General features: G+C 41.3%; 1 protein-coding gene across 2 annotated transcripts; it reads left to right on the top strand.

Moving 5' to 3' along the window:
- The first annotated feature begins 49069 nt into the window (after positions 1–49069).
- Positions 49070–140285, top strand: rhbdd1 (rhomboid domain containing 1). Of its 2 annotated transcripts, none has more exons than XM_063045497.1 (7): positions 49070–49229; positions 85763–86303; positions 88929–89061; positions 90780–90868; positions 92492–92545; positions 103440–103559; positions 104355–105336. In XM_063045497.1, the coding sequence occupies exons 2-7, from the start codon at positions 85871–85873 to the stop codon at positions 104417–104419; spliced, it is 894 nt and encodes a 297-aa protein (XP_062901567.1). In that variant the 5' UTR covers positions 49070–49229; positions 85763–85870; the 3' UTR covers positions 104420–105336. The 2 variants fall into 2 exon arrangements, with proteins under 2 accessions (XP_062901567.1, XP_062901566.1); XM_063045496.1 differs by lacking the exon at positions 104355–105336 and adding an exon at positions 140070–140285 and having other exon boundaries at positions 49072–49229.
- Positions 140286–144179: the final 3894 nt, after the last annotated feature.

The raw sequence follows: 144179 nt of genomic DNA, 5'->3' as shown, positions 1-144179 counted from the left end.
ACTAGCGTGTGGAATGGGTAGCAACCCTGAGATCACAACCCTAAGGGTCCTGCCCTTTAACTTAGCACCTAACTTCCTGAACTTCCTTTGCAGAACCTCATCACACATCCTACCCATGTCATTGGTATCTACATGGACCATGATCTTTGGCTGTTCATCCTCCCACTTAAGCACACTCAGGACTCAGTCTAAGATGTCCCAGACCCTGGCACCCAGGAGGCAACATACCATTTGGGAGTCTCATTCTCACCCACAGAACCTCTTGCCTATTCCTCTAAATAACAAATCGCCTATCAGCACCATGTGCTTTTTCTCCCCCTTCCCTTCTGAGTCACAGAGTCTGACCCAGTGCCAGAGACCTGACCACTGTGACTTTCCTCTGTTAGGTCAATCCCACCTATGGTATTCAAAGTGATAAAAATGTTGTTGAGGGGGATGGCCACGGATGTACTCTGCCCTGGCTCCTCAATCCCTTTCCACTTCCCAACTGTCACCCAGTTTCCTGCATCCTGCACCTTGGGTGTAACTACGTCTCTACATGCCCTATCTATCACCCCTCAGTCTCCTGAATCATCCAGAGTTCATCCAGTTCCAGCTCCAACTCCTTAATGTGGATTGTTAGAAGCTGCAGCTGGATGCACTTCTCACTGTTGTAGTCATGAGGGACACTGGAGGTCTCCCTGCCTTCCTATGTCCGACAAGAAGAGCATGCCACTATCCCGTCTGGTATCTCTGCAGTCCTAACTGAGCAGAAGGGAAGGAGAAAAAATCTTAACCTTGGGCCTTTCTTTTTTTGGCTTTCTCTGATTGAAGCCTCTCTTGTAGAGGTAATGCCTCTAGATTACCACTCTGACTCTGTCCACTCCAACAGTGGCCGCTCTGACGATGGCCAATGCGCTTGTCCCTGCCTTCCTTTCATTTGCTCTTGTTAATCAATCTTGAAGGTGTATTAGTCATTGGTCAAAGCCTTACTGCGCTGAAGTGACCCGCTGTTCCCTTTTCTACTCGGACAGTGGACTTAAGTGAATTCCTCTCTCTCAAAACTTCCAATGTCCAGCTTGGTTGCTGGTCAAAGCTCTATTGTGCTGCAGTGACCTGCTGCTCCCTTTTCTATTCAAGCAGTGGACCTAAGTGAAATATATTAAATATTCCTTCCTTCCTTCCTTGCACCTTTAACTCCTGGTGGAGTCGTCGGGGCGCCGTCATGACAAGCTTTGCACCAGTCTATTCCATCTGTCGCGGTTGTGTGCCAGAGCCTGGGTCACCACAAATGTTTTCCCTGTCCATTCTTTAATGTTATCCATCCATCTTTTCCTCTGTCTAATTCTCCTTCTTTTCCCCTCCACAGTTCCTTGTAGAATGGTATTTGCAAGGCCACTGGATCTTGTTACGTGGCCGTACCATCTCAGCTTTCTTTTCTTCACCGTTGTGAGAAGGTCTTCATGGGGGCAATGTGGTGCTGGATGGTCTTACGGACCTGCTCGTTTGTGATGTGGTCCAAGTATGAGATGCCCAAGATGTTGCGATAGCATTTCATTTCCAATGCCTGTATCTTCCTCTGTAGCTCTGCTGTGAGGGTCCCTGTCTCACATGCGTACAGGAAGATGGAGAATACCAATGCATGCAGGAGTCTGATCTTGTACTTCGTGGTGATGTTGCTGTCCCTCCATATTGTCTTGAGTTTGGATAGTGCAGTCATTGTCTGTGCAGTTCTTGCCAGGACTTCTGATCTTGATAATATTAAATATTATAACATGATAATATAATCAACTTCATCAAAACAGTTAACATTACAGTAATGCAATAATTAAAGAATAAAAATATTTGCACTACAATGCGCTGAGGGTGTACTGAAAGCTTATTTGAAAACCTTGCACTGTCTCAACACCTCAGTTCAGTTTATCGTGTGATGCAATAAAGGCTGCTCCCAGTCCTGCTTGTCTTGGATGCACATAATCACATTCATGTCGACAATTCCTTCAGCGATGTCAATTGTGGGAGAAGAGAGAGAGCGGGAGAGAGAGAGAGAAAGAGAGGGAAAGAGAGGGAGCAGGACAGACACAAAGTAATAGCTGGTCTTTCTGAACAACTATTTCTTTCCATCTCCTCGACCTTTGCTTCAGTATATGCTTTCTGCAGTCTCTTAGATCTAATGGCAGAAAATATCTGAGCAGTTACCTGAAATCCAAAGCTTTGTGTTGTTGGATGGAGGAGGAAAGATCCAGTTGGAAACTTAAATTGGAGCAACAGTGTATTGGGGATTAGATTCATCTACCAGGAGATCCAGAGGTAAAGTGGGGATAATAGGAGTGGTATCCAAGGGAGTCTGAGGAAGATAGAGGAAAGGCGATAGAGGTAGTTAGACGCAAACACGAGGAAATCTGCAGATGCTGGAAATTCAAGCAACACACACAAAAAATGCTGGTGTTAGACAGGTAGTTAGACAGAAGGGGGGAAGACTGAAAGGGAGAGTGGAGCCACAGAAAGCAGTGTGAGCAAGGTTGGGAGGGCGTGAGCAGCTGACACTTTGGTTGTCTGATTCATATTCCTTGAGAAAACAGTCAATAATGGTGCCTAGATTATAGATCATAGAACAGTACAGCACAGTGCAGGCCCTTTGGCCTGTGATGTTGTGCTGAAATGTTCACCTACTCCAAGATCAATCTAACACTTCTCTCCTGCATACCCTCTACTTTTGTTTCATGCATGTGCTTATCTAAGAGTCTCATGTACTATTTCAATCACCCCACCCTTACAGCACCTTCCATGCACCCACCACTCTCTATGTCAAAAAACCTATCTCTGAAATCCCTCCCATGTTTTCTTCCAATCACTTAAAAATTATGTCCTCACGTATTAGCCATTTCCACCCTGGGAGAATCATGCTGGCTGTCCACTCTGTCCACTCTATCATCCTACACACCTCCATCCAGTCATCCCTCATCCTCCTTCACTTCAAAGAAAAAAGCCCTAGCTTGCTCAAACTATCCTCGTAAGAAATGCTCTCTAATTCAGAGAGCATCCTGGGAAACCTTCTCTGCATTCTCTCTAAAGCTTCCATGTACTTCTTATGAGGAGTGACTAGAACTGAACTTATTACTCACTGTGGTCTACGTTTTACAGAACTGCAACACTACCGCGTGGCTCATGAACTCATTTCCCTGACTATACCTTCTTAACAATCCTATCAACTTGCATGATAACTTTGAGGGATCTATTGATGTGGACTCCAAGCTCTCTCTCTTCCTCCACACTGCTAAGAATCCTGCCATTAACTCTGTACTCTGCCATCAAGTTCGACCTTCCAAAATGAAGCACTTCACATTTTTCCCAATTGAACTCCATCTGCCACTTCTCAACCCAACTCTGCATTCTATTAACGTCCTGTTGTAACCAATGACAGCCTTCTACACTATCCACAGCATCATATCATCTGCAAGCTTTCTTAACCCACCCTTCCACTTCTTCATCCAAGTCAATTATGAAAATCTCAAAGAGCAGGGGACCCAGAACAGATCCCTATAGAACACCAATGATCTTTAACCCCAAGGCAGAATGTGCTCCATCTACTACCACTCCCTGCCTTCTGTTAATAAGCCAATTCCGATTCTACACAGACAAATTTCCTTGAATACTATGCCTTCTGACTTTCTGAATGTGCTTGTAAAGTACCCTGTTGAACACCTTACTAAAATCCATATACACCACATCCACTGCCTTACCTTCATCAAATTGTTCTGCATTCGGTCAAAGAATTCAATTAGACTCATTTGGAATGACCCGCCTCCTCACAAAGCCATGGTGACTATCCTTAATCAGACTATACTTCATAATTCCCTTCTCTAAGAATCCTGTCCAATAGTTTGCCCACCACTGACGTAAGACTCACTGGTATGTAATTCCCAGGAATATATCTATTACCTTTCTTTTACAAAAAAAACTGGCACTCTCCAATCTTCTGGTACTACTCCCGTGGCCAGTCAGAATGCAAGTTCATCACCAAAGGTGCAGCAATCTCTTCCCTTGTTTTCCATAGTAACACGGAGTATACCAGTCTGGCCCAAGTGCTTATCTACCTTAAAGTATTTCAAAGTCCAGCAGACCCTCCTTCTTAATGCCAACATGTTCCAGAATATTAGCCTGTTGTACGCTGTTCTCACAATTGACAAGGTTATATGTTCTTCCTTGTAATGCATGGTTTCCTTCTCTTCCTGTCCCTCAGGATCCAGGGTGACTTGCTTCCATTCCACTTCTGAGAAACAGAAGATGCCCGTGTCTGAATGCTTTGCAGAACTTTAGCAACTCATTGCACTTGACAGGGGTGTGAAAAAGAGAAAAAAATCAGTGTAGTTATTTGTCACACATGCAGCATAACATCAAAACATACTGTATGGTGAAACACATTGTTTGTAGCAATGACCACATAGTCCAACTATGTGCAGGAGGTACCCTGTGAGTGTTGCTGTGTTTCACCTAACACGCCAGAACTTACTAAGCCAAACCTATGTGTCTTTGGAATGTGGGAAGTGTTGTGTCTGTGCAACTACATATCAAATAAATGAAGGCACATGCTCAGAGGTAAAGTTAACTTGTGTATTCACTTTGCAGAGAGAGCAACAAACCAATGCACATGGGTAAGTTATCAGTCAATAATTAGGCAAAGGGGAGTCATTGTTTTAAAAGAAATAGATACAGGAAGAAATCAGAGCACCCGGAGGAAACCCATGCGGTCACAGGGAAAACGTACGAACTGCTTAGAGGCAGCAGCGAGAGTTGAACCCTGATTGCTGATCATTGGTACTGTAACGCATTGCGTTAACCACTGCATTACCATGCAATATCACAATCAGGACAAAAAATTTCATTTATTTATTAGACTTTGGGGAGAGCCAGTATTTACTTTCATGTTAATGGAACCACATAAAACTGAAAATAAGAAAAGTGATACAAATTATAAGCAGTTCATCTACCCACAAATCTTCAACAACTCTGTAAGAAGTTTTAAATAGACAATAGGCTGAGAATTCAAAATGCTAAGCACTTCATCAAGTCCAAGGAAAACTGGTGCCTATGACTTGAAGCAGATTAACATGTGTGCCCATTAGGAAGTCAGGAACATTTTATGTTGGGACTGTCACATTCCTTAACACTGAATGTGGGGCCCTCGTATTGTAAATGAGGTGAGAATCTGTGGTGATAGAATTAGATAGGCAAGCTGACAAGCATCATTTTTAATCGTGATACTTTATGAAACAATAGCTCCCCTGTTTCCACAGCAGATATGAGAAAATAGGGAAATGGATCAACAGATGGGAAGGTGCTGAAATCACTGAATTGTTGATTGTAAAACACAAAATCCAGCATCAAAAAAAACATAAAATGCAGAAGATTTCTAAATCACGGGATTATCACAAAATGTGTGTGACAGATAGCGGGCAAAATAATTAAATACTGATTGAAATATAAACAAGGCATGAATCCACTTGCACCCACTGTACTCTGACACATAATTGCACGGCTGGAAAAGTCTGCTCGTACCATGACGCTCTGCAGGGTCTGATTATTTAAACAGTTTCTCTCTGGCTCTTTCAAAAGGTATTGTACCAAATGAAACGTTATGTGATCAGTTAATAGGAAGTGAGTGCAGTCAAGGGTGGAATTAGTGAGGTGTGGTAGGGTATTGGGTGCATGCTGTTTGAAGATTATGGGATGGGCAAATAAAGGATTGTCTTAAAAAGACATTCAAAGTTTTAACTGGTCTTTGGCCTTTCGAGAAGCGTTACAGGTGAAAAGGATCTCCATACACGTTGAAACTCTCTAGTCTAGCATTTGCGGTCCAGCGCCTTCTGTGGTTCTGTATGCTTTGAATCTGTAGCACAGAATTATACGAATTAATGAATACCAAGATCTCATTGAGATCAAAAAGATCTGCACAAATCTATGGTTTATAACCTACTAGTGCAATTTTTTCAATCTCAGCTAACAGTGATCTCAGGCTGCAGGGTATCCGATTTCGGGAAGCATCAGGTTCTTGGAATCCTCGTGTGACCCGGAGAGTGGCTATACTTAAAATAAACTGTTCTCCTGCTTAGAAGCAGATAGCTGTGGTCTGGATTTTCTGTGGTCATGTCAGTGTGACTTTTAAAAAGAATCTCAAACTGTAATTCGTTGCAAAGTGGAATTAGTGCACATACTCCCATTATGAGAGCAAGGGGGGAGTCCATTTTGAGCTCTAAATTGATCTACTCTGGTTACTTCAGTGCTGAAGGTGGAAAAGATACAAAGCTCTGTCTGACAAGGAAGGAGTTACAATGCGAATTGCAGTGGAGCCCTTCTCCTGACAAAACGCTAGGAGCACATTACTTTCAGAACAATTACCACATGTTGTCATGTAAGTGCAAAGTCCAGACCACTGCCACGAACATCTCCTGCTACAGTAACACAGTTTTCATGGAGACCTGTAAGTTGCTTTCTCGTTTTTGGACTCTAGGTAACCCATCTCATATATTGGGTTTGTATTTTTTTGCTGCAGTATACACTGCTTCCAATATCAAATTATATTCATAATAATTAATATAATGGTTACATTACTAGACCAATTTCCAAAGTTATGAGCATCCCAATGTCTGGAGAATTTAAATTTTACTTTTTGTTTCCCAATAGCCATTTATTTGAAAAATAATAGAGAGTAGAAAGAACCACACAGGTCAGAAGGAGCAGGAAAGATACATATCAAAAATGAAGAATTACTCTAGAGGGAGAATGAGGGAACCATGGTTGACTAGGGAAGTCTAAGAAAGCATAAATACAAAAAAGAGGACATGTAATATAGTAAAAATTAGTGGAAAGGTAGAGGATTGGGAAGTTTTTAAAACACAACAGAAGGCAACAAAAAAGCTATAAGGAGAGAAAACATGAAATATGAAGGGAAGCTAACCAATAACGTAAAAGAGGATTCCAAAAGAGTAAAAGAGAGGTGAGAGTGGATACTGGACCTCTGGGAAATTATGCTGGAGGGCTAGTAATAGGGGATGAACTTAACAAGTATTTTGCACCAGTTTTCACTGTGGAAGCCAGCAGCACTATGCCAGAAATATGTCAGGGGGCAGAAGAGAGTGCACTGCCTGTTACTAAGGAGAAGGTGGCTGGGAAGCTGAAAGCTCTGAAGGTAGATAAGTCACCTGGACCAAACGGACTACACCCCAGGGATATGAAAGAAGTAGCTGAAGAGATTGTGAGGGCATTCATACTGATCCTTCAAGAATCACTAGATGCTGGAATGGTTCCTGAGGACCAGGAAATTGTAAATGTCGCTCTATACTTTAAGAAGAGAGGAAGGCTGAAGGAAGGAAATTATAGGCCAGTTAATCAGACTTCAGTGGTTGGGAAGATGTTGGAGTCCATTATTAAGGACGAGGTTTTGGGGTACTTGGAGGCACATGATAAAATAGGCTAACGTCAGCATGATTCCCTTAAGGGAAAATCTTGCCCGACAAGTCTGCTGGGATCCCTTTAAGGAAATAACAAACAGGAAGGACAAAGGAGAGTCATTGGGTGTTATTTACTTGGATTTTCAGAAGGCTTTAGACAAGGTGCCACACACAAGGGTGCTTATCAAGATAAGAGCACATGGTATTATACAAAAGATTCTGGCCTGGATAGAAGTTTGGCTGACTGGCAGGAGGCAAAGAGTGGGAATAAAGAGGGCCTTTTCTGCTTCACTGCCGGTGACAAGTGGTATTCCACAGGGACTGGCTTCTCTTCAGTTAAATGTCAATGATCTGGATGTTGGAATTGATGACTTTGGGGCCAAGTTGTGGATGAGATGAAGGTGGGGCAGACAGTGTTGAGAAAACAGGGAGCCTGCAGAAGGGCACAGACAGATTGGGAGATGGGCAAAGAAGTGGCAGATGGAATATAACGTAGGGAAGTTTATGGTCAAGCACTTTGGTAGAAGGAATAAAGGCATAGATTATTTTCTAAATGGGGAGAAAATTCAAAAATCGGAGGTGCAAAGGGACTTGGGAGTCCTCGTTCAGCATTTTCTTAAGGTTAACTTGCTGTTCCAGTCAGTGGTAAGGAAGGTAAATGCAATTTTTTCATTAATTTTGAGAGGACGAGAATATAAAAGCAAGGGTGGAATGCTGAGGCTTTATAAGGCTTTGGTCAGACCGCAGTTGGAGTACTGTGACCAGTTTTGGGCCCCTTATCTAAGAACAGACATTCTGGCATTGGAGAGATCCAGAGCAGGTTCATGAGAATGATTCCAGGAATGAAAGGGTTAATGTACAAGGAGCACTTGATAGCTCTAGGCTGGTACTTGCTGGACTAGAGGGGGGATCTCATTGAAACCCTATTGAATATAGAAAGGTCTTGATAGAATGGAATGGAGAGGATGTTTCCTATACTGGGGGAATCTAGAACTGAGGGCACAGCCTCAGAAATAGACGGACATCCATTTAGAAGACAGATGATGAGGAATTTCTTTAGCCAGAAGGTAGTGAATCTGTGGAATTCATTGCCACAGATGGCTGTGGAGGTGAAGTCATTGTGTATAGTTAAAGTGGAGGTTGACAGGTTCTTCATTAGTCAGGGCATCAAAGGTTACGGGAAGGAGGCAGGGGAATGGGGTTGAGAGGAATAATAAATCTACTACTATGGAATGATAGAGCAGACTCAATGGGCCGAACGGCTTAACTCTGCTCTTATGTTTTAATGTCTTATGGAAATGCACAGGATTAACTCTTAGAAATTATTTACTTTGGTTGGATTACCTCTGTATTCATGAAGTTATTGTAACCAAGTTCAAGTTCCAGTTTAACCTTCATTCAACCATACATGAATACCCATGAATACAATCAAGCGAAACAGCGGTACGCCAGGGCCAAGGTACAAAACACAGTACCAACAGTCACACATAGCCAAGGCACATATAGCACATATAAGAGAGGAAGCACATATAAGATATCAGTAAAATACAGTCACACAGTCCGAGACTCTGAGTCAGTGAATGTTGTGGCAGTCTAAACTCAAACACTATGCAGCTTGCTGAGTGACAGTGGGGCAGCGCTGATCCCAGCCTGGACACCGCGCCACACTGCCTCCAGTTGAACACACCAACTCTGATGCCACTGTCCTGGGTGGCTGTAAGCAGGGGACCCTACGTCTTGAGGCCTAGTCCTCGCTACGACCAAGGCTACTCAGACCCCCTGCCGCTTGCCAATAAATCAGTGAATCAGACTTGCAGCATTCCACATTGGCGCTGTCCAACAGGCTCTCTCGATCACAAGAAAAGGGACGAAGACAGAACAACACCTTATATTCTGAAACAACAGGAATTCTGCAGATGCTGGAAATTCAAGCAACACACATGAAAGTTGCTGGTGAACGCAGCAGGCCAGGCAGCATCTGTAGGAAGAGGTGCAGTCGACGTTTCAGGCTGAGACCCTTCGTCAGGACTAACTGAAGGAAGAGTGAGTAAGGGATTTGAAAGCTGGAGGGGGAGGGGGAGATGCAAAATGATAGGAGAAGACAGGAGGGGGAGGGATAGAGCCGAGAGCTGGACAGGTGATTGGCAAAAGGGGATACGAGAGGATCATGGGACAGGAGGTCCGGGAAGAAAGACAAGGGGGGGGGACCCAGAGGATGGGCAAGAGGTATATTCAGAGGGACAGAGGGAGAAAAAGGAGAGTGAGAGAAAGAATGTGTACATAAAAATAAGTAACAGATGGGGTACGAGGGGGAGGTGGGGCCTTAGCGGAAGTTAGAGAAGTCGATGTTCATGCTACCAGGTTGGAGGCTACCCAGATGGAATATAAGGTGTTGTTCCTCCAACCTGAGTGTGGCTTCATCTTTACAGTAGAGGAGACCGTGGATAGACATGTCAGAATGGGAATGGAATGTGGAATTAAAATGTGTGGCCACTGGGAGATCCCGCTTTCTCTGGCTGACCGAGCGTAGATGTTCAGCAAAGCGGTCTCCCAGTCTGCGTCGGGTCTCGCCAATAAATAAAAGGCCACATCGGGAGCACCGGACTAGGACGCAGTATATCACCCCAGTCGACTCACAGGTGAAGTGTTGCCTCACCTGGAAGGACTGTTTGGGGCCCTGAATGGTGGTAAGGGAGGAAGTGTAAGGGCATGTGTAGCACTTGTTCCGCTTACACGGATAAGTGCCAGGAGGGAGATCAGTGGGGAGGGATGGGGGGGACGAATGGACAAGGGAGTTGCGTAGGGAGCGATCCCTGCGGAATGCAGAGGGTTGGGGAGGGAAAGATGTGCTTAGTGGTGGGATCCCGTTGGAGGTGGCAGAAGTTACGGGGAATAATATGTTGGACCCGGAGGCTGGTGGGGTGGTAGATGAGGACCAGGGGAACCCTATTCCTGGTGGGGTGGCGGGGGGATGGAGTGAGAGCAGATGTACGTGAAATGGGGGAGATGCGTTTAAGAGCAGAGTTGATAGTAGACACATCAAAGTTGCTGGTGAACGCAGCAGGCCAGGCAGCATCTGTAGGAAGAGGTGCACTCGACGTTTCAGGCCAAGACCCTTCGTCAGGACTAACTGAAGCACATCAAAGTTGCTGGTGAACGCAGCAGGCCAGGCAGCATCTGTAGGAAGAGGTGCAGTCTCTATCCACTATATGACATCTAACGCATCTATATGACAAAATCTGACAATGAAGAGCTGCAACAGCAGAAATAATGAGAGAGTATTTCTTGTCTTTTTATGCATTATATACCTCTCACTGTCAAGAAGATTTTAACTGATTATTAAATAATAAATTACCAGATAAAAATGGAAAGTTGCTTTACCAGAGTCAGGAGATCGTGTCTTGGTTCTGTGATCAAAGTTTGCATGATTAAATAGGAGTTGAACTCATTGATTTTCAAGAAAGGTTGCCCATGTCAGATTAAAGGACCTAAATTTGAAAGGTGAATTCAATAATATTCTGCTGAGTTGCAGCATTTCAAAAATCCACTGCGGCAATGATTAGGGCAGTGCTTTAGGGCTCTGTATTTGACACCAGTAATTGACCCTTCATTGACTGCATTCCTGATGGACTGTCTTAGCCAGTATCTTTCAGGATACTGCTGACTCACAGGTAAATGGAAATAATAGCGAATCTGCCTCAACGAATATTGATATAACCAGAGTTCCAGAAAATGGCCACCAATAACAGCACTGAATTGCGAATCTTTCAAATAAAGGAAACATAAATAAATATCAATAATTTCCTGATGCTGTGACCAGCTAACTTTTAGCAGTAATTGGAAGGCATCAAGTCAAACTATGAACAACTCAGTTTTGATACACAAACACCATAACTAATTAATTTATAAGTATAATACAAAGAATATTTAGAGAGCTTCTTCCACCAGGCTATCAGACTGATTAATTCACGCTGATACAATTGTATTTCTATGCTATATTGAGTGTCCTGTTGAACATACTATTTATTACAAATTTCTATAAATTGCATATTGCACATTTAGACAGAGACGTAATGTAAAGATTTTTACTCCTCATGTATGTGAAGGATGTAGGAAATAAAGTCAGTTCAATTCAAACACAGGAACAAATATTAACAAAAGTTATTATGGGGTAAATTATCCAATTTTCATGTCACATGAAATACCGGGTTAAACATCTGGATATTGTTCTTGGTACATATACAAAGGGAATACCCACTAGTGTGGAGAGTGGGAGGAGGAGGTGTAAATAGCCTCAAGGCTCAAATGATGTTCTTGTCACCATAGATAGAATATCTTATTGTACCTGGTGACCCAGTAGCCCAAATGTTAAGTATAGATGCCATTGAGTGTCAATCGGCAAATTCTAATTTTTGGGTCAAATTGTAGAGGTTATGGTAACACAGAAGAGATACTCTTGTGTTCGAACAAAAGCAGAAAAAAAACAGATTGTCCTTAAAGATATCGGACAATGAATGATCAATAGCAAAACTTGTGTTTTATGAACTGCAATATAGGGACTTGATCAAAGAGAGTATATATTCAACTTCACAAAAAATTCAGTGTGGTTATGAGTAAATTTGTCTCCAAAGTATGTCAAGAAAATGAAATGTTATCACCTGCTGGCCTGCAACAACATTGGTCACCAACTGATTAGAATACAAGACAACAAGCAAGACAGTATTACTTGACAATACTCTGTTTCCATTACTTCATAGAACAGATGAAAAGAAAATGGTTCTCTAGAATTCAAACTAAATATTTTGATTGTTACATTTATTCAGAAGTTTCCTTAGTACACAATGCTTCTTTTTAAGTTTTCACTCAGCACTACTAAAAGAATTACTGCATATGTACTTTGTTAAATGTCTTCATTATTTTAGAGAAAAAAATGGGCTGATTTCCCATTCATTCCTCCTGTGAGGAAATTAACAGATGCACTGTTGTCTGTCACTATAATGCATGTGGTTTCACACTGAAAATCAAACTACAATATGGGCAACTGGTGTCAGATCATCTGTCTGCTGTGAAAATAGGGTTTTAGATGGGAAATTGAAAAGTAACATCTGATATATTTGACTGTCAGCACCACTATCTGTAAGGAGTTTGTACATTCTCCCTGTGACCACTTGGGTTTACTGCAGATGTTCCCAATTCCTCCCACATATTTAAGACAAATGGATGAGGACGTGAGTTGGTCATATGGTTGTAATTGGGTGGTACAGGCTTATTGGGCCTGAAGGGCCTGTTACTGCCTGTCTTCTAAATGAATAAATACATTTGAAACCCCCTACTATTTGCAAATTAATTAAATGGCTACTTTGTTGCTGTTAAAAATTTTGCTTGTACACTAGTCAGCGATGCTGAATGTTTCTGCTGCTACTTGAAAAATGGGAAACAGTGCTTTAATTTACAATACAACATTAAATGTCAATGAAGCATCCCATCCGATGCTCCCACCAATACCATCCTGCTGCTTCCTCCTCTCCTGAAGTTTACAGTAACTAGTCCCATTTATAATGCATCTATAAATAGAATCTGTCCCATGATGTACTAGAAATAAATAATCAAGCAAAAACAAGAGGCAATGAATAAGAAATTCAAGGGAATGCTTGATTTTAATAATTATTATAATTTAATTAAGTTATTACATTAACAATTTAAACAATTATTAAATAATAATAAATATTATTTTGTTTCTTTTGTGTCTTCAACTTGCTGGCAATCGAAGTTCAAATTTCAAATTTCAAATAAATTTCATAATAAATTTATTATCGATTTACACATACTGAATGTTACCTTGAGATTCCTCCTCTTGCAGGAAAAAGAAATACAATAGAAAAACTGCATTAATAGACAAAGACTGGCTAATGAACAATGTGCAAATGAAAATACTACTCAGAACATGAATTGGAAAGTGACTCCGTAGCTTATAGAACCAGTTCAGAGTGTCGGTGAGTCCACATATATTCAGAACCTGATGGATGTAGGGTAATAACTGCTCCTGAACCTGGTGATGTGAGAGCCAAGGCTTCTGTACCTCCTGCCCAATGGTAGAAGGAAGAAGAGGGCATGGCCTGGATGGTGAATATCTTTGATGGTGATGTTGTTTTCTTTTTCATAGATGCTGCCCAGCCTGTTGAGTTCTTCCAGCATTTTGTGTGCATTAATTATGGATTTCAGGAAGGAGATGTTGGGGAACATACATCTGTCTTCATTGGGCATTGTCTGTGATGCACTGGGCTGTATGTGCCCTTTTCTATAGCCTTTCCATTCCTGGGCTTTGGAGTTTCAACGCCAGTTAGGATACTCTCCACTGCTAATCAACTGGCTGAAGTGTTTATGGACATCTTCAACCTCTCGCTTCGGGAGTCTAAGGCACCCAGTTACAGTACATCAAACAGGCGTCTATCATAGCCAAGAAGGATGCAGTAACCTGCCTCAGTGTTGATTGACCAGTAGCACATACATCCACTACGATTGTGTGCATCGAGATGTTGCTCTATCATATGAGCTCACGCCTGCGCAGTAACCTGGATCTGCTTCATTTTGTGTACCATCACAACAGATCAGCAGCAGATGCCATTTCATTGGCTCTTCATTCAGTTCTGGAACACCTGGACAATGAAGATGTATACGTCAGAACTGTCTTCATTGCCTACAGCTCAGCATTCAACACTCTCATCCCCTCAAAACTTATCACTAAGTTCCAAAACCAGTGCCTCAGTACTTTCCTGTGCAATTAGATCCTCGACTTCCTCACTGACAGACCCCAGTCAGTACAGATTGGCAACATCTTCTCCATACTCACCATCCACACAGGTACTCTACTCACTTCACGTGTGGATAAGTAGACTGAAAATCCAGATATAAGTTTGCTGATGACACCACTGTTGTTGAAGAATCAAAGGTGCTGATAAGAGTAAACGATCGACATTTTGGGTCAATGCATTTCAGCAGGACTGCTGAGTTGTGGTGAAGGGTCTCAACCTGAATCAATGACTGCACTCTTTTTCATAGATGCTGCCTGGCCTGGTGAGTTCCTCCTGCATTCGAGTGTGTCGCTCGGATTTCCAGAATCTGCAGATTTTCTTGTGTTTGCGATTTGGTTAGCACAGGACTTCAGTACTTGGAAAGGTACGCCACCAAGGCCAAATGCTTTCCATGGATTTACCCTCCTGAAGGATGTTCTCACATCGGCCCCTGAGACTGAGATAGGGTCATCTGGCTGTGAGGGTTTGTGAAGGTGTCACCATGTTCTGTCAGTCAAAGCTGCAGGAGTTAGATAAGTGGGTGACTGTCAGGGAAGCGAAGGGAAGAGCTCAGATAGTAGAGAGCACCCCTGTGGCCATCCCCCTCAGTAATCGTTATCTCGTTTTGGATCCGGTTGAGGGGGATGACCGGACAGAGGACGACCACAGCGATCGGGTCTCTGGCACTGAGCCTGGTTCCATGGTGCAGAAGGGAAAGAGGAATGAGGAATTCTGTAGTCATAGGGGATTCCATAGTGAGGGGAACAGACAGGAGGTTCTGTCAGCCTGGTAGAGTTGCCCGCATGGTGTGCTGCCTCCCAGGTGCCAGGGTACGGGATTTCTCGGATCGGGTGCAGAGTATTCTGAAGGGAGAAGGTGAACAGCCAAAAGTTTTGGTACACATTGGTAGAAAAAGGGAGGAGGTCCTGAATGGAGAATTCAGGAAGTTAGGTAGGAAGCTGAAAAGCAGGACCTCTAGGGTAGTAATCTCGGGATTGCTGCCTGTGCCACGTGCTAACGAATAGCATGATCAGGCATATTAATGTGTGGCTGAGAGACTGGTGTAGGGGACAGGGCTTCAGGTTCCTGGATCATTGGGGCATCTTCTGGGGGAGGTATGACCTGTACGAAAAGGACGAGTTACACCTGAACCCAAAGGGGTCCAATATCCTAACGGGCACATTTACTAGAGTTGTTAGGGAGGGTTTAAACTAATTTGGCAGGGGGATGGGAACCGGAGTGACAGGGCTGATGAAGGGGAAAACAAAAATAAATCAAAGATAGCGTGCAACAGAGATTATAGAAAGAACAGGCAGGAGATGAGGCTTAATCACAGCCAGTGGCATGAGTTACAGGGCAATAGAGGTGGGGTGCAGTTAAAACAGAAAGCAACAAATACTGGACTAAAAGTGTTATATTTCAATGCATGCAGCGTAAGGATTAAAATAGATGATCTTGAAATTCAGCTATAGATTGGCAAATATAACATTGTGGCCATCTCTGAAACTTGGCTAAAGGATGACAACCATTGGGAGCTGAACATCCAAGTATATACGGTGTATTGGAAAGACAGGTTAGTAGGCAGAGGGGGTGGTGTGGCTCTGTGTTTAAGAAATAATATTAAATCATTCGAAAGAGATGACATAGGATTGGAAGGTGCAGAGTCTCTGTGGGTTGAGTTAAGAAATGGCAAGGGCAAAAGGACCCTAATGGCAGTTGTATACAGGCCTCCAAACAGCAGCCGGGATGTGGATTACAAATTACAGCAGGAGATAGAAAAGGCGTATCAGAAGGGCAATGTCATGATAATCGTTGGAGACGTGTCTCAAGAAGGTGGCGTGCGTCATTAAGGACCCCTCACCATCCAGAAAATGTCCCCTTCTTGTTACTACAAAATGGGAGGAGATACAGGACATGTAACATGTAACATTTTGGGGAACTTCTTTCCCTCTGCCATCAGATTTCTGAATGGTCCATGAACACTACCTTGTTATTGCTCTTTTTCATTACTTATTTGTTATTGTCACTTATAGTAATTTTATATCCTGCACTGTACTACAGTTGCAAAACAAAATTCAACACAAATGTCAGTAATAATAAAATTATTATTTTCATCATGAAAGCTCCTCAACCAATTATTTCCCTTTCTCCATAAATAGATGTTTTAATGCGCTGAGTACTTCTAGCACTTTTGGTTACATTTCCTACATTAATGAAGCATCTTTTATGACCTCAAGACTTGCAAGCTATTTTAATGGCTGGTAACATGTATTTCTGATGTAGTCACACCATCCTGCAAATAGTTCTACTGCCTTTCTCTTAACCTGACCTGAATCCCACAAACCCAATACATATGAGACCGCCATATCTACCTGTCCCCATACCGGTCCGAATCCATTCTTCGATATTTTAATCCTTCTGAGCACTATACTTACTGTCTGCCTCATTCCTGAAGGTGAATCATTAAACTGCTTTGTTGCCATGTTTTAACACTTTCACACCTAGATCTGTATACATTCTTTCTGGTATACCTATATAAAACTCCAAGTAGTATTTGCTTACATTAAAGATGTCACAGAAAAACAAATGTTTTTGTAAAATACAGACAGAGAACACAAGTATTGTTACCTTTGTAATTTTTTTTGCTAAGATGGAGGCAAGCATGGAGATAGCAGCCTCTCCAGATCCAACCTAAGGTATTATTGTTCGTCCTGTAGGTCTTTTAAACAATCGTAAGCCACTGCTGGATATTAAGAACATCAAGTACTGCTGGTCTGCGCCATCAGCGAGTTACTTGATAGCAGAGGAGCTGTTCTTGTTGCGGACTGTATTATCATCTGCTACAGGAAGGAACGAGAGTCGGTGCGCAGAGGCGACGCACGGTCTAACAAACAGTGCAAATCATTGTCTTGCAATGTTTTTCTTGTCAAGTCAAGCCAAGTCAAGTCACTTTTTATTGTCATTTCGACCATAACTGCTGGTACAGTACACAGTAAAAACGAGACAACGTTTTTCAGGACCATGGTGCTACATGAAACAATACAAAAACCACACTGAACTACGTAAAACAACACAAAAACTACACTAGACTACAGACCTATCTAAGACTGCATAAAGTGCACAAAACAGTGCAGGCATTACAATAAATAATAAACAAGACAATAGGCACAGTAGTGAGCAGTAGGTTGGTGTCAGTCCAGGACCTGGGTATTGAGGAGTCTGATGGTTTGGGGAAGAAACTGTTACATAGTCTGGTCACGAGAGCTCGGATGCTTCTGTGCCTTTCGCCAGATGGCAGGAGGCATGTGATCCCAAGAACCTGTTGGATGTTGGTAACGTAGAATACTGCAAGTCCGGTTCACTGGTTCATTGGTGAGACTGGTGGCAGGGAAGCAGCGTATTCTTGGTTGTAGCATAGACCAGGCCCTAATGCCACAGGGGCTCATGTTGCAGCTGGCCAGGGAAGAGACACTGGAGGCGATATTGTGCGGTGTCCATGCTGTGTTGGGGCCGGCCCCTCCTGCCGGTGCTGCTCTCCAGTGTTCACTCTGCGGAAGACAAGCCGGAGTGCATTTGGCTGCAGCTGCACTGGCATGACAATAACACCAACAATCCACTCAGGGACCTGGGCTATATTATTATTATTTTGTGCAAATGCATGGCTACTGCTATTGTACTTAAATGTGCTGTATGTGCCTTGTGCAGTGTGTGACTGTTGATACTGTGCTATGCACTTTGGCCCCGGAGGAACTCTGTTTTGATTGGCTGTATTCATGCATATTCCTGAATGGTTGAATGACAATGGGAGAAGGCAGAAGAACGCAGTTGAAATGGATAATAAATCAGCCAGGGTGGAATGGTAGGGCAGACCCAATGGACCAAACAACCCAATTCTGCTCCTATGTCTTATGGTCTTTATTCTCCATACACAGTAAAACTAGGTTTCTAATGAAAAAGCAAACTGCTGGAGGTCCTGCAGAAGGGTTTCAGCCTGAACTCTTTTCCTAGATGCTGCCTGGCCTGCTGAGTTCCTTTGTGCGTGTGCTCGGATTTTCAGCATTTGCAGATTTCCTCGTTTGTAACTGCTGGAGCAACTCAGTGGGTCAGGCAGCATCTGTGCAAGTAAAGAGATGGTTGATATTTCTGTTTGAGAATCTGCTTCTCAACGCCTCCACAGATGGTGCCTGTCCTGCTGAATTTCTCCAGCAGTTTGTTTTCTCTCCATAGGCCAGTATCTGCGGTCTCTTGTGTCTCTCTGTGCTCCTGATCACTTGGATCTCAAGATTCATTACTTACAACATACAAACAGTGAGACTGGACAACTTATCAAGGCTTCTTCAGAGGTACCTCCCAAACCCATGACCTCCTCATCTAGAAGGGCAAAGGTAGTGGGTACATGGCAAAACCATCACCAGCAAGTTCCCCGCCAACTCACACATCACCATGAACTGGTACCTCACCTCTGTTCCTTCATTCTCACTGAATTTATTTCCAGGATGTCTTACCATTCGTGGATAGCAGCTGTTCAAGTAAATAGTCTTATTAAGAGCAATTGGGATCAGACAATAAATGCTCCAAACAGCAAAATTATTTTCTCAAAAATTTCACAAGTTTTCCACGATGTGTGCAAGCTCTGGGTCTGAATTGATTGGAGAGTAGTAAATCACTATGATATAATGCAGGATACTTTTAACAACAAAGAGGTTGCAAGCCCACCAGTTTATAATGAAATAAATGAGTTATAAATGGTAGAATCTATGCTCATTATTATGCATGAAGATTGTTTATCTAATTTGAGAAATTAAACCATTTTAACAAATTAAAAATTATTTTAATATATGAAACCTAAGATAATGAAAAGTCAGAAATATTTATGAGATTATTTCAAGTTAGAAAAAAATAATAAATTAGATATTTGATTTTCTATTTATAAATCAAAATAGCAAATGATATTCTTTTGCAGAACTTTCTTCACACGAGCTGAACACAGCTGCTGACAAATCATTCTCTACAGACTTAATTCTAGAGATCAGGAATTGTGAACAAAGTGAAATACAGTATTCACAATTCAACTAGACCTGCTGTGTTTTCTCATGTTCTTTTTTGTTGTGAAAATTAAATATTACATTCCTAGGGGTTGAAATTAATCTTTTCAATTTTGCATTATACTCATTAAAAATGAAATATCATGTTGAAATCCAAAATGTACCCAATTTCTTAAAAATTTAAAGGGTGATTAATTCAAGGATAAAGCCATTAAATATAAGTGGAAAGGGTGAGCAATTTCAAGTTCCTGGGTGTCAACATCTCTGAGGATCTATCCTGGGCCCAACTTATTAAGTTACAAATAAGGGACGACAGTGGCTACATTTCATCAGGAGTTATGTCACTAAAGACACTCACACTTTTCTACAGATGTACAATGGAAAGCATTCTAACTGGCTGCATCACCATCTGGTACGGAGCGGGAGGCATTGCACAGGATTGAAATAAGCTGCCTCTTAAAAATGTGCCTTTTAGATGTTTTTGTGAGCTAAAGAATACACAAGTGTGACCCTCCTTCAGTTCTTTTCCTCCTGCTCCCTGCTGCTGCTCAAGGGTGTGTGCATTAGTAAAGATGGAGTTCAGTAGGAGGTGGGGTAAATGGGGGGATTGGAGTTCTAACAGGGGCACACTCTCATCAATAGCCACGAAACAAAAGCACATCTGTATTGCACAGGAATATTTAATCTTTAAGTTTATGTTGGTCAGTGCTTCTTGACTATAGCAGAGAGAGAGTGAGCTAGTATCGTGAGCTACTAACCTGTGCCACAGTTCTCCTATTCTACGCAAAAACTTTGCCCTATAAATGTTGAACTAACTTTCTTAAGTGACTCATCATATTAATTTTCCTATCTTTCATTACAGGCTTAAAAAGGTTACTTATTCCTAAATTTCAAATTGGATGAGTGCAACTTCTCCATGTTGACTATTCCTGATTATTATCGTTAGTTTTGTAACTCCAAAAACTAGTTGAAAGAAAACCACGGTAGCCAGAAAAACAGGTCTACTTGGTTTTACTTTCAGTGAGGTGCTTACATATGATGTGGTGGTGTAATGACGTATGTCATTCACGTACTTAGTACATATAACCCATATTGAATTATGTAAACAACAAAGAATGCGTAATCAAATAATATAAACTTAAACTCAATATAGAATACATCTTAACTCAAATACATAACATATTGCTCTATATACACTATACTATATAATACAACTACTTATACAGACACACACAGCATAGTAAATTTTAAATGATCCCATTTAGGCCTAAAGATTTAATCACTGTTGAGGATTTCTTACTCTTATGAGATAATCTTTTCCTGACCGGAGGGGAGGGTGTTTCACCCTACTTGGCAGCTGAGGCTTGTGGCTGTGAAACAATCTCAGGTTCTGGGGCCTTTTCCGTGGTAGCTGTAGGAGTTGACTCTGGGACTGCAGGAAATTGATCTGACAGCTCTAGACATCTTTCTTCTCAAACAATTGACCCTGCTCTCCCTGACCGATGGACGTGTCATCCCCAGCTGGCATCAGATGCCAGCTCCACTGTGTAGGAGACTGGTCCAGTTCTGTCCTTAATCTTTCTAAATACTCACTTTTGATCACATCTGTAGTCCTCCACCAGGACTGCTTGCCCTGGAATGAAACATCAAACCTTCCTGTTTGAGGAGCCCTCAATTTGTCTTTGCTATTTGTCCTGCAACCTCCTTCTGAGATTGGGTTTGAGGAGATCCAACTGTGAGTGCGAGGGATGACCCAGGAACAACACAGCTGGTGAGTTGTTGGTTGTGGAGTGTGTTGCATTACGATATGGAAGAAGGAACCTGGGGAACTCTATTTCAGTGTTAGTGTAGCATCTTATGCTGACATTGCTTTCTTCAGACTCTGGGCAAACCTTTCTGCCAAGCCATTTGGGTGGTACGGTGCAGATGTCATATATCTTATTCTGTTCATTTTCAGGTGTGTGAAGCACACAGGGATGAGAAGATGGCAGCGCACCGCGCCGTGTGCAGCCCTCTGGTGAAAAATGATATCATATCTGTTAAATAGGGGCTGTGGACAATTCTGATTTGATGGAGAATGGACGTGAAAGCACAGAGGAACATCTGGAGAAATTTCTGAAACACTCGTTCGCTGCTGTTGTTACTGCGTGGTTGGGAGTCTTTTCGGAGACTAGGCCTCAAAATCCCCGGCCTTGCCTGCTTTTGGCGACCGAGAAGGAGGTCAAATCATTCGGACAGAGATGGCGCTCAGTACCCGGTGTCGGAGAGCTGATCAGAGCTTGAAGTTTTCGGATGACTCAGAGTCGGATTGTGGTTGGCATGGCAGGGAGAGTTTTTCTTCCTTCTCCCGTCTGCGTGAGATGTGGAACATTTGAGAAACTTTGGACTTTACTGTGCTCATGGACTTCTTCATCAAGTTATGGTATTGTGCACTGTTGTAACTATATGTTATAATTATGTGGTTTTGTCAGTTTTTTTCAGTCTTGGTTTGTCCTGTGTTTTGTGATATCACACCGGAGGAAATAATGTATCATTTCTTAATGCACGCATTACTAAATGACAATAAAAGAGGACTACGTGCCTTCATAATCCTATCCTAAACCGTTTTGGAGGAAAATATGGCCCACTGCCACTGACTAAGTGTTCTGGAACAGCAGTATTTGAGAAGAGGCTTCTCGACACATCAGCGTTGTGTGAGGCTGGAGTGGAGGTTATTGGAACATTTCTGGCCCACTTTGTAGCTGCATCCACTACTATCAAGAAATTAGTGTCCATGAGTGGATTAGCAAAATCCACATGAATCATCTGCTAGAGCCACGCAAGCCACTCCCAGGATGGAGAGGTGCGGCGCTTGGCATCTTATGGGGGTGTTAGCATCTGGAACAGTGCATGGTGAGCTGCTCAATCTGCTGATCTAGCCCAGACCACGAGACAAAGCTTTGAACCAACACTTTCGCTTTGACCCATGCCTAGATGACCGGCATGTAGCTCCTCCAACACTTCAGCTGTCAGCTTGGGTGGTAAAACAACTCTCAATACCTACATAAGGCAACCTCCATCAAGGGGAAGTTTATCCTGGCACTGGTAAAAATAAGGAGACGGGAATTTCTGCTGCACATTCCATCTATCTTGGATGGCCATTTAAACCTGAGGCAGTATGGAGTCTTCTCTGGTTTCCCTTTAAATCATCTCTGCTGTAATAGGGAGGCTTTAAATTTGCATTAGGGAGAATACGTAAAGAGTGTCCTGTTTTTTCAGACATTTCCTTTTCCAAGGTTAAGCGGGACAATCCATCAGCATTTCTATGATTAGTTGTCCTCTAGAATTCAATCTTGTGATTGTGTCCTCCAAGAAACAGAGCCTTTGTCTCCGTTCATGCTGTTGTGTTAGTGAAACACCCTCCTGTGGATTGAAAATGGACAGTAGTGGTTGATAATCAGTAATGAGTGTAAACCCTCTTCCAAAGAAATACTGGTTGAAATGTTTTGCACCCCAAACCAAACGCAAGGCCTTTCTGTCAATCTATGCATACTTTTTCTCTATAGCATTACGGAAACATGATGCAAAGGCATCATGGGTGTTCACGTCCATGTCTCATAACATGCAACATGACCACACCTATACCATAAGGCAAAGCATCACGGGTAAGCTTCACTGGCCAATGTGGATCATAATGTGTGAGTAAAGTGTCCCATTTCCTTTACCTTTTTGAAAGCCACCTCACACTGCTTTGTCCATTGTCATTTCTTCTGGATCTGTAGTAATGAGTTCAAACGGTGGAGCATAGTAGCCAGGTTTGGCAGGTCGTTATAGCAAATGACAAATCCAAAAAAGGACTGCAGCTGTGACACGCCCTTTGGCCTTGGGGCACCGCCACTGTTCGAATTTTCTCAGCACACTTGTGTAATCATTGTGCATCAATGGTGTGGCCACAGGAGGTGATGCTTGGTTTAAAGAATTCACATTGTGTTGTGTTCTGAGGCCATAGCTTTCTCATCTTTTTAACACTACCCTGAGAGTTGGCGAGCCTCCTTGTCACCCTTACCGGTAACAATGAGGTCATCCAAACCTGGGCAGGCATGCAGCACCTGATCCATAGCTTTCTGCCAGAGTACAGGTGCAGGTGCCGATGTTAATCCAAAAATAAGCCTATTATAGCCACTATGCCCTTAGTGAGTGTTTACGGTGAAAAATACTTTGGTCTATTCTTCCATCTTCATCTGTAATTAGGCCTCAGCTAAGTCCACTTTGCTGGAGTGTTTTACTTCAGGAAAGTTAGCAAAGATATCCTCTATCATAGGCAGAGGATATTGATCTACTTTCAGAGCTGGGTTAATGGTTACCTTAAAATCACCACAGATCCTGACAGACCCATTTTTTTTAGCTACTAAAACCACTGGTATTGCCCTGGGCTCCACTCAAACTTGTAACGAATACATTCAACCTCCATGAATCCAGCTGACTGGCTTCTTTATGATATATTGTATAAGGAACCAGACGGGCTTTGTAAAACTTGAGTGTGACATTTTCATTTTACACTATTTTACCCTGATATGTTTGAGTTTTCCAATGCCATCCTTGAACACTGCTATGGCATTATTCAATACCTTTCTTAATTCACTCTCAGTTGACTCTATTGCAGGGGACATAAGATGCAAATACTGGATGGATTTTCAATCAAATTGTAGTTGTCTCAGCCAATCACAGTTGCACAATGCTGGTCCTATTTTTACCACATACAAACCCAATGTAGCATATTAGTTGTATTTTACAGTAACAAATGCCATTCCCACGGGAGTTTTCTTTCCTCCAGTATAAATTCTTAGTTCGATATCTGAAGGCTTCAATTCAGTATTTTGTGGAATGATGGAAACAGCCAAGCCAGTGTCCAATTCCATTTTAATTAATTTGCCATTTTGTTCCAGTGTAAGCCATATCGCTTGTCAGCATTCACATTATAAATCTCAGGTCAACCCCATCCTGTGTCACTCTCTTCATTATCAGGTTTTTTTGTGAATAGCATCCAGATGCTCTTTTTGAAACTGCAGCTAGATTTTTTTTATCTTTTTCTCTTCCCTGTGCATTCCATTTATTTTTGTCTGACTGACATTCTCTTTGTATATGTCCTACTTTGTTGCATTTTCTGTAAGTTTCACCTTTAAACCTGCATTGTTCTGATGTTTGTGAGCCCCTGCCACAATGGAAACAGAATTTATTCAGCCAGGCAGGTCTTTGTTTACACGTTGCAATTTTGTTCACACTCACTTTCATTCCTGACTGCAACTCAATTGCGTCTCTGGCTGCTGTTTCCATTGATACAGTGAATTTAACTGCTCTTTTAAATGTAAGTTGTGTTTCAGAATGCTTTCTTGGAGGATTCCACAATCTAAATGATCTCTCAGTTCATCATTAAGCCCATCACTGAACTGAAAATGCTTGGACAATTTCTTCAGTTCAATTATGTAAACTGAAATGGACACCCCTTTCCTGTTGATTCCACTTATGAAACTGAAACCATTCTGTTTTTGTTTCAAAATGTTCCTGCATTATGTTCACAATATCAGAAAAGCTCATATTCATTGCTTTGGTAGGAGCAGATAAACTTCTAAGCAAACTGTATGCTTTTCCCCCTAACGCACTCAGTAACACTGGCCCTCACCTTTCATTGGTTACTTCATTTGCTTCAAAATACTGCTCAATTTGTTCAGTATACATTATCCAGTTATCTGTTGTGCAATCTAACATGTCTATCTTTCTGATGTAGCCTGCCATTTCTGCTTTTTTAAAATTTTATTATTACTATCACCCAATACTCATTGTTTATAAACCCATAAATGTTGCCAGTTTTCTGCCTTTTTTAACTCCCCCATCTCTCTCTACTTTATCTCTCCTTCCCCCCCCCCACAAAATAAAAATATGATGAGGTTTTTTTAACTCAAACATCTAGCTGCCCTTCAACAGGTAGGTAGTTGCCTTGGATTCATTTTTAAATTACCTCATCACCACTATCATGTTTTGTAACTCCAGAAACTAATCAAAAGGAAAACACAGGAGCCAGGATTTGTGTATACTTAGTTTCTCTTTAGTGAGGCACCCACAAGTGATGTGGTGACATAATGATGACTGGCATTCACGCACTTCTTACATATAACCCATAATGAATTATGTAAACAACACAGAATGCTTAATCAAACAAATGTACCCAAATGTTGAATCACCTGGGAAAGTGCACATCTGACTAATCTTTTGGGTCACATTCTGTTACATTAAAGTTGTTACAACAGCATGCTCATCAAGGATTTACAGTATATCTCAATGTTCCTAATTTCTAATACATGCTGATAATGCATATACAGACCACAAGGATATGGAAAATTAGCCTAAGGGTGAAACATATTCTTTATTTAAACATGGGCATTGACAATTCATAATTAACTGATGTTAGTTGTAAGCTACCTCTAGGCAGTGACAATCAATGTCACCAGAAACTGACTGAATTTTATACTCAATGCAAAGCAAAGCATTATAATTTTATGTATTTCAACTTCCATCAAATAGCATTGTACAGATTTCATGCAGGAAAACAGGCGTTGGTCTTTGATGCAAGACAAAGCATTTCACTGTATGTTTCGATGTACGTGTGACAAGTCAAGCTAATTTTTATCTTTAGCTCATATCAGTTAAACAGAATGTGTCCCTCTCGTTATTTAGATGTAACATTTACATTTTCCTTATATTTGCATTCTGAAATGAAAATAAATTCAACATAGTGTTTGTCTCACCAGATCATCAGCATTGCTTGTATACAGAGTCAATTAGATAGAAAGTAAAAACTTTTAATGTATCTAAAACACTAGAAAATCTGCAGGTGCTAGAAATCCAAAGTAACACACACAAAATGCTAGAGGAACTCAGCAGGTCAGGCAACATCTATAGAAAACAGTAAACAGTTGACATTGCAACGTTAGCTATAAGAAGGATCTCGGCCCGAGTATTGCGCCAGGGATAGACGGCAAGGACCACCATGCTTATGGCGCCCCCGTGCCATGCCCACGCCTCACTGACCCTAACCGTACACCTTTCAAATGTGATAGAAAACCAGAGAATCCAGAAAAAAATCCACCCCATCACAGGGAAAATGCACAAACTCCTTACAGACAGCGGGGCAAATCAGACCCTGATCAGTGATCACTGGTGCTGAAAAGCAATTACACTAACCGAAAGTGATGGGCTAATCAGGAAGTGAAAATAAAAAGTATGAAGCTATATTATTGTTACATGTCTACGAGTCTGTGGTGGCCAGTGCGATCATGTTTGCTGTTGTGTGCTGGGGCAGCAGGCTGAGGGTGGCAGACACCAACAGAATCAACAAACTCATTCGTAAGGCCAGTGATGTTGTGGGGATGGAACTGGACTCTCTGACGGTGGTGTCTGAAAAGAGGATGCTGTCCAAGTTGCATGCCATCTTGGACAATGTCTCCCATCCACTACATAATGTACTGGTTGGGCACAGGAGTACATTCAGCCAGAGACTCATTCCACCGAGATGCAACACAGAGCGTCATTGGAAGTCATTCCTGCCTGTGGCCATCAAACTTTACAACTCCTCCCTTGGAGGGTCAGACACCCTGAGCCAATAGGCTGGTTTCCTTATTTCCTGGCATAATTTACATATTACTATTTAATTATTTATGGTTTTATTACTATTTAATTATTTATGGTGCAACTGTAAAGAAAACCAATTTCCCCCGGGATCAATAAAGTATGACTATGACTATGACTATTTCTTTTTAGAATTGATACTGAAGCAAGTAGTCATTTTGAGTTCTCTGCAGTTGCTTAAAAGTTGCAGCCTATGCTGCAACAACATTATTGGAACCCGGGGATTACTGAAGAATCTTTGGGCTCGTCTAATTATCTTAAGGGATCAAAAATTAAATTCCATGTGTGTTTTCCAAATACGGTAATATTTTCAGTTTGATCACTAGATCAGTAAAGTTAATGAGATGATGATGTTTGTTATTACATCGTACCTGGAAAGGGGACACTTGATCCAAAACTGGTTCTGTTATATCCATGTCAAATGCTCTTCTTTCCACCTGGTTGATTTCTAGAAAGGGTGGGCAGGAACGAGACAATATTATTATTTATGGAAAGGAGAGTGGTCCTGGGCAAAAGAAAATTACACTCCCATTCAAAAAGTGAGAGGAAATCATTGAAAATGAATGAGGGAAAATGTTTGGCAATTAAAGTTAAGAGGAAGGTAATTGAAGGCAAACAATCAGGACAATGCTTGTAGGTCAAATGTTATTGGTATCTGGGACACAAAGCAGTTGCAAATAAAAAGTAATACTGATAAATGTAAAGTACAAAGGAAAAGGGACTTTATGTAAATTATACTTTGTTAGTATTCTGACAACACACTCGTTTTTTGACCTTTAGACATGGAACACTATGTACTGCAACCGTTTGTAAAACAAATCCACATTTCTAAATATAATGTATGGAAGCCATGAGAAAAAAGATGGAATTCCAAAGTTCTTGTGATCCTGAATGATCATGTCACATGCTTAATGAATATTGCACATGAGCCAAATGAAAGTGACAAGATATTCAATATACTGTAGAGTCCGATTAATTGGAACACATCGGGCCCAGCACATTTCAGCCCATTTAAGTGGCTGCCCCAATTGGCTGAAGTTTCATGGAAATAGTTAAAAGGTATAAAAAAGACAAACTACCATTTAAGTGAGTAACAAATTATGTATTTAAATTAAATGCATTATAAATTATAACACAATCAATATATCTATAGTACTATAAAACTGTGTATTAGTTCCTAATTCTTATCAATAGGGGAATTCATCTGCCGTGTTCCTTTGATTGACTGTAAATGAACAAAATCAGTGCAGGCATCTAATGCAGATAATGGAATGCCTTCATACAATGCTTTAGACAACTGCATCCTCCAAATTTTCATTGTCTGTCTGTCTGTCTAGGTACCATATCCGATGCGGACTTTGGTGACCATGGATTTCCTCATTCCTTGGATGACTTCCATTTCCTCAATGTGTAGCCACCTTGCTAGGCTTTTGATGTACATAAGCTGAGGTCTTCCTCTAGGTTTGCTCCCCTCAATCTTTCCAGAGAGTATGAGTTTTTCTAGTTCATCTTTCCGCATGATGTATCCTAGGAATCTGAGTTGTCTTTCTCTTATTGTTTGTATGAGTGATCGAACTGCTTGGGCTCTTCTGAGAACTTCTTCATTTGATGAGTGTGTGGTCCATGATATTTTTAACATTCTCCTGTAAAACCATAATTACAAATTTTCATCGTAACATTCAAAATAATTGTAGATACCTTCAAATTCTTTGTAATTCTGATTTTGTTGAAGTAATAACATCATTTCATTTTCTCTCCTGGCCATTTCTGGCATCTCCAAGCTTGAATGCTTGGATCCGCAGTGAGCAGAACAGTTCTGAATTGTCTTACTGCTTACTTCTCGCCAACTAGCACTGACAAAAATCACTGCTTTTTGAATTCAAACACACATAACTTATGCTATTTAAAAACTGATAGTTCTAAGCGTGGTGTAATACCTAACTGCCACACAAGTGCTTGCAAGTGACGCTGTTAGAAACGGTTTGGCAACAGTCTCCTGTCCCAATTAAGCAGCATAGTGTCCCAAATAAGCAAAGAGAATCCCCGCTATTATCTCAATTTAGTTTTTGTTCATCAAGAGTTGGTCCAAGTAAATGGCTGCCCTGATTAACCAATGGCCCAATTAACTGGGATCCACTGTATCTTGAAAATATTTGTAAATGGATTTGAGGCAAGATCTGAGAAAATTACTCTGGACAGTTTCAAATGAAATACTTCAAAAATAATTGCTGATGTCACATTTTAAATGTAATTAAAATGAGTTTGACTTTATGATGTGCAATGCACAATGTGAGTTTCTATGTATACAAAGTCCTTATGTACAATGTTGGGCTCGCAGAAGTGATAGCAATTGTCATGCAACATGTTTCATGTTGTTACTGGGTCATTGATATATAATTAAGAAACTGCAGAGGCCATGAATAGAAATCCAAGCATGATAAGTAAGAAATATGTAAGTTTAAAGGGTAGAAATTATCTCCAATGCTGATAAGGACCCTTACACAGAAAACATTGATGGAGTGTACTTAGGCTACGTCCACACTAGACCAGATAAGTTCGTAAACTAAGCTTTTTCTCTTCATTTTGACCCTCCGTCCTCACTGAGACGGCGTTTTCCTCCCCCGAAAATGGAGATTTTCTAAAACGCCCTCCAGAGTGTATAAATTTGAAAACACCGGTTGTGCAGAGTAATGTGGACGGGGTAAACGGATATTTTTAAAAACGTTGTCATGACGTGCCGGAACAGATGGCGGCAGCCCGGCATTTCACTGTTTTCTTGAACGCAACCCCCCACACAACCTAACAATTTCAGAACAGACGGCAACGAGACTGAAGCCAGAAGAGTTAGAAATGTACTCACCAAATACTTTGACCCCATAGCTTACTGAATAAATAAGTATACTCACTTTGCCCTGTTTTATGTCCTTACTTGTATGAAGGTGGTTTACCTATTTATGCAAGTACTTCCTGACAACAGATGTGTAACAGCCTAATGTAACATTGTATGGAAATACAAAATAACTCTGATGCAGACATGTTTTATATATTTAACAAAGTGTTTTATTAATGCAACAGAGTTAGTCAGTTTTTCAATGTTCGTCGTCAGCCGGGTCATATTGTCCATGAACTCCCTGTCAGTTGCCTCCATACGCTCCAGTATTTTTTTTTAGTTTTAAGTCCTCCTACGTGAGAGCCGATAGCAGTTTCTTTTAAGTTTTTCTACTCTGTAACTGCACAAACACGCACTTTCACAGCGAGATTTGACACCAAACACGTCGTTCGTTTTCTTGTAGATGTGTCCTGTGCATGTCCAGTAGGAGGAGAGTCGCCCAAATACCCGTTTTAACGTGGGCAGAGGTAGTTTCAAAAACGCTTGGTGGGGATGCCTATCGTTTTTACGTGAAACCGGCGTTTTCAAAATTATCCGGTCTAGTGTGGACGTAGCCTTAGATGTAATAATGGACCACACCTCTGATCAATACTCAGTTAAAGGCTTTTTTTAGGGTGGGAAGTGGTAGGGGAGGATCTAGAGGTAGCTATGTTTTCTCCAATTGCCCACTTCTTTCATTTTGATCTCTAATCCAGTGCAGGAGAAGCGAGTGCCAGTTCCCACATACCCCCAGCTCCTCTCAGCAAAGTTCACCCTAAGCCACTCCACCACGTCCGGCAACAATTCTAAGTTGAGCAATGCCATTTTAAGGGACTAGTCAAAATGGTACATGACAGAATTGGATCACACTTTATGATTTACATGGACCTTCCAAAATTATGTGAACTTTTTGTGTGCAGCCATGCAAAAGCCCTGGAAATCTTGCTATTTATGAGCTGAATACTACCTTACAGGAAAAAATATACAGTATTTTTAATTCTAGATCAAATTGGCTCCAGTCTGCTACATGGCACTATTTTGGAGAGTGTTGTAATGCAAAGGTGAGTTTCTACACTGGACATTCTCCAATATGCTTACCAATAGAACTCTTCTACAACAGATGCTATAGCTTCTGTCATGCCTTGATACACCTAGAAAACAAGGATATTTATTTGAGAATGCTGTTTCTGGATTTCAGATTGGCATTCAGAACTATCATCCCACAGATCTTGGTGTGCAAACTCATACTCTTTGGTCTAAATACACCACTGTGCAACTGGGGGTTGGATTTCCTAAGCAACAGACCTCAGATAGTCAGGATGCACAACTGTTCCATCCTCCCCATCATCCTTAATACGAGTGCCCCCAGGGCTGCGTGCTGAGTCCACAACTGTATACCGTGCTCAGCACACACATGACGGCACAGCCAGACACCCAGCAATCACACTGGTAAGTTTGCCGATGACACGACTGTGACGGGGCTCACCACCAACAACGATGAGGTGGCCTACAGAGAAGAGGTGGAAGAGCTTGAGGCCTTCTTCCTCACCATCAACAAGACAAAGGAGATGGCTGTCGACTTCAAGAGAACTCACACCGCTCACACTCCTCTCTACACTGGTTACACAGCAGAGAAGCTGCGAGCAGTTTCAGACTCCTGGGAATACACATCTCGCCAACCGGTTATGTTTACAGAACACATCCCCTATAGACAAGAAAGGTCACCAACGCCTGTACTTTCTGAAGAGACTGAAGAGAGCTGGACTATGCACATCAATATTCATGACATTCTACAGATGCACAATTGTGAGCATCACAACATTTTGCATCACTGTCTGATATGGAAACTGCACTGCAGTGAACAGGAGGGTCTCTCCAACGGGTTGTTAAATCTGGCCAACACATCACTAGCACTAGTCTACCCACCCTGAAGGGCATACATACCGAAAGGTGCCAGAAAATGTGCAAGAGTATCACGAAGGATCCCACCCACCCTGCTCATGGACTGCTTGTCCCACTCCCAACAGGGAACGGGCTGTGCAGCTTCCACACCAAGACCATCAGACTTTCCCCAAGCCATCAGGCTGATCAATACCTCCACCCATTAACCCACCCCAACACAGTCCCCACCACTACTACTTTATAATTTCCTGTCAGAGCCACCCGAAGTACACTTTATGTACTTGTACTAATCAGTGTTTGTACAGTACTGTCCAAATGTCTTGGACACATACATGTTTAGCTAGGGTATTTAAGACTTTTGCATAGTACTGTATTTGTCAACGTGGAGTGGAGAGCAAGATTTTAAAGGATGTTGGGAACGGTGAGGGTAGAGGGCCTCTGGAGGGGTGTGGGACAGGTAGCAGAGAGGCAGTGCCGGGGGCAGGGGGAGGTGTGGGTGCTGATACATCAAGCCCTGAGACACCAAGCAAGGTCATTTCATTCCAAACAATTGGTTTATTGATTATTATAGAATGTCTCTCTTATGCTTTCCACTCCCTCCACTCTCCCTGCCCCTTTCCTATAAAATGACCCATATTAGAATCACATTTATCATCACACGTATACGTCATGAAATGTTTCTTGTGGCAGCAGTGCAGTGCAATACATAAAACTACTACCATGCTGTGCAAGTGTTAAGCACCCTAGCTATATATATGTGCCTAAGACTTTTGCACAGTATTGTATGTATATAAGCTAATCTTACATATTTATATTTATTGTGTCTTTTAATTGTGCTCTTTAAGCTGAATCAGGTCTGAAGTAACAATCAGTCAGCCAAATCAAGTCTGTATAATTATGGATCCACTCCTCTGTTGTCAGTGATCAATAATGTCATGTAGACAGTGTCACTGATGGTACCTGAACAGGCACTTTTTCATCGATAAACAGTTTACTCATGCCCAGTTTGGGGTTTACCATTTGTGGCGCATCTTAAATAAATAACTCACTCGATGTACTGTATGTGTCACTACGTTCCTTCCTTCAAAAATATGCTTTATTCACAATATATAATAAACACAATCTGTATGTTCTGTATATTGTTTGTGCCCTCAACTCAACACGTTCTTTTACAATGTGTCGGCGCCACTTATTGAAGAACGAACTTGTCAGGCGTCTTGAGATGCCGCTCAGTAGCAGGGCCTTACGCTGTGGTTCTCCCGAAATGAGATGGTGGCTCATTTGCAAGATGGATATAAAGGAGAGAGTAACTAAAGTACATGTTGGTCCTTTGAAGTACAGAATCAGAATCAGGTTTTATATCAGAAGGATGTTTTGCAAAATCTGTTGATTTTGCAGCAGCAGCACAATGCAGTAAATAATGATGGAAAAAAATTGAATTACGGTAAGTATATATAAATTAAATAAGCAGTGCAAAAATATTGCACCTTACAATGGTTACTCTGAGATTCAGTGCATCCCTCACCATGCACTCCAGCACCTCAGAATGCATTCATTTGTAGGTATGTCCTTACTTAAAAAACCAACAAGTTTTGAACAAACCTAAGTGCCTCCTTCACTGACTTGATGATGTTCCAAATCCATGACCTCCACCAGCTAAAAGGAAAAAGAACACTTTTCCCTATAGGTTACTCTCCATGCCACATACCCCCCTGACTTGAATGGTATGTGGCTTCACTGTTGTTGAATCCAAATCCTGGAACACCTCCCCTAACATCATTGTGGGGAGACCCACATCTCGAGAATCAGGTTTATTATCACTGATAAAAATCGTGAAAATTGCTGCTTTGTAACAGCAGTACAGAGCAAGACATAAAAATTACTATGTTAGAAAAGAGATGTTGCAAAAGACAAAATATGACTCAGTGAGCATAGACCATTACAGCATAGTACAGGCCCTTCGACCCATGAGCTTATGCCACCCTTTAACCTATTGTAGTGTTTATGGGTTCATGGACCATCCAGAAATCTGTTGGAGGAGGGGAAGAAGTTGTTCCCTTTCACTGGCAAGATGGCAATGGAGAGCGGGGACTTTTCATGTCCATCTCAAGGACTACATCAGTTCAAAACAGCAGCTCATTGACACCTTCTCGACAGCAATTAAGGACGGAGAATTAAGCATTGGCTCGGCTTGTAGTACAAAAGTGTCAACATGCAGACCTGGAAACAGTACATCCTAAACGGCCTTCAAAGCAAATGGCTTGCAAGGCCGTTTCAGAGAACAGCCCTGAGTCAATGTCGTTGCCGTGGGTCTTAAATCACATGTAGGCCAGACTCGATAAGGCTGGTAAAATTCCTTCCTGAAAGAACATTTGTGAACCAGATGGAATTTTATGAAAACTCAGTGGTTTCATGGTTAACAAAACCAGTACAAACCTTTTAATCCAGAGTTATTCAATTAAAGCTAATTTAAATTCCACAGTTGTGGTTCTGGGAGTTGGACTCTTATCTCCGGATCATAACAACAGACTTCATAAAAATATTGGTTTAAAAAAGAATGGAATTCCAGCGATGAGGTGAGATGAGAATGACTAGACTTAACGTCAATACAGCAATGTAACTGAAGTGCAGTAAGAATGTGAATTCAGAGGGAATGAAGGAAAAATTGTTGGACAGAGTGTTATCACGTCTTTAATAACAGGTTCATTTCAGGCCCAGGATACTACTGTTGAAATTCACTGGGGGCAGAGTCTTAGGCCCAATAATTTTCAACTGCTTTTCCACTCTCCGGTTAGAAGATCAGAGTGAAGCCTTTCGTGCAAGATTCGAGAATGGCTTCCACAGATTGAAAGAAAGCAAATGTAACACCACTTTTTAAGTAGGAAGTGAGAGGAAAAAAATCAGTAGTCGGGAAAATACTAGAACCTGTCATTAAGGATGTGGTAACAGGATACTTAGAAATAATAACAGGATAAAGCAATGTTGATACGGATCTATAAAAGAGAAATCATGTTTGATAAATCTCTAAGTCTTTTGATGTTATAACAGACAGGATAAGGGGGAAATCGCTGGATATGGTGTATTTGAATTCTCAAAAGGCTTTCGATAAGAGGTTATGCAAAAGATCATTAAACAAAATTAGAATACATTCTATTTATTGGAGGTAGTTTTCAAAGATGGTTAAAGTTTAGAAAATAGAGTAGGAATAAATGGGTCATTTTCAGGTAGGGGGATTGTGACTATGAAGTGCTGCAGGGCCCCAACTATTCACAACCCACATCAATGATTTAGATGAGGAGATTAAGCGCAATATATCCTATGTATGAAGAAAGAAACCCATGTCTGTATGTTAAGAGATTGCAGAGAGATTTCAAGAGTATTCAGAGAGATGGAATATAGCGTTAAAATGTATTTAGTAGACCAAGTAGAAAGCAGAGTATTTCCTCTATGTGAGATAATGAAAAATATTGGTGTTCCTTGGGACCTGGTGTCCTTGTATACACTGAAATTTATCATGCTAGTGCAGTAAGCACTTAAGGATATAAGCAATTTGTTACTTTTACTGCAAGAAAATTTTAGTATAAGACTGATGATGTTGCATTACACTTACATAGAGCTCCGTTAAGACGGCACTGAGAAATGGTGGATAAACTTAATGAGTATTTTGTGTCGGTCTTCACTGTGGAAGACATCAGCAGTGTGCCAGAAATTTGAGAGTGTCAGGGAGCAGGAATGAGTGTTGTTGCTATTACTGAAGAGAAGGTGCTTGGGAAGCTGAAAGGACAGCAGGTAGATAAGTCAACTGGACCAGATGGGCCGCACTCCAGGGCTCTGAAAGTGGAGGCAAAGAGATTGTGGATGCAATCTGGAGATACATGGATATAGCAGATATTAATTCAAACAAGAACCAGTCTTCAATTCAGGATGCTTGCAATTAGCCTTCAGTTCTTATTGTACATTGAAATTAAACTGGCCCTCCCTCAGACAAAGAGATTGCATATGCAACAGCCAGTTGTTAAGACAATGGGGTTATGTTGGCTGCCTGTCATTTCTGACAATGATGTAAAGAGCTGCATGGAGAAAAACCTTTGCAGGAGGAGTTTTGTCATGAAAAATCTGTTGTACTAAGGCAGTTCCACTCTCCCGGCCTCAAAAACCTTAGTCCAATGGTATGAAAAAGTGATGTGACTGAAGACTTCCTTGGCTGCAGCAGATAGGCATGCCCTTCGCTCTCCACAAAGCGTTGCAGCACAGCCTTCCTGAACTGGCTCTGCATGCTGGGGTAGGCATGTCCTTATCTCACCGGGGTTGGAGGTCCCCCGGCTACCTTCACCTGGTTTAGCCCGCCTGCTGGAGCAGTGTACCGAGGTGTGGCCACTGCCGCACGCAATCAGTTACCTGGAGCCACAGGTGAGAGCTGGATGGCAGGTGGGGACCCAAGGTGGACAATCTGCCCATGGGCGGAGCAGGACAAGCCTACCTACAGAGGTGCTAGCCCTCACTGGACACCCCATACACCCTAGTGGGCTTATGTTAATTGGCTTGTATCAAACCAGGCAACACAACTAAGTTGCACCATTGTGACTTGAGTTCAAGCTGGGAGACCAGATGGATATTGTCACTTAGCATATCAAACATGGTCACAGGTATAAGCAAGCAATAGTTTTTGTGTACTCAGAGACAGCCCTGACAACATTAATTTTGGGTGTCTGGCTCTCTATCATCAAAAGTATTTAGAATATTTGTGTTAATTAGTTTCTTCCAAAGCTGTTTGGACCCTCAGAGGTGTCCTATCAATTACAATGTGCTTCCATTACAAATCTCAAAGGAACCATATGTCAACACAAAGTATTGAAGTAAACAAAGTTATTGTAACTTTCAAAATTGTTTTGAGAAATGCTTTGAGAGTTTGGTGATAAAAAAAGATACATGTATCAGTTTGCTCTTTATCAAGTGCAGCTCGGCATTCAGTACTATAATCCCCTCAAAACTAATCAAGAGCTTCAAGACCTTGGCCTTGTTGTGGCAGTGAAGGAAACAAATGGAGATGAAGCTGGTTGATATAGAAGTCTTTTTTTCAGCAAAACAAGCAGGCATCATTGGAGAGACTCTTGGTAGAGGCCTCCCTGACCCAGTATTGCATGACATTTTATATGCAAAAGATCAAAGGTAATGGCAGGACAATTCTGTAATGACAATGTGTACACAATGCTTCATTTGGATTACATATAATAGTCAAACACCTAGATCTTCACACTCATACTCCAGATACCGAAAATGAATGTTAATCACCACTGTCTCTGGACAGCATTCATGCATATGCAGACATCTCAGGTCAACTGGGGTGTTTCTTGGTTTGCAATCTACTCCAGCCTGCAGCTCCAAGAACACCATTCATTTTAAACTTAATCTACAATCTACATTCAGGTCTGAAGACTGGCTGCTGTTGAAATTAAAACTTGCTATGTATCATAACTTCAGAATACGCCCCAACCAGCCTCAATGCCTCTCTGCGCAATTGGATCCTCAATTTTCACACTTGCAGACTTCAGTCAGTTCAAATTGGCAACAACATCTCCTCCACGATCTCCATCAGCACAGGTGCCCCACAAGGCTGTGTGCTTAGCCCCCTTCTCTGCCCGATTTATACTTATGACAGTGAGGCTAAGTTTGCTGATGACACCACTGTTGTTGGCTGAACCAAAGGTGGTGACGAATCAGCATATGGGAGGGAGACTGAAAATCTGTCTTAGTGGTGCCACAATCTGTCTCAGTGGCACTCACTCAATGTCAGGAAGACTACGGAGCTGATTATTGGCTTCAAGAGGAAGAAACCAGAAGTCCATGAGCCAGTCCCCATCGGGGGATCAGAGGTGAAGAGATTCAGTAACTAAAGTTATCGGTATTAACATTTCAGAGGATTTGTCCTCGGCCCAGCACACAAGTGCAATTACAAAGAAAGCATGGCAGTGCCTCTACTTCCTTAGAAGTCTGCAAAGATTTGACATGACATCTAAAACTTAGACAAACCTCTATAGATGTGTAGTGGAGAGTATAATGACTGGTTGCATCACAGTCTGCCCTTGGATGAAAAGTTCAACAAAAAGTAGTGGATACGGCCCAGTACATCATTCGTAAAATCCGCCCCATGATAAACTACACCTACATTGAGTGCCGTCATAGTCCTGTCTCCACCACGCAAGCCATGTTCTCTTCTCAGTGCTGCCATCAGGGAGAAGTTACAGGAGCCTCAAGGCCCACACTAGAGAGGTTCAATTATTATCCTTCAATCATCAGGCTCTCGAACCAGTGGGAATAACTTCATTCAACTTCAAGTGCCCATCATTAAACTGTTCCCACAAACTGTGGATTTGCTTTCAAAGACTTTTCATTTCATGTTCTCGACATTTATTGCTTATTTATTGTTATTATTCTTTTTTCCCCAGCCTGATGGATGCAGTCTTTCATTGATTCTATTGTAGCGATGTGCTACACACAGAGCTAGAAATAACGACACGCAGTCTGTAAGTTGCACTCGAGACTAGTTTATTCAAACTTCGCGGCACTGGTTTTTACGCAGTTCCGCTCCCGCCCTCTCCGGGAAAAAATGACGTCAGAGGTGCATTACAAAAGTCTCTACCCGCGTGCGGGCTTTCTCCCCTTGCTGGTGAAGAAGAAGGCCCAGCGCCATTTTGGGGCTGGCCTCTCTGCCAACGTGCACGCCATTTCGTGAGCCGGTTCGCCTGCGTAGAAAGTGGGTCACCACACTATCATGTTTCTTGGACACGGTATGCCTGCAACAAAACAAATTTCAGGGTTGTATATGGTGACATACATGCACTTTAATAATAAATTTACTTTGAACTTTTGATCTTTGTATTGAACCAGCTACTTTTACCTTTAATCATGAGAGTATAAAAATGTGACGTACCTTTGGGTTTGTGAGCCTCTGCCGAGAGTGTCTCCAGATTGATGCCTGCTTGTTGCGATGAATAAAGGCTCTATATCACCAGCTTCAGTATCTCTTCGGGGACTTCAACCACAATCACAACAACATTAGCAGTGATCTTTCAAGAATCACTAGATTCTGGAATAGTTTATAGCAAATTACAAATGTCACTCCACTCTTTAAAAAGGAAGCGTGGCAGAAGACGGGAAATTATAGGTCAGTTTGCCTGACTTCAGTGGTTGAGAAGCTGTTGGAGTCCATTATTAAGGATGAGGTTTTGGGGTACTTGGAGATGCATGTTAAAATAGGCTACAGTCAATATGATTTCCTTAAGAGGACAATCTGTCAAATCTGTTGGAATTCTTTTGAAGAAATATCAAGCAGGATAGACAATGGAGAGTAAGTGGATGATGTTTACTTGAAGTTCCAAAAGCATTTAACAAGGTGCCATGCATGAGACTGCTAAACAAGAGCCAGCTCATGGTATTATAGGAAAGATACTAGCATAGACAGAAAATTGGCTGACTGACAGGAGGTAAAGGGGGCCTTTTCTGGTTCTCTGCTGGTGACTAGTGGTGGTCTGTAAGGATGAGCTTTGACACTGCTTTTTTCACATTATATGTCAATGATTTGGATGACAAAATTGATGGCTTTGTGGCTAAATTGCAGATGGTACAAAGGTAAATGGAGAGGGAGGTAATTTTGAGGAAGCAGGGAGTTTTCAGAAGGACACACAGATTAGGAAAAAACATCAAAGATGTGGCAGATGGAATATGGTGCAGGGAAGTGTATGGTCATGCTTTTTGGTAGGTGGAAACTTCGGTAGACTGTTTTCTAAATGGGGACAAAATTTTTAAAAAATCAGAGGTGCAAAGGGACTTGGTAATCCACGTGTAGAACTCCCTAAAGGTTGGCTTGCAGGTTGAGTCAGTGGTATGGAAGGCAAATGCAATGTTAGCATTTATTTTGAGAGAAGTAGAATTAAAAGCAAAGATGTAATACTGAGGCTTTATAAAGCATTGGTCAGACTGCACTTGGAGTATTGTGAACAGCTTTGTGCTCCTTACCTAAGAAAGGATGTATTGGCATTGATGAAGATCCAGAGGAGGTTCACAAGAATGACCCCAGGAATGAAAGGGTTAACATAAGAGTAGTATTTAATGGCTCTGCACCTGTACTCGCTGAAGCTTAGAAGAATGAGTTGGGTGGGGGGGGGTGTGGAATCTCATTGAAATCTATTGAATAATGAAAAATCTAGACAGAGTAGATGTGGATGGAATGTTGCCTATAGCAGGTAAGTCTGGAACCAGAGGGCACAGCTTCAGATTAGAAGGATGTCCCTTTGGAACAGAAATAAGGAGGAACTTCTTTAGTCAGAGGGTAGTGAATCTATGGAAATCAATGCCACAGATGGCTATGGAAGCCAAGTCATTGGGTATATTTAAAGCACAGGTTGATAGGTTCTTAATTAGCAACGGGTTCAAAGGAGACGGGAAGAAAGCAGGAAAATGGGGTTGAATGGGATAATGAATCAGTCATGGTGGAATGGCAGTGCAGAGTCGATGGGCCAAGTGGTTTAACTCTGCTCCTGTGTCATGCAATCATAACTTATGAAACATGGTACACAGATTTGTTTTCCCAACATAATGAAGGACATACTTGGAATAGAGGGAGCTCCAATGATTCAACAGACTGATTTCTAGTATGGAGAGGTTTGTCCGATGAGAAAAGATTGGATCTGTTGTCTCCACACTTTAAAGCTGACAGCTGATCCCCTTGAAACAATTAAATTTCTTAAAGGGTTTGATTGGATTGATGTTTCTCCTGGCTTATTTGTCAGTGACCCCTGGTTCTAGTTAAAGTCTCAAAATATCAGGACTGAGATGAAAAGAAATTTCTTCAACTAAGAGGGCTGGGTATTCTTTGAATTCTCTACCCAACAGGGCTAAGGTTCTTTTGTGGCGCATAAACTCTTCTCAGGCTTCCAACCGGGTACAGGTGTCGATCTTAACTGACGATTCAATGACAAGCCCTGCCATCTTCATCAGGGATGATGTCTAGGCATGTCTAGTCCGTCACTCCTGATTGGTTAGTCCTCAACCAATCAGGTTTCTGCTGCCCCACCTTGCTTAAAATCATATTCCAGTTCTTACTTGGAGACCTTCATCTTTGCTAAAATTTTTATTCTCTAGTCTTACTTCAATGGCTTCCTTCACCAGATGGTTCCAAACGTCATTGGCGCAGCACGGTAGTTTTGTGCCGGTTATTGCAAATGCAACGTTTTACTACTGCTGAATTCTCTGGCTGACTCAAATGGACACACCTCCTATGCTCTTTGATGCGGCTTTCCACCGTGTGCCCCATGTGGCTGATATGCGCTGCTCCGCATTCACAGGGAATCATGTAAGCACCAGACACCCTGAGTCCCAAGTCATCTTTGACCAGCATAAGTTGGGATTTGAACTTCTTTATGGGTTTATGGATGGCATTAATACAGTATTTCTTCAGGATCTTGGTGATCCTTCCAGAAACCATGGAAGTATAGGGAACACCAGCAGAAGTGACAGATTCCTCCTCGTTGTTAGGTTTCCCGGTTTTTCCATCAGCCCTTATAAGGGCCTGAATGATTTCCTTGTAGCCAATTTATAGGAACGTCATGCATAATCATCTTAATTTGTTGTGGAGACTCTCCGGGTCCAAAATAGTTTTCCCACAGTTAATTGAAGTATGAAAAGCCACTGTACATTGGGAGGCTTTATGGTGACTGTTAATGTTGAGGTATCAGTCTGTGTGAGTGGGCTTCCAATAGATGCAGTGCCTGCCCGAGGGTCCCGTCCAGTTTCCATTGTATTAGAATGTCAAGGAATGGGAGGCAACCATTCTTCTCCATCTCCATCGTAAATTGAATGTTTGGATGTATGCTGTTCAGATGATCGTGGAATTGTTGTGCCTGGAGTCCATGGAGTACGAAGGTGTGATCGACGTAGCTGAGAAAGCATTTGGGTCATAAGGGTGATGAGATCAATGCCCTCTCACCAAAGTCCACCACAATGGAAACCTGCATCAAGGAGCACAGGAGGTGTATCTGTTTGGGTTACCCGGAGAAATCAGAGATGGCAGAACACTGCATTCACAATGACCACAGGATTGACTTCCATGGCACCAAACTATTGTGCTGCGCCAATAGCTTTCAGAACCACCTGGTGAAGGAAGCCATTGAAATAAGATTAGGGAATAAGAACTTTAACAAAGTCAAAGGTCTCATTCTAAGAAAGAGCTGGAATATGATTTTAAACAAGGTGGGACAGAGGAAACCTGGTTGGTTGAGGACTAACCAAACAGGAGGGACAGACAATGGGAGTTGAGTATATATACCACCAGACTAGAAGTGACTAAATATCATCCCTGATAAAGATGGTGGATTTTGTTATTGAAACATCAGTTAAAATCAACACCTGTACCTGGCTGGAAGCCCAAGAAGAGTTTATGCATCATACATGCCAGGAAAGCAAGAAGGAATGACTTCTTGTTCCTGGAGGAACAAAGCAACTCATTCAGTTGTGGATTATATTCAAGAGTAAGCCCTTCTGGGATATTAAGGAATTGAATGATATGGAGTTGGTGTAAGCAAAGTGGCTATCAGCTAGCCACTTTGTCTACACCATCTCCATGTCATTCTGAGGTAGAACTCTGCCATGACTGTGCAGACCACCCGTGAGTTGCCATATTTTCTGCCTCTGCTTCTATTACGTTTAAACTACCTACAAAGCAAAGTTTAAGAGTGTGATGGAATATTCTCCATTTGTGAGGCTGAGAGGCACTCCAATAGCAAAATATTGTCACCTCAGCCATTGCTTCAAACATTGAAATGTAACAAATACAAAGAAAGCCAGGGCATGCAGATTCCCCTACAAAGTATACATCATTGGAACTGGGATATTTATCAACTCTACTAAATATGGGATTTCCCTACCTAAGAGCACTATGGAAGTACCTTTACTCCACAGACTACTAATTCAAAATGAGGGCTCATCGTCATTTTCAAAAGGGAATAAGAAACCCTGGAGAGAAAAATGTGGTTTGCATTACTGGGGAAGCAGTTGTATCTGGAATCATCCACCTTGCCATTATACACACTGTTAAAAATTTTGGCTCATCTTAAAGTCTGTTGCTCATACTCTGTTCCATATTGATCATGAATAACTCATTCTTTTATATTAATCATGTGGATGTCAGGTGACGGCTGCAATTTTACATTCAGGTTGCTGTGGCCAGATAACTGCAGTAGTAGTGGTAGAGGAATGCATTATTGTGACTTGTCCTTTGTATTTATGAATTGGCCATTGAGTTGATACCTGATCTAAGGTCTGCTTACACTGGATAATTTGTATATCAGGTATCCATACCTGCAGTGGTTTGTGCACACATCAAACCATGGCATCAGAACCATTGTCTTTGGGTTCTTGAGGAAAATTGAAACAGAAATCTATTGTGTGGCTCCTTCCTTGGGTGTTTGTGACTTACTATGAACTCAAATTTGGTTTTCTAAATTTCAGCAGAATCCAGGGCGTATTCACAACTGTTCAACCTTTACAAAATACACACAATCCCTTCAAACCTCTATCCCGCTTTCAGATTATCTTTGTTTTTTGTTTCTCAACCACTCCTCTGCCTCTATTTCTCACTGCCTTGGTAAGGCTACCAGCATAATCAAAGACCCCACTCACCCCAGAGTTCTCTCCTCTCCTCTTAGCCATTGGGCAGAAAATACAAAAGGCTGAAATCACATACCACTAATCTCAAGGATTGGTTCTACCCCATTGTTGTAAGACTATTGAATGATTTGTTTAAAATGATAAGATGGCTTCTGGACCTCACAATCTACCTCTTTATAATCTTGCACCTTATTGTTCTCCGTTACTGTTACACTTTAATTTGCATTGTTTACTGTGCGCTACCTCAGTGCTCTGTGTAATGAATTGTTCCGTATGAAGAATATGCAAGATAAGTTTTTACTGACATGTTACAATAATAAACCAATTCCAATTCCTCCTTAAACAGAACTCCAAACAGTTCTTCTGCACCTAAACATTCTTTCACCTGGCTGAGCTCTTTCTCACATTGAAAACTTCTTCAACTTACTCTGGATCAAGGGATAATTATGGACACTTACATAGACTTGAGCTATGCCCCTCTAATTTCCTTGAGAAGAATGGGACAGTCTTTGTTTCATTCCTTCTTGAATCCTTCCTTTAACTCTTTTTGCATTACATCAATGACTACAATATACTACTTCCTGCACTCATACAGAACTTGAAAATGTCATTACCTCTTCTCCAATTTCCATAATGCTGTTAATGTCATTATACTCTAACTCTTTCCTTTCTGGAGTTCTCTACCTTCACCTCCGAGGATAGGATAGAAACAAGCATCCACTATAAGCCTTCAGATATCTTGACTTTATTTCCTCACACTGTACCTCCTGCAATGACTCCATTCCATAAATCCCTTCATCTTCACTGTGCTTACTCTGATGATGAAATTTTCTGCATAAGTAGATCTGAGATTATCTTCTTTCTTTCTGAATCCTGGCTTCTACCATAGTTTACAGAGCTATTGATCACATCTGTTCTCACATCCTCTTCTGAAGAGAGGAAGATTACAGCTGTCATGGTCATCATCAGATCCTACATTCAGTAGGTAATCCTTCACAATTTCCACCATCTTCATTGAGATTCTGCTGCCTCATGCAGCTTCCACTACCCTCCAGCATTTTGAAGGGACTGTTCCTGTTGCAACTCCCAGGGGTCTGCTCTTCTATTCCCACTTGCCAATCCCTTCCCACCATCTAGGGACCAAATAGCTTTCCTAAGCAAAGAAATCATTCATTTGCCTTTCTAGTAATGTATTGTATTCCATTCAGTGTTCAAAATGTGGTTTTGTCACCTTGGAGTAACCAAATACAGATTAGGTGATCTCTATGAGGAGCATAATGAAGAGCTCCAGAGCTCTCTAATACAAGTCACAATAATTCTCTGTCCCAATCCCACTCTGGCCTATCTGTCTGTGGTATCTACATTGATATATTAACACCCAAAGTAAGTTTGAGGAACAACACCTTATTATTTGTCTCAGAATGTTACCACCTTCCAGACTCAATATCAAGATCCACAATCTCAGATAATGCAGTTTCTAAATCTGAATCAGAACCGGCCAGTTCTGCTGTGAGTCATCAATCTGCGATATTGGGTTCAATTTTTCCTTTCTGCATCAGTGACACAGTACTCTAGCAGTTAACGCAATACTCAGTGCCAGTGATCATCGACCAGGACTTAATTCCCGCCACTGCCTGTAAGGAGTTTTTACATTTTTCCCCCCATTGACGGCATGGGTTTCCTCCAGGTGCTTCAATTTCCTCCCACGGTCCAAAGAACACTGAGTTGTGGGCATGCTATACTGGCACTGGAAGCGTGATAGCACTTGCAGGCTGCCCAACACAATCCTTGCTGATTTGAGTTGATGCAAACGATGCATTTCACTGTATGTTTCGATGTACATGTGATAAATAAAGCTAATCTTTATCTTTAAAATCTTTAAAGATCTTTAACCTTCAAGCACAGCCTGACCTGCTGACCATGTCCTATACTGCTGCATATCGCTACTCTCACACTTAACAGGTCTCATGAATTCTCTCCAACTGCCTCCATTAATCCATTGACGAGATGATCTTTACAATTTATCACCATGGCAAGCCCAGCCTCAACAGGCACTCTTTAGGTCAGGGGTAGGCAACCTTAAGCACAAATGATTTTCTAGCATGCGTTATTCATTAATTTGAGGCCAAACATAACTAGGTGTATTTAAATGGACAACTCCCATATTTCAAGTTTTTTTTATGGCATTTATCTGCCCACCGTCCGCTCATTAATACGCGATCTGGTCCAGAGGCAAAAAGGTTGCCGACCCCTGCTTTAAGTCGTATCCATCCCTTTTCTCTGCAACTTAAAGCTAACTTGTCTCCTCCCTTTCCCAGTAAAGATGAAAGGTCATTGACTCTTGCTTACCTTCCAGACAGGGGTTCCCTATCTTTTTTTATGCCATGGACCAATATCATTAAGCCAGTGGTCCATGGACCCCAGGCTAGGAACCTCTACGTTCCAGAGATGGTACCTCGCTTGTTGCGTGTTTCCATCATTTTCTGTTTTTATTCCAGATGATCAGATCTGCAGTGTTTTTCTTTATTTTAATCAAAATTTACATATATTTTATTTTATTTAGAGATATAACGTGGAACAGACTGTACCAGCCCAACGGGCCGTGCCTCTGAGCAACCTACCTATTTAGAGCATAGCCTAAAAACAGGACAATTTACAATGATTAATTAGCACACTAACTGGAACGCCTTTGAACTGTGGGAAGAAACTGGAGCACCTGGAGGAAACCCATGCACTCACGGGAAGGACATAAAACTCCCTACAGATGGCATCAGAATTGAACCCAAACGACGACACACCGAGCTGTAATAGTATCACGCTAACTGCTACACTACCATGCCTCACGTTTAGGTTGATTATCAAAAGCACAAAGGTATTAAAGGAGCTTTCAATATAATTTTTATAGCACTTATATTTGGTGTATACACCCTATCCTCATTACATGCGAGGGATACGTTCCTCGAAGTTGACTCATAATGTGAAATCGCATAATGTGAGTAATTATTTAAATGGAGAAAATAGGGATGCGTTCCGGAGGGCTTCCTAAATATGTTTTATCTGTAATTTATTCACATTTTCATACCAATACAACACAAAAGCAGTACTACAAGACAACATTTGTACTATATTTCATCAATTTAAGGTGATATTCAATGTAATAAATCATAGAAAGTTAACATCCGAAGGTGTACAGTACTCACCAACAGTGGCAGGTGTGTCCGCTCCGGGAGATGAGTGGTTGTGGTGTTGGGCAGCTTTACATGGATAAGGTGGATGGTTGTGGTCGTCAGGATCACATCACGCACAGCAAGGGGTGAAGGAAGACTCACAGAACTCTTAGAACTGCCGGCAGGTGTTACCGATTTGAATAAAGTAGTAAGGGTTGTTTGCTTGGCAGCATTTTGTTTTAAATTTGCTTGTAGGGAAGAAGGGTAGACGGCAGGGAGCGACTGAAATGCTGATTCCGTTCTAAACATGGGTCCATGTCCGTCGCCTTTTTTTGCCAAGTGTTCCGATTTCCACCATTCCCTCGCCATTGGTAAATTCCCAGGATTTTCAAAATTGTCTGTTGCTTGCAGCATCTGAGAGAGAGTTCGCGGTAAAAAAATACGCAAGCCTTTAATGTGGATCACACCTTGGTCGAGTGGTTGAATCAGCGATGTTGTGTTAAACGGCAGGAAACGCACTGTTACGTTAGAAGATTCAAAGATTCAAAAAACTTTATTGTCATTCTAACCGTACATCAGCTCTGCAGGGCAGAATGAGACAGTGTTTCCCAGGAGCAGGGCAATCATAACCTAACAAACACAACACTAAATAATAAACATAACAATAAATAGTAAAACACAACAGCCACATGTCAGTTAAAATCAAGTTATAAGTGTCCACTGCAAGTTAAAAGTGTCCAAAGCAGAGTCAGGTAGAGCAGCTATTTAGCAGTCTGACTGCCTGTGGGAGGAAGCTGTTTAGTAGCCTTGTGGTTTTAGTTTTGATGCTCCTGTAGCGATTGCCTGATGGCAGAAGAACAAACAGTTCATGGAGAGGGGGTGAGGGGTCTTTAATGACGTACCGTGTCTTTAATAAATGCTGTCCAAATGTTTAGGATGGGCTGGCGCATTATCAAGCAACAAAAGATCTTTAAAAGCAAGATTCTGTTCCCGGCAGTAATGTCCCAGAGCTGTGTTACCTTCAGCTGACACCGTGCTGTTTATAATTTCCAACTTTTTTTCAAGTGTTAAAGCGGTTCTCTGTCGCTCAGCTGACGGCCCAGGACATGACATTGGACACTTAGGAGGCATAGTTAAATATTTCATGCGCAATATCACTGCACCGTAGGTAAAACCAACAGAAGTTTAAGATCGCGCATCCACACCTTGCCAAAAGCAATGCGAGACTGGCGGGAGTGAGATTGTGAGGCGCACGCACCTGACTTGTATTGGCGGGAAAGCGGTGCTTCTCATCCCAACAGTGAGACTGTGAGGCGTGCGCACGTGACTTGTATTGGCGGGAAAGTGGTGCTTCTCATCCCAACAGTGAGACTGTGAGGCATGCGCACGTGACTTGTATTGGCGGGAAGACAGTGCTCCTCGCATAACCGTGAATTTTGGACACATGTAACGAGACTTTGGCAGAAATAGGTTCCTCGCATAACTGTGAATCCGCATAGTCTGAAGACGCATATAATGAGGATAGGGTGTAATTCTTATTCTGACTTCTGTCTCTTCCTTTCCAGTCCAGTCTATTGCCCTCCATAGATAGCATCTGACTTGATGAGTTCATCCAACATTTTGCTGTGTTGCTCAAGATTTCCAGCATCTGCCTTGTCTTTATACAGTACATGACAAAGTACAGAATACATTTATTATCAACGTTCATATATGTTGCTATATACTCATTTGGGATTCATTTTTTGCAGGCATTCACAGTAGAAAAGTACAAAAGAATCAATGAAAAACTACATAAAGACTGACAAAAAACAATGTGCAAAAGAAGACAAACTATGCAACTATAATAAATAAATAATAGAGGCAAACTTGTCATCTTTGAAAGTAGGTCCACAGTTTGTGGAATCAGTTCACAGTTGAGGAGCCTGATGATTGAAGGGCAGTAACTGTTCCTGAACCTGGTGGTGTGGGACCCAAGGCTCCTGAACCTCCTTTCTGATGGCGGCAGTGAGAAGAGAGCATTGCCTGGATGGTTGGGGTGCTTAATGAAGGCTGCTGCTTTCTTGTGGCAGCACCATGTACTTATGTTTTTGGCATTTAGCCTGAATTAAAACTAAACGGTGAAGGTCATTATCTAAACTCTGGAAGATGGGACATCTCAGATAATTGCAATGTACTGTCAAATTGATTGGAGAACAATGGGCAACCACAGAGCAGGGGTCGATTTCAACTGAATTCACTGATACCAACCTTAACACTCTCTAAATTCTAAACATCCCATGACCTTTAGCCCCACACAATTACAAATCTGTCCTGTCCAAAGACCTTTTTTCCTGAAGTTAATTTTTTCAGCCACCCTTTATGATGCCACCATCCTCCCCACGTCTGCCTCTACCATAAAGAACCAGCATCTTGGGGTGGGGGGGTTGCTTCCTGCAGCTTTTGGCAATTGTCAGAGACACAACCATCTTTCATGCTGCAGACGATTGCAGTCCCTCTCTTGTTTTTTCCTCATCCTCAGCTGATGTCATTCCTCCCCGTGGCCCTCCAGTTTTGGTTTGACGTGGCCCTATCCTGCAAGGTGAGGGGAAGAACTTAAAGAAGCCCAATACGTCAGCCTGCGCACAGCGGAGCCGTCATCGGGCGGCGGGCGAGGCTCAAACATCCCGGGGCTGCTGGTTGGATTACCGGCTGACGTCACTGTGAGTACGGGTTGTGTTGATAGGGCCGTGCTTACGCGGCGGCGGTTCTCATGGCTCGCAGCTGGCGTCACAGCTCAGGGCAGGCCGAGGCCTGGGAGCCTTGAGTAGGCCGCTGCTCGGCATTTGGTTAATTTTCACCTCCTGCCCGCAGGCAGCTTCTCTCGTGTGTGCTTTCTGCTGCTGTGTTTTGCTGGAGGTGCTTGTCTGTCATTTTCAACCTGCGAATCTCTTTTTACTGAGAAGGCACGAAGCACTCGCCCATTCCCCTCCCACCGTCCCAATCGATTTGCAGCATCATCATAATCGATAAGTGTTTACCGTCTGGAGCTCTGTCGCTATTTTATTTAATGCGATAATCCGGGTGTCGTGGGGAACTGGCAGCGAGTTATTTGCAAAATTAACCCAATGGATTTAAACACGTATGCAGATAATTGGAATAGGCACAGCTAAAATAACTTAACAAGTTTAATAACTTAATAAAATAACAACAACTTAACAAGAGCTGGAATGTTATGGTGAGGTTGTATAAGGCATTAGTGAGGCCGAATCTGGAGTATTGTGTTCAGTTTTGGTCACCAAATTACAGGAAGGATATAAATAAGGTTGAAAGAGTGCAGAGAAGGTTTACAAGGATGTTGCCGGGACTTGAGAAACTCAGTTACAGAGAAAGGTTGAATCGTTAGGACTTTATTCCCTGGAGCGTAGAAGAATGAGGAAAGATTTGATAGCGATATAAAATTATGATGGGTATAGATAGAGTGAATGCAGGCTTTTTCCACTGAGACAAGGGGAGAAAAAAAAACCAGAGGATATGGGTTAAGGGTGAGGGGGGAAAAGTTTGAAGGGAACATTGTGGGGGGGGGGCTTCTTCACACAGAGAGTGTTGGGAGTGTGGAATGAGCTACCAGACGAGGTGGTAAATGCGGGTTCTTTTAACATTTAAAAATAAATTGGACGGATACATGGATGGGAGGTGTATGGAGGGATATGGTTGGTGTGCAGGTCAGTGGGACTAGGCAGAAAATGGTTTGGCACAGCCCAGAGAGGCCAAAAGGCCTGTTTCTGTGCTGTAGTTTTTCTATGGTTTCTAAGTAAATTGTGTTGTTGGGGGATTTTCTGAATCTTAAAGCCATACACGAGTTTAAGAAGTGCAAGTTGCAGCTCAAACAAAGGGAATGGCAAAATAATTAATTAAGAGTAATAGATCTATAAAGCACGGAAATATGCCTTTCTGCCCATCTTTTTCAAGTTGTCTTTAAGCTACCCCCATTTGGCCCAAATTTAACCTGTCAAATATTGAAAGGCCTAAATAGAGTGGATATGGAAAGGATGTTTCTTATAGCGAGGGAGTCTAGGACCATAGCCTCAGTATAGATCGAGTTCCCTTTAGAACAGAGATAGGATTTTTTTTTATATCCAGAGGACCGTGTATCTGGAATACATTGCCATAGATGGCGGAGGAGGACAAGTTACTGCTTATATTTAGAGTGGAGCCTGACAGGTTCTTGATTAGAAAGTCTTGTTCAATATTATGGAGAGAAGGCAGGAGAGTGGGGTTGAGAGGGTCAATAAATCAGGCATGATGAAATGGTGGGGGCAGACTCATTGCCAAATGGCCTAATTCAGCTCCTATGTCTTGTGGTCTAACCCACTGAGTTCCTCCACCATTTTGTGTGTACATCAGATAGAACTTAAACCAGGCAAACTAGAAGATTTGTACTTGGATTGCATATTAGACTGTCTGATGGTGACTAAAGATGCTGAAGCCATCGTGCTTTGGTATGAAGTCACCAAAGTTGTTCAGTGCAGTTAAGGTTGAGTTGTATGCTCGTAGTGACTTCTGGCAGTCTGAACACAGGAGATGTGGAAGAATAGATGTGCAGTGGCACTCTGTAGGAGCAGCATTCCGCTGTCAGAAATAAGTCAGAAAGTGTTTGATAAACATGCCCCTTGGATTCCCCTTTCCCTATATTTCCTCATGTTAGGTTCTCCCATCCTTGGAAAAAGAATGTGAACACCCACCTCAGAATTTCGTAACCCTTTATAAGGTCACCCTTCAGCCTCTTTTGATCCAGGGAATACAATCCCAGCCTAATCTGTCTCTTCATAATTAAAGCCAGTTGCAGTGACACCACTGTGAATCTTCTTGCACCCTCTGTAGCTTAATTACATCCTTCCTATGATCTGATAGTCAGAACAAAATGTATATAGTGAAATGGGAGAACAGCATTTGAGGAAGAGAAGCTCTAGAAACAGAGAAAAACCTGTAGCACAATACAGGCCCTTCGGCCCACAAAGCTGTGCCGAACATGTCCCTACCTTAGAACTACCTAGGCTTTACCCATAGCCCTCTATTTTTCTAAGCTCCAGGAGTCTCTTAAAAGACTCTCTCATTTTCGCCGCCACCGGCAGCCCATTCCACACACTTCCCACTCTCTGCGTTTTTTAAAAAAAAAACTTACCCCTGACATCTCCTCTGTACCTAGGTCGAAGTTGTGAGTTACAATTTTGGAAGAGGGCCACTAATCTAGGAGGGAGGAGTGTTGTAGAAGCAGCAAACTGCTTATCCTTTTGCTTTCATGTAGCCAAGCATTGCAAGTACTTCACAGGAATGTTATCAAACAAAATTTGCTTAGACACATGAGAATGGCATGAAAGTAACTCTGGCATTGTGGAGATCTAAAATGTAAGCAATGTTGGAAATGCTTCCACCAGGCAATACTAATGGTGCAATGAGCAATGTAGTTTGATGTTCAGGTCCTTTGGCCCACAATGTTGTGCCAATGTTTCGATCTAACCCTTCCCTCCTATATAACCCTCCATTTTTCTATCAATCAAATGCCTGTCTCAGAGTCTCTTAAATGTCCCTAATGTAGCTGTCTCTACCACCATCCCTGGCAGAGCATTCCTCGTAGCCACCCCTCTCTGTGTAAATAACCTACTTCTGTCAACACCCCCGCCCCACCATGCTTTCCTCCAATTACCCTAAAATTATTCCCCCTTGCATTAGCCATTCCTACTATGGGAAAGAGTCTCTGGCTATCCACTCAGTCTATGCCTCTTATCATCTTATACGCCCCTATCAATTCACGTCTGATCCTCCTTTGCTCCAAAGAGAAAAGCCAAGCTCATTCACCACCATTGGCTCATCTGCAAGGAGCACTGTTACAAGAAACCAACATTCATCATGAAGGATCCCCACCATCCAGGTCATGCTCTCACTGCTGCCATCAGGAAGGGGACAGAGGACCTCAAGTCCCACACCACTAGGTTCAGGAACGGTTATGACCCTTCAAACATTGGGCTGTAGAACCAGAGGGGATAATTTTTCATTGATTCTAATGTGATTCTTTGTATTTACTGTGAATGCCCCCAAGAACAGGAAACTCTGCGTAGTATGCAGCAACATATATGTACATAGATAATAAATTTACTTTGAACTTTATCTTCATAAGGCATGCCCTCAAGTCTAGGCAGCATCCTGGTAAATCTCCAATGCCTCCTCTAAAGCTTCCTTCCTATAATGAGGTGACCAGAACTGAACACAATATTCCAAGTGTGGTCTAAACAGGGTTTTATAGAGCTACCTTGCAGCTCTTAAATTCAGATCCAGATGAATGAAGGCAAACACACCATATGCCTCCTTAGCAACCCTATCAACTTGCGCAGCAACTTTGAGGGATCTGTGATGTGGACGCCAAGATCTTGCAGGATTAAGGAAAACCCCCAAGGCATTCTACGAGTATGTGAAGAGCAAGAGGATAAGGTGTGAGACAATAGGACCAATCAAGTGTGACAGTGGAAAAGTGTGTATGGAGCCAGAGGAGATAGCGGAGGTACTTAATGAATACTTTGCTTCGATATTCGCTATGGAAAAGGACCTTGGCAATTTCAGGAATGATTTATAGCAGACTGAAAAGCTTGAGCATATAGACATTAAGAAAGAGGATGTGCTGGAGCTTTTGGAAAGCATCAAGTTGGATAGGTCACTGGGACCGGATGAGATATACCCAGGCTACTGTGCGGGGCAAGGGAGAAGATTGCTCAGTGTCTGGCAATGATCTTTGCATCATCAATAGGGATGGAAAAGGTTCTGGAGGATTGGGGGGTTGCAGATGTTGTTCAATGATTCAAGAAAGGGAGTAGAGATAGCCCAGGAAATTATAGACCAGAGATCTTACTTCAGTGGTTGGTAAGTTGATGGCGAAGATCCAGAGAGGCAGGATTTATGAACATTTGGAGGGGAATAACATGATTAGGAATAGTCAGCATGGCTTTGTCAAAGGCAGGTCGCGCCTTATGAGCCTGATTGAATTTTTTGAGGATGTGACTAAACACATTGATGAAAATAGAGCAGTAGATGTAGTGTGTATGGATTTCAGCAAGGCATTTGATAAGGTACCCCATGGCAGGCTTATTGAGAAAGTAAGGAGGCATGGGTCCAAGGGGAACTTGCTTTGTGGATCCAGAATTGGCTTGCCCGCAGAAGTCAGAGTGGTTGTAGATGGGTCATATTCTGCATGGAGGTTGGTGACCAGTGGTGTGCCTCAGGGATCTGTTCTGGGACCCCTTCTCTTTGTGATTTTTATAAATGATCTGGATGAGGAAGTGGAGGGATGGGTTGGTAAATTTGCTGATGACACAAAGGTTGGGGTGTTGTGGATAGTGTGGAGGGCTGTCAGAGGTTACAGTGGAACATTGATAGGATGCAAAACTGGGCTGAGAAGTGGCAGATGGGGTTCAACCCAGGTAAGTGTGTGGTGGTTCATTTTGCTAGGTCAAATATGATGGCAGAATATAGTATTAACGGTAAGACTGTTGGCAGTGTGGAGGATCAGAGTCTGATCTTGGAGTCTGAGTCCATAGGACACTCAAAGCTGCTGCGCAGGTTGACTCTGTGGTTAAGGCAGCTTACGGTGCATTGGCCTTCATCAACCTTGGGATTGAGTTCAAGAGCCGAGAGGTAATGTTACAGCTATATAGGACCCTGGTCAGACCTCACTTGGAGTACTGTGCTCAGTTCTGGTCACATCACTATAGGAAGGCTGTGGAAACATAGAAAGGGTGCAGAGGAGATTTACAAGGATGTTGCCTGGATTGGGGAGCATGCCTTATGAGAATAGGTTGAGTAAACTTGGCCTTTTCTCCTTGGTGTGACGGAGAATGAGCGGTGACCTGATAGAGATGTATAAGATGATGAGAGGTATTGATTGTGTGGATAGTCAGAGGCTTTTTCCCAGGGCTGAAATAGCTAACATGAGAGGGCACAGTTTTAAGGTTCTTGGAAGTAAGTACAGAGGGGAGGTTGGGGTAATTTTTTTTACGCAGAGTGGTGAGTGTGTGGAATGAGCTGCTGGTGACCGTGGTGGAGGCTGATACAATAAGGTCTTTGAAGAGACTTTCTGGATAGGTACATGGAGCTTGGAAGAATAGAGGGCTATAGAAATAGAAACATGAAAATCTACAGCACAAGATAGGCCCTCAGCCCACAAAACTGTGCCAAACATGTCCTTACCTTATAACTACCTCGGCTTACCCATAGCCCTCTATTTTTCTAAGCTCCATGTACCTATTCATGGTACATGTAGCCGCCCGCTGTATAAATCGGTCTTTTTAAACTCTTCTCGTTGTTCTCACTGGCTGACTTCCATGTGCTTGCACAGTCGTGCCCCGTTCAAACTGCTGAAGAAATAACCCTTCAAACCGTTGAAGAAATAACTATGGGTAATGCTAGGAAATTTCTAAAGTAAGTACATGTTCAGCACAGCATTGTGGGCTGAAGGGCCTGTATTGTGCTGTAGGTTTTCTATGATTCTATCCCTCTGTTCCTCCATACTGATAAGAATTTTGCCATTAACCCTGCATTCTGCTATGAAATTCGACCTTCCAAGATGAATCACTTTATACTTTGCTGGATTGAACTCCATCTGCCACTTATCAGCCCAGAACTGAAGTGAGAGTTGCTGGTCTGTATTTCCCTCTTCCCTTAAAGAAGGGAAAAACATTTTCCACTCTCCAGTCATCTGGTATTACTGCTGTGGCCAGTGTGGGCGCAAAAATCATTGTCAAGGGCGTTGTAATCTCTTCCCTTGCTTTCTGTCGTAACATAAGGTATATCATTGTCTGGCCCTGGAGAATTATCTACCCTAATATTTTTCAAACATTCCAGCTCTTCCTCTCTTAACATCAACAAGTTCAAGCATATCAGCCTGTTGACACTGTCCTCATCATCGTCAAGGCTCCTCTCAATGGTGAATACTGAAGCAAAGTATTCATTAAGGACTTCCCCTACCTCCACTGGCATGCTTCCTCTACTATTGAAGCAGCAAGTTTTATAGTTGGGAGCACAGGGAATCAAAGTTTCAGTCTTAAGGTGCAGCCAGAGTAAATACAATCAAAGTTATGCAAGAGTCCAGGACTGGAGGAGCTCAAAGACCCTGTGTCATTGGAGAAGATTGCAGATTTTGGGAGAAGGATTTATAACAGGAATGAAGATTAATAAACTGAAAATTTTAAGGACAAGTTTATTTGGCTAAGTTATAAGATTATTCTTGCAACTGAAACAGCTATGTTGATACCTGGCATCTGGGTTTTCCAGAAATATGAGTTTTGGCGAGACAGCTGTAATTGAAACCCAGTTGCTCCATATTGCATGATCAAAGTTGATTTCTCAAACAGGGTTGAAATTGTATTTTAACCATATTGTCTAAGTAAATAGATAAATAAGTAAATAAGACAGGTTCTTGGCATTGGTGTGTCAGCAGCAGCAGGTTTCATTTCTGTGGTTCTATATTATCCGGGTGGAGTTAGACTTGGAATGGTTTCTAGAAGGGTTCACAGTACTGATTTGAATCAATAATATTAATATATTCAATATTACTATTTATGTAAATCTGCAAGGTACAGACTGCAGCACTTCAGAAGTACAGTACTTACTTGGAAACATTGTGAAGACTCTCACAATGTCCTATCAAATGCACTATACAAATGTAAATCATCTATTGTTGGGCTGAAAAACTAAAATAAAAGCCAAGGATGCTGGAAGTACTCAAGTCAGGTAACATCTGTGCAGATTAGATGGAATCTGTGGAGAAAAAAAATTAACATTTTTTCCATTTGATATTTAATCAAATATTATGTTTGGAGGTTGGGTATGAAAATGTTTTCTGATGTTACCAGGACTGAGTACTGCTTCTGAAATAAACATTAATTTCAAAAGATACTATTCTCAGCTTGTGGTTGTCAGCGCTGAGAGCAGCATTTCTCACCCGTCCTGCAATTTATTTGAAAATGTGTCCATGTTGTTGGAATTATATATGAATATACCAATTTATGAATTGGGACTGGCTCTCAAGTCTAGGCCAACATGTAATATGGACATAGCAGATCTGATAGTAACCTTACCTGTTAACCACTGAACTCTTAAAGCTTGCTTCTCCATAATCTCTTTGCATCTGCCATGATATCTGGAAGAAGATGGCACCAGTGAACAATACCACTAAGGGCGACTCCTTCAGCTGGTCCTTTTCTGTCTCTGAGAGGATCTCAGAAGGCTGGGAGCGAAGCCTGTGGCATGGAGGTCAGAAGCCTGGAGATGGGCTGCGAGCTGACAATAGATTCCATTTCCGGACGATTAAAATGCCGAGGAAGATTAAAATGATCGAGGCAGGTGTGGAAGGCGAGCAAATGTTCAGTGCCGTCTACCACCTCGCACTCTCTGCTGCCAGAGGAAGGTGTCTGCACGTGATGGTCTCTCTCTTCCCCTTGCTTGCGTTCAATGGTTATGTCGATCTCTGTCTCTCTCTCTTCTCCCCTCCCCCCCCCACAATGTGGTTTGTGTATTGGACTCTGGCTCAAAGTATGATGTGTTTTTAGTTTCTAGTTGCTCCTTTTTTTTGTTGCTATTTTGGATGATTTTTGAAATGGGGTGGCATGCGGGTAATGAACACTGAGCTGAACTGAAATGTGCCTGGACTTTTCTCGATTTTGTGTTTTTTCACTTGCTTTTTTGCCGTTTGCACAATATGTTTATTTTGCACGAGGGGGGTTGTTGATGTTTTTTCTTGAATGGGTCCATGGTTTTTCTTTGTTTTGTGGCTGTCAGTAGGGAAGACAAATCTTAGGATTGTATACTGCATACATACTTTGAATCTTAAAAATGAAGACCATTTCCAATTTGCTTCAAGGAAGGAAGTTCTAATGTCTCAAGCATCTGAGAAGATGTTTCTCTTTATCGCTATCTTAAGTGGATTGACTTTAGAGCATGGTCTAGATTTCCAGACTACTTCACATGAGGAAATTTTGTTCTACTTCCATTGGTTGGATCTTGTGTATTTCAGTTAAGTCGCTCGTCAGTCTTGTAAACTCAGGAGGATTGTGTACAATGTTGTTAGTCAGTCCACTGGTTACTGGTATTAGTTTTGTAAACATCTCAATTGTTTCTAATACATTAACTTCTTTAAGGGCACCAATACTGCACATAGAGCTCTGGTGTGACCTCAACAAAGCACTTTGTAACTGAAACACAACCTTCCTATTTTTGCATTTTTTTTCATCTAGCTATAAATAATACCATTCTGTTAGTTTTCCTTATTCTTTGATGTACTTCCATGGCAGCCTATTGTGAACTATGGGAACCAGAATCTTTTTCATCTTGGAGCCCTACATTTGGTCACCATTTAAAAGGCTTTGTTTTAACTTTCACAATTTCACATCTTCCCACATTGAACACTTTTTGCAAGATCTTTGACTGCTCACCAAATCTGTCTATATAATTTTGTAGGCTCAATTGTTTTTCCTAACTTACTTTCTACCTGTTTCTGTGTTGTTAGATCATAAGACCGTAGGACATGGGAGCAGAATTAGGCCATTCAGCCCATTGAGTCTGCTCCGCCATTCCATCATGGCTGATCCCAGATCCCGCTCGACTCTACTCTTGCCTTCTCGCCATAGCCCTTGATGTCCTGACTGATCAGGAAACGATCAACTTCCACAAATATACCCATGAATGTGGCCTTCACCATAGTCTGTGCAGAGCATTCCATAGAGTCACTACTCTCTGGCTTAATATATATTAAAAAAAATCCTCCTTCCCTCTGTTCTAAAGCAGTGGCCCCCAACCACCGGGCCGCAGACTGGTACTGGTCCGCAAAGCATGTGCTACCGGGCCGCAAGGAAACAATATGATTTGGCGATATGAATCAGCTGCACCTTTCCTCATTTCCTGTCACGCCCACTCTTGAACTTGAATGCATGAGAGGTCATCAGTGACCCAAGATGTGAAAAGGAATGGGTTCGTGACCCATTTGTGAATGTTTCTGGTGAATCTTCCATGTCAGCACGGGAAGAAGATCAACTCCTCGAGCTTGCAAATGACAGTGGGCTGAAAAGTATGACATAACATCTCTGCCGGCATTCTGGATCAAAGTCGAGGCTGAATATCCTGAGATAGCCACGAAAGCACTGAAAACGTTGCTTCCATTTCCAACATTATATCACTGCGAAGCGGAGTTTTCTGCAATGAATGCAACGAAAACTAAATTGCGGAATAGACTGGAACCCCCTTCGAGTATCGCTGTCTCCCATCACCCCTCGATGGGACTGTCTTACTGCAGGAAAACAAGCCCAGGGCTTCCACTGATTCAGCGATATTGGTGTGTTGCAATGATTTTATATGTTCATACGAGGAAAGTATGCGCTGTGTGTTTAATATTAAATTCATTAGATAAACCCCTTTCGAACCGAAATTGAGTATATTAGCCACATAAGTGACTTGTAGTTGACTTATCACCTATATTATGGTCGTGGTTAACACATCCTTCCCCACCCCCATCGGCCGGTCCGCAAGAAGTTTGTCAATATTAAACTGGTCTGTGGTGCAAAAAAGGTTGGGGACCCCTGTTCTAAAGTGTCACCGCTCAATTTTGAGGCTGTACCTCTAGTTCTAGATACTCCTATCACAGGAAACATCTTATCCACACCCACCCTATCTAATCCTTACAACATTTCGTAGGTTTCAATGCATTTTTCTAAATTACAGTGAGTACAGACCCAAAGCTGCCAAATACTCCTGGTACGTTAACCTATTCATTCCTGGGATCATCCTCATGAACCTCCTCTAGATTCTCTCTAATGACAACATATCCTTTCTGAGATATGGGGCCCAAAACTGTTGACAATACTCCAAGTGTTGCCTGACTAGTATGTTATAAAGACTCAGCATTATGTCCTCACTTTTATATTCTATACCCCTTGAAGTAGATGGCAATATCGTATTTGCTGCCTTTACCACAGACTCAACCTGTAAATTAACCTTCTGGGAGACTTGCACGAGGTGTCCCAGGTTCCTCTGCACCTCTGATGTTTGAACCTTCTCCCCATTTAGATAATAGTCCACCCTATTGTTCCTTTTACCAAAATGCATTATCATACATTTCCCAACACTGTATTCCATCTGCCACTTTTTGCCCATTCTTCCAACTTGTCTAAATCCTGCTGCATTTGCATTACTTCCTCAGCTCTACCTACCCCTCCACCTAACTTCATATCACCCAAAGACTTTGCCACAAAGCTAACAATTCCATTATCTAAATCACTGACAAATAATGTGAAAAGTTGCAAACCCAATACTGACCCCTGATGAATACCACTAATCACCGGCAACCAGGAAAGGCCCCTTTTGTTTCAAAGGTACATTTAATGTCAAAGAAATGTATACGATATACATCCTGAAATGCTTTTTCTTTGCAGCCATCCACGAAAAACAGAGGAGTGCTACCAAAGAATGAATGATAGGTAAATGTTAGAACCCCAAAGTCCCCCCAGTTCCCCTCCCTCCCGCGTGTAAGCGGCAACAAGTGACAATTCCCCCCCCCATCAGCAAGAAAGAAAGAAGCATTGGCACCCACCACTGAGCACTCAAGCATGCAGCAAAGCAACAGCAAAGACACAGAATTGCAGTACCCCAAAGACTACTTGTTCACCCAGTATCTGACATACCACAGGCTCTGTCCCTGCCTAATAAGGAAAAAAAGATGTCTCCATTTCACAGCAAGAGGGGAGACATAACAAACAACTCGCTGGTTTACGATGTTAAAAGTCTGTTGTGTCGCTTTTTCTGTGCTCTGTGCCCAAAGATCTCAGCTCTCCAGGCATACAGCCTTAGATCTTCCGACTCCCATGACACACCGATTTCCTGCCAGGACACTAACCTTCGATCCTCCCGTCTCCAGAGCCACAAAATCTTGGCCCTCCGAAGGCGAGCAAAGCTCTTAGACCGCACCCTTGGCATTTCGAATAACAGCCAGTCATGAAGCCCTGAGAGCGGGTCCCATTCTCGCAAAGAACTATAGTCAGCTTGTAACTCCAGGTCAGGGTCTTCAAAAGAACCCTGAAAGGGAAAAATAGAGATATTAAAGATAGAAATAGCGCTGTTTCCAAAGATGCAGGCAGAGGAGTCGCCGTTAGGCACCATCGACTCTCCTAAGCTCCTGCTCCTGCGTGTCAGCCATTCCTCTATCCATGCTAGTACCATTACTGAAATGCCATAGGATTTTATCTTGTAAAGCAGCCTCATGTGGGACCTTATCACTGCCTTCTGAAAATCCAAGTAAATAATATCCACTGTCTCTCCTCTGTCCACCCTGCTTGTTACTTCCTCAAATGACTCTTAACACATTTCTCAGGCAAGATTTCCCATTACAGAAACCATGCTGACTTTGATTTATTTTATCATTGGTCTCCAAGTACCCCAAAACTTTATCTTTAATAATAGACACCAACACTTTCCCAACCATTGAGGTTAGGCTAACTGGCCTATAATTTCCTTCCTTCCTTAAAGAGTGGAGTGACATTTGCGATCTTCCAGTCCTCCAAGACCATGCCAGAATCAAGTGATTCTTGAAAGATAATAACAAATGCATCCATTATCTCTTCAGCAATCTCTCTCATGACTCTGGGATGTAGTCCATCTGGTCCAGGTGACTTATCCACCTTAAGACATTTGAGTTTGACTAGCACTTTTTCCTTTGCCTAGCAATGACACTTACTCCAGCTCCTTGACACCCATGGACCAATGGCACACCTCCACAGTGAAGGCAGATGCAAAGTACCTATTAAGTTCATCTGCCATTTCTTTGTCCCCCATTACTACCTCACCAGCATCATTTTCTAGTGGTCCAATATCAACTCTCGCCTCACTTTTACTCTTCATATAACTAAAAAAAATTAATAGCTTGCTTCATATTATTAGCTAGTTTGCCATTATATTGCATCTTTTCCCTTTTAGCTTTTTTAGTTGCCATTTGTTGGATTTTAAAAGCTTCCCAATCATCTAATTTCCCACTCACTTTTGCTACCTTATAACCTCTTTCCTTGGCTTTTATGTAGTCCTTAACTTCCTTTGTCAGCCACAGTTGCCTACCCCTGCCACTTGATAACTTTTTTCTCTGTGGGACATACCTATCCTGCGCCTTGTGAACTATTCCTAGAAACTTCAGCCACCTCTGCTTTGCTGTCATCCCTGAATCCACCTGGGCAAGCTGCTGTATAATTCCCTTTATTCCATTGTGATACTAATACATGTGACTGGTGCTTCTCCCTCTCCAATTGCAGTATGAATTCAATCATATCATGATCGCTGCCTCCTTCGGATTCCTTTACATTAAGCTCCTTAATAAGACCTGGGTTATTATACAATACCCAATCTAAGATGGCCTTTCCCCGAGTAGACTCAAGCACAAGCTGCTTTCCCTGTCTTGCAATCTGACACCAACTTGATTTTTCCAATCCCCTTGTATATTGAAGTCCTCCGTTACAATTGTGACATACCCTTATTACATGCCTTTTCCAACAATCTTTATAATCTCAACTCCACATTTTGGCTACTATTTGGAGGCCTATATATGATTCCCATAATTGTTTTTTTACCTTTGCAGTTTCTTAACTCCACCCACAAAGATTCAACAATCTGTGACCCTTTGTGACCTCTTTCTAAAGATGTAATTCCATCTCTTAACAATGGATCTACGCCTTCCTGCCTGTCCTTTCAATGCAAAGCATATCCTTTGATGTTGAGCTTCCAACTATGGCCTTCTTTCAGCCATGACTCAGTGATGTCCACAGCGTCATACTGACCAATCTCTAATTGCGTCACTAGTTCGTCCACCCACAACTATACTTCTAGTATTTTCATTTATTTGGTAAATAAATTTTAAAAAGTTGTGCACCAGTCTATGGCATACCATTCATTACATTTTACCATGGATTTTTTTAAAGTTTATCTATTAAAATAAGCATTTGTATCTACTTTCTCATTCCTGTTTGCCAGCCAGTTTTCTAACCATGCCAATATGTTAATTCCCAAAGCATTAATTTTTATTTTAAATATCTGTGGAAGCTCTTACAATCTATACTCTCCTAGCTCGCTATGTCTTGTGCTTTATTCTTTTCCTTCCTTGTTAATCCTTATAATGATCTTTTCCTTTTTATATATTCTGCACAATCTTCTGACCTGCACAATTGTGCTTTTTTTCCTTTTAAGTTTGATATAGTGTTTAATTTTTGTTTAGTTAACTATGGATGGTCACCTTGGATTTTTTTTTCTTGATGGTTTGTTTAACGACCAATTCATCTTCGAACTAAATGATAATTGAATTATATTATAATGACAACTGTCTGAAGATATTTTTGTAGATCTTTTATTTACATTTATAGATTTTTCTCTGGTCAGCTCTGGAATGTAAGGCTCCAAGAATCATCCTGGAAGCACTCTGAACTCCTTATCTAAGCTATCTTTAGTCATCAAAGTTGCTGGTGAATGCAGCAGGCCAAGCAGCATCTGTAGGAAGAGGTGCAGTCGACGTTTCAGGCCGAGACCCATGATTTTTTTCCATACCTTTCTGACCAGCTCTCATTATTTCTTCCTTTTCTATATCTCTTACTATGTGAGCTGGACTATGTCCCTATAGTACAGTTCCCACTTTCATAGTGCTCCACTTTTACCAGACCAGACTTTGAGCACAGATTCACATCGCTAAGCTGATTTGCCCTTTGCACATATTTCAGGTTATAATCTGGAGTTTATAACCTTTAGTACCCGGTTCTGCAAACAAACTATACAGAACTTTTTAATGTCTTGCCCAATATTGTTTGAATCTACGTGCACCATGATTAGCAACACCCTCACTTTCCACTTTTAGATGCCTCCAGCCCCGGCCAGAGTCAAGATGAATCTTGCTGTATCTTGCAGAGAACAGATTCAATTCTGCTGTACTGTGATCCTTACCAACACACACCCAGTTGAATGGCTTCCTGAACTATAAGGTGATGGTCAGTTAGCTCATTCACCTTGCAGTGCACACTCATTCAAGCAAACCTTCTCCCCACCCCCCACCCAAGATAGTTTGAAAGCAAACAAATGCATTCGGCATTGGTTTGCATAACCTTGCTGTGTTGTGTCATTCACTAAGGTTGTGACTGGATATATCCTTCACATACACGAGGAGTAAAAATCTTCATGTTACGTCTCCGTCTAAATGTACAATGTGCAATTTGTAGTAATTTGTAATAAGAAGTGTGTATAATAGGGCAGTTAAAATAGCATAGAAATACAATTGTATCAATGTGAATTAATCAGTCTGATGGCCTGGTGGAAGAAGCTGTTTTGTTGGTCCTGGCTTTTATGCTGCAGTACCGTTTCCCAGATGGTAGCAGCTGAAACAATTTGTGGTTGGGGTGACTCGGGTCCCCAATGATCCTTCAGGCCCTTTTTACGTACCCACCTGTCTCTAATTGTCCCGAATACTGAGAAGTTCACATCTACAGATGTGCTGGGCAGTCTGCAAATAAGCTAATATTCCTTAGGTACCTAGATTTTAGTTTGAAGTGTCTACAATGAGACGTGAATAATTTACCTTTGTAGCTCTGTGCCCATGTTTTAGTGGTGGGTGGAATTTGCCTTGATATTTGTCAACTTGCAACTAAGCACTCGTCCTTAAGATGTATGACAAGCCATTGATGTTGGGTGGGTAAGATGGACCACTGAGACTTTTACAGTACATCATGTTGATCAGACATGTTACTTGTATGATCTACTTTTTCCATTTAGTTTGATTTTGAAACAGTTTTAATTTGGTATAAAATTGAGTGAATTCATCTTGCCTATATGTACTGAAATGTGATCTTTACTGTAATATTTAAATAAATAAAGGTTTTGGTCCTCGTACTAAGAGATTATGTTTGTTCATCCTTCACAGTGATTTGAGTAATGTTGAGGCTAGACTTTTATTCGCCACTTGTGTCGAATAATTCCCATGACCAGTTGCTCTTTTGGGACATTTGATCTTGTCTGAATGCAACATCTGAAAGCAATATTTTATACTGTGTGACAGGTTCTGCCTCTTGTCTCCTTCATTGGTTTTGCATTAAATCTCTTCCTGGCAATCTGCTGCTTTAGTACTTTAGACTTTAACCTTCTGGCCATCATTCTTTTTCTGGCTGAGAAGACTGATGAAGATTCTGAATTTTTTTTTGAGGCAAACTGTTTTGGAATGTTATTAGAAGAAAATATGCTTGATCTATCCTTGTTATTCTGAAGTGGATGTGGTTAAGTTTTTGTAAGTTCAGTTTTCATTGGTTCTTTAAGTACCAAAAATGGTGCACCACACTATACATAATTGGGAATACTGCAAAATATATTATTTAATATATTTTGTTTCTAAGCACATCATTAGTACCTTGAAGAAAAATTAAGCTTTCTAAATATTTAATATTGCAGTTGCACGTAATAGCTTAGTCAGATTTCCATTCCTCTCCAATTATTGATTGTTTAGTTAATATCCTGATATAGGCGTGTCTTATTAGAACATAGGAAATTTAGTACAGATGAGCAGCACGCCCGAATACCAACTATGCCAATCTAACCTATCCCATCTGTCTTCACAAAATCTGTTTCCCTCTATTCTGACTGTTCTACATCCCTCTTAAACATTCTAGTTGTATTTTCTTCCATCACCCCTGAAAGCATGTTCCAGGCTCCTTCCACTGTCTGTGTAGATATGTGTGTGTATATGTATGTATGTGTGTATATAATATAATCTTGTAAATCCCCTTTAAACTTTCCCCCTTTCGTCTTAAAGCAATGCCGTCTGGTATTTGATATCTTCACTATAGCAAAAAGACTGACAATCTATCCTATCTATTTCTCTTACGCTTTATATATTTCTTTGAGCTGCCCAATGTAGGATAACATAATAGGTGCCAAAGGACATGTCTGTCCTTCAGAAACACTGTCATTGAGTTGTGTTCACTTTAAGAGACAGTGTCTGACGTATTGACATTGGCGTAAGCTGGTTGCTTTTGGTTTGTTTGTAACAGAAGTTAGGGACTGCACCTTTTGTTGGGCACATAAAATGACTCTCTCATGTTTTATTCACAAAATCCTATATTAGTGACCCTGACACTTGCACGATTCCAGAGTTCCTCAACGACGTGTTGACCAATGCAGTTGCTTCGAAGCTGCCAGAATTTTGGGAGCTGCCGCCACCACAAGGTTTGCATAGGTAGAAGTCCAGTGTGCAATGCGAGAAATCACTGCAGACAGTGCCAAATTCTACTTTGTAGCATCACTAAGTAGTTCCACTGCAGTCAGAGTGGTGAGTCTACTAAAAGACCTGACTGTACATGATAAATATGTCACTCTGAAAACTCAGCTATTACAGGCATTTGGACTTTGAGTCTGAGCACACCCAAAAGTTGCTCTCCTTGCCTGGGCTGGGTGACACTAGGTCTTCAGAGCTAATGGATCACGTGCTTATCTCTCCTGGGCAATCACCATCCTTGTTTTATTTTTAAAGAACTTTTTATGCACCAAATGTCTGATCAAGTTCGCACAACCCTTGCTAATACACCTGTGAAGGGCAATAAGGAGTTGCTAAAATGGCCGATCGTCTAAGCCAGGTAGAGATGCTTCATACCTCCTTCTTTCCCTGTCTCTATAAACCCTGTCAACAGAGCCTTCAGCAGGCTCATGCCCGTGGCTCCAAACCAGACAATGCTGGAATGCTGGTCTATGTTTTTACCACACACACTTTGGCATGAACACTAAGAACTGCTGGCATGTCGGGACATCAGAGGCCTGTGAACACTGTGGGTTCCAGTTGCCAGGGTCGTCTGTTGTACTTTACAGACAACTTTTCAGGGTGCTGCTTCCTGTATAACAAGGGCACTCAAGTGTGCTGCCAGCATTGCCCAATGATTATAAGGCAGAGAGTAACAGATCCTTGCTGGACGCTGCCAACAGTAGCAGGATTTGGAGTTGTGGGACATGCCAAAGGACATTTAGTAGATCTTAAGAACTGCCAGCTTTTAGACGCAAAGGACTTTGGGTTATTACCAGGTAACCCCAGTAAGTTCTTCATGGCGATTCAGTCTGGTACATGCACCATATGTGAGTTCACTCCCCTGCTGGGTAAACTTCACACCCACACTTTCCACTACAGTCAAAGCCCATGTGTCGAGCACCACGCCTCCACAACTGGTTCACCGGTCCACATCTGTGCGTGTAGACTGGACTCCAAGCTGGCCAGCGTGAAGGCTGAGTTTGCTAATGTGGAAATGCTTGGCTTTGTACACAGGTCGAATAACTCTTGGGTTTCACCCCTCCACATGGTCCCTAAGCAGTCCATGCAGTGATTACCATCAGCTTCAAGAGCCAGTATCTCTCTGTTCGTTAACTGGTCCACATATATTCAAGTCTTTTTAGCAAGTTTAGGTAGAAATATTTTTTTTCTAAAGTGGACCATCAGGGGCTACAATCAGGTGCCCCTGTGTGTGCTGAGGACATTCCCGAAACTCCTGTTATAAGCCTGTTTAGCCTATTTGAGTTTCTGTGCATGCCATTTGGGCTGAAAAATGCAGCACAGACTTTCCAGTGACTGATGGACTCTATGTTAAAAGACTTAGTTTTACCTTTTGTTTATCTGGATGACATACAGTGCATCCAGAACTGAATACTTAGCACATCTCCACACACTTTTGGAGGGCTTAAGCCAACATTGGCTCCTTATCAACCCCACTAAATGCCAGGTCGGTTATGTTGACTTTTTTGGCCACCGCGTCTCCGCGGAAGGTGCAACACCTCTGCAGTCAAAAGTCACCAATATTATGGTCTTTTCACTTCCCTGTTGCAAGAGTTTTGGGTGTGGTGAATTTCTCTTACTGTTTCATTCCATGAGCTGCTAAACTTATGCTTCCTCCTGTATAGTGCCCTTAAAGGCAATGTCTCTAATTACATGCTTGAGTAGTCAAAAGACATGACCAAGGTATTTTGATGATACCAAGTGAGCTCTTTCCAACACGACCCTACTGATGCACCTCCTCTCCAATCAATGCCCCCATAGCCATCACTGCTGGTGCCTCAGACATGCTGTGGGTGCTGTGCACAAACAGTTGGTTGGAGGAATGTGGCAGCCGCTTAACTTTAGCTGTAAGATCTGTCCCCCCCCCCCACGCCCCACCCTCGAGAGGAAGTACAGCATGTTTTGCCACGAGCCTCTCTGTCTCTCTGCCATCATTTCAGTTTTCTACTGGAGGGTGCGTTCATTGACCACAAACCCCTCATGCACGTGATGTCGAAGTGTCAGACCCTTTGTCTGCACAGTAGCAATGCCACCTGGCCTACTTTTCAGAATTGAAGACTGACAAACACCACATTGAAGGGGAAAAATAATGCTGTGGCTGTTTGCCTCTCGCGGCCTGCCATCAATGCCGTACGCATCGGGGTTGACTGGGCTGGCATGGAGGCTGCCCAAGTTACTGACCCAGAGGTCTAGGCTTACAGGACAGTCACAGGCCTGTGATTGGCTGAAGTCGACATAGGGGACCCAGGAGTTTCTCTGGTGTGATGTCTCAACCAGTTGCCCTCGGCCCATAGTGACTGCAAACTGGAGACATACTGTTTTTATCTCCATTCGCAGCTTCTCGTATCTGGGTGGGAAGGCTTCACAGAAACTGGTTGATTTGAAGTTTGTGTGGCACAGCCTTAGGAAGGACGTGTGAGAGTGGAGTGTAGCCTGTGTTGTGAGTCTGTGGGCAAAAACTAACTAGCACAATTGAGCACTATTGGGATCTTTCAGGGTCCCTAAGCGATGGTTTGACTATGCCAATGTGGGCCTGGTTGGTCCTCTTCTGAACTCTTCTCCCGCGTGCCCCCCCCCCCTTTACCATGGTGGACTGTACCACCAGTGGCCAGAAGTCATCCCTCTAGCGTCGACAACAGCTATGGGCATGGCTTTGGTGTTCATCAACACCTGGGTAGCTTGGTTTGTTACCCCATCTGATATTCCTTCTGACCGCAGTCCCCAGTTCACGAAAGAACTCTGGCCTGCAATGACCAGAACCTCGGCATTAAATTGCATCACACCAGGGCACATCACCCACAGTCCGATGGCCTGTGTGAGCGCTTTCTCCATTCCTTAAAGGTTGCTCTGAGGGCCTCCCTGACAGATAAGTGTTGGCACAATCACCTCCCTGATGGGGCTCAGTCCTCCGCAGCTGAGTTGGTGTACGAGGAGCCATTGAAGGGTGCTGCGAGATTTTTATTTCTGAAGCCACAACTGCCTAGTCAGCATCACAGCAGCATTCCACCCTCCTCAGTAAACTCAATTCTTTTATACCTGTTCCTACCTCCCATCATGGCATGCAGCACTCTTGGGTTCCAGCTGCCCTACATTCTACCTTGTTTGTTTTTGTCGGCCATGATGTACATCAACACTCCATTAAGCCCCCACACATTCTGCATTTTGGAACAGTGAAAAGACTTTTACTGTAGATGGGGAAGGGTAAACCTGAATGTATTTCTGTAGGTCACCTTAACTGGGCCACCAAGACCTGCATGGTTCCACTATCATACTTCCACGTGCTTCACAACATGACCATGTGCTTGTCGGCACATCCCTGGATGAGCCAGAGGCACCTGCTGTTACTCCGACCAAGGCACATATGACCCGAGCTGGTCAGCTTACACGAGCTGCAGACAGACTGACAATGCTGGTTTTGGTGTATTCTGTGGTGGGGGTGGGGGGAGGTTCCTGTGTGGGCTAATGAGTTGGGTGCCAGATGATACACATTGTTCATAATAGAAACTGTTATACATAATTCACAAACACTGCCAATGAGTTGTTGCGTTCACTTTAAGAGACTATTTGACGTAATTACATCAGTGTAAGGTGCCTGCTTTTGGGCTGTTCGTAATGGAAATAAAGGCCTATATCTTTTAAGCACATAAAATGACTCTCACATGTTATATTCATAAAATCCTACACCATTAGCCCCTGACACTCCAGAAAAAACAATCCAAGTTTGTCCAACTTCTCCTTATGTTGTAGCAACTGTGCCTCTTGTATGGCATTTTACACTTCTAGTTTCTGGCACATTCATTTTGCACTCTTGATCTGCTGATCACACCTTTATCTGTGTGGCATTTACACCCTAGACCCAGCAAAATTATCCCATTCTTTCCCATTCTTTCAGGTGACTTCTGAATAATCTTGGCACCTTTTAATCAAAATGAAGTGCAATCATTTGTCACCAGATCTGGCTCTGCTATACCAAGCATTTCCTCTATCGAACACTGATATTTTAAGTTAATCCTGACATGAACAGATATAGCCAGATTCTGTTCTCTGCTGTACTTTATTTAAATCACTGTCCCTCAACTCTAGCCAGTTTCCGGTGTTCATAGTTTTCTTTACCTCTAAGACTACCATCTGTATAGCTGCCTTTATTGTTTCTTTACCTTCTGGATATTTATAGTATACTAAAATAATGAAGTTTTACAAGACCCATCCTGCATGATTTTGAAACTTGAATGCTTCTCCAATTTATTTTCCATCTTTCTTCACACTGAAGGAAAAGTTGGAATCTGAAACAAAAAAAAACAACACTGGAAGAGCCTGGCAGGGCATGTAACAACTATGGAGGTAAAAGGTTTACCCTGCATCGGGACTGAAAGGGAACGCAAGTGATTGCTAGTATATAGCAATAAAAGGGAGGGGTGGGACTGAAACCAAATGGAGCGAGGATAATGGCAGATGAAATTAAGTGAGGAACAAGACAGAAAGGAGTCTCCAAAATTTTCCTGATGGTATATGGAGTCAGACACTCATGGTAAAGATGAGCAGGCTGCAACCAGGTGGTTGGAAGTTATGGAAAGGATGGAGGACATGAGAGGTGTGCCAGATGTAGAGGGGAACAGACTGAACAATGGAAACAGGATAGAGTCCAGGTATAGGGAAAAGGGCTTCTTTCCTGGTTCCATCTGCCCATGATCTTCTCATTTGGTTTGACCTAATACCTGTTGGTCCCTGGCCTAGCCCTCCTTGTCCTGTTATATACTGGCAAACTTTCCTCTGTCTCAGTCCTGATATAGGGTGTTCACCCAAACTATCAACATATACCTTTTTCCTCCAATGATGTTGCTTAAAGTGCTTTCTCTGACTTGCCTCTGTATACAAGACTTTTTTCCTAGCCCCGAGAGTGTATTCCTGCTAGATTTACTACTCTATTCTTCCCTTTACTCCAATGCAAACTAGTATTGCAGCAAGTTCCCTGTCCTCACTTTCAATCTTTTTCTTTCTCTTCTACCTGCCCCATTCTTCAGAAGTTTTTTGTAGTGATCACTTTCCTTTCCAGTGCTTGACAGTCATTGTTGCCTCCAGACTCAATGGCTGTGAATCTGAATTCGAAGTTTTAAACCAGACCAAATCTGAAGTCTCTCATCGCTTTCTCTGCACTGAAACAACATAATCAATGTCAAAGTTAACACTCTATGACTGTGACTGTCATTGAGTAGTTTGTAGCTATCGTGTGTGTGTGGGGGGGGGGCAGCATTAGGCAAACTGTTAGTCTGGAAAATTTGGTAACAAACCCACTCCAATTCATCCCCACCCTGCTGGTTGACCTCAGAAGAGTAGCTTAGAATGTTGATGTCTGCTGCAATTGTATGTTTATTCTTAGCTTCATGTAATATAGGAGCTCTGCAGAAAGCTCCTGGGAAACCAGGGGAAATATTACCTCTGGAGTTTCCCAAGAATGTATTTTTAGCTCTTTCCTCCAACCATTGGTATTATTATCTGATCACCTTGCCTGATATTGAACATAGACATTAAAGCACAGGAGCAGGAGTAGGCCAGTCAACCCATGATGTTGTACCAAACAAATTAAGCTAATCACATCTAATTAAACTAATTCCCTCTGCCTGCACATGATCCAGATCCCTTTATTCTCTGCATAGTCATATGTCTATCCAAGAGCCTCATAAATGCCAATATTTTATCTGCCTCCCCCAACAGCCTGGCAACACATTACAGGCACCCACAACTCTGTAAAAACAAAACTTCCGCCGCATCTGCTCTCAGGATGAGGCTTTTCATTCTAGGACGAGGGAGATGTCTTCATTTTTTAAAGAAAGGGGCTTCCCTTCCTCCACTATCAACTCTGCTCTTAAACGCATCTCCCCCATTTCACGTACATCTGCTCTCACTCCATCCTCCCACCACCCCACTAGGAATAGGGTTCCCCTGGTCCTCACCTACCACCCCACCAGCCTCCGGGTCCAACATATTATTCTCCGTAACTTCCGCCACCTCCAACGGGATCCCACCACTAAGCATATCTTTCCCTCCCCCCCCCCCTGCATTCCGCAAAGATCGCTCCCTACACAACTCCCTTGTCCATTCGTCCCCCCCATCCCTCCCCACTGATCTCCCTCCTGGCACTTATCCGTGTAAGCGGAACGAGTGCTACACATGCCCTTACACTTCCTCCCTTACCACCATTCAGGGCCCCAAACAGTCCTTCCAGGTGAGGCATCACTTCACCTGTGAGTCGACTGGGGTGATATACTGTGTCCGGTGCTCCCGATGTGGCCTTTTATATATTGGTGAGACCCGACGCAGACTGGGAGACCGCTTTGCTGAACATCTACGCTCTGTCCGCCAGAGAAAGCAGGATCTCCCAGTGGCCACACATTTTAATTCCACATCCCATTCCCATTCTGACATGTCTATCCATGGCCTCCTCTACTGTAAAGATGAAGCCACACTCAGGTTGGAGGAACAACACCTTATATTCCGTATGGGTAGCCTCCAACCTGATGGCATGAACATTGACTTCTCTAACTTCCGCTAATGCCCCACCTCCCCCTCGTACCCCATCTGTTACTTATTTTTATGCACACATTCTTTCTCTCACTCTCCTTTTTCTCCCTCTGTCCCTCTGAATATACCTCTTGCCCATCCTCTGGGTCACCCCCCCCCGTCTTTCTTCCCGGACTTCCTGTCCCATGATCCTCTCGTATCCCCTTCTGCCTATCACCTGTCCAGCTCTCGGCTCCATCCCTCCCCCTCCTGTCTTCTCCTATCATTTTACATCTCCCCCTCCCCCTCCAGCTTTCAAATCCCTTACTCACTCTTCCTTCAGTTAGTCCTGACGAAGGGTCTCAGCCTGAAACGTCGACTGCGCCTCTTCCTATAGATGCTGCTTGGCCTGCTGCGTTCACCAGCAACTTTGATGTGTGTTGCTCATATATCCTTTGACCATTTCCCCCCTCTCGCCTTAAATATATGTTCCCTAGTACCAGATATTTCAACACTGGGGGCAAAAGATGACAGCTGTCTACTCTATGCCTCAGAATCTTAAATTTATATAAGCTCTACCCTCAAAATCTGCCACTCCAGAGTAAACAACCCAAGTTTGTCCAAACTGTCCTTGTAGCAGGTGTCCTTTAACCCAGCCAGCATCCCGGTAAACCTCCTCTTCGCCTTCTCTAAACCCTCTACGTTTTTATGATAGAATGACCTAAAGCAAATGCAATACTCCAGATGTGGTCTAACCAGTGTTTTACAAAGGTGTAATATAACTTCCTCACTCTTGAACTCAGTGCTGCTCCTAATAAAAGTGTTGTTTACCACCCTGTTGACCTGTGAATTCTCAAAGTAGCAGTACACTGTAAAGTTGGTGTGGAGCTCGAAACACAGCTGCTGTACTCGGCGCCACCCTGGCCCCTTTCAGGGAGCAATAGACTTGGACCTCAAGATCCCCCTGTACATCAGTACTGTTGAGGATCCCACCATTAACTGCGTACTTTCCCTTTATATTTGATCTAAAGTACAGCACCTCACCCTTGGATTAAACTCCATCTGCCATCTCTTGCCCAGATCTACAATGGGTCTATATTCCACTGTCTCCTTTGGCAATATTCTACACTATCCCTACATTTTCCAGTCTTCTATACCACCTTTTTCCTCAGTAGAAATGTCAAACAATGGAGGATATGCACTTAATATTCTGGGGGGAAGTTTAAAGGTGATGTGAGGGGCAATTTTTCTGCAGAAAATGTTGTGGTTGGACTAGGTCAGCAGTAGTAGTAGTGCAAGATGGCAGTTTTGTGGATTTAAAAGGCTTTTAGATTGATGCACGAATAAGAAGGGTACTTGGCTTGCTGAGTTTCTCCAGCATTTTGTGTGAGTTGAATATGAGGGGAATGGAGGAATGTGGGTAATACCCAGGATGAGGACGTCAAGTATAAATTGGCATCAAGGTTAGCATAACATCATGGGCTGAATGGCCTGTTCCTTGGTGTACTATTCTGTGTTATATATTCTATTTCCCATCCACAACAGCACTAGTCTTTATGTCAAATGTAAATTGTATAACCCACCCATCTGCATTTTCATCCAAGTCATCAATATGCTACACCTTTATAAACCACTTGTCACTTTATTCGGTACACCTGTACACCTGCTTATTAATGCAAATATATAATCATCCAATCATGTGGCAGGAAGTCAGTGCATAAAAATATGCAGACATGGTCAAGGGGTTCATTTGTTTTGTTCAGAATGGGTAAGAAGTGTGATCTCGGAGACATACACAATGGTGTCAGATGGGGTAGTTTGAGTAGCTCAGAAACTGCGGATATCCTGGGATTTTAACACTCAACAGTTGCTGGAGTTTACAGAGAATGTTTTGTTTATCATACCAATCTAGTGAGCAGCAGTTTTATAGGTGAAATGAGAGGTCAGAGGAGAAGGGTCAGGCTGGTTCAAGGTGACAGTTACACAAATTGCCATATGTTACAACAGTGGTGTGCAGAAGAGCATCTCTGGACACACAACAAACACGTGGAACCTTGAAGTGGATAGACTACAGCAACAGAAGATCATACCATGTTCCACTCCTGTACCTAGTAAAGTGGCCATTGAATGTATATTGCAAATAACTGAGGTCCCAGTACACATCCCTGCAGAAAGCTACTAGTCACGGACTTCTGGCCAGAATAAGACCCATTCCAGTGTAGAGAAGCAATTCCTCCAATTAAATATTGGTGATGCTGAAAATAAATTCTATTTTTAAACCCCATCAACTGCCTTAGTTGACAATCTAATCTCCTCTCTGTTATGAAGGTTTAGTTTCATTTTTGTAATGTTACCTTCTCCCATTCCTGCTGCATTTGCTAAACCCTGGAACATGTTTGTCACTCCATATTTCATTGTTTCAGCACTCTTTTCCCTGGAACCTCATTCAAAATATAAATTCTGCCACAATTTAGGGTGGTTAGAATTTCGAATGGACTGTCTGAGGCAGTGTGGAAATAGGAGCTTTGATGATATCTTTAGGTACACCTATGATGAGCGATTATATTGCCAATGCACAGAAGGTTACAGACCAAGTGGTAAATGGGATTCTGCTTTATGGTCAGCATGGACTTGATGAGCCAAGTGTCTGTTTCGGTGCTCTGTTAATATATAACTCTGAGATCAGACGTATGCTGCCTCAGATATTGATCTCCGAATTGGAACTTCAGTCATATAAACCTTAAAATTTCTGAATCTGTATCTGGAGACAAGTTTGTTTTAAAACATGATGCCATAGCCCATCAATAATTTGTTTCAACCCATGCAGCCATTTTGGACAACCAAGGCTGAAGCAAGCACAGAGTGGGTACATTTCTGAAATTGTTTAAATGCTTGACACAAGTCACTTTTTGCTCTGAAAGAAAAGGCCTCTGATTATTCATGGAACTTTTTTTCCAAGTTTAATTTACTTTTGAGCTGATGAGCAAATATGCAAGCACGTGGCCGGCTCAGTCGAGGCATTTAACTTGCCTGAAGGGTATTCTTAATATTTGTACATTTGGAGGCAGTGGCATGACTTAGGAAGTCTCTTGCAGAAAAAGAACAATTTGCCTAGTGTTTTTGATTTGTTACTTAATCTAGGCTCACTGACCAAAACAGTGCTGTCTTTAAACAATGACCTAAAACATCCATTTTAAGGCAAAACTGCATTCCGTGCACTAGAAGCTAGTTGCCTGTCATCCTCTTTCCAGAATAGGAGCTTTGTTCACATAGTGATCTAACATTCCTCATTTTAAAACATCTGTTTATCCTTTGGTGTAACAGTATCCAAATGTATCCTTGTCATAGTCCGGTCTAGTTCTAATGGTTTTTTGTTAACAAAAGAACCTTCTATAGTCTATGAATGAAATCCTGAAGAAGTTTATTGTTGCCTTATCCCAGAGCTGCGTTCAATTGATTGGAGCAAAAGTTCCCATCCACCTAATCTGTGAATATCTGAGTATAAGATTTCAGAAGCAGAATTACATTTTTGCATAATTTAACACATTATGGATCTCAGACTTTTAAAACAGCTTGGAATATAATAGGCTATTACAGAGTCTGCATTCCTCTAAGCTGCTTTGAATGCAGCTTTTCAATTTTTAAGGCACAAAATATGTACTAACAAGACATGGACAATTAAATTGTAGCAAAAGTAGGAAGGAGACTGCAAGAAAGATATTAAAGATTTTGTGTGATTTTCTAAATTACAAATATTAATGGGGGAGGTGGAATTGTTCTTTTTAATATGTTTCAAAAGATGCTTTTGGAGTACTGAGTTACATCTTTGTTCCTGGTGTACCATTCTTAAAGTGACATGAAATTCTATTTCCTGCAAAGTGCACAGTTTACTTTTCCTTCATGGATGCACAGACAACATGAAGAGATGATAAGTCCTTAGACTAAACAATTGTTGCTCAGTTCTCCACTTTCAGAGGATTAGTCAATGGTGGACTCTCAAAGTAAATTTATTATTAAAGTACGCATATATTACCTTGATAATTGTTTCCTTGCAGATATTTGCAGCAAAAGAAATAAATACAATAAAATTTATGAAAAACTGTGAATAACAAAGACTTATTGGGGGACCGCTTCGTCGATTACCTCCATTACATCCGCCAGAAGTGGAATTTTCCCCTTCTCACCTGCCTATCACCCTCCCACTTGGTCCCCTCCTCTTTCCCTTCCTTCTATGGCCCACGCTTCCCTCCTATCCAAATCCTTTCTCTGCAGCTCTTTACTTTCCCTACCCACCTGGCTTCACCTATCACCTTCTAGCTATCCCCCTTCCCCTTCCCCACCTTTTTAATCTCGTGTCTTCACTTTTCCTTACCAGTCCTGAAGAAGGGTCTCGGCCCAAAATGTTGACTGTTTGTTCATTTCCATAGATACTGCCTGACCTGCTGAGTTTCTCCAGCATTTTGTGTGTGTTGCCTTGTTAACTCTGGTTGGTTTTATTGAACTTCTTGACCTGTCATCATATCATCACAGCTATTGCCATCCTCACTTACTGAAGGATTGAGCATGGGATAATTATGATGGAGATGTCAGCATCTACATTTATTCATATCATATTTAAATTTCACTTGTTGTGCAGCAGAGTGGCAGAACGCTTCTCAGCTGTTCTCCACATGTACACTGACAGCTGCTGCAAAACAGTTGGAAGAGAAGTTTCTTGTGCAATATAGTGCACAGGACTTCATGTCAACAGTTACAGGAAATGGTATACCAGTAGTCTCTCATGCAATGTGAAGTGATACATGGCATCTACATTATTTTAACAAAGTTTGTTTTCAACTTTTACATCAGACTTTAGTTGTGTTGTTTTAAAAGGGAAGAATGTGCTTCTGTCTTGTATACAAAGAGTGATGATGATAGAGTGGGTAGGAGTGCAGTGTGCTCCACAGCTGCTGCTGTTCAGCATTTCCTCAAGCATTCTGTATGTCCATTAAGTGCTTGAATCTGTTTTTAAAAACAAATTGATGGCATCAAAGGCAGATGTCATTCCTTTTTTTTGGGGGGCCTGTTAGCTTTTCTGTTCTTTGATATTGTATCTTCCAAACTTCGTGCTCTATAGATGTTCAACATAGATAACTGCAGTGTGAAAAGTGTCTTGAATTTATTTTGAGAACAAAAGATAAAACTGACATCAATTTAAAAAAAACAGGTAATTTGACTTCAAAGTAAATTTGCTATCAAAGTACTTATTCAACCCTCAGATTTGTTTTTTTTTTGTAGCCATACACAGTACATCCAAGAAACACAAAAGAATCAATGAAAGACCACACCCAATGACGGACAACCAATGTGCAAAAGACAGCAAACTGTGCAAATTCACAAAGAGAAAAAAATGATAAATAAATAGGCAATAAGTATCGAGACTATGAGATTAAGAGTCCTTGAATGTGAGTCCATAAGTTGTGGGAATAGTTCAGAGATGGGATGAGTGGTTAACCCCTCTGGTTCAACATCCTGATGGTTGAGCAGTAATAACTGTACCTGAACCTGGTGGTATGGGTCCTGAGGCTCCTGTACTTTCCTCCTGGTGCCAGCAGCGAGACAAGAGCATGGCCTGGTTAGTGGGGGTCCTATATGATGGATGCTACTTTCCTGCAACAGCACTCCATGTAGCTGTGCTCAATGGTGAGGAGACTTTACCGTTGATGGACTGGGCTGTATCCACTATTTTTTTGCAGGATTTTCCATTCAAAAGCATTGGTGTTTCCACACCAGGCTATGATGCAACTAGTCAATATACTCTCCACTGCACATCTATAAAAGTTTGTCAAAGTTTTAGATGTCATGCTGAATCTTCTGAAATTTCTAAGAAAGTAGAGGTGATGGCACACAGCCTTGTAGTCTGCAAGAGAGGAAATCGAGGATCTATTTGCAGAAGGAGGTATTGAGGCCAAGGTCTTGAAGCTTATTGATTAGTTTTGAGAGGATGATCAGATTGGATGCCAAGCTGTAGTCAATGAAGAGCATCCCGATGTTTGCATCTTTGCTGTCCAGATGTTCCAATAACGCCAACTGATTTCAATTGAATCTTGAGTAAATACACCAGTAGTGAAATAGTTTTTATATAATGTTAATTCTGTGGAACATTTGTGTTCTTAATCTTATTCTGATTTTGGATGTTTGCTTCAGCTTCTTCCTGCTTCCACCTCTTGGTTTCCTCTTGTCTTGAACTGATGCCGCTGGTGTTTTTAATCTATCAAACTGATTTAATCAGGTGACCTGTGCAGTAATACCTGGATGGCAAAAGATTGTACTTCATTGATTTGACTTTCACCATTTTGCTCAGTTGTAATGAAGCACATTTCTGGTTTCTCATCTGGCTAGTTGAATGTTCAGCTTCTTTATACTGGATATTAAAAAATTATCTAGAAGCCCATTGAACGTTTCAATTATATAATCCTAGAAAATGAACTGTGATGAGGATTTTGGCCTGTTTCACATTTTCAGACAGTGAGATCCAGGCTCCTAATACTTTTTTTTTAAACTTCTCTTTCTCTTTTTATTTTTCTTACTCATTACTTTAAAACAGTGCCATTGGTATTAGGGAAATGGTTTCTTCCCATTTATTTTGTGTACGTCCCTCATAATTTAAAATTTTAACGACTCCATATAGCTTCTATTTCAAAGAAAACATCCCAGACTATCAAATCTTTTCTTTTTGGCTTGACAAGGTCCTTGTAATTGCAAAAGGAAATGATTTGTATCTTTTCTGCAATGTGGTGATCAAAGTTCAAAGTAAATTTATTTTCAAAGTACATATATGTCACCATATACATCATCATATACATCCCTGAGATTCAGTTCAGCACTGCAAACAGTGCTCAAACATTCATTTTTAGCGTAAGTTCTCTACTCTTATATTCTGTATGCTGACTAACAGAGAAAAAGGCATCCCACATGTCTTTTTAACTACCTTGTTCATCTGTATTGCTACCTTTAAGCTGCAGGCATGCATGTCAAGGCTCTACTGTTAAGACCTTCCTCCTTACTGTGCATTTTACCTTATCTAGATTGAAATCAATTTAAGACCATAAGATATAGGAGCAGAATTAGGCCATTTGGCCCATTGAATCTGCTCTGCATTTCCGTCATGGCTGATCCACTTTTCCTCACAGCTCTAATCTCTTGCCTCCCCGGCCCCTGTATCACTTCATGCCCTGACCAATCTATGAACCTCCACCTTAAAAATACATACTTAGCCTCCCCAGCTGCCTGTGACAAAGAATTCCACAGATTTACTACTCTCTAGCTAAAGAAGTTCCTCCTCATCTCCATTCTAAAAGGACATCCCTGTATTCTGAGGCTGGCTCCTTGGGTTTTAGACACTCCCACCAGAGGAAACATCCTCTCCACATCCACTCTGTCAAGGACTTTCACCATTTGATTGGTTTCAATTAGGTAAGCCCTCACTCTTGAATTCCAGTGAATGTAGACCCAGCGCTCTTCATAAGACAAACTGTTCAAACCTGGAATCATTTTCGTGAGCCTCCTTTGAACCCTCTCCAGTTTCAGCACATCCTTTCTAAGATCAGTGGCCCAAAACTGCTCACAATACTCTAAGAGAGGCCTTACCAGTGCTTTATAAAGTCTCAAAATTAACTCATTGCTTCTATATTCTATTCTCTTGAAATGAATGCTAACATTGCATTTGTCTCCTCACCACAGACTCCACCTTCAAGGGATCCTGCACAAGGGCTCCCAAGTCGCTTTGCGCTTCAGATTGTTGTATTTTCTCTCTATTTAGAAAATAGTCAACCCTTTCATTACTTCTACCAAAATGCATGACCATATACTTCCTGACACTGTATTCTATCTGCCACTTCTTTGCCCCTTCTAATCTGCCTAAGTCCTTTCGTAGCCCCTCTACTTCCTCTGAACTGCCTGCCCCTCCACCTATTTTTCTATCATCCGAATCATTGCCAGCTGCCTGTGACAATGAATTCCACAAATTCACCACTCTCTGGCTAAAGATATTCCTCCTCATCTCCATTCTAAAAGGATGTCCCTCTATTCTGAGGCCAACACAGACCACTGTGGAACTCCACTAGTCACCGGCAGCCAACCAGAAAAAGAAAAACTTCCTTTTTTCCCCCACTCTTTGTCTCCTGCTAATCAGCCTCTGCTTTATCCATGCTAGAATCTTTCCTGTAATACCAAAGGCTCATAGCTTGTTAAGCAGCTTTGCGTGTGGCACCTTGTCAAAGGCCTCCTGAAAATCCAAGTACAGGATATCAGCTAATCCTCCTTTGTCTATCCTTCTTGTTACTACTTCAAAAAATTCCAAGAGATCTGTCAGGCATGATTTTCCCTTGAGGAAACCATGCTGACTATGGCCTATTTTATTGTTTGCCTCCAAGTACCCCCAAAGCACATCCTTAACAAACAACTCCAATATCTTCACAACTACTGAAGCCAGACTATCTGGCCTATAATTTCCTTTCTTCTGCCTCTCTCCCTTCTTGAAAAGTGGATTGACATTTGCAATTTTCCACTCTTCTGGAACCATTCCTGAATCTAGTGATTCTTTAATGATCATTACTAATGCCTCCACAGTCTCATCAGCCACGTCTTTCAGAACCCTTAGTCCGTGAGCCAATAGGGTTGGTTGGTACCATCTGAGGGGAATAATGCTCATGGTGATTTTTGGCAAGGTATACATCTCTAGAGTTAGGAAATATGTGATAGGATTGCACCAGTGATAGCTTTATGTGTGTTATCATGCATTTTATAACACTGCCCTAAAATAAGCATTTCTGAAAAGTGGCCAATATAAAGTACAACAGATATATTCAACCTAGTGGTATTTTGTCATCAGTGATCCCTCAACCTTGAAATTTGTCATAATGATAGCTGAGTTCAAGCACTCTTCATCAAATGTTGTTATAAAATTCTACATTGAAAACTATGTCATTGGTGGCACTCGCAGTACAGTGCCCAATTTCAGTAGAGTGAATCATTTCATTTTTAGAAAAATATTTGTTGTTTATTTTGGAAAAGTCAATAAAAACCCTAGGACACATAATCACATGGATTTGTAGAGAATTTATTCAGGAATTCAAATAAGTACAGTAATCACTTTTTGTACATATTCCATATTAACATTAGTACAGTAGAAAATGTTACCCCCTCCCCCAAAAGGTAAAAAACCTCATTTGGAGAGATTTCTGGAGCTTTATCAATGTCATGATATTTTCCATATTGTTGTGTCAAATCAAAACAATCTTAAGCTTTTGTCATAGCATATAGAATTACAGTACAATAATTCAAATGTGGAGTTCTACATGGCCATAACCTAGGCCCCATTTGGTTGTAAAATGAATATATTTAAAGGCTGCTTTCCATACTTAGTTTTTCATACTTTCATAACCTATTAATAATCATAATTTTCCAAGTCTTCCACATCTTCATCTGAACATTCCACACTCTGAGGTGGATGCCTGGTTCTCACAGTCTGCCATTCTACACATGTCAGTACACCTGAGGCCATTTGCAACACATGTACATCTTGGGAGTGAACATTTTTTTGGACAGTTATAGGCCAGTAGATCCAGGATGTCATTGGGTGCTGGCTGGCCTTCCATCCAGTGCACCACCAACTGTTCAGCTTCCTCTTCTCTCTCCATCTTTCATCCTCTGCTAACAGGGCTTGGCACTTGTGGGTCCTTCTCCAAACATCTTCTCCATATACCAGCCTGGTAGTTGGCTCGCTGTGCATGTTTTGTTAAGCAGTCCTTGCATGGTGGGAGTTGATGACTTTTGATTTCACCTTTCTTGGCACAAAAAAGGTGATACCTGAGCTCATTGACCTTGGTGGTCGATGCTTTTGGGGCATACAGGAGACATGTAAATGCCTCCAGTTTGTCCATCAGTTCTGGAGAGAGGTCCCATTCCTGACCCAACTCTTAAGAATGTGTCCTGAGTTTTCCTGTTGCTGGTCAGAAGTTTTAGGGCACTTGCCTTCCCTTTGCCTGCAAAATCGCTTACAGTGTCACATCCTGTATATGCACGCATCCCGATGAGAGCCCTACAAACCTCTATGCCAACAGTGGCAGCAACCTTCCTGATGTCTACAAGCCTTGTATGGGTTCTAGTGCCACACTTCTGGAACGATGGGGCCTCAATATTGTCACAACATGCTAAAGGCATGATAAAGACATCTGTGTCTTCTGAGCAGATCACTACAGATTGCTATTCCTCTCTTGCGGCATGGGCAGCATGGAGAAGTAGGCAGCCATCTACTACTTATTGACACTGAAGAGCTGACACCTCGCTGTCTTGAGATGTGATTCTGTAACATTTGTCATTCACAGTTGCATACAGAATCTTCTCCTGTAGCTCTGCTCTGTACTCCGCCTTCCTCCATTCATGGACTATGAAGCTAATGACACTATTTTTGTTACTGACTGTGGTCAGGAAGCTCCTCCACTGCCTCACCATCTGTGCCTGTGATACCTTGCAACTCATGACCAGTCTCTTCACCCCGTAGAGATCTTTTACTATTCTTGATAGAGTTCTCCTTGTATGTGTTGAACACAACATCTATTCTGCTACTCTGACTGCCTTCCCTCAGAGCCATACCCCGAATTGTTGTGGCAATATGTCTGAAGGTAACTTGATCACCCTTCACTCTTTGGACCAAGTTCATTCCATCAACCACTGTAGCAGAGTTTCCTGGGAGTTGCTCTTCTTCTGCTACATTTTTCTGCAAGGTTGTGGATAAAGTAGCTTTGTTTGTATTTCTCAGCGATCTTTCTGGTGTGGACAGGGCCCAGGGCAATGCTGCAAGGGGATGAGAAAGGATATCCTCCATACATAGACTGCGCCCTTGTGCCATCACCATGATGGGTCCAAACAAAGACCTGTCTGCTTTCAAGATGATTGCCCTCCCATTTGATTTCACTTCTCTCTTCTTACACATATCACCGAATGTTTTCAGCTTGTTGGTTTTCATTGGGTTATGGAATTTCTTTGCTGGTGGGTCTTCCTCTAGCCTCTTGTCCTTGACAGTTACATAGCATTGCTCACCGATCTCATATGCCTTCATCAGGTCGGAGGCAATGTCCTTGTGGGCTGCCTTTGCCATAGAGATGCTAATGAGGTCCCGCTTCTCTGCTAATAGGTTGGCCCATTCATGTATGAGGCTAACCACTGCTGAAGCTGCTTCCTCATCTTTCTGGATTCTTGGCCGCTGTAGCTCCGCATGACAAAGCTCTGATTTGTTGCCTTGCACCATCTCCCTTAACTGTCCCAGGAATGCACTGCGGTGCTCAGCTGTTATGTAGTAACGCTTGATAGCTCCAGCATTCAGGCTGAACCGTTATGTGCCGCCAGGAGTCTGTGTGGCTTTGTTCACTGTGGCTTCAATAGCCTGGTCCACAGGGATCTGCCCAAAGGGGTTGCTACTTGACAGCTGCACTGAGAATTGGCCTGTCTTGAAGGCCTCATACACAGATGGATTCTTCTCTGGGAGGTTTGTCATCTGAGCAAAGTAAGGGGACAGGTACCTGGGGTAATTCATCTTATCATAGGCAAAGCACCGTGGGATCATGGTTCTTATAGCATGGAGGTGCAACTCCCAGTCCCCCCCTCACAGAAAGCTACCACTGCTGCAATGCTATCACATATTTTCTAGCACTAGTGGTATATACCTTGCCAAAAATCACTCTTAAGAACTATTCCCCCCCAGATGGTTTCGGCGGTCCAAATTTGGGGTCCTGGCTCACGGACTACCTGGGGTGTACACCATCTGGTCCAGGTGACTTATCTACCTTCAGATCTTTCAGTTCCCCAAGAACCTTCTCCCTAGTAATGGTAATGTCACACACTTCAAGACCCTTGACACCTGGAACTTCCACCATTCTTTTCTGCACTTTGTCCATCTTAATGACATTTTTCCTGTTACTGGACTACCAGAGCAGCATGTTGAACTCCATGTAGGATCTTACTAGTGTCTTATGCCGAAGAACTTTCCAGTTAACACTTCAACACCTCACACTTGTCCAAGTTAAATTCTATTCACAATACTTTTTGGCCCGCTTTCTCGTTTGATCTAGATCCTGTGGAATTCTTCTTCGCTGTCCGGTATCCTGTTGATTTTTGCATACTTACTAACCATGCCAATTACATTCATCCTTCTGTATCTACACTTATGCCTTGAGCACCTGGACAGAAAGACGACTACATCAGAGCTCATCATGGAAACCAGCCTCCCTTGCAGGGACTTTATGCATTTCTCACTACCTTGGTAAATCAGCCAACATAATCAAACACCCCACCAACACCAGACATTCTGCTTTCATCCCCTACCTATTGGGTAGAAGATACAAAAACCTGAAAGCACATACGACCTTGCTCAAGCTTCTATCCCACTCTCTTCAGCCTATTGAATTGTCCCCTAGTAGATCTCGCAATTTACCCCGTTGTGGCCTTGTACTTCCTGTCTTTCTGCACTGTGCCTTTGCTGTAACTAAGCACTGTATTCTGCATTCCGTTATTCTTATCCCTTGTACGACCTAAATCTGGGTGGCATGCAAAGCAAAGTTTTTCATTGTATATCTATACATGAGACAATAAATCATTAATATCGATAGTAGCAGATCTAGCTCTAGTTTCCTATAGCATACTACTGGTGTCAAGCCTCCAACCTGAAAAACTATCCTTTACAACTACCCTCTGACTCTTGCCCCCATCCCCCAAGCCAGTTTTGTAACTATTATCTAGCTTCACCTCATGTGATTTTAACCTTCTGGATCAGATTACCAAGTGGGACCTTGTCAAAAGCCTTGCTAAGATCCACAGATACAATATCTGTTGTCCTGCCCTCATCAACTTCTTGGTTACCTCTTCAAAAAAAAACTCACTTAAATTTGTGAAACATGATTTTCTATGCACAGACCCATACTGAGTATTTCTAATCAAATACTAGCCTTTCCAAATACATGACGATGCTGACTCTCAGAATGCATCCCTTAAACTTTCCCACCATTGATGTTGGCTTACAGTTTCTGGGCTTGTCAATGCAACTCTTCTTACAAGGGTCTTAAGTGTTGGTAGCTTTTCCTGTTTTTATTTCAGGTTTCTAGTATCTGCAGTTTTTTAAAAATGTTCATTCAACTTGACCTTGTTACACAATAAAAATAGATGGTTAGTAAACAATTTAGACAAACATACAAAAAGTAAGTTTGAACTAAGTAGAGAGTACCAATTTGCAGGATTGAGTAGAGCACAAATTGTTCTTTGTCATTGCATTGCTAAAATGAAACTTCTTATATCCATTAATTTTTCAAACAAAATTTATATTGTGTGCTTGTATAACATGTATGTATGCTATTGTAATTTCAGGTAAATTTGACTGATCTGCAGAGAGCATTATAGCTGAGTACAGTCTTAACTATTCCAAAGAAGTCTTAACCAGTTTTCCAACTGTTTATCTACTGAGGGGTGGGAACCATGTACTCCAGACGACGTGGAGGGAACCTGGGACTCCTGCTACTACTGGCCCAACTATTCCAAGTGGGATTTGAGAATATCCCACCTGTCACACTGCTAACAATAGCACTGAATGTCTTTCTGTTCTTATCACCAATGAAGCCATTATTGAATGTTTGCATCAATGTACGCGAAACATGGAATGGACAAGATTGGAAACGTCTTATCTATTCACCATTTCACCATGCTGACGACTGGCACCTATATTTCAACATGGTGTCAATGCTATACAAAGGAATCCACCTGGAACAGAGACTTGGCAGAATCTGGTTTGCCTATTTGTTGTCGGTGTTCTCGGTGATGACTGGGATTGTCTACTTGATTTTGGAAGTGGCTCTAGCAGAACTGATGGATGATCCGAACTATAAAATGCAATGTGCGGTTGGCTTCTCAGGTAAGGAATTTCACTGGCTGAATTCTGCCCCCAAACTTTTCACCTTTTTCTAAACGCAATATAATTATTCAACCTCAGTGTCTATAGACATGATTTAATATTGACTGGTGAACAACCCTAAAGGTCCTTCACCATAAAGCAGTAACTTAGGGGTAAAATGTTTAGAGGTAGAGGAAGTGGCAACTACAAACCAAGATGTGAAACTTAAGGTTTATTTAAAATAAAAGGCACCAGCAGCATTGTTAATACTAAACCCACAGATAAGTAGCAGTATCTAATAGAAGTACCAGATCCAAACATCCATGCAACTAAAAACCAAAAGCTTCTGAAGTGTAGCTGGGTGGTCATGTCCAACATGAGTAAATAATCGTCTTGTCTAATGTGTTAGGTTATTATACCAGTATCCAGAGGTCTGGAGTGTTGAACTGGAGACGGTTGAATCCTAAGACAGTAGTTACATATTTAAATTAATATATTTAAATAAATCCAGAAAATATATATATAATATAGTTTTTCCACCAGAAGCTAATCTCCCAGCACCTCAGCGTAGCAGAATGTAGCATTAGACTGTCTCAGTACGGACACCTGCTGCAGTCATGAATGGCTTTGACAGCCTGTTAAGCCCTGCCCCCAAGTTGCAACAGCTGTTCGGGAGTCTTTGGATGTTTGTCAATGTGCTTAACATTACAAGCATTCAGTGGCACGTGGAACCTGTTTAGAAAACATATATTTTTCATACTTTATGCATTAAAGCAATGAAAATCATTTTACCTTTTTCCTGACAGCCGTTGTCTTGCATTCATTTTGTTGGGGGCAGCTGTGAATGAGCCAGGGTTAGTCTGTCCCATACAGAATCCTCTGATGTAGCTCAAGGCCAAATGCAGTAGACAGTTATAGGATAGCAATGTTCCCACCAGTATAAGTACACAAAGTCAATGGAAGCAAGGACTTCTTGGGTAATGCCCAGGCAAGTCTGGCCTTGAGGGCTAGTGCCAGGGAGGATGCTCTCTTAGAGCTGCAGAAGGGAATACAGCATGGAAAATGGGTCCTTTAACCCACTGAGTCTGTGGTGACCTTCAGCTCCCCTATTTACACTAATTCTACATAAACCTTTTTATATATTCTCCCAACATCTTCAGCAACTCTAAACCCTCTTGCCCCATAGATTCTAACATCTTGCCTACAAGCTAGGAACTACTTAAGGCCAATTAACCTACCAATGTGCACTTGGAGTAAACGGGAACATCGGAGGAAGCCCACATGGTCATAGGGAAAATGTACAAATTATACAGTGAGCACCCACAGAGACAGTTTTTTTCGGTGCTTTTGAGGGGGCTGACCTCTTTCAATATTTTTATTAATTTATTTATATATATATATAAATATAGAGTACAAGAGAATATATATGTCAATACATTGAGCTAAATCGTGTATAAAGACCTCTTACCCTATATTCGTACAAGTCAATTAGTTCGTAACATTGAGACAGAATTGAACTTGGGTTTGTGCCACTGTGGGGCAGTGGCTCTAACAGCTCTGCCACTATGCCACACAAATGCAAAGAGACAGAATTTGCAGCAGGTATAATGTATATAATTTTAAGCAAGTAATAACAATGAATTGATCCACTTGACCCCGAAACAGGAGTGTGTGGGCCATGGTGGTCAAAGCTCAAACTGGGCACGGCACCTGATGATGATGATGCTGCTAATTTTTAAGAGTTTTTTTTCTAACTACATTGAAGAGCTATGGAAATGTGACCCCCGTAACAGACGGGCACTGTTATTCATAAAAATGTAAGATTTGGGTATTTTGTATCTTTCTTGCAAGATCTCAAAGCAGAGGGATATGTGTTAACTACAAACGTTTGTAAATTAAATGGAGAAATGTAGTGCGTTTGACTTAAATAATTGACAAGAGTGAAGGAAACTGCTAATCTCTGGAACATGGTGATTTCCATGCCAGGATGTCTTAAAAAGCTGAATAAATTCTAAATGTTCTTTAGTAAGTTTCCAAAGCTTTTGATTTTGGGAATGTGGCACTGAGTTGGAAATTTGCTAGTATCTTATTTATTAAAGTAAGTTTGGACTGGAAAATTAGATAATTACTAACCTCTGCTCTGAATTCACTTTTGGGGAAGTTAATGTTACCTTAAGTTGGACTTCAAGGTTAACCTCTGAGGGGGACTGTCCATCATCTTCTCAGGAAAAGCAATTGATATCTCAGTTGCCAACTTATTTTAATGAGGATTTTGAAATGTGTGGTGTATTAATGTTCCTACAACAAAAAGATTTGTTTAATATTTTATTTCTCTTAAATTGATATTTAAGAAGAGCAGATTTGAGAGTGTAAATCTCCTAACTCAATACACAACACTGTCTCCAATTCAATTGTCTATCAAAGCATATTGTAGAGGCTATTAACCTAGAGGAAATCAGAAATTGAGTCATTCTCATGCAACTCTCTTCCGTAAGAAGCAGTCTTGGCCTCTCTTTCTGGATATTGTCTGATGCAGAATTTGGGATATAAATTATTTTAAATGACCAGTGTACTTGTGATATCTATTGAAGCCAAATTGTATATTGAACAAGAGAGAAAGTTGAATGTCTTTCTTTTAATTTTCAGGTGTTTTGTTTGCTCTGAAAGTTTTAAATGGCTATTACAACCCAGGAGGTGTGAGTTACGTGATGGGCATCCCAGTGCGGCAGCAGTATGCATGTTGGGCTGAGTTGGTTGCAATTCATTTAATTGCCCCACGGTAAGTGCACAATTTACCATACAATGAATTATATTTATTAACATCAATTCCAAAAAGGAGCACAGAAAACTGGATATTTATCAAACTTGGAAAACATTTTCACCATCAGTGTAGCTCCAGTTTGTGAATCTATTGTAAATGTATATTAAATGGTGTTCAGATTTAATACTGGGTTGGGAAAATAGGTTATAACTGGGTCTGAGAAACAGGTGGAACATTGAAGAAAGTAACGGAAGAAAATCTTGAACTAAGATACTGAGTTTTCTGGATGTATGAGAAAACGATCCAAATTGGATGATCCACAATATATCTCGTCACTGTATCAGAAAAAATGTTTAGCGGAGTGATCAGGTGTTTATTTCCATGGGAGGTGAAAAAAATTCAGCTTGCAAGGAGAGAGTGAGCATGTTGAATAACTGAATTTGACATCCATGTCATTGTTGTATGAGGTGAAAGAGCAATGATTCTCTCCATTTTAGGATTTCTGCAATTTAAAATAGGGAATATATTTTCCCTATGTGCCCTTTGGGGAGGTCTAGAGCAATATGTTTTATGCATTATGATTGGAAAAGATAGGAAACTGCATGATTATTTATGAAGGCTATGTGAGCACGTCAGGACCTTATTCTGTGAATGAATAAACTGTAGCTTGGAAGGAATGCAGCAAAAAAGCACACTGAAAGGGATTAAAAGAGATTAAAATAGAGTCATTTCTTCACCTATTTTTTGACATGGCTGGGTGTAATTCTGCATTCTTGCTGAGTGTGTTTCAGTCAAATATTTAAAGATTAACCTTATTCGGCACATGAACAGGGAAACAATGTGTCGTTTGCATCAAATCAGTGAAGTCTGTGCTGGGGAGCCTGCAAGTGTTCCCACTCTTCTGGAGCCAACGTAGCATGCCGACAGCTCACTAGCCCAAACCGTGTGTCTTTGGAATGTGGGACGAAACCAGAGCACCTGGAGGAAACCCACATGGTCACAGGGCCAGTGTACAAACTCCTTATGGACAGCGGCAGGAATTCAACCCTAACCTTGCAGCTGGCGCTGTAAAGCATTAAGTTTACTGGTACACTACCGTGCTGCCTTATTGGTCGCTAGTACTTTGCTCAAATCCTATTTGTATAACGCTAAACATAAGTGAACAAGTTATTAGTCCAGTCCTATCCTGTATACTTATCATGGTGTGTCTGAATTTTAAAACAAAAACATTTTTCCAAACTTGGTAGGAAATTTCAAGTATTCTCTACAGTTTTTTTTTCTGGTTACATCTGAATCCAATTGTATGGTTTAGAAGATTGCAGATATGTGGCTGCAAGTAAAATATGTAAAGGTATGTAATTGACCGACAATAGTGTTTTTAGTTTTGTATTATTTGATGTTAATAATGTGACCTATTATTATGAAGCAGACCTAAATTTCAACAAGCTTTCTTTTTAGTTGCACAATAATACATACAAAGATACAGCTTAGATGTTACAAATAGGCCTCTGTGACAACAAATCATTTAAAGACTTAATGGGAAAGAAGGGTTGTCTTCTGACTGGACTTACATTCATTTTTAAATAGTGATTAGAATAGATCCATAGACTTACTAAGATTCAAAACTGGCTCATTTTTCTTTTAATGAGCTAGAGTAACAGTTCTTATAGATGGTGTTCCATTAGTTAAAAAAAAAAACTAGAGCCTATGATAAAAACTTTATTTTTTTTCCTTAGGTCATCTTTTGTTGGCCACCTTTCTGGTATTATTGTCGGATTACTATACATCAAAGGACCTTTGAAGGATATAATGCAAGCATGTGCTGGTAGGCAACGATCCTCCCTCCTTGGCTACAAAGTTCAATCCTCTATTTGTTCCGTAACTTTTTATTATTTAGTCGCCAGATACATTTTGTACTTTCCAAATTACCATGTGGCTCTTTACCTAATTAACTCAAGCATATATTACAGCAAACCAAAATCATTAAAGACTGTGCTAGAAACCAATATGAAAACAAGGAAAGTTATCTACCTTAGTTTAAAAAGATCAGACTAATGGACTTGAGAAATACCAGAGTGTGTGCTTTTGTAGCTGTTTTGAATTACCTAAACAATCTCCTAATTATCTGGATCCATACAAGACCCAGTGATTGGGATGTTGATACATTAATGTTCATTAGGAGAACCAGATTTGATTGCTATTTTCTTCTGTTCCATCTCTCTTTGCCTACCACTTCCCATGTGTTGAGGAGGTCAGACAAAGCACTAAAGGGGTAATGTTAGTGGTAGCTCTACATACTCATTAGCTGATTGATCATTGACGTAGGTGGAGAGCTTCCATTCCAACCATTGGTGTTTTCTAAAAAATTATTTTCAGTTCATTGTACCTAAATGCAAAGTCTCTAGTCTCTAGTGGTTTTTGCTGTTTTGCTGTTCAATAACAGAGAATGGATAAACAGGAGTAGAATGCTTAAACTTAATGTAAACATTTGCAAGAATCTCATCTCCAAGCCATGCTTGCTTGATCTGAATTATTTCTCAGTTTTTATGCTCATTAATATTTGCTCCAGGAAATAAAGTTCTTCCTATTTTGTTGATTCTTACTTGTACCGCCTTGAGCTCAACTCAGAATCAGAGTCAGCTTTATTATCACTGACATATGTTGTGAAAATTGTTGTTTTGCAGCAGCAGTGCAGTGCAATACATAAAAATAAGTTGCAATAAGAAATATAAAATAGTGCGAAAAGAGAGCAAAATCGTGAAGTAGTGTTCATGGACTGTTCAGAATCTCATAGTGGAGGGGAAGAAGCTGTTCTTAAAATGGTGATTGTATATCTTCAAGCTCCTATGCCACCACCTTGATGGTAGTAAGGACAAGAGGGCATGCCCTGGATGGATGCTGCCTTCTTGAGGCTTTGCATTTTCAGGATGCCCTTGGTGGTGGGAAGGCTAGTGCCCATGATGAAGCTGGTCAAGTTTCTAACTCTCTGCAGCTTTTTCCAGTCCTGTGCATTGGCATCTCAGTACCAGATGGTGATGCAACCAGTCAGAATGATGTTCACAGTACATGAGAGACAATATGTTGCAGAGAAATAAGTTCTGAGGGATGGCACAGACGATGTACCAGATGACCTCCTATGTCGCAGAGGAAATAGAAAACGCTGGTAAATTACCTGCCTGATTTTTGTTCAAGTTACTGATGTGACTTTTTGTGGCTTGTTTCAATTATTTTAAAAATCATCCAGGAGAGGGTTTTTGTGGTGGTGGGGTGGTGCAACAATGTTTGAAAAGGGATGCAAGGTGAAACTAAAATTAATTACCATTCATAATTAATGTGGCTATGAGACAACACATTGCCCTGAAGGAATAAATATCTTAAGTCCGGGTTGGCAAAAATATTTGGTAACCTCAATCCTCTGTGATAGATTTTTACAATTCTTATTTGGCAGATATTGTTTCGTCAAGCAACTACCCAAGACAACAAACCAGATTCAGTAACCGAGGTTAGTTTGAATTTATTTTCTTAAGCTAATTTCACATTCTGTTCCTTAATTGGGCTAGAGAAACATTGGAAATAGTCCTAGAAATTGTTGTGTCATCAATTAAAAGCAGATTTTTGAGGCCAGCAACTAATTTCTTTGTTAAAATCACTATAAAATGCCTCAACTTTTCTATTATATCTTCAGCTTGTACCTGAATTATATTGACCTTTACCCCCTCTAGATCTGGTACTGTATTTTCTTTCCAAAATTGTCTTCCTCAAAACTTACTCTCTATCTACATATCACCAAAAATTATAAAATAAGATTAACTTTAATTGTTGCATAGAAACACAAAAAACATGCAGCATAATACAGGCCCTTCGGCCCACAAAGCTGTGCTGAACATGTCCCTACCTTAGAACTACCTAGCCTTTACCCATGGCTCCGTGTACCCATCCAGGAGTCTCTTAAAAGACCCTATCATTTCCGCCTCCACCACTGCTGCCGGCAGCCCATTCCACCCTCTCACCACTCTCTGCGTTTATATTAAAAAAAAGACATCTTACCCCTAACATCACCTCTGTACTTCCAAGCACTTAAAACTATGCACTCTCGTGTTAGCCATTTCAGCCCTGGGGAAAAGCCTCTGACTATCCACATGATCAATGCCTCTCATCATCTTGTATACCTCTATCAAGTCATCTCTCATCATCCATCGCTCCAAGGAGAAAAGGCTGAGTTCACTCAACCTATTCTCATAAGGCATGCTCTCCAATACAGGCAACATCCTTGTAAATCTCCTCTGCACCCTTTCTATGGTTTCCACATCCTTCCTATAGTGAGGCGACCAGATCCCACAATTGATGAAGGCCAAAGCACCGAATGCCGCCTTAACCACAAGAGTCAACCTGCGTAGCAGCTATGAATGTTCTATGGACTCAGACCCCAAGATCCCTCTGATCCTCCACACTGCCAAGAGTCTCATCATTAATACTATATTCTGCCATCATATTTGACCTACCAAAATGAACCACTTCACACTTATCTGGGTTGAACTCCATCTGCCACTTCTCAGCCCAGTTTTACATCCTATCAATGTCCCATTGTAACCCCTGACAGCCCTCCACACTATCCACAACACACCAAACCTTTGTGTCATCAGCAAATTTACTAACCCATCCCTCCATTTCCTCATTCAGGTCATTTATAAAAATCACAGAGTAGGGGTCCCAGAACAGATCCCTAAGGCACACCACTGTTCACCAACCTCCATGCAGAATATGACCCTTCTACAACCACTCCTTGCCTTCTGTGGGCAAGCCAACTTCTGGATCCACAAATCAATGTTCCCTTGGATCCCATGCCTCCTTACTTTCTCAATAAGTCTTGCTAAAATCCATATACACTACATCTACGGCTCTACCTTCATCAATGTGCTTAGTCACATCCTCAAAAAACTCAATCAGGGTCGTAAGGCACGACCTGCCTTTGACAAAGCCATGCTGACTATTCCTAATCATATTGTGCTTCTCCAAATGTTCATAAATCCTGCCTCTTAGGATCTTCTCCATCAACTTACCAACCACTGAAGTAAGACTCACTGGTCTATAATTTCCTGGGCTATCCCTACTCCCTTTCTTGAATAAGGGACAACATCCGCAACCCTCCAATCCTCTGGAACCTCTCCCGTCCTCGTTGATGATGCAAAGATCATTGCCAGAGGCTCAGCAATCTCCTCCCTCGCTTCCCACAGTAGCCTGGGGTACATCCTGTCCGGTCCCGGTGGTGACTTATCCAACTTGATGCTTTGCAAAAGTTCCAGCACATCCTCTTTTTTTAATATCTACATTCTCAAGCTTTTCAGTCCACTGCAAGTGATCTCCACAATCGCCAAGATCCTTTTCCGTAGTGTATACTGAAGCAAAGTATTCATTAAGTACCTCTGCTATTTCCTCCGGTTCCATACACACTTTTCCATTGTCACACTTGCTTAGCCTATTCTCTTACATCTTATCCTCTTGCTCTTCACATAATTGTAGAATACCTTGGGGTTTTCCTTAATCCTGTCTGCCAAGGCCTTCTCATGGCCCCTTCTGGCTCTTCTAATTTCATTCTTAAATTCCTTCCTGCTAGCCATATAATCTTCTAGATCAGGGGTCAGCAACCTTTTTGCCTCTGTGGGCTGGATCGCATATTAATGAGTGGACAGTGGGCCAGATAAATGCCATAAAAAAAAACTTGAAATATGGGAATTGTCCATTTAAATACATCTAGTTATGTTTTGCCTCAAATTAATGAATAACACATGCTAGAAAATAATTTGTGCTTAACCAAGGATGCCAATTAGTAATCAAAGAACTCAGTTTAGTTTTTCTGTCCCACTATTGCTGGTGCCCCATCAGTTGTGATGCTGATTTTCAACAAAGCTTCAAAAATGTCTGCTCCAGTAGCTGTGTTCTTCATAGGAATTAATTGAATAAACTCCTCAAAAATTTGAAAAGTTGAGGTCACTCCTCGCACAAACACTTCAAGTTGAGCAGCGTCTCTCAAGTCTGTACTCTCATCAAGCGCAATCGGGAAAAACGAATGCAATTCGTTGCAGGCATCCCTTAAATAACTTTTAACATCTGCTGACATTTCTTCAACTCACCATGTGATTGTTCTTGCTGATAGGCTGATAGATGCAAATAAAGATTTCTTTTCAGGACAAACAATATCCACCACTGCCAGTAAACATTCTTTGACATGCTCTCCATCTGTAAAAGGCTTCATCTTTTCTGCAATACGTTTCGAGACTTCGTAGCTGGCATGGGTATTTCCTTCATTTTCACTGCTTTTTTGGCACTCAGCATCTACCTTCCTGCATTTTGCATTCATTGCCATTGGAATTTTTTTCTTTATTTTTATTTTGAAACGAGTTATTCAATAAGTATCGTATCACATGTAAATGTCTGGATATTTAGCGTGGATTTCTTGTTAAAACACAGTGACGCTGTTTCTGTTTACAAATTTGAACGATCCCATCTGAAAACCTGTGCGTGCACAGAGTATCTAATTCATATTAATAAGGTAGTCTGCCTTCCCATCATTCGTATATACCAGTGTTTGGTTTAGAACAAAACAGAACCTGGGGCCAGTGTAACAAGACGCCATGCATGTCCATCAGTGTGGTCGTGTGAAATAAGGAAAAGTCGCTCGCGGGCCGCATAAACATATTATCTCAATATTTGCTCGCGGGCCAGATCCAGCCCAGGGCCGAAGGTTGCCTACCCCTGTTCTAGATTCATATCATTACCTAGTTTTTTGAACCTTTCATAAGCTCTTTTTTTCTTGACTAGATTTACAACAGCCTTTGTGCACCACGGATCTTGTACCCTACCATTCTTTCCATGTCTTATTGGAACATACCTACTCAGAACCCCACGCAAATATCCTCTGAACATGTGCCACATTTCTTCAGTACATTTCCCTGAGAACATCTGTTTCCAATTTATGCTTCCAAGCTATTGCCTGATAGCCTCATAGTTCCCCTTACTCCAATTAAGTGTTTCCCTAACTTGTCTGTTCCTATCCCTCTCCAATGCTATAGTAAAGGAGATAGAATTGCGATCACTAACTCGAAAATGCTCTCCTACTAAGAGACCTGACACCTGACCAGGTTCATTTCCCAATACCAGATCAAGTACAGCCTCTCCTCTTGTAGGCTTATCTACATATTGTGTCAAGAAACCTTGCTGAACACACCTAACAAACTCCACCCCATCTGAACCCCTCACTCTAGGGAGATGCCAATCAATATTTGGGAAATTAAAATCTCCCACCACAACAACCCTGTTATTATTACTGCTTTCCAGAATCTGTCTCCCTATCAGCTCCTCGATGTCCCTGTTACCATTGGGTGGTCTATATTTAAAAAAAACAACAAACAAACACCCAGTAGAGTTATTGACCCCTTCCTATTCCTAACTTCCACCCACAGAGACTCTGTAGTCTATGACTTCCTGCTTTTCTGCAGCCTTGACGCTATCTCTGATCAACAATGCCACGCCCCCACCTCGTTTGCCTCCTTCCCTATCCTTTCTGAAACATCTAAAGCCTGGTATTTGAAGTAGCCATTCCTGCCCCTGCACCATCCAAGTCTCTGTAATGGCCACAACATCATAGTTCCAAGTGCTGATCCATGCTCTACATTCATCCGCTTTATTCATGATACTCCTTGCATTAAAATAGACACATCTCAAACCATCAGTCTTAGTGCGACCCTTCTCTATCATCTGCCTATCCTCCCTTTCACACTGTCTCCAAACTTTCTCTATTTGTGAGCCAACCTCCCTTTCCTCTGCCACTTCAGTTTGGTTCCCACCCCCCAGCATTTCTAGTTTAAACTCTCCCCAATAGCCTTAGTAAACTTTCCCACCAGGACATTGGTCCCCCTCGGATTCAAGTGCAACCTGTCCTTTTTGTACAGATCATACCTGCCCCAGAAAAGGTCCTAATGATCCAGAAATCTGAATCTCTGCCCCCTGCTCCAATGCCTCAGCCATTATTTTATCCTTCACCTCATTCTATTCCTGTACTCACTGTCATGTGGCACAGGCAGTAATCCCGAGATTACTACCTTTTGAGGTCTTGCTTCTCGACTTCTTTCCTAACTCCCTGTAGTCTTTTTTCAGGACCTCCTCCCTTTTTCTACCTATGTCATTGGTACCAATATGTACCACGACCTCTGGCTGTTCTCCTTCCCACTTCAAGATATCGTGGACACGATCAGAAACATCCTGGACCCTGGCACCTGGGAGGTAAACTACCATCCTCGTTTCTTTCATGTGTCCACAGAATCATCTATCTGACCCTCTAACTATAGAGGCCCCTATCACTGCTGCTATCCTCTTCCTTTCCCTCCTCTTCTGAGCCACAGGGCCAGACTCTGTGCCAGAGGCACGACCACTGTTGCTTCCCCCAGGTTACGTGAATATATCAATACATACAGTGAAATGTATTGCTTGCATCAGTGAGCAGCACAGTACAAGGATATGCTGGAGTAAGTGTCTCCATGCTTCTGGCACTAACATAGTAAGCATGCCCACAACTTACTAACTCTAACCCGTTAGTTTTTGGAATGTGGAAGGACACTGGAACACATGGTCATGGGGAGAATGTACAGACTCGTTTCAGACAGCACTGGAGTTGAACCTGGGGCACTGGCGCTGTAAAAGCGTTACGGCACTGTGCTACCTATATCATCAACCAACAATTTATCAGTCTTTATTTGTATATAGTTTTTCAATTCTATTTATTTTCCTTTTGCTAATGACTTGTCTTTTTTAAATAATGCCAAACTTTTGACAATTTCAAAAATCTTCCAGTCTTCACCACTGGACTTTTCCCTTCATTTTTTGCTATGTAATTTCTTATTGCAGAATTCCCATTAAACTGATCACTCATAAATTCAGTGTTATCTGGAATCCTATCTGATCCTCCCATTCTTGTCTTGCAAAAGCCAACAAATTACATAAAACTGGTACCATGAGCTCTTTAAATACTGAATGGAAAGTTTCCGAAGCTCTCAATGCCCCTAAAGGACACGAGAAGTTCTAAACTAACTGAATGGGACGTTGGTAACCTGCCCAGATAAACCTGCTCCCTGAAAGGCCAGACATGGTTTACGAGTCATTAAATTCAGTTTGTCAATGTTGTTTTAGTCATTTGCAAGATAATGATCAGATGTTTATGAATTTAAATTTTACCTTCTGTTTGCTTATAGTCTCTGACCTAGAGATTACCTTCAGCATCTTCCTTAATTCCTTGGCGGAATAGTCTTACTAACCAAAAATTGGATTTTGCATTTTGTATCAAGACAGATGACTATAGTCCTTCAATTAAACTACAGCCTAACTTAACCCTTACCTGTTCCTACATGTCAAACTCCAGTTGTTGCCTCCCAACTCTCACTACCCCATCTGGCTCCATCTGCACATTAACTCCCTCCTCATCTAGTTTAACCTGTCGCCTACAAGTATCTCCCTTACTAACCCTCCACCTTTTTTAAACTAGTGAAGTTCTCCTTTTACGTTCTCAGTCTGGATGCAGAGTTTCCTATCCCCTTGTAGATGTTGCCTGACATGCTGAGTTTCTCCAGCAATTTGTTTTAACATCCTTGTAAACTTCTTCTGCACTCCCTGCAGAGTCTCCACATCCTTCCTGTGTTGTGGAGACCGGAAATACACACAGTACTCTAAATGTGGACGAACCCAAATTTTGTACAGTTGCAACACAACACCCAAATTTTTCTATTCAATACTAAGACCAATGAAGTCAAGCGTGCCATAAGCCTTATTTACCACCATTTCCATGTGTCACTTACAGGGAGCTTTGAACTAGCATCCCCCAGCTCCCTCTGTTCATCAATTTATCAATCAATCATCCAGTAAGAGTTAGATCAACAGTGATCGTGTTTTGAGTGTCTGGTGATGAAACTCCTGCCTGCAAAGCAACTTGGATCTGCTCCAGTTTGCCAACCAGAGCAACAGGTTCACAGTCGATGCCATTTCATTGTCTCTTCGCCCAATCCTGGAACATTTGGAAAGCAAAGGAGCATACATCAGGATGTTCTTTATTGACTACAGCTCAGCATTCAATACAATAATCCCCTCAAAACTAATCAATAACCTTCGAGACCTTGGCCTCAATACCTCCTTGTGCAATTGGATGTTCGATTTCCTTATTTGCAGACCCCCAGTCAGTTTGGATTGGCAACAACATCTCCACGATATCCATAATCACAGGTGAACCACAGGACTGTGTGCTTAATGCCCTGCTCTACTTGCTTTATATCTATGACTGTGTGAATAAGTACAGCTCCAACACCATATTTAAGTTTGCTGATGACACCACTGTGTGGGCCATATCAAAGTGGTGATGAATTGGCATACAGGAGGAAGACTGAAAATTTGGTTGAGTGGTGTCATAACAACAGCCCCTCACTGAATGTCAGCAAGACCAAGGAACTGATTATTGACTTCAGGAGGAGGCAACCAGAGCTCCGTAGGCCCGTCCTCGTTGAAGGGTCAGAGGGGGAGAGTGTCAGCAACTTTAAATTCCTCGATGTTACTGTTTTGGGGGCCTGTCCTGGGCCCAGCACATAAGTGCAATTATGAAGAAAGCACGTTAGTGCCTCTACTTCCTTTGGAGTTTGTGAAGTGTAGGAGAGTAGCATCCATCATCGGGAACCCCTACCACCCAGGTCAGGCCCTCTGTTGAGACTATAAAGCACTGGTGAGGCCTCACTTGGAGTATTGTAAGCAGTTTTGAGCCCTTTAATTTAGAAAGGATGTGCTGAAACTGGAGAGAATTCAAAGGAGGTTCAGGAAAATGATTCTAGGATTGAATGGTTTGTCATAGGAAGAGCATTTAATGGAAGAAGGTACAGAACAGAAGCTTGAGGATTCACACCACCAGGTTGATGGACAGTTATCATTCTTCAACCATCAAACTCCTGAACCAAAGGGGATAAATTCACTTGCCCCGTCATTAAAATATTCCTACAACCTATGGACTTACTTTCAAGGACCCTTCATCTCATGCTCTCAATGCTTGCTTGCTTATTTATTTATTTATTAGTATTTCTTTCTTTTTGTATTTGCAGTTTGTTGCCCATTCCACACTGATTGAACTCAAGGTTGTGTGGTCTTTCATTGATATTATTATTCTATTATGGGTTTATTGAAAATGCCCATAAGAAAACAAACCTCATGGTTGTATATGGTGACATGGCTGTTCTCTGATAATAGATTTACTCTGAATTTTGAACTTTTGGGGTCTTGCTACTTATTACATTGATATTGCATTTGACCTCCCAAAATACATCACCTCACACTTGTCTGGATTAAGTTCCATCATTTCAATTTTTTGTCCAAAGTTCCAACAGCTCTATTCTGTATTATCTTTTAACAACTTTCCTGGCTATCCTAAACTCTGCCAATTTTCAGGTTATCTGCATATATGTATTCAAGCCACATACATTTTCATCCAAATTATTGATGTATTAAACAACAGAAGGCTCACACTGATAATTATGGAACAGGACAGCTCACGCACCTCCAGTCAGAAAAATACCCCTCTACCACTACCTCTGACTTTGTTCAAACCAATTTCTAGAACCAGTTTTCCAACTCACTATGTGACTTAGTCTTCTGGACCATCCTGCTATGAATGTTTTACTGAAGTCCTTGTAGACAATATCCACTGCCCTACCCTCAGCAATCAACTCCATTGCTTCCTCAAAAAAAACCTCAATTAAGTTTGTAAGACATTTTCTTTCTTGCAGAGAGCCATATAGACTCTACCTAATAAGAAAATACTTCCCAGGTCACGAAGTAAATTCTGTTCCTGAGTGTCTTCTCAAATAGTTGCCCTATCACTGATATAATAGTCTTGGCTTATAATGTACTAGTTTGTCTCTGTTATCCTTTCTAAACAAAAGAACTACACTGGATATTCTCCAGTCTTCTGGCACTTACCCATGGAGGGTACAAAGATCTTTGTCTTGGCCCTATCATTTCCTCCCTTGCTTCCCTCCGTATTCTGCGATAGATCCCAAAAGGATCTGGGGACTTATCCACCTTACTGTTTGTTTTTTAAAACACCCGACACCCCCTTCTTAACATCAGCATGTCATAGAGCAGGGGGTTGTGAATCTATGGCATGCATGCCCATGATAGCATATGCAAAAATTTGTTGGCACACAGAATATCATTCTGCCCCTCAATTCTTTAAAATAAAAAGATTCTTTTAAATAAAAGATACTTTATGGTTATCTTTACTGGCAAATGAGGCAGTGAATGATTTTTTTTTACTACTCGAGAGCAGTGAGGTGTTTTCACAGGCAATGTCTCACGTCAGCGTGGTGCCAACTGGACCGTTGCAAGAACGTGATGTTGGATGATGTTTTGAAATCCTCACAGATCTGGTGTACACATCAGTATTTGGATAGTAAATGGTCAGAATAATAGTGTTTAGAAATGATGTTATTTTTCAATTGTCCTTTTAAAAGATTAATATTAATAATTTTTGAACAGGTTTTCAAAAATGCTTCATTTATTTCAATCTGTGTTTATACTTTTTAAACAGTAAAACAATGAATATACGAATTAGCAACAAGACTCACTTTTTTCAAAAAAGTCCATGATTGTTACTAATTCATCATTGATAATCTCTGCTCAAAATTACGATGTCACATGAGAGAATTTTCTGAGATTATTGCCAATTTGGGCGCACACTCTCAAAAAGATTTGCCACCCTTGCCCTCGAGTATCAATGCACCTCCCTAATCCTTCCAGTAGCTATGGCCTTCTCATTGGTGAATATCAATGCAAAGTACTTGTTAGGACCTTGCCAATTTCCTCTTGCTCCATGCATAAATTCCCTCCTTTGCCTTGAGTGGACACACCCTTTCCTCAGCTGCCATCTTGCTCCTAATGTATATATAAATTGTCTCCTTAGTCCTACCTGCCATTTTCATTTTATGTCCTTTTTAGCCCTCCTAATTTCTTGTTTAATTTTTTTTCCCTGCTCTCTTTATATTCTTCAAGGGGGCCTTGCTGATTTCAACTTTAAGAATCTTGCACATGTTTTTTTCTTCTTCCCTTTTTTGGCTAAACCTTCAATCTGCTTTGCTGTGCAAGTTTCCATGTATTTCATCCTTGCAGCAGCATGCTGGTCCTGAACTCTAATCAACTGGCGTTTAAAAGACACTCAGATATCTGATGTTGCATTACCCTCCAATCTACTTTCTCAAATTCCTGCCTAACATATATTTACAATTAGCCTTACTCCATTTTAGAACTTTCAACCGAGAACCAGTCTTGTCTTATCCATAACTATCGTAAAACTTACGGTACTATGGCCACTGCTACCAATGTGCTCCCCTTCTAAAACTTCTATCACCTGGCTAGGCTTATTCCCCAATGTAAGATCTAGTACAGCTTCATCTGTACTTAGACTATCTACTTGTTGCTTCAAGAAACAACCCCCTCCTCCCCACTGATGTATCTAATCCCCTGGCACTTAAAGAGTCCCGGACAAAACTGGGGAAGTCAAATTGCCCTCTACAAGTAACCTTGTTGTTTTTACATTTTCTGTAACATGCTTACATATCTTTTTGTAGTTCTCACTGGTATCATCATAGCAATTTCATGTTTCTTATTTCTGAGTTGTACCCATATGGCCTCATTGGATGAGGCTCCAAGATCTCCTCTTTGTGCATCCATGATATTCTCTCTCATAGGTTATGAAACTCCCCCATCTCTTTCACATCCATCGCTGTCACATCTGAAGCTTGTATCTTGGAGCTGCCAGTTTTGCCCTTCTCTCAAACGAGTTTCTCTAAAGGCAATAATATTGTAGTTCTATGTACTAACCAGGTTCTAAGCTCATCTGCCTCGACTGTTACGCTCACGTTAAAATTAATCATCTTCAGGGCATCATTTCTACCTGTTTTAGCTATTAGACTTGTGTGGTTTAACAATTATCTTCTGCCTGATAACTTTACTACTGATCTAGATCCCACACTCTGGCTGTGCTGGTTTAAGCCTTCCCAAGTGGCGCCAGCTAGATATTCTTATTTCAGATTCACAGCATCTGTACCATCCTGACATGAGGACATGGTCTTCCATCATTAAAGATTGCAGATCCTGGAACTCCCTATCCAGTAACGTTGTTCAAGAAGGTGGCTCATCATCACCTCAAAATCAAGTAGGGAGGGATACTGAATGCTGTCTTTGTTAACTACCTTTGCATCCTTGAAAACAAACAAATAAATGCTGTATTGCTGGAGATGGAATCTTTTAGTTTACTCACTGTACTTATTTTCCCTATATCAGTGTGTTTAATTATAAGTTGTCTTTGTACACTGTAGGTAACTCTGGGTATAGTTCTTCCAGAAATGATGGATCATATGACACAACAGGCTTCACAGGAGGAATGACTGAAGAGGAACAATTGGACGCAGCAATTTGGGCAAGTCTAAATAATCACGGTATGCTTTGGTTGCTTTACTTAGCTTTTCATATCATGCAGACACTTGTGCTGTAATTTGTTTATGTATATGCATTCAGTGTGAAAATATCATAAATTGAGATCAAACCCCAGTCATATAAATTGGTGAACACATTGGGGTTTGTTACCTCATCTCAAAGTTGTACAGCATGCAAACAAGCTCTTCAACCACACTCATCCATACCAACCTCGTTGTCTACCAGACCTACTTCTTTTTCCCTGCATTGGCTCATATTTCTGTAAAGAACCTTTCGTATCCATGTACTTGTCGAAGTGTTTTCTAAGCATTATAATTGTATATACCTCTATCTCTGTGGCACCTTGTTCTATATACCCACCACCTACTATGTGGGGGGGGGGGGGGGAAAGAATTGCTGCTTGGATCCCTTTTAAATTAACCCCCCGACTTTAAAATTATGCTATCTAGTTGTAGACTTTCCCGTTCTGGGAAGAAGACTGTGACCGTTCACCTGATTTGGTCCCGATTGAAACAGAACATACACAAGGATGGGCTCTTTGGTCCTTGATGTCTGTGCCAAATTAAACTAAATCTCTTATCAACACTCAGTGGCCACGTTATTAGGTAACTCATATACTTAATAAAATGGCCACCAAATGTATGTTTGCAGTCTTCTGCTACTGTAGCCCATCCACTTCAAGATTTAATGTGTTGTGCGTTCAAAGATGCTCTTCTGCACGCCATTGTTGTAACGCATGGTTATTTGGGTTACTGTCAACTTGAACCAGTTTGACTATTGTCTTCTCGCCTCTCTAGGTGTTAACACCCACAGAACTGCTGCTCACTGGATTTGTTTTTGTTTTTCTCACCATTCTCTGTAAATGCTAGAAACTTGTACGTGAAAATCCCAGTTTCTGAGATATTCAAATTACCTTGTCTGGCACCAACAATCATTCTGCGGTCAGAGTCATTTAGATCATATTTCTTCCGCTTTCTGATGTTTGGTCTGAACAACTGAATCTCTTGATCATGTCTGCATGCCTTTATGTATTGAGTTACTGCTACCTGATTGGCGGATTAGATATTTGCTGTACTGAGCAGGTGTATCTAATAAAGTGGCCATTGAGTGTATATCCCTCAATTTTTTGCATATGCATCTGTATATTTAAACATCTCTGAAATGCTGCAATTGTATCTGCTTCCACCACTGCTCTTGGCAGCCCATTCCAGGCACCTGCAGTTCTGTGTATATGGCCTGCATATCTCTTCTAAACATTCCCCTCTAACCTTAAATGCATACCCCATATTTGACAGTTTTACCCTGGGGAAAAAGATTCTGGCTGTCTACTCTATCTATGCCGCTCATAATTTTATATATTTCCATCAGATCTCTCAGCCAATGTTCCAGAGAGAACAGCTCTAAGTATTGTCAAACCTCTCCTTATACTCATTCCCTCTAATCTAGACAGCATCCTGATAAACCTCTTCTGCACCAGAGCATCCACATCCTTCCAGCAATGGAGCACCCAGAACTGCATGCAATGTTCCAAATATAGCCTAACCAAAGATTTTATAGCTGCAACATGACTTTCTTACTCTTATTCAAGGCCGTCTGAGCAGACAAAGATATTACACTGATCGGTAAGAAGGGAGGAGGGATTGCAGTGTTTGTGAATGAAAAAGGTGGTGTAATCCCAGATATGTCACTGTAAAGGAACACTTTATGTAGTCCAGACATCAAACTTTTAGCCGTTGCGATACAACCATATTATTTGTCTCAACCGCCTTTTAGTTGCTGTTTACATTCAACCGTGGGCTGACAAAAATGCAGCGTTCTTTCGACCATTGCTAGAATACAAACTCAATATCCCAATGCTTTTGCGGCTGTTACTGGGGATTTTAACCATGTTTCTCTCGAGGCAACATTATCAACTATTTATCAGTATGTCAGCTGCCCTGCACGGGACAATAGAACTCTGGACCTTCTGTATGCGAATGTAAAGGACACATACAGTGCCACTGCCTTTCCCCCCCCCACTTGGCAGCTCTGATCACAGCCTGGACCTGCTAACAGCCAGGTACCTGCCTCTTGTCCAGCGGCAGCCTGTGTCAACAGGGATTGTGAGGAGATGGACTCAGGATGTTAATGAAGCATTGAGGGAATGCTTTGAGAGGATGGTCTGGGATGTGTTATGTGAGCCACACAGGAAGGACATTAATAAAATGACTGACTGTACCACAGACTATGTCAAATTCTGTGAGAACACCATCTTGCCAGCCAGGACGGGACACTCCTTCCCCAACAGCAAGCCCTGGATCACCAGTGACTTGAAAGAACTTTTGAATATGAAGAAGAAAGTCTTCAGGTCTGGAGGTAGACAAGTACTGAGGCGAGTACAGAGTGAACTGAGGGTAAAGCTGAGGAAGTGCAAAGAATCCTACAGGAGGAAGCTGGAGTACAAGTTCCAGCAGAATAGCATAAGAGACATGTGGTCGGGCATGAAGCAGATCACTGGCTTCAAGGTTAAGGAAAGGAAGATCAAGGGCTGCCTGGATAGGGCCAATGAATTGAACTTGTTTTTGAACAGGTTCAGCATGGGACCTCCTGCTGTCCACTCCCCTGCTGCCCAAACCACACACCCTCCCTGCCCCTGAAGCCCCCTCCCTCCCTCCCTCCCTTCCCTCTGGTGAGTGCTTGTGTTCCAACCGCCCCCCCCACCCCCAGCACAACTTTGAGTATCCTGCCTCCTTGGGGACGACCACCCTCCCCCGCCTGACTGTGACTGCAGGTCAGGTTAAGAGACAGCTGGAGAGACTACATCAAGGCAAGGCTGCTGGCCCGGATGGTGTCAGCCCCAGGGTACTGAAGGCCTGTGCGAGCTGGCTGTCTGGTATATTGCAGCACCTTTACAATCTGAGTCTGAGTCAGGAAAAGATACTGGGGCTATGGAAGACTTCCTGCTTGATTGCTATATCCAAGAAGTCAACTCCATCTGAACTTAATGACTACAGACCAATTGCCCACACATCTCATGAGCTGAAGGTGCTGGAGAGCCTGGTCCTGACTTACCTCGGATTGCAGGTGGGATCTTTGTTGGACCCTCTGCAGTTTGCCTACGGACCTCACGTGGGAGTGGATCATGCTGTCATCTACCTGTTGCAGAGAGCTCTCTCCCACCTGGATGATGCTGGTGGCATTGTGAGAATCGCATTTTTCACCCTCTTCAGCAGGGGCTCCAAACCTGTGGGTCCACAGACCTCTCTCATAATGGTTGGGGTCCATGCATAAAAAAGGTTGGGAACGCCTGCTCTTCAGTCGTTTTTATGGAAGCAATGTGAATGAGGCTGTTGTGCATTCTCATTCAGTAGCTGTGATTGACCAGTATGTTTCTAGTTATACTTTTAAATGTCACTTAAATGTAATGTTGGGCTAACACAATAGAACCTGTGGCATGGTCTCAAGTATCCTGGCCAATAGCCACAGTACTTCTTACTTGGTATTTTTAAAATAACTGGTCATTATGACATTACTGTTTGTAGAATCTTCCTGTCCTCCGAATGGTTATTGTGATTCTTAAGCGGCAACAATCATTACCTTTAAAAGTACTTCAGAAGTACTACATTGCCTGCATAACACTTTGAGATGTCCTGTAGGGACGATGCAAGTGTTATAGAAATGCACATGATTTTTAGAAATTTTATCGTATAGTCAATGCAGTATAAAAAAAACAAAAAAGCTGAATCTTATCGTGAATACTTGTTTCGTACTAATTTATAATGCTTGCTTTAATAATATACGTAAAACCTTGTCTGAGAGAAACAATACATTTATATAATTGTAATCATTGGATGCTTCTACACTGAATTAAGACATGATAGCTCAGTTAATTTGTGTTTTAAGGTTTCAGAGATTTTGTTCATATTGGTTTAAATGTTTCAATGTATAGACAGGAAGGTGATTTAAACAAAAAAAGTCATTAACATTGCAGACTGCAGACATTTATGACAGCATGTTGTTTCTTTATAAACCACAGAAAAATTATGGGTTTTCATATATTTTATTGAATTGTCTTAACTATTTAAATGCAGGATATTTGTTCCATAAATGGAGCATGTGTTTCACACTTTTTTTAAGCCTCCCATCACTGAACAAATCCAACCTAATCATCACATGTTAAACGTACAGCTCTGGACAGTACCTCCTATTTTCTTTGCTCGGTTTTCTGTTGTAATTGCTCTTACCATAGCATTTGCAGTATTTTCTACTGCCACCACTCTCATATCCTTTTTGAGGAAGATTCAGTTATTTCAGAATTATGTCTCTGAAGTTGCATATGAATAAGATCTTTTTAATGCTTTAAATTCAACTATGTTCATCTTTGTCACCTACCAGAGTCTTCCCTGTCCATCTGCACTCACCTCTGCAACCTGTCACTACCTGGCTGTCGTCCTCCTCAAGTCCACCAAAAACCTTAGACTCCTTTCAAGTTCAAGTGTATTGTCATCTGACTGTACATATATACAACCAAACAAAACAACGTTCCTCAGGACCACGTTGCACCTACAATACTTGCATCACATACAGCACAAAAAACAAAATATTCCCACAAATAAGTTACAATTCAAAATGCATGTGAAGTGCACAGCACAGGTAAACAGTAATCAGAATCAGGTTTATTATCAATGCAATACATAATAGCAGAGAGAAAAATAAATAAAGTAAAAATAATAAATAAACAAGTAAATCAATTATGTATATTGAATAGATTTTTAAAAATGTACAAAAACAGAAATACTGTATATTTTTTTTAAAAAGTGAGGTAGTGTCCATTTAGGAATCGGATGGGGGAAGGAAAGGAGCTGTTCCTGAATCACTGAATGAGTGCCTTCAGGCTTCTGTACCTCCTACCTGGCAGTAACAGTGAGAAAAGGGCATGCCTTGGGTGCTGGAGGTCCTTAATAATGAACGCTGCCTTTCTGAGACATCACTCCCTAAAGATGTCCTGGGTACTTTGTAGGCTAGTGCCCAAGATGGAGCTGACTAGATTTACAACCTAGCAGTTTGCTATCCTAGTGATGAGTCCTCGGTGGTGGTATTGATTAGTCCCAATAGTCTATTAACCCCTCCCCCGCCTTTCTCTCTGTGCCTCTCCTTTCTCAGTCCTGCTACAGAGTTTGAAACATCAACAATTTCTTTCCTCTGCACGACCAACTCAGTTCCTCTAGCACGTTGTTAATTGCTTCAGTTTCCAGCATCTGCAGTCGCTTGTGTCTCTTCTTTATTACCTTACTTTTGATTTTAACTGCACTTTGTATACTCTTTATGGTTTAGCATTTTTATAGTTGACTTATAATGTTAACTTTGCAACACATGAATATTGCAACTCAAATTAATAATTCTAAATAATTTGGAGAAATTATATTTTTTAAATGTGACAAGTACAGATGGCTATGGATTTAAATAGTGTACTGTGACTTGCATTTTTTTTTCCATAAAATTTGGGGAGCACCAAGAGTTTTTTTTGAAAAATTCCCATCTGCATTAGTGAACGCCAATTGATGGATGTGTTCATTAACTCATTTTACTGGTGAAATCCCTCTAAACGCCCTTCCTTTTTCCATTTGTGAATATATTTATCAACTACCTAGAAGAAAATCTTTATCTCTATTTTCAGAGTAGAATAGCTGCAGTTTTTTAATTATTAAAGACAATGCAGCTTATTTTTTCCTCTAGGGAATTTGTTTCTGATATCTTTCAGGCTGAAGAGCTGCAGCATAGAAAACAAAATATTTGTGTTCCTACGTATTTGGATAGAAGAAGCACCAAATGATTGCTCTTTTCCACATGCATAAATATTAACGTTTCCAGGAGAGAAACCCCAAAGTACTGGTCAACTCCGGATGTTTCAATTTTAATAATTCTAGACCTCCATGGTGTTTTTTTCAATTTAAGACTCTAAAAACAGTCCTTGTAAAATGCTGATTGGAGGGAAGGGCTGGCAGGAAAATGAGAAAGGAAAATTTGCATTTGAAGAAATACCTACTATAATGTAGGAGTGGAGTTCGAAACATAGGCTTGAATAAATCTCTATGTTGGATAGGCAATTGTGAGAAGCAAATCTGAGAAAGGAACAAATTTAGACAAGTTTACTGGACATGAAACTGTTTAGCAGCTCAAACTCTGAATTTTTGTTTATCTCTTGAGTGAAGGAAACCTTGCAAAGGAATTCTATTAAATATTCCACTGCTGCTTAATTTTAAGGTGATTGGAGAAAGGTATAGGGAGGATGTCAGAGGTAAGTTTCTTTACAAAAAGAGTGGCGGGTGCTTGGAATGTCTTGCTTGGGGTAGAGGCAGATACATCTAAGAAAGTCTTAGATTGCTGACACTGAACATTTTTCCTGATGTGGAAACTTAGTTCACTTGCAGGCTTTGGACATGTAGTTTCTTAAGTGAACTGTAAGTATATTTCAGCAGAAAAGTGCTCAGGGTTTTCTTTTGAGCATACTTCCAGAAATACATTTTTAAAAAAATCAAATCGAAAGTTTTGTGATCTATGTCCTTGTTAAGAACTCTGTTCCAGACTAACCTGATTATTGTTGATTCATGTATGAACAACTCGTTAGGCCACACAGATCAAGGTTAGCTGCATTATGAAGATTATGGTTCTTAAGCAATTACATCTTTCCTTCATTACTACCACAACATTCCAAAGGCATTTCAGAGCTCCATTGGTGTGGGCCTAGCATTTGCTTATAGTTCAGACCAGGCCCATCTTCTGTAATCGTTTAGAGCTGTAGGGTATTTATGCTAATCTGCCAACCAATCTCTTTCTAATTTAAATTGAACTAAAATTTCTCATTTTCAAATGTTGGGATTTAGTCCCTGTTCCAAATGATTTTTAATAGTTGCTTGGCACGTCTAATCTATTTAATTTCTAAAGGGATTTCCATCATGTCTCCAGGAAGAGTGTTTGTGGGAACATTACTTTGTAGCCATTTTCCTGCAGCTCAAGTTTCATTGAAACAGGACAGCAGGTCTTCAGCTCCTTCATATAAAGAACATACTCCAATCATAATAATAGTTCATTGGATCTTTAGTCTGCTGAGTCTTTCTCTGTATGGGCTAGTGTTTTCCATTGATTCTGGAGTCGTCCTTGCATCTGTTGCTATGTCAGCATGTGCTTTCCTGTTTCCTTTGTCATGTGTTATCTCTTCTCAGCTGATCGCCATTCTGTGTTCTTCATTTGTCCTCATTATAACATCAAAATGGACTTGTTCTTGCCTAGGCAGCTTTTGTGACTGAACCAAGTCACCAAAGAGATGCTGAAGTTAGATCAATGCAACAGATCTTTTTGGGAGAGTCTAGTTCTCCTCTCCCTATACATTATTTTATACTTTCTTAAGGACAAAGATGACAGTAAATGATTAACTACAGTTCCAATGGCTATAATTACCACCTTCTACATGTTAAATATAGACAAGTAACTTTGTAAAAGAGTTGCATATTTACAATGGTAGCTAATCCCAACCAGCAGAACTACTTTGACTATTCAAATATTAGTGGCTCATCCAAAAATCCTTGACCAGAAACTCCAGACACCAAAATATGCCTCTTTCTTTTCAGTGAGGGATGGCTCCTTAAGTATATAACTAGCCAGAATGTTTAGTCACCAAACAGATCTGAACTGAACTGTACATTAAGTGGTAGGGATGTGCCTTTATCAATGCATTAATACAGGAGGTGGCCACTTCGTGCCTTTTCTTATCATTTCCTGAAATTTTAATTGACCTCCAATTAATATGAGCATCCATTTATTGTGTCTTCCTTCATAGTTTCAGTGGTACAGGATCAGAGTGTCCCATAGTCTCAATATAGCAGTTGAAGTTAAATTATAAACAGATTTTCTCATTTTAATTAGTACCTGCTATCCTTAATTTCATAACTCCAGCATAATCTCCAACACCAGCAACAAAAGAATTCCCAATGTATATTCTTTTTCCAGAACATTTTCTATATCTAATCTATAAGGATCAATTCTCAACCCAGCCTTGATATATGATTATCAGAATATTAGTTATATGATATGCCCACCACTTTAGCAATGTATTTCTGTGCAACTTATTTTGATCAGTTTGATCTTGTTTCTGCTTATAATAGAATTGAACACTAATGTCGATATCCTATTAAGTGGGAATCGGTGAGATCCCTATTTCATAGTAGTTTTGATTCAAATACAATAATGCCAAGTCTTGTTGTGCAGAACATTGTTGATCATTGGCTCACGTTTCTGCATCTGCATCTTGGCTTATAGCAACAGCAGCATCTTCATTTTCTACAAGGAGAGGTCGTTCTGTGCTTTAGATTAGCTGAGTTTGCAAATTACAGAACAGATCTTGGTGTTTTGCCATCTTGTGTTATTTGTGGCTCTTCCATCTGACTACATCAAACTATAACTGCTTCACAAGCTAGTCAGGGCATTTTGTCTAGGATACAAAATGCTAGGGTCATAGCATCAAAGGAAAGCTAATTTAGGAAATGGTTTGAGCAGTCAGATTTTTTTTTTGAAAAATAATGGCAAGTTTAAAATGCTTACACTGTGACTTGCGTGCAGAATTGTCTAAGATCTTGGGAGAGGAAGAGATAATCTCATGAATCGTGTGTCACTGCAGATCTCTGCATTATTTGCATTACTCTCCTCCACAAATCCAGCAACTTGCAAATTTGTCTCCAAAAAGTTTTCAAGAAATTGCTGCATGTTTTTCCTAAATTTGAATTAAGTTCTGTCAAGCCTCCTGTTTGATAGTGCACAGAGCCTGCTTAATGATGAGAATTTTATTTCTACCGTACTACTCTTCCTCTGTGGATGAGTAGTGAAACTGTTAATGTGTGCCATCTAATACCTACCTAAATAAAAAATTGTAAAATATTTTTACTCTTTATCCTCTTCATCTGGTTTTCCTTTCCCTCCTTTTCCTGCACACAATTTGACTCCAATTTGCCTTTCTCAGCTCATTGTCTGTTAAGTTAAATCTTTGAGAGGGCCAATGCTCTCTTCATTCTCTGCCTTTTTGATCCCCTCAGTTATCAACATGCAGAAAAGTGGTGGCACAAAATTATGAGCTAAAAGTAAGGAAGAAAATCAAATTTCTTGAAGCTTATGGGGAAGTTAATTGCAAGTTTCAAGTTTTGCAGAGCTGGAGGTGGAGCGGTATAAATCACTTAATTGTATCAACATATGCTTCTATCTTTGTCGCTCATTAATCAGTCTGTTATTCTTATCTCTGTGCAGGGGGGAGAATCCTAATGAATGGGGCAGGATGTGCAATGCTGGATTCAAACAAAATCTGACATTGTATTCTGACATTGCTATCAATAATTGCAGTGCTGCTGATGCCACAGATATTTTCTGGCTGCGGTAAGGGTCATGGCAGTAGGAAAGACCTACTTAAATCAAATCTTTCTGCTGGTTGCTTTGCTTTCTATAGTAATAGTGACTACAGGAGATTACACATTAGGAATTGTCAGTGCAAATTGCATAAAGAAACAGCCTTAAATACTGGCGAGATAGAAAGGCTTCCTACCTACCAGCAACTCAGCTTGTTCCAGTTTTCTTTGAAGTAGCTGTTAATCAACATTAACAACATTGCAGTTATTTAATTATGCATTCATCATTTAAAATGAACTGTTGATGTTACTGCTGGGCAAGTTTTGATTCAATTGGTTTAAGAGCCTGCCAGCAGGAGTAAAGGAGCCAAGTTTTTGGGAGTGTAAATATGGGGAAGGCTGCACTCTCCCATGAACTAAGTGCCGAGTAGGAAACTGGCTTTTCAGACTCAGAATCAAGTTTATTACAGACATCCCACCTCTCCCGGAAGTTCCGGGAGTCTCCCGCATATTAATAGTGGCTCCCTGATGCCCGCAAATAATATACAATATCCCGGAAATCAATTTTTTTGAGAGAGAGAGAGCAAGTGAGAGCGTGAGAGAGAGAGTGAGCGCGCAAGAGAGCGAGCATGAGAGCACGCTAGAGAGCCAGCACGAGAATGACCACGAGAGAGAGCGAGAGAGCACGCTGGAGAAAGAGCGAGTGCAAGAGCGACCACGGGAGAGAGAGCACAAGAGTGACCACAAGAGAGAGAGCGCGCGCCAAAAAAGTGTTCCAAAAAAAGAAAATATAAAACGTACGTCACCCCAGACTACACTAAAGTGTACCCCTGCCTAATAGCGATCAAAAATAATGACAGTGTTGCTCGCTGCACTGTTTGCAACAGTGACTTCTATTTCCCATGGTGGGTTAAGACTGTGTAAAAGACATGCTGAGGTGAGTTTAACAGGTGCCATTCGTTCATTAGTATAGCTAACGTTATTTAAACTAGCTGGCCGGCTGCTAAGGAGCTACTCTATTGCGGACATTCCACCTCTCCCGGAAGTTCCAGGAGTCTCCCGCAAATTGATGGTGCTACCTCCCTGAAATAAGTTTTTGCAGGGTGGGATGTCTGTTATTATTACTGACATATGTCGTAAAATTTGTTTTGTGGCAGCATTACAGTGCAAAGCATAAATTTATTTGAACTTTATAATAATTCTTATCAAAGTACATATATGTCACCATATATGTGGAGGAGAGGAGAAGATGGCGGCGGGACACAGCTCGCAGCAGCCACTCCAGTGGTGATGTCTGTTATTTGTCAAGTAGGGTGCCGTGCACAATCCTGATTTGATGGAGATGGACACGAGAGCACTGAGGAACATCTGGTGAAACTTCTGAAATGCCTGCTTCGCTGTTGCTCCTACTGTGTGGTCCAGAATCTCTGAAGGCCCAAGTCCTCGGCTTTGCTTGTTGCTCGGCGGCCGGGGTGAGGTCGAAGTGCTCAGCAGAGGATGGTGCTCGGAGAGGCTGTGTCGGAGGGGCTGGTCAGAGGCTCGAAGTTTTCAGACGGACTCAGTCCGCTGCGGTTGGCTGCTTCCAATGGTGCTGTATCGGCAAGTTTGCGCCACTTAGAGGTTCATGGCAGGGAGAGTTTCTCCCTTCTACCGCCTGCATGAGATAATGAGGCTATCGGGACTTTGAATCTTTTTTTTTACCGTGCCCATGGTCTGCTCTTTATCAAATTATGATATTGCTTTGCACTGTTGTAACTATATGTTATAATTATGTGGTTTTGTAAGTTTTAGTCTTGGTTTGTCCTGTTTTTTTCTTGTGATATCATTCTGGAGGAACATTGTATCATTTTTTTAATGCATGCATGTCTAAATGACAATAAACAAGGACTGAGTGTCCTCATAATCTAAAAAAAAATACAACCCTGCGACTCATTTTCTTGCAGGCATTCACAGTAGAACAAATAAATACAATAGTTTCAATGGAAAACTGCACACAAAGACTGATACTCAACCAAAATGCAAAAGAAGACAAACTGTGCATATACATGAATATTAATAATAAATAATATTCAGAACATGAGTTGTAGAGTCCTTGAAAGTGAGTCCATTGGTTGTGGAATCAGTTCAGTGTTGAGTGAAGTTATCCACACTGGTTCAGGAGCCTGATGGTCAAAGGAACCTGGTGGTGTGGGACTTGTGGTTCCTGTACCTCCTTCCTTATGACAGCAGTGAGAAGAGAGCATGGCCTGGATGGTGGGGTTCCTTGATGTTAGATGCTGCTTTCTGGTGACAACGCTCCTTGTAGATGTGCTCATTGGTGAGATGGCTTTGCCTGTGATGGACTGAACTTTTTCCACCACTTTTTGTGGTCTTTTCTGTTCCATTTATAAGTCATAGAAGTAATCAAATGGTGCAAAAGGTGTTCATGGACTTCCTTTTCACTGCTTCCTCATTGCTTTGTTCTACTGCAATTCTTAATGGTTTTCTGCAGTACCGGGGTGGGAGATGTAGCTGTGCCTTTCTGTAGACAATTTTTTTTTCAGATATCAAGTAGCAATTTCCATCTTAGAAGATTGGCCTTATGAGTTCTACTGGCATTAAAAGTTCACTTCATTTTTCACTGTATGTCTCAAAGTACATGTGACATGTGTCATTAGCGTCAAATCAAATCAGTGAGCATACCCACAACCCATCAACCCTAAGCATACATTTTTGGAATATGAGAGGAAACCGGAGCACCCAGAGGAAACCCATATGGTTATGGAGAGAACATATAAATTCCTTACAGGTAGCAGTGGGAATTGAAGCCTGATTTTACAGCTGGCATTGCAAAGCGTGCTAGCCACTACACCACTGTGCTGCCCCAAGTACAAGGAGTAAAATACAGTTTTGGGGACATTTCAATAAATTCCTTTCTTACATAAGCAAGTGTCCTATCCACTGCCTGTCAATCATTGTATAAGTATGGCGTACACAGAAACAAATTCATTATGTACTAAAACTCAGATTCTCCTCAGCAATTTTACATCTTAGTTTTCACAGAAATGCTGTGAATTAGTTAGTGGTTCTTCATGTCTGACTCACCAAAATACTTCAGTAAAGCTAGACTTGACAAAAGGAGTGAGATCTTGTAAAATTTAGCCCTAAAACAGCCTTTTGTTTTATGACTTAACACACCACAAAAATAAACTTTCTGTCTGTGCGATACTTTAACTAAATCAGATGAATGTGCCTAATTGCCCTTTTGTGCTGTCTTAATGTTGCTGCTTTTCTATATATTTTTCTCTATTGACTCCCTCTCTACTTCTGTGCTGTATTTTTCTTTAAACATAGTTAGGAAATATTTTCAGCTTGGAAACTTTCCAGTCAACCTAATTGGTGGATTCAGATATTTACACTCAATGCAGTCTTTCACACGTCCCCTTCAACCCTATTACTTTATACTTTATTGTCGCCAAACAATTGATACTAGAACGTACAATCATCACAACGATATTTGATTCTGCGCTTCCTGCTCCCTGGAGTACAAATTGATAGTAAATATTAAAAATTTAAATTATAAATTATAAATAGAAAATGGAATGTAAGGTAGTGCAAAAAAAAACCCCAAGAGGCAGGTCCGGATAGTTGGAGGGGACAGCCCAGATCCGGGTCAGGATCCGTTCAGCAGTCTTATCACAGGTGGAAAGAAGCTGTTCCCAAATCTGGCCGTACAAGTCTTGAAGCTCCTGAGCCTTCTCCTGGAGGGAAGAGGGACGAAAAGTGTGTTGGCTGGGTGGGTTGTGTCCTTGATTATCTTGGCAGCACTGCTCCGACAGCATGCGGTGTGAAGTGAGTCCAAGGACGGAAGATTGGTTTGTGTGATGTGCTAGGCCGTGTTCACGATCTTCTGCAGTTTCTTCTGGTCTTGGACAGGACAACTTCCACACCAGGTTGTGATGCACCCTAGAAGAATGCTTTCTACGGTGCATCTGTAAAAGTTAGTTAGGGTTTTAGGGGACAGGCCAAATTTCCTTAGCTTCCTCAGGAAGTAAAGGCGCTGGTGGGCCTTCTTGGCAGTGGACTCTGCTTGGTTGGACCAAGTCAGGTCATTTGTGATATTGACCCCGAGGAACTTAAAGCTTTTGACCTGTTCCACTTGCGCACCACCGATGTAAATGGGGTTGTGTGGTCCGCCACTCCTTCTGAAGTCAACAACCAATTCCTTCGTCTTGCTGACGTTGAGGGATAGGTTATTGTCTTGACACCATGCCACCATATTCCTCTTTTCTCCCTCACCCTCTTATTGAATGTGTCTGGTGTTTACGTTAGCTCCTCTGGTATCTTTCACATTCTAACCATCATAAAGAAGTTTGTGTTGTTCCTTAGCTGTGTTAGTAATACGTCCGTAATAATATCATGACTGAGGTTACATATATTTGTACTCTTGTGTCGACTGTACTCTTTCCATAGATGCTGCCTGACCAGCTGAGTTCCTCCAGCATTTTGTGTGTCTTGTTCGGATTTCCAGCATCTACAGATTTTCTCTTTGTCCCTGAGAATTTTGACAGAAACATTGCCTTTCTTAAATGGTACCTTACAGGAAACTTGTTGATTTGCAACCAGCAGACGTTATAGAGTATTTAGTGTATTGACTACTTGAAGTCTCAACATAATTAGCACCTATGCAGAGACCTTGAGCTTCCCCACTAAGAAGAACCAGAAGTGGTTTGATGAGAATGACTAAGAGATCCACGAGCTAATTAAAATCATACACCAGCCGTTCATGGACTGGAAGTTTCACCAGGGTAAATAAACAGCTTCATTGACACCCAAAGACTGAGGCCCAGTAGAAAATCCATCATTTTAGAGATGCTATAATCATGACCTTCAAGAAAGCTAATGGGCGATAGGATTACGATTTGCCTTTGTCTGGTTTTTAGTTTGCTCTGCGGAAGTGGCTTATTGCCTGAATAATCATTTATACTGACACAAAGATCCATGTCAGAATGCTGACAAATATAACTCTCATTATCTCTGGAAATAGTGAAGGCAAACATCAACAATGAAATTTATCACCAATGAACAGCCATTGATACCTGAGGGGGTGGGATACATGTTCAAAGGTCGAGACCAAAATCCCCTCAAACCTTACAATTTATCCTGAAGAGTAAACCTCTTTCTCCTATAAGCTTCAGAGAGATGGCAGGGTTGTGAACTAATTTCAGTCTTCTCCTAGACAAACTTCCCAGCATTAAGTCTCAATTACTTGGGTAGACCATGTCAACCAGAGGCACGACACGGCACAATTCCTGATCCAGCATTGTACTGCAAGGGTTGTCTCAACAATGGATAAATGGAAAAGCAACGATGTCATAACCTCTCAGAATAACTTTCTTACTGACTTGAGAAATCGGTGACCAACTCAAAAGGTCAAGGAGTATCTACAGTATCATTGGGAGCTCTGAATCTCTTCAACAGAAGTAGGTGGAATAACAGTGGAAACAGCATGGAGAATGCATCCTTTCTCACCTTGCTCCTCCACTTACACTTCCATTTGCACTTGATGCTGAATCTACAGCTCCTCTCACGTTGGTTTCATTACTTGCTTCAGAATTAGCAGAACTAGAGGACTGTAATTCATTCTCCACCCAAGAGAAAGCCTTAAAAGAAGATAATTTTATTTATTTAATACAAAATTCCTTGTCAGTTTTTACTTTTGACTGTGAGAGTTCCACATAACATGTTCAAACCTGTTGCTGTTACTCAGCATCAGTCAGATTTATTATCATTGACGTAAATTTGTTGTTTTGCCTTAGCAGTACACTGTAAAGACATAAAATTACTATGAATTACCAAATAAAAACATACAAAAAAGAAGGAATAACAGGGTAGTGTTCATGAACCCCTCAGAAATCTGATGGTGGAGGGGAAGAAGCTGTATCTGAATAGTTGAGTGTGGGTCTTCAGGCTCCTGTACCTCATCCCCAACAGTAGCATGAGAAGAGGACATGTCCTGGTGGTGGATGCCACCACGCTGAGGCACCGGCTCTGAAGATGTTTACTATAGTGAGTCGGATTTGCGTCCGTGATAGAGCTGGCTGAGTAGGCGACTCTCTGCAGTCTCTGATCCCATGCACTATAGCCTCCATATCAGACTGTGATGCAACCAGCCAGAATGTTCCCCACTGTACATCTCTAGAAATTTGTAAGTCTTTGGTGAAATACTGCTGAATTTCTTCAAATTCATAATGAAGTAGAGTTGCTGCCAAATCTTCTTTGTGATTGCATTGTTGGATCCAGGATAGATCCTCTAAGATGTTAGACACCCAGGAACTTGAAACTAGTCACCTTTTCCATCGTTGATCCTTCAATGATGTTCTCCGATTTATTTATTTTCCTCCCCCTTCCTTAAGCCCGCAGTCAAGTCCTTGGTCGTGCTGATGTGTGCCAGCTTTTGTTGTGACACCACTCAGCCAGCCTCCCTAACTCACTCTTTGCCATTTGCAATTCTACCATCAACTGTGGTGTCACTGGCAAATTTATAGATGATGCTCGAGCTGTGGCTAGCCACACAGTCGTGAATGTGAATTTTATTGCATGATTGGAATTGGGATAACAATAGCACACCCTAAAACCATATCATTGGGGCTGACTGTCTTTTGCCTGCTTATTATTTGTAAAAGGCAGATGGAAGGGAAAAAGAATGAAGGGACTGCTATGAACTTAATGTCGTATTGTGACTTCTGAGTATTACAAAGTAACAACAAAAGGGTGTCAGATAGCGTAGTGGTTGGTACCACACTTTACAGTAAGATCAGGGTTCAATTCTTGCTGCTGCTTGTAAGGAGCTTGTACATTCTCCCCATGATCGCGTGGGTTTCTTCCAGGTGCTCCGGTTTCCTCCCACAGTCCAAAAGATTTACAGTTAGGGTTAATGAATTGTGGGCATGCTATGTTAGCACCAGAAGTACAGCGACATTTGCAGACTGCTCAACATTTGATTTGATGTAACTGACGTATTTCACTGCATTTTTCAATGTACATATAATAAATAAAGCTAATCTAATCTTTATAAAAATCATTGGTCTCTGTATCTCCTGCCCTAAACTGATCTTCCGTAGAACAAAGTGTTGGAGTGTTTTTTAGGTAACAGAGCAAACACATTATTGTTAGTGTCTGAAATAAAATAATATTGAAGTGTTTCAGTCAAGTACAAATGTACATCTAGTTAAAGAGAGCATATATGCAGAATTTGTTACTGGTTAGTCATTGTCCTAGAATGTGTCTATGTAGCTCTTTTTATTGTGTTTTTACAAGTTAGTCCACCTCAGCAAGTTTGAGTTCTCAATTCATTCGGGATTATTAGGGATCCCATTGGTCATTCATTCTGCGGAACATTCTGTGATGAACAAGTGGTCAGAGAAACTGCTGGCACTGGGCAGCTAATCCTGGCCTCATTTGCTCATCCTGTTCAACAATACAGTGATTGCTGGTGTTCATTGCCTTGGATTCTTTCTGATGCTTTCCTGAATACATTTCTTCAAGAATAATGTAATCTGCGTATTGTGCTGAAGGCTTTGTTGATGTTGTCATTGTCTCAGATTCCAACCAGATTTTAAAAATTTGTATCACCACTGCCACCTGTTGGCAAAACGAAGACCTGTTCATGTGCCAGATTCCAATGTCCTTGTTTCACCCCGCTGTTGTAGTAGAGTGCAATCTAGGTAATTTTTGTGGTTTTAATATCACAGACTTTTGATTAATTCATGCACTATTACAAAGGTTTTATGAGCATTCTTATGTGGGATCATGATCAATGGTATCTGGAAAATAAGTAGCTAAAAATTAATTTTCTTTGAGAAGTTAGTGTTTGTTATTTACAGCCCACCAGTTTGTTGCTACCACAAATTTGTTCAGAAGTTACAGACCCACTATTTAAATGCATGTCTTAAACACGATTGAACTACTATGAAGTATGCCGCCTGGATCATTAGCATGCAAAGTGAGGATATGTTACCCATGGCTGGATTAAATTGGAATAGTTGCACTGTATTACAACACCCAGAATATTTCAGATTTAATATTTTGCAGGAAGGCATGGTTAATCTTGTAGCAAAGGATTTTCAGGAGGGTGCGATCATAGGATAAAATATTCCATTTGAGAGTCTTGAATTTAAGAACCCTATTGTGTAGCCACTCATCTCTTATAGCCAAGTTATATTTGGAAATGATTTAAAAAAAATAAACCAGTAGCTGGCCAATGTTAAGCACTTAAAGAGATTTTGAATTTCAATGTATACATTCTTTCAGATTAAAACTCCACAGTAAAATGTTGTCTAATTATAACTAGCTAGAAAAATTGAGCATTAGTGTAAATGAAGCTCACAATGTTGTTGAAAAACAATAAATTTACTACATGTGATTGCTAACTTCTCATGGTTAGATCATGATAAGAATCAATACTTTTTTAATAAAACTGAAACAATATAAAAAGAAAAAAAGTAAATTTGAGTATTTAGAAATAAGCATAAAATTGCCAAATAATTTTTAGAAGGTGAAATAGAATAAAAAGTAAATTAGCACAATGTTTGTAAAAAATTTGCCTGAAGCTATTAGCAAAAGTAAATGAGGCTGTATTAGAAAAATAATAAGAGAAACATATAAAGGTGGGAGGACGAATGACAGATGTTAAAGTTATCTTGCCTGGAGCCAGTGATCTAAAGCAAGTGAAGAAAGTAATTAATTTGCATAAAGATGGTAGGTGTCAGGAACACACTACCGGTGGAAGTGTTGAAAGCAGAAGCAACAACAAGGTTTAAGGTTGTTTCAACAGGCACGTGAAAAGATGGAGAATGGAAGGATATAGACCATGTGCAGGCAGATGGGATTAATTTAGACAGTATAAAAATTGGTGTATAATCTGGACAAAGAGTCTGCTCTACGTTCATCAGGTTTTCTTTACTAAAGGGGTTTATGAGATGACAAATCTACTCCATGTGTAGCTTAAAATTCTGGAATGTAAATTAACTGGCCTTGGAAATAGCAGATGAAGTAATTTCAATTAAAAGAATAGTAGGCATGGGCCTTATTGCACAGTAAGTATTTGGATGTGCATTTGGAATGTTGTAATCTATAAAATAGTAGCTCAAGAGTTGAAAAGTTGGATTAAGCTGGTTATTTGTTCTTCTGCTTGTGCAGAATATGATGGGGGAATAACATTTAGTCCTGCAAATTTCTCAATTATGTTTTTAAAGTAAGAAAGACTAATAAACATTTGGTTACAGTGAGAGTTTGAATATTCTTGTAGATAAGTCATAAATAACATCAATGTGCAAGTAGGCAAATTATCTGTTGGCCATTATTACAATGAAGTGGGAGTTTTTAAGCTATGGTAGTTTTATGGGGTTTTGGTGAAACAGAAAGGTTGGAATCTTTACCTAAGAAGGACCATGTTTGGCTGAATGAGGATATAACAAAAATTCAATTAATTATCTTCTAAAATGAGAGTCTTCAAGGTGGCACTGGTGAACTACAGCGACGAGTTGCAGACTGCTTACAAAACTTATAAATATACTTCTGAATTACTCTCACTGCAATCTACAGCCTGTAATTTTCCTTTAAGCATGTACTTTTGAACCATCTTAATGAACAAGCTATTTGACAATCATCTGACAGACTCGATGGATTTAACTCTCAAGCATGCAGGTATGGCACCTTTAAGTGGATAATGGTACATCGCCACGGCTGAAAGAAAGAGAGGAGGAGAGGACTCAAAGCCAGACTGAAATGCCAAAGAATGAAGCTCCTTCTACCCAGCATCTTGTTAGCAAATGTACAGTTGCTGGAGAACAAGGTTAAGGAGTTAAGGGCAAGATTATTTTATCATTGCGAAATGAGGAATTGCTGTGTTCTGTGTTTCACAGAGAAATGGCTCACTGTGGATATACCGGATACATTGGTAGGATCCAAGGGCTTCTCGATACACTGGATGGACAAGACTACTGATTTGGAGATAAACTTGCTGGCGCTCAGAGACGACAGTCTTGTCACACTCCTATTCCCCCAGCCTTGAGCATCAATGATTGTCTCAACCATTCTACTTACCAAGAGAGTCATCCTTCATGATCCTGACTGCAGTGTACATACCACCAAAGGCTGATGTTAAGAAAAGCATGTGATATATTGAATTCTCTGATTAGCAAACAAGAAACAGCTTACCCCAACATCTTTCAAATCATAGTCAATGACTTCAATCAGGTTTGTATAGATTTCCTTCAGATTTCAATAGTCTACAACTATCAAACTATTGAACTAGAGGGGATAACTTCACTCAACTTCACCTGCCCCATCACTGAACTGTTTCCACAACCTATGGACTCACTTTCAAGGACTCTCCATCTCATGTTGTCAATATTTATTGCATATTTATTTATTATCATTATCAGACTTTGGTCCACTCCAATTTGCCTACCATCAGACAGGTCAACAGCAGATGCCATTTCATTCACTCTTCACTCAATCTTGGAATATCTGGACAGTGAAGATGTATACATCAGGGTGCTCTTCAAACTTAATAAGCTTTAAGACATTGGCCTCAATACCTCAGTATATCCTTGTGCAACTGGATCCTCTATTTCCTCATTGAGATTGCAGTCAATTCAGATGGCAACAACATCTCTACAATCTCCGTCGGCACAGGTGCATCACTAGCCTGTGTGCATAGCGCCCTGCTCTACTCACCACGGCCAGCAGCAGTGGTGTCAAAGCTGGTGATGAATCAGCATAGAGGAAAGAGAATGAAAATCTGGCTAACTGGTGCCACAACGACAACCTCTCATTCAATGTCAGCAAGACGAAGGAGGTGATTATTGATTCCAGGAGAAACATGAATCAGTCCTCATCGGGTGGATCAGAGGTGGAGAGGGCCAGCAACTTTAAATTTCTCAAAGTTATCACTTTAGAGGATTTGTTCTGGATCCAGGATGTAAGTGCCATTATGAAGAAAGCACGGCAGCACCTCTACTTTCATAGAAGTTTGTGAAGATTCAGCGTGTCATCTAAAACTGATAAACTTCTATAGATGTGTGGTGGAGAGTATATTGTCTGGTTGCTTCACCGTCCGGTATGGAACTATGCCCTTGTATGGAAAAGCCTGCCAGAAGAATTAGTTGCAACTGGGTCCATCACAGTTAAAGCTCTCCCACCATTGAGCACATCTACATGGAGTGCTTTCGCAGGAAGGCAGCATCGTCATCCAGGACCCCCAACACTGAGGCCATGCTCACTTCTCACTACTGCCATCAGGAGCCTCAGGACTCACCACCAAGTTCAGAACATTTATTTCCCCTCAGCCATCAGACTCTATAATCAGAGGGGATAACTTACCTCAACTTCACTCACCCCATCACTGAACTGTTCCCACAACCTATGGACTCACTTTCGAGAACTCTTCATCTCATGTTCTCAATACTTAATGCATATTTCTTTATTATCATTTTTATTATTTGCTCTTCTTTTTATATTTGCAGTTTGTTGATTTGTTTTTTGCACATTGGTTGTTGTCCAGTTGGGTGTGGTCTTTCATTGATTATATTGTGCTTCTTCTATTTACTTGTGGTTGCCCATAAGAAAATGCATCTTGGATATGGTGACATAGACATAATTTGATAATAAATTTACTTTGAATTTTAAGCATTGAGACAGCTGCCATTGGAGGAGAGACTGAATAGAGTGGGCATTTCAAAGAATGGGAGGGAATTTCATTGAAATATATAATATGTTTAAGGACAAAATACTTAACATTGTAAATTCTCCTTTCTCATTATATTTAAGCTGTAGTTTCAAGGGTTTTATGACTCATAGAATTAGAAAATGAGCAAAAATTGACAAAGAGAAGTTTAGGTGGAGGATCAGCCATGATATTTTCACTCTTGTTCCTTCTCGTGATCTTTAGTAGTATTACATCAAATGATGAAGGCTCTCAGCCCAAAACGTCAACTCTGTGTTCCTTTCTATAGACTCTGCCTGACCTGCTGAGTTCCTCCAGCATTTTGTGTGTGTTACGCTGTATAGCCAGCATCTGCAGCATTCTCATGTGTTTACATCAAATGACCTGTGTTCAAAAGCAGGCATTAGATATATGGCAGAGTGACTGGAAATGCAGGGTCAGATTGTAATTTATTTAAATGTGCTGCAATATTGTACATAGCACCTTTGCTTGGTATTGCAAGCAGTAGTGTTCAGCTGGCAGATACATTTCTGATTCAAGAAGCAGTTTCATTAAATGCTGTGGTAATTTTTAATTTCTCGTGTTCCACATGGTTTGGATGGTAACATTTGATTTTTTTTTGTTCTCTGTTTTGGGTCTCTTTTGGGACTGGTATTATATATACAACACATGCTTTGACATGAAGCACATTATAATTTTTATAATTAAAAATCAAAAATGTGTTTTCCTGTATTGCTGTGAAAGGAATATTTTTAATGTGGCTAACAGTAACCTTTTTGTCTTGGCAGAAAGAGATATATTCCTGTTAATTAAGAAGCTAGAAAACATCTGGATCTAATCACTGCACACACAAAACACAGGGCCTCCACTGGAGTCCCTGCAATTCATACTCTTAAGTCACTCGCAATGCCTCAGGAATTCCATATCCGTTCAGATGAAATCCAGATTATTCTAATTTAAGAATTTGTAGCAGTAAAGAGAAGTTAACTCTTCCGTCACAGATTAGCTTTGCTATAGTTTTTGCTTAACCTAGAGACATGTTAACATTGTCTTTATGCTACCTCATATTTGGAGAAAATAAGTAGAATTAATTAGGAAGACTTGAAAGTATTAAGTTACAGCACTGCTTATATTTTCTTGAAGTTCTCCCAAATTGAACAATATTGTTTATGGGAGCAATAATTGGAGATGAAGGGCTTTCTGCATTTGGATGAAAGAAATCCAAGGAAGTTGCCTTCGCTGATCCTCTAGTGACTGGTTGTGTGATACGGTGGAATACAGAGAGCTAATCATCTGCTTACACTGTAACCTCAGCTGGTAGTGGGGGAAAGGAAATATTTATAAAATCCTTCCAATGACTAATGTATTTTTATTTGGTTTTCATATTGGTTTACAAAAAAATCTTCTCAAGATTCTAATGCAAATTACTGAATCATATGTTATGAAAAAGTGGATTTAATTTACATATAGATCTAGTTAGCGTCATGGGGCATTATAGCACTCAAACAGACCAGTTGGCCTATCTAGTCCATGCCAAACTGTTATTCTGCCATCGAGCCAGACCTACACAATACTCTCTAGAACTCCCCCATCCATGTACTTAACTAATTTTCTCTAAGATGTTGCAATTGAACCTGCATCCAGCACTTCCACTGGCAGCTCATTCCACACATGCACCATAGTTTGTCCCCAGGGTCCCCTTAAATATTTCACTTTTCACCCTTTACCTATGAACTCTAGTTCTACTCACCCAAACTCAGTGGAAAAAGCTTCTTGTATTTACCTTAACTATACCGCTCAGTATTTTGTACCTGTATACCTCTATGAAAACTCCCTTCATTCTCCTATGCTCCAGGGAATAAAGACCTAACCTGTTCAGCCTTCTCCGAAAACTCAGGTAATTGATGAAACACCAAAGGTTGATAGCTTCTGCCTTGAGTGAGTTCGATTCTTTGACAGTATGGTGGAAGATTGTTGGAAAACCAACTTTTTGGCAAGAATGTGCATTAATTTGGTTTGGGCTTTTTATTCTTGTTAGTTTAAATGGCTGATCAGTCTTGGAAGGGAAAACAAACTCAATGATAGGTGAATATCAGCCTGGTGTTTTCTGACATGATCTAGAATTTGAGACCTCATTTCTCAAGAGGGAAAAGACCTGAGGCTGGTTTATGAAATTGGATGTCTGGCCTAAACGTGCTTTTTCAGATCATTATGATAGAATTTGAATTAAAGCTCAGGTACAGTGAGAATTTTCTTAGTGTTAATATGGAAATGTTGTTTGCCATGCTACTCATAAGAATTGCCCATAAATAGGAATCACATAGAGGTTTAGCCTCCAACCTTTAGTCTTTATAACTTGTCATTTGTTTGTTGCACACTTTCTCATTTTGTAAATATTGATGCGCATGGGAGAATAAGAGAAAAGTCATCCTGCCAAAGGGTTTCGACCCAAAATGTCGACTTTACTTTTTTTTTTACCATAGATGCTGCCTGGCCTACTGAGTTCCTCCAGCATTTTGTGGGGGTTGTTTGGATTTCCAGCATCTGCAGATTTTCTAATGTTTGTGATAGGAGAAAAGTCATTGGTTTTTTGCCTTATTGTATGAGAATATAAGGTGAGCTGCAGTCAAATCGAATCAGAATCAGGTTTATCACAGGCATGTGTCATGAAATTTGTTAACTTAGCAGCAGCAGTTCAATGCAATACATAATATAAAAGAATAAATAAATAAATCAATTGCAGTTTATGTATATTGAATAGATAAATCATGCAAAAACAAAAATAATACATATTTTTAAAAGTGAGGTAATGTTCATGGGTTCAATGCCCATTTAGGAATCGGATGGCAGAGGGGAAGAAGCTGTTCCTGAATCATTGAATGTGTGCCTTCAGGCTTCTGTATCTCCTATCTGATGGTAACAATGAGAAAAGGACATGCCCTGGGTGCTAGGGGCCCTTGAAGATGTCCTGGGTGCTTTGTAGGCTAGTACCCAAGATGGAGCTGACTAAATTTACGACCCTCTGCAGCTTCTTTCGGTCCTGTGCAGTAGCAACCCACCCCCCCCCCACCCCATACCAGACAGTGATGCAACCTGTCAGAATGCTCTTCATGGTACATCTATAGAAGTTTTTGAGTGCATTTGTTGACATGCCAAATCTTTTCAAACTCCTAATGAAATGTAGTTGCTGTCTTGCCTTCTTTATAGCTGCTTTGATGTGTTGGGACCAGGTTAGGTTCTCAGAGATCTTGACACCCAGGAACTTGAAGCTGCTCACTCTGTCCACTTCTGATCTCTCTATGAGGATTGGTATGTGTTCTCTCGTCTTACCCTTCCGGAAGTCCACAATCAGCTCTTTCGTCTTACTGACATTGAGTGCAAGGTTGTTGCTGCGACACCACCCCACTAATTGGCCAATCTCCCTCCTGTACGCCCTCTCATCTCCATCTGAGATTCTACCAACAATGGTTGTATCATCAGCAAATTTATAGAAGGTATTTGAGTTATGTCTAGCCACACAGTCATGGGTATATAGAGAGTAGAGCAGTGGGCTAAGCACACACCCCTGAGGTGCACCAGTGTTGATTGTCAGTGAGGAGGAGATATTTTCACCAATCCGCACAGATTTTGGCTTCCGGTTAGGAAGCTGAGGATCCAATTGCAGAGGGAGGTACAGAGGCCCAGGTTCTGCAACTTCTCAATCAGGATTGTGGGAATGATGGTGTTAAATGCTGAACTATAGTTGCAGATAGCATCCTGACGTAGGTGTTTGTATTGTCCAGGTGGTCTAAGGCAATGTGAAGAGCTATTGAGATTGCGTCTGCCGTTGACCTGTTGTGGCAATGGGCAATTCGCGTGGGTTCCGTCTAGTCATGACCAACCTCTGAAAGCATTTCAGATGTGAGATGTGAGTGCTACTTAGTCATTAAGGCAGTTCACATAGTCATAGTCATAGTCATACTTTATTAATCCCGGGGGAAATTGGTTTTCATTACAGTTGCTCCATAAATAATAAATAGTAATAGAACCATAAGTAGTTAAATAGTAATATGTAAATTATGCCAGTAAATTATGAAATAAGTCCAGGACCAGCCTATTGGCTCAGGATGTCTGACCCTCCAAGGGAGGAGTTGTAAAGTTTGATGACCACAGGCAGGAATGACTTCCTATGACGCTCAGTGCTGCATCTCGGTGGAATGAGTCTCTGGCTGAATGTATTCCTGTGCCCACCCAGTACATTATGTAGTGGATGGGAGATATTGTCCAAGATGGCATGCAACTTAGACAGCATCCTCTTTTCAGACACCACCGTGAGAGAGTCCAGTTCCATCCCCACAACATCACTGGCCTTATGAATGAGTTTGTTGATTCTGTTGGTGTCTGCCACCCTCAGCCTGCTGCCCCAGCACACAACAGCAAACATGATAGCACTGGCCACCCCAGACTCGCAGAACATCCTCGGCATCGTCCGCTGATGTTAAAGGACCTCAGTCTCCTCAGGAAATAGAGACGGCTCTGGCCCTTCTTGTAGACAGCCTCAGTGTTCTTTGACCATTCCAGTCTCTTGTCAATTGGTATCCCCAGGTATTTGTAATCCTCCACCATGTCCACACTGACCCCCCGGATGGAAACAGGGGTCACCAGGTCTACCACCAGCTCCTTAGTCTTTTTCACATTAAGCTGCAGATAATTCTGCTCACACCATGTGACAAAGTTTCCTACCGTAGCCCTGTACTCAGCCTCATCTCCCTTGCTGATGCATCCAACTATGGCAGAGTCATTCGAAAACTTTTGAAGATGACAAGTCTCTGTGCAGTAGTTGAAGTCTGAGGTGTGAATGGTGAAGAGAAAGGGAGACAAGACGTTATTCTTCTTAGGCACTGGTATAATTGTTGCCTTTTTGAAGCAAGTGAGAACTTCCACCCGTAGCAGAGAGGGTTTGAAAATGTCATGGAATACTCCCGCCAGTTGGTTGGCACAGTTTTTCAGAGCTTTACCAGGTACTTGGTCGGGGCCTTCTGCCTTGCAAGGTTTCATCCTCTTTAAAGATGGTGTAACGTCAGCCTCCGAGACAGAGATCACAGGGTCATCATGTGCAGCAGGGATCTTCACAGCTGCAGTTATATTCTCCCTTTCAAAGCGTGCATAGAAGGCGTTGAGTTTATCTGGTATTAAAGCGTCACTGCCATTCATGCTTATTGGGTCTTGCTTTGTAGGAAGTAATGTCCTGCAAACCCCACCAGAGTTGTCGTGCATCCGATATCGCCTGCAACCTCATTCAAAATTGTCTCTTCGCCCTTGAAATAGCCCTCCACATGTCATTTCTGGTTTTCTGGTACAGACCTGGATCGCCAGACTTGAATGCCACAGATCTAGCCCTCAGCAGGCGACGTACCTCCTGGTTCATCCACGGCTTTTGGTTTGGCAAGCCTTTGTAGGCACACAGTCATCCACACAGGTTTTAATAAAGTCAGTAACAACTGCAGAATGTTCATCCAGATTCAAGGATGAATCCCTGAATATGGTCCAGACCACTGATTCAAAGCAGTCCTGTAACCCTTCTTGTTTTTTTTTCACTGTTTTTAATAGAGGTCGGGATTGAGGACGTGATTTTAAGTTTAACTCTGTTTGGTTTCAAGTTAGCCCATTGCTTTGCCTTGCTTTTAGTTAGTTGCACGGTGGGTTTTTTTTTGTTTTTTTTTTCTTTTTTTCCATTGATATATATAAAATTTAGTATACTATTATGTTATCTTGGTTTCTTATGTTTAAATTACATTGTTTGTAGTATTTTTTTTGGTATTGATACCTTTTGGAATTTTATTATACTTTAACATTGTATTAATGTTTATATGGCTTACCTTTTTTGTATACTTACTCAATAAAAAGATTTAAAAAAAAAGTCCTGTAAGCACTCCTGTGCCTCCCTTGCCCATACCTTCTTGGTCCTCACTACTGGTGCTGCAGTCCTCAGTCTCTGCCTATACTTGGGGAGTAGATGTACAGCCAGGTGATCAGACTTCCCGAAGTGAGGGCGTGGAATAACACGGTAGGCGTTCTTCTTGGTGGTGGAACAATGTTCCAGTGTGTTATTTCCTCTGATGCAGGTCCACAATCCCTTATCCAAAATTCTGAAGTCTGAAAAGCTCCGAAAACCAAAGTTTTTTTTCATGGAGTGTGGAGCATGTGGTAACAAGGCTTGTTTGGCACGCCAACAGCTGACATCACTCAAGTGTGACGTGGCAGCACTAGCAGAGGCTGCCAGACATCAGTTGTGGCTCAGCGCTCGTACTGGTTACACGTGCATTTGCTGTTCGCTGATAATTTGTGTTCACTGTTGACTTTGTGTTTAATTTCACTGTGAAAATGTCAAAAAGAGCTGCAGATATCCCTATGGGTAACAATGAGAAAAAGAGAAGGAAGCATCTATCATTATCAATAACGCAGAAAATATTCAGAGGGTTGGCTGCAGAAATTTAAGAAGCGTCAGGGTGTAAATTATCTGAAAATCTGTGGTGAAAAAGCTTCTGATTGTGAAGCAGCTGAAAATTACATTGACGAATTTGCCAAGATAATATCTGATGAAAACCTTAGCCCTGAACAAATTTACAATGCTGATGAAACAGCTTTGTACAGGCCCTACGTTCCTAGAAAAACATTAACAACGGCTGATGATGATAAGGTGAAAATGTGTGATCAGTTAATTTCTGGCCTTGAGCAACGTGCATTTATCAGTGAGCAAGAGATTATGGCAGTTTACTCAGTTAGAGAGAGATTGCTTAGACATAAACCTATGTTAATGAGACAGATGACACTTGAAGAAGTCTTTAAAAATGCCCTCTGTCGTGCTGCTTCATAACTTGAGAATCCTGTTCCTGGCCCATCAGATACCTGTAGAGTATTTAGCATTGTTTGCCAGACATAATGCAACTTAACTAGAGGTACCTGTACGTATTTAGCTTAGATTGAACCTGTATATGTCCTAAAGTATTTATGTTCTACATTTATTCCAATAAGTCTTTACCTTGTGTTTGATTTGGTTCATTTGAATGTTTTTGTTGGAAATAAAATGTACTAGTGTATTTATGATCTATAATTATCCCACTATTTCATTTGTCAGTATATTGCTCGATAAATAAGCTGTAATAGTATTTGTAAAAGAGCGCGGATTGGGAAAACCCAGAAGTTCTCTCTCCAGCTCTCGTTTGAGCATGTACAGACTTTTTTCCTTGTCATTATTCCCTAAACAACACAGTATAACAACTATTTACATAGCTTTTACATTGAATTAGATATTATAAGTAATCTAGAAATGATATAAAGTACACGGGAGGATGTGCGTAGGTCCGGAGCTCCCCCGGGTCCTAAAGTCCACCGCACTGAGACAGGTTAATTATCAATTTTCTGAAATCCGAAAAATTCTGAATTCTGAAATGCAACTGGCCCCAAGGATTTCGGATAAGGGATTGTGGACCTGTATTGCAAGTGATCTGTTGATGGTAATTGCTTAGTGATTTTTAGCGTTAGGGTGCGCTGTTTCATGCATGTTGATCCCATTACTTAGATCATCTAAAGCCTGATTAACATTGGCCTGAGGTGGAATGTATACCGCAACCAAAATGATCACGGAAATCTCCCGTGTAGGTAAGTGGACAGCACTTAATTGAGAGATATTCCAGGTCTGGTGAGAAGAACTGGGACAGCACTGATATGTTTGTGCACCAAGAGGAATTGATCATGAGGCATACTCCTCCAGCTCTACTTTTGAGAGACTCTATAGACTTATCTTGATGGTGTATGGTAAACCTGTCGATCTGAATTGCTGCATTCAGTATGGAAGGGGTTAACCAGGATTCCGTGAAACAAAGGACACACGTGGTTCTAATGTCCCTCTGGTTCAGCACTCTGAGATCATCGATTTTATTTACCAGAGATTGCACGTTTGCCAGCAAGATAGTCGGTGTTATGAGTTTGATAGTTGGTATTGATTTGAAGACTCGTCAAAGTTCAAGATGGGCCTAATCAAATGCAGATGGGCTATGTGTCCTTTGTTGCATCATGGCCTGTGAAATAGAGAATAGACATAAATGAGTTTTTCTGGTTAGCAAGATGTTGCAAGTGATGTGTCAGAAGGATCATTGCTGGACCTCAGCTGTTTACAGTTTATACAAATGATTTGTAGGAAGGTATCGAGAATGTTGTTGCTAACGCTACCAAGTACAGTTAGAAATTCTTGAATTAATTGGGAAAATTTAGCTATATCATTAGGGTAAGATATAGTCTTCAACATATGTGGGTCAAAATCGGCTAAACAGCTTTCCCTATTCATAAATATCTTGTTCAGTGATGAAGAAGAGGTCACATTGCATATTAAATTTCATTGCAAATTTATGAATTGTCTAATGCAGTCACATAAGTGTGAAATCGAAGTTACCATTTTGGTATTTTTTTTTAGTCTGCTTCACCCATCACTGATCTTAAATCTTGCTGAATTCGCATGTTTTAGTAGAGCAGTTATGTGAATCGTCTGGTACTTTAGCTGATGAATACCCATTCAGCATATTCATATTATAATGTATCGTGATTATATCAATAGGGTACCTATATTTCTCAAGTATTCTTTTTTCTAGGGGAGTGGAGGATTTGCACTGATCTTGACTTTGAACATTGAGATAAATTTTGTCTGTTCTGATGGAGTTTGGGATCATACGGTGTGATATGATAAACCGATTAGTGGAAACTTTGTGCACAGTTTGGCACAATATTGTATTACTTTCAGCATTTATGTGTATCTTTTAATTTGAACAATTTAAGATTTTGTGTAATGTTTGAAGAATTTTAACACACGAAGAATGGTTTCTATTGAGTTTAATTGCCATTGCTTCTTTTAAAAAGGAAAACTGGTTTATCTGGCTCATACACAGCAGGCTTCCAAACAATATGAGGAATTATTTTGGGCCTCCTGAGGTTAGGGAAAGTGCTATCGATGCACGTCTCTTTCATTTTTGTCCGATTAAAAATTAGAGGGCAGCAAAGAATCAATTTTTCTCAGTTATTTTCATTGCCTTTGTGGGTTAAGAGTGGAAGAAATGTGCTTTCAGTAATGTAAGCGGCGGAAATATTGTCCATCATCTTAAATACTTGTCAGTTTGGGGGTTTTTCTGTGGCAGGGGATTGATGTGCATCTTTTTAATGCTCATATTTTAATGTAAATAATAGAATCTTGTGCTAGAATAAAATGATATTTGCAACACTGGAATACTTATGTATGTGATTCTGAAACATAAAATACAAATTTAAAGAATTTACATTGTAGTAAATTTATCTGAGACCAGCTTGAAAACTTGCAAACATCTTCAGTCATAAGTGCAGAATGCATGTTCAGTTGTCAGCTTAGCATCATCAAGGAAGCCAACTTTTAGCGAAGTAATTCCCCTCAGATGATATCAAGAACCTGGTAAGATCAAGAAAAGACTACAGACTAAGTTGATGGTCATGCAACTTTGTCATCATGTAAAACGAGGTCCTGTGGACAGGAACAGTGGACCAGTTATCCAGATATCTCTCCATCCGCTTCCTTCAATCATCAACAGAGGACTGCCAGAGTGGTATCACTGAGGATATATCAGCAAACTGTGAAAGTTTGGTTAGATTTTGAAAGGACAGCTCAGCTCTAGAATTCATAAAAAGGATGAGGTGAGTGACAATGTTTCACATCAAGTAAAAATGAGGTCAGAGGACACAATGGAAGGAACCTAACAGAAAGGAAGATGATTTTGGTTGTTGGACCCCACAAGTTCTTCAGGGCAGAGTTCCTCGGAGAATGTCTAGGCTGATCTCTACCTGATCATAAGAACACATGAAATGTGTTGCTAAGGTCAAGTGGCCAACTCCTGGCAAACTGCATTTGCACTCCACGACATCAAGTAATGGCCACATGAAAAAAAAGAGAGTCCAACACACCTATCCTTGGCATTCACTGGGAAAATTACCACTAATTTTCCCCTACTATCAACATCAGAGGGGATTCCATTTGCCAGAAACTTTGATTGAACCGGCCTCACATACCTGTGGCTACATTATTGGTATCAGGTATCAGAGAGCTTCATTATTGACTCATCACCTGATTACCTGAAGCCATCACAAGATGCTATTTGATATGGTGAAATACTCATCACCTACATGGATGAGTTGAGGACACAGCAGCCCACTGTCAACCAAGTGCAATTTCTTCTACCACAAGTGGACTGTTGTGGTAGTGTGCACCATCTACAATTTTAAACAAAAATATTTATTTTTTTTAAATTTAGAGATGCAGCACGGAAAGGGTCCTTCCAGCCCTTGGAGCTTTGCTGCCCAGCAACCCCAATTTAACCCTAACCTATCCATGGAATAATCTACAATGACCAATTAACCTACTAACTGGTATGTCTTTGGACTGTTGGAGAAAACACACGCATTCCACAGGGAGTACATACAAACTCCTTACAGATGATGTTGGAATTGAACTGTAATAGTTACGCTACCATGGTGCCCACACTGGATGAAATAAAGCTCATTGGATCCTTATGTGCATTTGATTTTTAGTTACATCCTTTTATCAGTTCTATACATATTGCACGGGCTGGGGAAGCACATTAACTGAGCCTTGTACTCAGTGTTCATAATTTGATCGATTAGCCACAAGGTTCAGAGCACATTGCTAATTGTATTTCCATTTAAAAATGTCACAGACATAGTATTTGGGCATGTGTGCACAGTACTTATTTGTCTGGTGTATGTGCATTATTTCGCAAAATGTTAAGGAAAAGTACGAGATTTGATCTTTCCCCCATTTATTGAAAGAGTTTTTAACTCGTGGATACAGAATTGTAGTAGATGTCAGTATTCACGTCTAGTACTGCCTATACTGTTAGGGCATGTCAGTTGTTACCACTAAAACACGTGCAAATCACTATGATAGTTTGTTTATTTAGAGAGACAATGCAGAACAGACCCTTCCACCCCAACAAGCCACACCACCCAGCAACCCTCCTCCTTAACCTTAGCCTAATCACAGGACAATTTACATTGACCAGTTGACCTACTAACCAGTATGTCTTTGGAATGTGGGAGGAAATGGGAGAACCCAGAGGAAAGACGTGCTCATGGAAAGCACAGGCAAACTTCTTGGCGCCAGCGTCGGAATTGAACGAATTCCGACACGCTAAGCTGTAATAGTGTAATGATAACTGCTATGCTACCGTGGTGCACCTTTGGTTGTAAATACACCCAAAGCTAATACTGCTATTATGTATGCTGGAAGTGCATAAAAATACAACTTTGAGATATTCCTGAATTTTATATTAGCCTGAAGTCAAAAGTCTTGCTATACAAAAAAAAGATAGAATTTATTTTCATTCATAGGATTGTGTATATCTCTGAACTGCAGATTGATTGGTTGATGAGTTGGTGTACGACTATTGTCACATGTACTGAGGTGCAGTGAAAAACTTGCATGTGGATCGTACATGCATTAAGGTAACAGAAGGGAAAACAATAACAGAGTACAGAATAAAATGTTGAAGTTCTAGAGGGAGTGCAGTGCAGGCAGACATTAAGGTGCAAGATCAGAATGAGGTAGATGGTGTGGTCAAAAATCAATTTTATTGTATCAGGGAACCGTTCAATAGTCTTGTAACAGTGGGATAGAAGCATATCTGCCCTCACCCGCTACTCCCCCCCCCCGCTGCCACACCAGGGATAGGGTTCTTTTTGTCCTCACCTACCAGCCCAAAAGCCTCCACACCCAGCACATAATCCTCCATAACTTCCAGCATCTCCAATGGGATCCAAAACTTCCAAATTGTAGATAGTGGCCAGTGGGAGATGAGCAGAAACACAATGGCTACAAGTGCTGGACTCTGGTAAGTAAAAGAGATAAGAATGGGAACTGTTAGGGAAGAGGGAAGTGGCAGCTGAAACCAGAACTAGATAGGGAAGGGAGATGGGGGCAATAGAGACCTAGAGCTGAACTGAGTGTGTGTGTGAGATGGATAGAACCAGGAGGGGGATGAAGTAGGACTGGGAGGTATGAAGGAAAAGACAAAGATAGGAGGGACCAGGGAGGATTGGGAGAGGGGGTGGAAATAACTCTCCTGAGAGAAGATTATCTAACATTAAAAAACTACTAGATATTCATGCCACTGGATTGTAAACTATCCAGCTTGAATATGGGATGGCATTCCTCTAGTTTGCATTGTGCCTTATTGGAGAATGTCAAGCATGGACAAGTCAGTACAGGAAGGGAAATTGAAATGGCATGTGGCTGGGAGCTTGCGATGGGCTCTGTACACCAGGCATAGGTGCTCTTCAAAATGGTCATCCAATCTGCACTTGGTCTTGCTGATGTAGAGAAGGCCACGTTGCAACCACCGAATGCTGTTAAACAAGGTTTGCCTCTCCTGGGAGGGTTATGTTGATCTCTGGATGGTGGATGAGGGAGGAAGTGCAAGGACAAGTGTTACACCCCCCGACAGGTCCAGGGATCAGAGAGGGATGGATAGGAGAGGATGAACAGTGGGAGTCACTGAGAGAGTGGTGCCTGCAGAAGGTAGGAAGGGGTATGGAGGAGAAGATCTGACAGGGAGTGGGATCTTGTTATAGCTGGTACAAATGATGAACGATGATGTGCTGGCTGCGGAGGATCACAGGATGAAATGTGACAACTAGGGGAACTCTGTTCTGTCTCGAGGGAGGCAGGGTGAGAGCAGAAAACAGAAGTACAAGAAGCAGAGGACGTGCAAGAACAGGCTCCATCAACCACAGCAGATGGGAAGCTGCGCTTCCTGTAAAAGGAGGACATTTCAGATAACCTGAAAGATGTCTCATCTTGAGAGCAGATGCAGTGGAGACAGAGAAATTTGGAGAAAGCTCGATTTGGACTCGTATGTAGACCAGACTAGGTAAGGATGGCAAATATTCCCTGAAGGATGTTAGGGAATGAAATAAACGTTTATGGTAATGGTCTCCATTACTGAACAAACTAATATGTTGAATTTACATTTATTTAATTACTTACATTTGAATTCCTCAACTGTGTTGGTTAAATTTGAATTTGTGTGTCTGACTCAATAGTTCATGTATTTGCATACTGATTCAATAACTTAACCACAGTGGTAGCATACCCAGATAATATGGAAGAATATGATTCCAATCTTTTCGAGGTTATGGCAAAATTATCTGTGGTTTGCAAAGACTTGGTGTTAAGTGCTGTTGCATGAAAAGCCTGTGGTTTTGAGCTTTGATATTTGAGTATCTGGGAGGAATTACATAGGCTAGGAATTTGCACATGCAAAAGAGATTTTCATTGCACATCTGGTGAAGCAGGAATCGATCTAAGGAAATTATCACCTCTAGCTGCTCTTCTTGCATTTGTCACCTTTGATTATTCAGCCATCTAGTATGCTATAGTAGCGTAGCAGCTAGCGCAACCCTATTACAGTTCGGGGTGTTGGAGTTCAGAGTTCGATTCCAGCACCTTCGGGAAGAAGTTTGTACGTTCTCCCTGTGACCACGTGAGTTTCCTTTGGGGACTTCAGTTTCCACCCACGGTACCGGGTAGTAGTTGAATTGATCATTGTAAATAGTCCTGTGATTTAGGCTAGTGTTAAATAGGCAAGTTTTTGGGTGACCGGAAGGGCCTGTCCTGTGCTGTATCTCGAAGTAAATATAATAAATAAAAAGTAATTAAATAGGTGGAGGAGAGTCTGAGTCAGCAGAGACAAATGCTACAAGTGGCTGATTTCTGTGCTGTAATTTTTTGTTTTTGGAAGCAATCTAGATGTTGGTTAGATAGACCAAATTTTACTTTAATTCTATCTTGTTAAGCCAGCTAACAGATTTTAAGCAAATGAATTCACCCAGTATCTTCATGTTTATATTTCCTTTGCCTCTTCCTCATTCCCTCTGCTCTCCCCACCAGCTGGAGCAGAGAGTTCATATTCCACCTTCCTGTAGGAAACTGAACTTGTGTTCATCTGGCAACATAACCCTTTGGTGCTGTGATGGGTGTTATTTCCAATTATCTCTAAGTTGAAGGACTGTCTGCTGCAGCTTGGGGTGAAAATCCTTGTATTTTTATTGGGGGAAGTTGAGCAGTGGGAGTAGTGGATCCTAAATGTAAAGGCTTTTCTTTAACTACTAGTCCACTTTCTCCTTTCTGAATTCCAGTGTTTTTGTGTTCCTTGTGCAATTCAAGTCAAGTTTATTGTCACTTCAACCATAAGCTGCTGGTACAGTACACAGTAAAAATGAAACAATGTTCCTCCAGGACCCTGGCACCACATGAAACAACACAAAAACTACACTAGACTACGTGAGACAGCACAAGGCTACACTAGACTACGTAAAACAACATAAAAACTGCATTAGACTACAGACCTGCACAGGACTACATAAAATGCACAAAACAGTGCAGGGCAGTACAATAATTAATAAACAAGACAATAGGCACAGTAGAGGACAAATTACACTATAATAATAAATGATGTAGATGTCAGTCTGGACTCCGAGTATTGAGGAGTCATTTGGCTTGGGGGAAGAAACTGTTGCACAGTCTGGTTGTGAGAGCCTGAATGCTTCGGTACCTTTTGCCAGATGGCAGGAGGGAGAAGAGTTTGTGTGAGGGGTGCGTGGGGTCCTTCACAATACTGTTAGCTTTGTGGGTGCAGCGTGTAGTGTAAATGTCTGTAATGGTGGGAAGAAAGACCCTGATGATCTTCTCAGCTGACCTCGCTATCCGCTGCAGTGTCTTGTGATCTGAGACGGTGCAATTTCCGAACCAGGCAGTGATGCAGTTGCTCAGGATGCTCTCAATACAACCTCTGTAGAATATGGTGAGGATGCAAGGGTGGGAGATGGACTTTTCTCAGCCTTTGCAGAAAGTAGAGACACTGCTGGGCTTTCTTTGCTATGGAGCTGGTGTTGAGGGACCAGGTGAGATTCTCCACTAGGTGAACACCAAGAAATTTGGTGATCTTAACGATCTCTACAGAGGAGCCGTCAATGTTCAGCGGGGAGTGGTCGCTCCGTGTCCTCCTGAAGTCAAGAACCATCTCTTTTGTTTTGTTCACATTCAGAGACAGGTTGTTGGCTCTGCACCAGTCTGTTAGCCGCTGCACTTCCTCTCTGTATGCTGACTCGTCGTTAATAAAGAGTTATTCACATGTATCATGCATATTTTGTACCCTTAATATGCATTCCTTTTGAAAATATATCGTTAGTTCTTTATGCAGGTGAAATAATAGTTTTGGCTACTCTTAAGTCAGTTACTAGTAATGGAAGCTGGTGCAAGTGGTAATTAACCCAAATGACTCTGGAAGCCTTAAAGCAAGCATACCTTGATTCAAGTCAGTATCAATTATAATCTAAGTCACTTTCATATTTTGTGATTTCAGGCGCCTATGGTGATGGCAGAAGACCATACGGCTTTAGGGATCCAGAACAGCTGAATGAAGAGGAAATAAGGCAGCGAAGAATAAACAGATTTGCCAGATGATTATCAGCACATAACCATGCTGCCATCTTCTATTATGCCTTTTCTACATGCAAATTGTTATTGTCTAAACTGTTCTTGCAATTTTCATATAAAATGTCTGTTTTGCAATCAAGAATATAGGTATATTTTGTTACATCTTGTTTTTTTTTTACAAAATATAACCTAACTTTTATAATTTTACCCAATGATAAGACTTTTGAATGTGCATCAGACAAGTCAAGTTGCGATCAGTGTCCTAACTAACCTATCCCTTAATGAAGCAGAGCTTGTGCCATGCAGGTTTTCTCGTGAGAGTGGTGAGAAACAGTTTGTACCACAAAAGAAGTTTCTTAGAGTTAATTGCTAGGCTGACTTGCAATGTGGAATTGATTTGTGTCGTCATACATACTGAGTGAGAAGCTTTTGTTTACATTCCATCCAGACAGAAAAGTACGTTGAAGTAGTAAACAAAAGAAAAAATGCAGCGTGTATTTTAACATACAGCACAGGAACAAAATAATTTGATTAGTAACCAAATGTCCAACTAAACTAATCCCTTCTGCCTACATAGTGTCCATATCCCAAACATGAGAAAATCTGCAGATGCTGGAAATCCAAGCAACATGCACACAATGCTGGAGGAACTCAGCAGGCCACACAGCATCTTTGGAGAAGAGTAAATAGTTGACGTTTAGGGCTGAGACCATTCATCAGGACTCGAAAGGAAGTTGAGAAGTTAAGAGTAAGAAGGTGGAGGAGGGGAGGAAGAAGTACAAGGTGAAAGATGAAAACAGGGGAGGGGTGAAGTAAAGAGCTGGGAAGCTGACTGGTGATTACTGTCCATATCCTTCCATTCCCTACACATTCGTGTACCTATCTAAGAGCCTGCTGATTGCCTGTGTCATATTTACCCCCATGTCCACCCCAGGCACCCATAACTCACTGTTTTAAAAAAAAAAGACTTGACCACTCACTCTTTGAACTTGCCCCCTCTCACCTTCAATGCATTCCCTCTGGTATTAGACATTTCAACTCTGGGGAAAAGATACCTGTCTCTCCATGCCAGTCATAATCTTTAAACCTCCATCAGATCTGCCTCAACCTCTGCCATGTTTATCCAACTTTTCCGTATAGCACACGCCTTCTAATCCAGGCAGTATTTTGGTAAACCTCTTCTGTACCTTCTCCAAAGCTTCCACGTTCATCTGTAAGGGGTAACCAGAGCGGAACACGATACTCCAGATGTGACCTGACAGGTTGAGCTTTATTAACCTTCTGCCTTTTGAACTCCATACCTTCACTAATAAAGGCAAACAGGCCATATTCCTCCTTTAACACCCTGCCAACCTGTGTAGTCACTTACAGAGATTTGGTTCCCAAGAACCCTCTGAGCATCATCACTGTTAAGCGAATTGCCATTAACAGTATAGTGTCCCTTTACATGACCTCTCAAAGTGCAACTTTTCACATTTGACTGAGTTAAACTCTGTCTGCCATTTCTCCATCCATATCTGCAATTGATCTATATCTTGCTGTATCTTCAACACTATTCTCAACCACCAATCTTCATATCATCGGCAAATTTACTAATCCACCCATTTACATTTTCATCTAGGTCATTTACATACATCACAAACAGCAGAGGTCCCAGTATGGATCCCTGTGAAACACTCCTAGTCATAGCTCTCCAGCCAGAACAAGTCCCAGCAACCTCTGTCCTCTATGGCAGGCCAAATCTGAACCCATGACTCATTCACTGTGCATTCCATCCATCTTAATCTTCTGGATGACCTCACATAAGGGACCTTATCAAATGATTCACTAACATCGTGTAGACAGCATTCACACCTTTATCTTCATCGATCACCTTATTTAAAAAAAAAATCAAGTTAATAACATGCATTGCCCTGCTCAAAACCATGTTGATGGCTGACAATTAGGCCATTGTTTTACAAATGTTCATAAATCCCATCCCTAAGAAACCTAAGAATCCTTTCCAATAGCTTCCATACCATGGATATGAGACTGGCCAGGCTATAGTTTCCAGGATTATCCCCATTTTCCTCTTGAATAATGGAATAACATTGGCTACTCACCAGGCTGCTGGCACCTTCCCTGTGGCTAGAGAGGAATGAAAATATTGGTCGAGGCTCCAGCAACCTCATCTCTTACCTGTTTCAATAACCTGGGTTGTGTTCCATCATGCCCTGTTTGTTGAGACACTCCACACTACCTCTTTTACCTTGAAATGCCTGAGCAAATGAGTACTAACCACACTAACTCTTACTGGAATCTGCCCGTCCTGAACTCTGTGCAGTTGCTTTTTAAACACACACCACTTGTCAGATGTGAACTTGCCCAAAACCAGTGGTTCCCAATTAATTCTTCCTAGTTCCTGCTGAATACGCTCATTATTTGCCCTGCTCTAATGTAATGCTGTTCTTACTTATCTATACAGTACTGTGCAAAAGTCCTAGGTGCATATAGCTAGGGTGTCTAAGACTTTTGACAGTACTGTGTTTATCAATGTGAAGTGGAGAGCAAGTTTGTAAATCTGGGAGGAACAAAGGATGTTGGGAATGGCGAAGGTGGAGTGCTATGGGAGAGATGTGGGACAGGTGACAGAGAAAGAGTGCCAGGACAGGGGTTGGCATGAGTGCAGCCAGGCAAGGAAACTGGTTTACTGATCATTACGGAATGTCTCCCGGGTGCTTCCCATTCCCTCACCCTCTCCCCTCCCACTTTCCCAAGCATGATTCCTCTCTCCCTGCTCCTTTCCCACTCTCAGTCCACAGTAGAGAAGTATATCAGAATCAGGTTTATCATCATTCACATATGTCATGAAATTTGTTATTTTTATGGCAGCAGTACAGTCTGATATATAAAATTACAGTACTGTACAAAAGTCTTAGACACCCTAGCTATATGTATGTGCCCAAGACTCTTGCACAGTATTGTAGCAATCTTAAAACTTAAGAGGTTGTGATCACTGTTCCTAACTGATCTCCCCCTGAAAGATCAGTCACCCGGCCAGCTCATTATCCAACACCAGATCCAGTAGAGCCCCTTCTGTTGTAGATTGCCTAGATATTAATTTAAGAAACGTTCCTGCATGCACCTAATACATTTTGTCTAGATTAAACTCCTTGTACTGAGAAGGTCCCAGTCTATATTAGGGAAGTTGAAGCCACCCACTACAAAAATCCTGGTATCTTTACACCTTTCCCTAATCAGTCTGCATCTCTCTTCCTCAATCAGTTGATGGCTGTGGAGGATGTGGGTGATCTGCAGTGTAATCCCGACAGAGTGATTGCACCTTTCTTATTTATTAATTCTACCTGTATAGACTCAGTGAGTGAGCCCACAATTATTGTCCCTGATTAATAGTACAACTCCAGCGCCACCCTCTACCACCTCTTCTGTCTTTCTTAAAGCCCTGAAAACTTAGAACATTAAGCATTGATTCCTGTCTCTCCCAAGGACATGTGCTAAAATTACAGAGAAGGTGGAGGGCAGGAAGACAACTATAGTGGAAGGACCACGATGAGTTGATTGGGAGACTAAGAGTTCACCTATTAATGTAAGAGAGATCCGTTTATAGATCTGATGACCGTAGGTTTTGTGAAGCTGTCCCTGAACCTGCTGGTACATGCTCTCATCCTTTTGCATCTTCTGCTTGATGGAAGTGGGGAGAAAAGAGGGTGACTGGGGTGGGAGGAGTCTTTGATTACATTGGCTTCTTTTTCAAGGCAGCAGGAAGTGTAGCTGGAGTCAACGGAAGCTGGTTTGTGTGATCGACTGGGCTGCAGTCAGAACTCTGCAATTTCTTGCTGTCTTGGGAAAAGTAGTTGGCATACCAAGCTGTAATACAGCCTAACAGGATGCTTTCTATGGCGCATCTGTAGAAATTGGTAGAAGTTATCCGGGGCATGCCAAATTTCCTTAGCCTTTGATGAAGTAGAGGCATTGGTTCCTTTCTTGGCTGCAGCATCACGTTTCTGGATCAGAACAAATTGTTAGTGACATTTAC

The sequence above is a fragment of the Mobula hypostoma genome, chromosome 4, assembly GCF_963921235.1.
Source record: "Mobula hypostoma chromosome 4, sMobHyp1.1, whole genome shotgun sequence".
In the NCBI taxonomy this organism is placed as follows: Eukaryota; Metazoa; Chordata; class Chondrichthyes; order Myliobatiformes; family Myliobatidae; genus Mobula; species Mobula hypostoma.
This window is presented reverse-complemented; position numbering and strand designations above follow the sequence as displayed.

Excerpts from the sequence above, each read along its gene's own strand:
- rhbdd1 (XM_063045496.1), top strand. The coding sequence starts at position 85,871 with ATGTACTCCAGACGACGTGGAGGGAACCTGGGACTCCTGCTACTACTG. Across the intron at positions 89,062-90,779 it reads ATTCATTTAATTGCCCCACG|GTCATCTTTTGTTGGCCACC; the intron begins GTAAGTGCACAA and ends TTTTTTCCTTAG. Across the intron at positions 103,560-140,069 it reads GGCAAGTCTAAATAATCACG|GCGCCTATGGTGATGGCAGA; the intron begins GTATGCTTTGGT and ends TTGTGATTTCAG.